Source organism: Scleropages formosus, chromosome 1 (genome assembly GCF_900964775.1).
Source record: "Scleropages formosus chromosome 1, fSclFor1.1, whole genome shotgun sequence".
Classification (NCBI taxonomy): domain Eukaryota; kingdom Metazoa; phylum Chordata; class Actinopteri; order Osteoglossiformes; family Osteoglossidae; genus Scleropages; species Scleropages formosus.
The window spans coordinates 46,968,250-47,082,978 of record NC_041806.1 but is presented as its reverse complement, the minus strand read 5'-3'; the positions used below and the strand labels follow the sequence as shown (position 1 = coordinate 47,082,978).

Here is a 114,729-nt window from a genome sequence, read left to right as displayed (position 1 = left end):
AGAATGTTCAGTTCCACTTTTCTGCTCTGCTTGCATGTTCGTCATTCATGTGGGGGGAGAGGGGACACGGACAATGAGTCCACCTCTGTTCTCGAGTACCATAGGAGATGTTCAGCGAGGCACAACGCCAACATAGAAACACAATCGGCGGCACCGTGGTGCATTGATTACAAATGATGCCTCAGAGCTCCAATGCGGCTTGGACCGTGTGGAGCCTGCGTGTTCTCCTGATGTTTGTGTGGGTTTCGTCCAGGTGCGCCGGACCACCCCCATGATCCAAAGTCACGTTTCAGGTGCATCGGGGACTCTGATGTGTGTATCTGTGAGTGCGTTGGTTAGCTTGCTCTGTTGTGCAGACGAGTAGATATCTGTAAGTAATCCTAGTGTTACCTTATCTAGTGCTGTAAGTTACCTCGGACAAAGTCTTCAACTAAATGCAAATAAATTAATAAATAAATAAATAGTTGGGATCAAAGTTTATTGTTGAAGTCACAAAACTTCCAGACTAGAACAGGACTATTAAAAATGAGACCCGTAGGGCCAAATCCAAGGGGTTTTTGTTCCAGTTAGACAATGATCTACTTGATTCAACTTACTATTTTGTCTGAAGCCATTTAACTTTCTTTCCAGCTTCACAGTCATTTAAAAAGAGCTGGAAAACCTGTTGCAACTGGACCTCCACAATCAAAGTTGAACAGCTCTGTCTAAGTGAGTTTGACAGAAAGACAAAAAAAAACAATAATTGGAGGACAAGCTGTATAAATATTGCTTGATTGGAAGAACATTTGAACTGCGTTCATATGAAGGATGAGACACATGGAAGGGAAATGAGTGATGGAAGTATGTCAGCTCTTGGACTGAGTGACTTTCGATTTCAGGTGGCAGACTCTCAGTCCAGGCCTGAAAACTCACAAGGAATGGTCAGATGCCCAAATCCCATCATAGCTGAATGTTTTACCAGCGCAAGGACCTTACTGACTGACACTCGGGAAGGATAATGCATCTTTTCTGTTAGGGAGACGACTGAAAGCACGGTACCTTCATTGGGACAGAACTTGGCCGGAGCCCTGCGCTCCTTCAGACTCTTTGGTCTGAGTGCTTGGCCAGTGCCACATCCTTGAAAAAGGGAACATGAAACTGTTTGAACGGTAGTCTGGATGAATTGCTGCAAGAATTTAAAAGCTTTTTGAATTGTACTGCCATTGTGTTGTAAGGGCCACCCTGTGCCAGATGATGCCTTAAAGTTCAACACCATCGATAAACTGCCATAAAACCAACCCATGAGTTTCGGTGGAGATTAATATAGTATACAGTATAATAATACATCCAGGTAATATGGATGTGTGACCCCAGGGAGCAGCATTGGGAAACATCAGAATGGGATGATGTTGGACAACTGTGTGAGCTTTGTTCTTTCCTTTAGTGTCTTAGGGGCAGCTGGTAGGGTAGGGTTAGAGTTGCTGCCTGCAGTACCCTTAAGAAAGGTACTTACCCTAAAATTGCTGCAGTGAAATGACCCAATAATATGAAAGAGTAAATAATTGTAAGTTGCTCTGGAGAAAAGTGTCAGCTGAATGAACTACCAATGTCCAGTTGCCAAGGAGTGACATATCTGCCACCGCTAGATGTCTCTGTTGAGCATACCATTCACACACCTTTTTTCACTTTATTTTGTCAAAAATCCTAGAGTCGGGTGTTCTGATCTAATCAACTTACAACTGCGTCATTTAAGATTTTTAATTTCTAATCATCAGGGCACCTGTCCAAAGATCTCGTAGCTCAGTGAGTCAAGGCCGCCTTTCTAGTCAAGTTCCAACTTGAGCACTTGTGTCTGACATTGTAGCATGAGCGACTCTTTATGGCCTAAAGCAGGAAAGGACTACACCTTGCGTAGTCGCGGGGCGAGTCAAAAAGACCCCCGTCGGTCTTCCATGTGTCTGGGTGAGCATTAAGACCACAGCAGACAGTGAAGCTGAACACAGAATGAGAAATGACTGAACTGAGATAAATGTAGTGGCGCAGTGGGTTTGGTTGGTGCCTGCTGTGTGGTGGGTCTGGGGTTTGAGCCCTGCTTGGGGTGCCTTGTAATGGACTGGCATCCCATCCATGGTGTGTCTCCTCCTCCTTCAGCCTTACGCTCTATGTTGCTGAGTTAGGTTCCAATGCCGCAACCCCACTTGGGACAAGCGGTTGTTGACATTGGTTGGTTGAACTAGGATAAGACTCAGGTAAAATCCAGGAAAACAAGATGTTATGCATTCAAAGAACACAAAGAGTTAATGAAGTACAAAGTGTGAATGTTTCCACTGAGCTGTACGTCCCTTTAGTCAAAAGCTGCTGAACCATTAAATGTAAGTGTAGCTGTAAGTCTGTCTTCTGAGCGAAGGTGTGCGGAGTTCTCAAGTGGAGTTGCTGTAGAACCCTTCGTGGTTAATCCCCAGCTTTTATGGCCTGAATGCAAGCAGTGACAGGTATACAATGGTGAGGATTAACCACAGTCATCCCCCGAGTCATGCGACCGCACTCTGTTACCTTTGAGCTCAACTGACCTTTGTCAGAATCAACCTGGTCTTACGTAATTTCCTGGCAGCATAACCCTGCGGCCTGAAAAGCCGGGATTCCTGTTTATGACGAAGTCCTGATTGTGCGGGCGGTCGGAGGTGGGGGAGGGGGAGCATGCTTTACGAAGGTGGAGAATCGCTCCTAGGCATGACCGTGAGGGAAGGAGGCAGCGGCCTTGGAGGGGGGGTGGGTGGCAAATGAGTAAGCACTGACAATTCATAAACTGCCAGGAGCCCATTGTGTGGGACCTGGGACGTGTTCCTGTGAATCGCTTTTCCAGGGAAGGGCTCCGTTCGTGCCAGTAAGCGAAGCGTTCAGGGAGGCAGGATTTCTGCGTCGGTCTCTGTGCTCGCTTGTGGCTTCGTGTTGAGGCCAGCTCTCAATGGACGGCCTATGGCCCTGCAAATGATGCAAATGATATTATCGTTGTTATTATAAGGTGAGAGCTGGGTGACAAGTGGGGACCAAAAGTGGACGGGTTACGCACCGTATAAGGAAGGGACACGACCAGCTCCTCTCACCAGAGGTACTACCCCTCCCTGAACACCCCTTCTTCTTCTTCTTCTTCTTCTTATTATTATTATTATTATTATTATTATTATTATTATTATTATATTCTGCTGAGGAGGACCTTACAATATACATTCATCGTCATCATTAACTGCTTGTCCACTGCAGTGCTACGGTGGTCCAGAGCCTATCCTGGAAGTACAGGGCATGAGGCTGGCTCTGCCCTAGACAAGGACCCCAGGCCATCACAGGATCACAATCACACACAGACTAAAAGGTCCATTTACAGTCAGCGGTTCACCTGAAGTGCTCTTCTTTGGACTGTGGGAGGAAACCAGAGCACGTGACGGTGACCCGCTGAAACACCCAAGCTCCACAGATAGTGAGCTGGATTCGCACCCACGCCCGAACCCGCAGCCCCTGTAGCTGCGAAGCACTATTACTACTTGCTTTTCCACCATCACAGCTGACTTACAATATGCCAATATGATATATATTAGGGTGATTTTTAGAGTAGAATTATAATAATCATGTGAAGATTAACTTGTTTTAAGTACAGTACAGCTGTACCCCAGTTTCGGACTCAAGGTTTACAGACTTTCGGTATAACGGCCCTACAAAATCAACACCCGTGGTTGGTGCACAGGCCGACTGCTCCCGGTATCATAGACTTTTTTCCCATGTTTGAGACAAACTTTTCCCCGACGATGTAAAAGTCATGAGCCAATCAGGCGCAGATTTTTCAACAGTGTATGTAAACTTTTTTCTGCTCACGTACCTCTCTACATTAAAAGGGGGGGGGGGGGGGGGGTCTCAAAACGCACCTCTTGCTGGCTCCCTTCTCCCCTGATCTCGCAAGTGGTTCGATAAACGTGTACGTGTTCGTTATGCTTGATCATTTTTAATAACGTTGTTTAATAGCGGAAAAGCCTACATGCAGCTGCTCATGTAATGTATACTGGTTCATACAGTGGTATGTGGGAAATGGACTGTGCTCAAAAATCTCGTGTCTGCATCCAAACCTCTACCTCTGTTGATGTAACGCACGTTTTGTATTGTCCTCAGAGATGTACATCGATTTAGGGAAAATTGACTGTTAAATGAATAAATGTCAATGTACTCTATGCGTCTTTCGTATGTTTACATGTACTTACTGTACAATAGTTTAGTAAAAAGTAAAATTTCTTCCCTAATTGGGTCTTTGTTAATTTCCTTCTTGATTATGTCTTACATCTTATCACCCTAATGCCTTGATTATTAATTCGTGAGACTGTTTACGAACTGGTCTCAGGATCGAATTAGGACCAGTGCAGGGATCGCTGTGCTGCCCTGGAGCCCAGCGAATCACAGGTAGCTCAGCAGCCACAATGTGACCATAGTTCAGATGAGTCCATGTTTTTTCCGTCCTGCTTCTACAATGTCCAGCTTTCATATCCACATCTTATATAGCGTTCAATGTGGTTGATTGAACAGTTTGAAGGTTCTTTCTTGTGGATACTTTAGAATATTTATTTACATTCGCATTTATTTATTTAGCAGGTGCTTTTCTCCAAAGTGACTTCTGATGAACTCTATGTAGTGTTATGAGCCCACACACCTTATTCACTGCGGTGACTTACACTGCTAGATACACTATTTACAATGGGTCACTCATCCATACATCAGTGGAACACACTCTGCATCACTCACACACTATGGGAGAACCTGAACAGCATGTCATTGGACTGGACATTGGACATCTGAGGATCTTCTTCCAAATCTTTGTACAGCTCTTATACATCAGTGTAATCAATCCGTCCCTTGGCCAGTAACTGCTTGTCCAGTGCCAGTGGTCAAGAGACTATCTTAGAACAATAGGGCATGAGGCAGGCTACACCCTGGATTAGGTGCCAGTCCATTGCAGGAGAATCCCTCACATGCAACAGGCAGTTTACAGTCACAAATTTACAACAAAACCATCTTTGAACTGTGGGAAGAAACAAGAGCACCCAGAGGAAACCCACGCAACGAACTCCACCGAGGCGTAGCCGGATTCGAACCCACGTATGAATCCACAGCCCCAGGAGCTGCGAGGCACCGGCTCTACCTGCGGATCATCCGAATGTCTCATTCAACACAGCTCTGCCATCACAGTGATCCCAGGCGGGCTGGGGGTACCCGCACCCCTCGAAACAGATTATGCAACAGGCTTCCTTCCAGCGTGCAAAGTGGTGATTCCCAGGTCACGCTTGATGTGATAGTGAACTCTTCAAAGAACTTGTAAGACACTCTGGTTCTGGCTACTAATCCCATTAACTGACATATAATGACATATAAAACGCCAGCAGCGAAGGCGTCGCGATGGACTGCAAACCAGGTAGCACTTGCATAAGAGACCGTGTGTGCGTGTGCGTGTGTGTGTGTGTGTGTGTGAGAGAGAGAGAGAGAGAGAGCGAGCGAGCATGCGGTGGGCAAGAGACGTCATCAGCTCCTGAAACACTTTCATGATGCAGCAAACACTTTCATGATGCAGCGCCTCGAGATCCGGCCCTGTAACCACCTTCCTGGAGCTCCCCTTCTCCCTCACAGCACGGTGTACAAGTCAAAATATTATGGGATATAAAACCTTAAGCAATCCTGGTGATGAATACGTGCTGGAGACATCACACATACCTCCCCTTAACAATCAGTTTACTTCAGCTCGAGGGCAGATTCCCCGTTTTTACATACATATATGTATTGTTTCACGCAGCGCTCTGGGTTTGGATGGGGCGAAAAAGAACGCGGAGGCAGCGTCTTCACGACGAAAAATTTATTTGAACACCGACATAAGAGAAATGATACTCTCGGTCCAATGACCCCGTTTCCGCCAGAACCTGCGCACAGCCAACCTAACGCCCAGAAAGTTTTCTGCGAACACCCTGGGAGACACGGTCACCCCATCATTTTCCCCATAAGTGCCCCCAGTGGTTACACACGTATTTAACATTTCCCATAATGCAACTATTTACATTAAACCAGTAAGGCGGGTCGTTACAGTATGCATATACACATATACTGTATCTGTAATGTAATGTACTTTATGTATGTGTGTATTTATATATATAGTACATAATATACACACATACAGTACATTTCCGTATATGTACTCCGGTTATATTTATATGCACATATAAAAGAATAGGGTGTTGCGTAACATCCCTTTGAATGCGCGTTATGTACAGAAGTGTGCGTGCGTATATATCTGTGACAATATATAATTATTCAGTAATGATTCTCTTATGGTTTTACGTTGTTCATAGATCTCAGTTGCGCTCCAGGGCTCCCAAGCAGTGTAACCTTAGTCCCAGTGCTTACAGATACGATAGAGCGCGGAATCACCTCGACGCAGATTTGCGCTTCTACCCCAGTATTTGTACCTTTCCCAAAGAGACGACCCAGCAGAGTGCGTGCGCACACGCACGCGTCGCATCGCGTCGCGTCCCGAGCCCGCGCTCGCGCTCGCGCTCTGCGTGCGCGGGGAGTTTCCCCGGCGCGCGGAGTGCCCGGGAGGTGGCCGGAGAGGAGCTTCCTCCGTCGCTCCTTCGCGCCGCCTCGCTCCGGCCTCGCTCTGGCACGCGCTGGGGGATCCGATGACGTCACGGGCCAAACACTCTCTCTCTCTCTCTCGCGCGCGCACACACACACACACACGCGCGCGCGCGCGCGCTCTCTGTCTCTCCCTCTGTCTCTCTCTCTCACTCTGCCCTGCTCTCTCCCCACTTCTATTCTGGGAAGCGGCTCCAGGAATAACCCGTCCGCCTCCCGATCGCAGGCTCCTTCTCGCGCTGCGGCTCCTCCATACAGACAAGCGTTAAGATCGAGTCCTCCAGGAGGGGAGACCCACTGACAGCTCGTCTCCCCCCGCTCAGGGGGCCTGGAGACACAGAAGCTCCAGCACTGAGCAGCAGCGGGAACCCGGTCCGGACGAGCCCCGAGCCGCGTCTCTCTCCTCGTTTGCGCGACACCGAGCGAGTCGCGCGGGACTGACTGACTGACAGCACGGGGGGGGGGAGGGGGTGACGGACAGGAGGAGGGCTCGCCTGCCTCGCCTCACCTCTGGATGCAGGTGGGCGCGAGCCCGGATGCCCCGCGGACGTGACAAGGTGAGAGCGCTCGCTCGCTGGGTCGCGCGGTGCCGTGCGGGGCTTCGGGAAACGCGGGGAATACCCGGCCGCTCGCATGCACATCAGGAATGTTGCGTAACATCCCGAGGAATGCGCGCGGCTGCTGCGGCGGGGCTCGTGGTGAACCTGGGGTCTCGCCGGATCCGGGAGGAGGGGGGGAGGAGAAGGGGGGGGTGCCTCGACACCTTTATCTGTGTTCTCACCCGAGCCGAGTCTCTCTCTGTGTATGTGAGCGACAGTGTGTTGTTTGCATGCACACTGTGCGCCTCTGTTTCTGTGTGTGTGTGTGTGTGTGTGTGTGAGAGAGAGAGTGAGAGAGAAGGTGGGTGGGACGCTGGCTCGTTCCGGGAATGTTCCATGACGCGTGCACGGACACAGAGGGCGGGGGGGCCGCAAGGGGGGTTCCGGAGCGACGCTCGCGCTGCTCTTTCGCAGAGGCGCGACGGGGAGAGGGAGTGAAATAAAGTTACATGAATTGATATGAAGTCGCTTTTGAGCGATTCCGCGAGACAGCTGCGTTGCCAGTTTGCACCGTAATCTTCGTCGTCGCCCGAGGATCATACTTTTTCCTCATAATTCCTCGTTATTTTTCTTCGCGGTGCTCTGAGTCTGAACAGTTTTCGGTTCTGCGCCTCAGTCCGTTCGTCCGTCATGTCCGTCCGTGTCACTCGGTCATGGAGCCCTTTTAAAACTCATCTCCCCAGGTTATTCGCATCGTTTGACTTGATTTAAAAAAGAAATTAATCCAACACCAAAGTGACTTAAATTAGGGTTAAGCCTTAAATGTAGGTTTGCGCCCTAAGTTACCTACACTGAGTCACTGAGTGATTTACTCATTAGCACAGCTGGCTAAATGTTATGTGTTTATGAGCTCCTGGTTATGAATTAAATCATAATCACTGTAATATTAAATATACAGGTTCATTAGGACACCTTGGAGCATCATCAGGTACGGGATATGGCGTCCAGTAGGGTCCAGGTTCTACGCCTCACTTGACCAAACGCAGGCCGGGACACGGCTGCTTCGGTGGACTGAGGTTCTGAGACGTGCGACAAAAATATAACTTTGATAACATAAATAATGTGAGAGGCTCCGAGCTCCTCTGCTTCAGGATGAGCGGCTTGGTCAGGTGACTGTGTTTGCAGGCGTTAGATAGCTCTGATAAGTTAGTTGCTTTGTAAAGTACCCACAATGCACTGGGGCCCAGAGTGTGACTGTTTCACTCCTCACCCCCTCACCCCAACTCTGTGGTGATGCTCTGAAGAGCCGCAGCAGAGCGGTGGCCCCTGGCGGAGCTGCCAAGTGTGTCTTGGCATTTCCGGCGGTGGCCTCCTCTCTCCTGCAGCGTGGAATTGTGGGATACGTTTTGTCGGGGGGGGGGGCTCGGACGCAGCTCTGGCGTGGGGTCTGGCCCGTCCGTCCTCCAAGGGCACGGTGGCCTCGGTGTGATTCCCAAGCCTCGTGCTGGATGTGACGGGCTGCCTTGATGCTGGCCCTCTCCATCCTTGCTTTGCGAGTGGGTGTGAGTGTGTGTGCGCGTGTGTTTTAATGCCCATATGTCTCCACACACACGCCTGTGCGTGTGGGTGGCGCTCGCTGCGTGCATCTGCGTGGGCTTTTTTTTGCGCAGCACCCTGTGTGACTCTGCACGCGTGGGTGCGAGCACGTGTGCATGTGCGATTGACTGTGTGGGTGTGTGCATGTGTGCATGTGTCTGGGGGCGTGTGTTTGGGTGTTCTGGTGTTTGTGTGTGTGAGTCTGTGGGTGCTCGCATGTTGTTTTTTTTTTTTTTTTTTTTTCCCCTCCTCCCCCCCTCGTGTGGGATTTTGTGGGTGTGTGCAAAGTTAACTTTGCACTCATATTTGTGTGTGTGAGAGAGAAAGGCGATGCTGCTATCAGGGCACTGGTTTTTGCGCGCGCACACACACACCAGGGAGTCAGGGAACTGTGCAATTACACAAGCCTGTCTGGAAAGGTTGGTCTTCCCTTTGACCTGCACCATCCTGGGTCTCCTGAGAGTGTCTGTCGGGTCGCTCTCCTCTCCCGCCTCTGCAGGGGCCCGGTCCTGGCATGACAGGCGGACGGATGGGCCGTTCGCTTCGAGCTCCGGCAGCCTCCCACTCGGGCCTCCCCGGGGGGTAAACCGATAGGACGCGGGTGACAAGCGCCAAGGAGGAGATGTTCAATTATTTAACCTTAACTGGGGCCGCGTCTCTGTGCTGCTTGATTAATAGGCTGTGTTCTGTTCTCTGCCAGAGATACCGTTGCAGCCATCCACCCCCCCCCCCCCCCACACACACACATATACAAACAACACCGCCTGTTCTCCACAGTAACTGCAAGCGTGCACCTGCGGCATGACGGGAGAACAATATTTGGTGCATGCGAGCTGCACCGCTCGCTCAGGCACTTGTGTAAAAGGAAGCTTTGTTGAGCACCCAGCGCATGGTAAACACAATTTGTTTGAGCCCTTCCTCCTATCTGTTGTTTGTTTAAGGGCGCAGTCGCGAAAGAACGCCCCCCCCCCCCCGACCCCCCTGGCCTTGGCCATATTACTTAATTTTAATAGGAGGAGAGGACAAGAGGAAGCGGTGTCCTGCAGCCGACGTCCTGTATTCAAATCATGGCTGCAGTGTTTTATCTGACCCCCCCCCCCTCACCGATGCCTTGAAACGTCTCTTTCTGCCTCTAGATGAAGTGCATAACTGTGCCGTGTGGACAGATTGTGAGTGGGAATGAAATCACCCCCCCTCCCAGTTACCCTGCTAATTGCTGGAGGTTGGTCACAGCCCGTAGGGTTGAGATGCGAGGCTCCTTCCGTGGTGGGGTGGGGGCGGGCAGGAACAAGTGTCTTGTCTGCACAGTGTGGGACGTGTACGCGCTCCCTTTGCCGGGGACTGTGACTTTGGGGGGGGGTGTCCCGCCAGCGAAGTCAAAGGCGACAAACTAGGGAGGGGGTGCGAACCCAGTGACGTCCCATTCCCCCCGGCCACTGCCTGACTCTGCTATACAACAGGAAGTACTCGCTGTCTCTGTGTTTCCTGTCCTCAAGAAAAGTATCGGTCTCTCTCCGTTCACTCTTTATCGGTGTTACCCCCCCGCCAACCCCCTTCCAAATAGTCGCCGTAGGTTTCCGCACCAGCTGAGACCTACTTTCATGTCCATACTCCGCTGACAGCCGGTGCTCGAGCATCGCCTCCACAGTTAATGTCTCTACCGCGCTCCCGTCGGCCAATCAGCACGCAGGTGTTTATGCCGAGGAAATATGATCGTTTTCTCTCTCTCTCCCTCTGTCTCTCTGCCCTCCCCCTAGCGAGCTGGGTTAGTGGCAGAGAGCGAGCGAGCAAAAGGAGGAGAGAGCGTGAGAGTGAGGGCTGTGGATGGCAGAGACAGAGCAGTTCGCTTCGTGGAGGCTGTTTCGGCGTCTATCCGAGATGCTTTTTCCTGTGACCTGGATGCCGGAGCTGTGATTGGGGTTTTTTTCTCTTTTTTTTCCGTCCGCACCCCCAGAAGCAGCCTCCGCTTTCTCCCCCCCGCCAACCCCCTTTCTGTTCCCCGTCATCTCCCTACTCTTGCTACAACCCCCTTCCCACAACAAGTCAAGCTGGCGGGATGTGGAGGATGCAGCGTCAGGTGGGCGGTGGGTCTAGGAGGGTCGGGGGTGGGGGGGTAACGTTTCTGACGCGGAGCAAGAGAGAGGAGCCGGGATGCTTTTTCTTTGCCGTAGTTCTATCCCTCCACTCACTTTGGGGGGGGGGGGCGGTTAAGGATGAGGGTGGTGGACCTCTGGAAAAAGAAGGAAAGTGATGCAACTGGCAGTGTTTTACCTTCAATACATTCATAAGGTGTGATGTGCGAGAGTGCCGTGTGTGCGTGTGTGTGCACAGCGAGCTGACCTTTCCCTCCCTCCCTTCCTCCCTCCCTATGCCCCGCAGGGTACGTGAGGCGGGTGTTTGCTGGGATTAGTTTGGGACGGGCCGAGAGCAGGAGCCGCGCCACAGTGAAAGGTAGGTTGCCTCACCTGGCCACGACCCTCTGAGGGCCCGGCTGCTCGCTGCCGCCAAACTCTTCTGTCTGATCTCCTCGTTTAAAAGGCCGTGATCGCTTTTGTTTTTTAGTGTCCAAGAAAATATTCATTAAAACCGCTTTAGGGTTGGCGTGTCGAGCTGTAGTTGTGCAGCATCGGCAGTCGGGAGAGTCGCTACAGGAAGTAATTTCACATAATTTTTTAATGGTTTACTGATATCCTAATAGTTGGGGGAAGGAAAGATTCCCTTGGTCAGTACGTTACCCTGAAGAAATCTTCGATGTCTGTTTCTCAAAACTTTATTGAAATGTGGTGTACAGCTGTTTGAAAAACTACCTAATGACAGGTGGGTGCAGGAAGCACGGGTGATGCGCTGTGCCGTTGCCCACGGCAGGTAGATGGCTATGGTGCATTCTGTCTCTTCTACTGGTCGAGAACCTTGTCCAACCACAGCGTGTTCTCTCCACACCGCTGTGACTTACGAAGCAAGGAGGAAGAGGAGGCCATTGCTTTGCCTGAGCTCATTGCTGGTGCCTTCTTGGCCTGGACCTGCACTGCTGAAAACGATCAAGTGATGCTGGAGGGAAAGTGCGACCATGGTTGACCGGTTGCTCCTGGGACCGCTGTTCAGCATCCTCACTGGATGGGATGGTGGTGATGTCACAGAGGAGGGATGGTGAGGAGCAGGTACTCTTGGTCAAGCGCGCTGTTCAGGTTGCACGGTGACCCTATAGGCATGGCCTCACCTTCCGGCTTGACATGGGCAGACCTTTCCAGAAAAGCTTGAATTGAAGTTTGCCAGAATGGTTCCTCAAATGCCAGCGAAACGTGTGGATCGTTGTGGAGGTGGAAGAAGTTCGAGAAGTCCCGACAACGGGTTGCACGTGGAGTGATGTGCTGTTCCATTGTGGCACACGGTGCGTGTACGTTTATCAGGTTCTTGCACCAAAAGCCTCTTGGAAATGCTGTGTCTACCCAGCGAGACATGTCAAGATGCTGTGGAATGAGACCCGCTTTCTCTCGTGGACCCATTAAAAGCAGTGGGTCAGTAGCAGCCCTTTTGTCCGGAAGACATTTTCCCTGTTTGTGAAGATGCGTGTAGGAAACTATAACCTACGGCCAGCAGTGAGATGGGCTCACAGTTAGCCCAAGTCTCAAAGTGAGCTGTGCTGTTCAGCTACAGTGGTGCGGTCCCTACTGCGGAATCTGCACTTCCTCCGCAGGCAGTGTTGATCTCTTGCGGTGGGAATCCACTGCTCAAAGGGGTCTGCCTCAACCTGGGTGCGGCCAGAGACGGTGTGTGAAAAAAAGGCCGGGTAATCTCCCACCCCCCCCGTCGGGGCTCGCTCTGATGCGGCCGGTTCCGACCGGTGGACAGGTGGAAGGTCGACGCCATTCGGTTCACCCTGCAGCCGACGCTGGCGGTGCACGTCCTCCATCTGCTTTGCACACTTTGTACAGCGCCGCTATATATAGTCACACTATGAATACCGTGTTTCTGTTACTGTGCATGTAGCCCAGCCTTGGCTGGAAAGTACAGTTATTACTGCAGTATCGCTTCACCGGCCAGCGCAGCGGGTTTTACAGTCAGTCAGTCAAGTGTGTGTTCCTCCGTTTCAGCAGAATGGATTCCTTCCTCTGTTTGTTTGTTTGTTTTCTTTTTCCTTTAAGAGCACATTATATAACTCATATGTTCTTTGTCTAAAGAAAGATTGTGAATGAGAGCTTTCGTGAAAATGCTGGGCAAGCATAACGTCCTCGCTGGCTGCGTCGCAAGGATGACAAGCAGCGATGCCCTCCAAGGCCGAGGCGAGCCGACCCGGTGGGCTCGCGCAAGATCTTCTCTCCGTCCAGCGAGCCGACACAGCTCTGGTCGAGGGGTGCAGATAGTCAAATGGACCCAGCTCATGTTGTCCTCTCTCTGAGAAACCGAATCCACGGGAGCGGTGCGAATATGAAACACAATTAGATATTCATAAAAAAGAGCTTAAGACTGCTGCACACTTAGAGTCTCAGCAGGGGGTTCAGAATGTTGTCGTGCGCCGAGGAAACGGCGCGACACCGCTGGTCAGCGCTTTGCTTTTGCATGATCCTCGGCACAGACAATGCACAAAACCCTAAAGTGGAAGTACACATTTGGTTACCATGGGAACCGCAGAGGGCCGCTTTGTCCTTGACAGAATCAGATGGAGAGTACAGGCACACGACTGGGGCTGCGGCTCTGAAACAGCTGTGACGGAAAACTCTTCCTGGGGGAAGCGGCAGTTATTTCCGAAGTGGTTGATAAGAGTGAGCACGCGTGTAACCTGCGGCGCCGAACGTGGGGGGTGGGGGTAGGGGGTGGCAGGAGTGAGCATGTAGGTCCACCTTGGACAGATGCTGCTCTTGCCTCCTCGTCTGCGTAATGTTGAACGACTCCTTTCCATCGATGGCAGCTGGGCCTGGTTGTCTTGGTTCATGGTCCCGAGTGGAACAGAAGACAGCGGAGCCTTAACCGCGTTCCATGCAGGTTTACCCAAATGTCCTGGGGTGGCGGGGTGGCTGGAGAGACGCGCTGGCTGTCAGGAGCTGTATTAAGCTTTTAATGAATGCGCTGTAGTGCAGGCCCGCGCTCTCGTCTCGCCGTGTCGCAACAGTAGCTGTAGGGTTTCCTGCAGGTGCCTGGCTGCACAGCTCCCTGCGAATAGCTCACCGCGGTAACACCACACACCCGAGTGCCATCTGTTTGTCCGCCCACACCTGACCGCCTCCCGTGACGGGAGTAAAGCTGGGTGGAGACGGCACACCTTGGGGGCCCGCAGCCCTCTGCATGCACACACACACACGCACGCACATACACGCATGTACAAACAGGCGCACGCTCAGGCAGCGTTGAGATAAGGGCGCATTTGAATGGCATTTTGTTTGCTGTAGATTCCCACACCTCCCCCAGCCCCCCAGCAGGGGGAGTATGCCCTTAGTGAAAACACATGGAAAACAGTGCCCAGACAAGGAAGTGCAGGCCCTGCCCCAGTGCGGAATAACCGGGCAGGGTTTCACTTCCTCCTCCTCAGCGAGATGCAAATGAGGCCCTGACTAACTGGCCGCTGGCAGTGGTGCGCACTTCCTGTTTCGGGGTGTCGTGTAATCATAGGATGCTAATGAAGAGGGGCAAGTGATTGCGGCTCAGATGCACAGGCCTCTCACCCCCCACACTGAGCTGAAGAGGGGTCATTATGTTGCTCGCTGATGACCTCTTAGTCCTCCGCTGACATCCTGAGGATTAAACCCACACCTGTGGCCCACCTCACAGTGCATGTGCTGCTCCATAGCAGGCGACGTGGTCCTGAATGGATCGAAGAGAGAGCTGCTCATCGTGAGGTGGTGCGATGCAGTTTGCGGCGGAATGGATTTTAGGCGCGTGGGTCCCCCGTGATCAGGCGGACATCGGCCGGCCGCTTCCACGGCAACCGACGCGCACTCCTGGCTCGCCCCTTAACATCGTGCGCCTGCCGTTCCCGGGACGTCCCTGGAAATGATGCCGCCGCGGGGCTCCGGTCGGGCCATCTCGTACACGGCGAAGCAACGGCTACGAGTGACGAGCACGCCGCCAGCGTAAAGTGTGAACGAAGAGGGCGTGCTCATCGAGGCGGCCCCTCTATGTAGCAGTGTGCAGTGTTCTGCTACGAGAAAGGACAAGTGCTCCATCTTTCTCTCGCGCTCTCATCTCGCCCTCCCTTCCTTTCCCCACTCTCTCTCGCAGCGGTACAGGTGGCGAGCTCACACGCACACCCGTTCGCTAGCTAGCGCTCGCAGCTGCGCCGGGCTCTGACTCAAACGCCGCGGAGAACGCCCACTCGTTCGCGGGAGCCGGAGCGAGCGGCTGCAATGCACCGGCGTAAGCCTGTGACCCTGGGGTGATGGGGAGCCAGCAGGAGGAAGGGTGGGGAATTGGACCGTGGAGGTGTAGGAGAAGAGGGGTGACAAGGAGGGGGAGGGGGGATGTCCTCTCATTTGCTGAGGACGCTTGTCGAACCTGGGGGAACGAAGCGCAAGGAGCGCTGCGTCTTGTCCTTTAAAGGTCCTCGCTGTGCACCAGTTTGTCATTGCAGGCAGCGCCCCCAGCCCCCCTCCCCCTCCCCCTCCCCCCCAGCCGCCTGGAAGCAACCTTGGACCGCTGCCGTTTCATTATCATACGCCGCACCCCGTGAAGGTGATCTCAGGTCGAGTTCGGGCAGAGCCAGATTGCCGATCTGGGTCCAGTCCTGGGCGCAGCAAGCCTGGCCCAGTTTATGTGGCCCCAGCGCCGTCAACGAGGGCCGTAACTCAGATCAGATCCCATTTCGTTCCACAGGAAATAAAAGTGCAAAATGCCAAGGCCAGCTAGCGCTTTGCCATTGTCTCCTGTAATCTCTCGGTGACACAGCTCTTCCTGTCGTGAACGTGGGAGTAATTAAAGTCCGTGTCTCCAGAAAAAGAGCCAGTTATAAGGTTTGATTTATGTGGTTATCAGTTTATTTAAAAAAAAACACACACACGCGCACGCTAATCGCAGCATTTTCATAACCGAAATTAGAGTTCCAGTCCATGCAATTTGAGGGTGTGTGTCAGCTGTGTAACACGACTTCGGGATGCCTCGAAGCCCGACAGCGATGGAGGGGAACGCGATGCGAGGCTTGCAGCGCTGTCGTCTGACGGCGTTCGCCAACATCCTTGGCGTCGCGATGAGGCGATATGTAAATGCGCGCAGCTTGAGAGCAGCTGATTCGCAGGGCTCCAGCCCCGAACCCTGATGGTGACTTAATCTCACACCATCTGTGACAGTGGACCCATCAGGGGGGTAAGGGGGGGGGGGGGTTTTTGCATTTCGGGGTGCGACTGTGTTTCAACACAGCATCCTCAGGTGCACGTAGGAGTGCTTTTATGGATTATCAATGGGAAGCGATCATTCTGTCATCCCACACACATGTGTTTTGTATGACATTTACATTCATTCGATGCTTTTTTTTTTTTTTTTTCCCCCAAAGCGACTTATAACAGTTTACCCATTTATACAGCTGGGTAATTTTACTGTAGCAATTTAGGGTAAGTACCTTGCTCAAGGGTACTCCAGCTAGATGTGAGACTCAAACCTGCAACCTCTGGGTCCAAAGGCAGCACCTCTAACCACTAAACTACAAAGTGTGTGAATGTATGTATTCATGCATGTGTATTTGTACCACTTGAAATACTGAATGTGTGTACATTTTTCTTTATTTATTTTACTTGGTTCTTATTAAAAATGCATAAAACAGAAGCTTTCTCGTCATTTCTCTCGAGGTGGTGCTCGTTGCTAAGCGGAATTTTTAGCGGAGCATCATTCGCAGTCCCTACCCCCCTTCGGTCCACGCCCCGTGTCGGGTCTGAGATCTGTCCTCCTGTTCCTGGGTGGCCACCTTGCTTTGTTACGCTTAATCCCAAACCATTAACTACCTAATTGGATAAGTTACGGGGCTTAATTAGATCTAGCGTCCATGCTTAGTGTGCTCTCTCCCCGCTGCTGTGGGGGGACTTAGCGAGTTGTCCTGACTACGGCACTACGGGGCTTCACCTGTTACACTAAATGCCCCCGAGTTGAGTGAATTCCCCCAAATATTTCTTAAAATTCACTGTAGAGTTGGACACATTCTGCTTTATTATGACACCGCCTGCCTTTTGAAAACACCTAACCCCCCCCCCCCCCCTCGGTGAAACTATTTTTACTCGGGGATAAAAAGTGTGGGGACACCTGCTTGCGGTGGGTTTGAATTGAGGTTTGGGGTTTTTGACGGCTTCGCACAGCTGTGATGCGCGAAATGGGAGGAGGCACTTGGGACTGGAGCCGACCTTGGACCGGTTGGGCTTCGACGAGGTCTGCAGCCCCCTTCGCTGTCTCTCAGAGCTTGGGGGATGATCTGTAGGGTCCGTGAATGATGTAGATTTCAACCAATTAGGTCCTAATGGCAAATTTGATGATGCAGAGAAACCCATAATACATTTATTCATTTAAGTGATTATTTTCTTCACAGTAGCTTGTAATGTTAAGGTACTTACCTTTATTTACCTCTTTATACAGCTGGGTAATTTTAATGGAGCGATTTAGGGTAAGTACCTTAATCAAGGGTATTTCTGCTGGAGGTGGGGTTCAAACCTGCACCCTTTGGGTCTGAAGGCAGCAGCTTTAACCACTTAACTACTAGCTGTCTGTAATACATGATATTTTTTATTCATCCTCAAAGAGACTAAAAATGTTAGGTTTTAACGCAAAGGCACCAAGGGTTACAGCTGGGTAATATTTATTTTATTAACTCAGGATAAGTGCCTTGATCAAGGGTCTACTAGAGCAGGGGCCAGGATTCGAACCCGCTTCTTTAAGTTGCGCCGACTGCTGCGCTATCTGCCGTCCTGGTTATGTGGACAAAGTATGACTCCCGATAACCCCACGCTTGTGTGCGTTATTGAGAAATATTGACCTCTCGCTCCTCATTTGTTGTGTTCCTGCTGGAGGGACCATTTAGATGTTTGAACAATAAAAAATCCAAATAACCCAACAATAGAAGAAATAAATGGGATGGAACAGATGCGCTGCCTCCTCCCAAAACACAAGGCCAAAATTTTTCTCGCGGGTCGAGTCCCTGCTGGATACCTCTTTGTACCGCTGGGTACCGATGGGTCGCCGGGTCGCTTTCTGCCCGCACCTCCCTGCCTCTGTTGGGCGCGGCGCTCGCACGGCCACCTCGAGTCACGCAGCCAAGTGCGACGGCGCGGATGTTGACAGCTTTCGGAGGAGAACGCCGAGGGATTGGGATTTCAAATAGCCACTCGGATTAGCCGGCCATTTCACAGAAGGCAAGGTTTTAACTCGAGAAAGAGTTTTTTTGGCTCACTGCTTGGCTCATATTTACAGAGGGAGAGAGAGAGAGAGAGCGAGAGAAAGAGAGAGAGAGAAAAGGAGTGCAGTCCTGCCAAACGTGTCAAAATGCCGAAATCAAAAATCACACTTCCCTTTCCTCTTCGAAGCGAAGTATTTTTTTAAAAAAAAAAACAAAAAAAAAAACAACATGGCCAGTATTACAGCCTCAGACGTCTGTCTCTCTTGGTTCTCGTTTAATTCCATTTTCTCGGATTCATCGGGTTTTTATAGCACACACGGTTATGCGTCCATGTGCGCATGTGTTTTGCACCCTATTTTCACCTGACTCCCCCTTGAAAAGTCTCACTGCATTTCTTTTCTGTTTCTCTTGTGTGGGGGGGGGGTTAGGGGCGTTGCCCTTGATCTTTTCTCGCCCGGATTTTCGCATTTCTCCTCTGCTTTATACCGTGATGCGGGAGTTTGGGGGGTGAAATACCGAGGCTTGTCCGTTTGAGGCTCCTTGCCTGTCCCGGCGATTCTTCCCCTTGCTGCAGTCTGTACTGCACCTGCTGGGACTTTGCAGATGAACTCCGCCTTCTCGCCAGAAGGGTGTCGGGTCACGACCCAGCGGCCTGACTGCGAAAGTCACCTCGGGGGAAAAAGGCGTCAGCTGGATGAATAACTAACTGCACTTGACTCGAGCCACTTTAACCGCTTGGATTGGGTAGTAAAATTGTGAGCTGCCGCGGGTGAGGGCTTTCGGTAAGCGACGAAATATTAATAAACGACGCGTCCGAGGAGACGGCTGAGACGGGAGAAGAGCTTGATTCTCCCTTGCGTCTGTCACGGTATTGTCGCTGTGATTGACCCGGTGAGCGGCGATCACTTTAACTGGCATCTTGAAAGGAACGACGTGATGTGTTTATTGTGCCCCCTTGGCTTTGTTCCCCTGTTTTTGGCGTCCCGAAAACAATGGCATGTTTTCGCATCCCCCGATATGACTAATCTCGCCTGTCAAGCCTGCTGCGTGCGAACAGCGCACATCGCCGTACGCAGATACAATTTCACTGTCAGAGCGAGGAAGGACGGCATCGGCCTGACATTCAACGTCTTCGTGAACGTTACCCAGAAGGCACGATGAAAGGTGTGCGCCGTCGCCGCGAGCGTTGCCTTTGTGTATTTTTAGTCGGCGTCTTCGTCGCCCGTACATTTTATTATTATTTTTTAAAAATTGCTGACGCTTTTGATGTGATTAAAGACGCTGCGGTGTTTGACGGTAACCTGTGCACCGCCGTCGCCAGCCATGTTTGTTTGTACGCGCCAACATGGATGCTGTCTAATTAACCGAGACAGGCGGCACGAGCGCAGACGGCGTGTTTTGTCTCCCGACTCGAGGCCGGAGTCTCTCGGAGGCCGAGCCGACAGTTGGGGCGTCTCTTTTTACATTTGTTCGTGTAGCTCAAGCTTTTCTCCAAAGCGACTTACAACGTTAAGGTACTTACAGCTGGGTAACTTTTACTGGAGCCGCTTCAGGTCAGTACCTTCCTCAAGGGTACAACAGCAGTCCCCCATGTAGGAACTGGACCTGAAAAAACTGCTTTCCTCCATTACACCTGTACTTATTCATTACATTCATTTATCTAGCAGATGCTTTTCTCCAAAGCAACTTCCCCTGAACTCTATGTAGTGTTACCAGCCCACACACTTTATTTACCGCGGTGACTTACGCTGCTAGATACACTACTTACACTGGGTCACTCATCCACACATCAGTGGAACACACACACACACACACACACACACACACACACACTATGGGGAACCTGAACAGGATGTCTTTGGACTGTGGGAGGAAACCAGAGCACCCAGTGGAAACCCACACAGACACGGGGAGAACACGCAAACTCGACGCAGACTGAGTGGGGATCGAACCCATGTCCTGTCACACCACCCTGGCGCTGTGAGACAGCAGCGCTACTCGCTGTGCGACCATGCCACCCGTGACATTTTTAACTTTTTTAGCCATAAGCTTTATGAATTCACAGCTTCGCAGTTTCACGCCGAAGCACGAGCCTTTTGGTCACGAGGGAACATGCGGAGAAAGTGCAAAGAACAGGATTTTTTCCCCCCTTAAAAGTAATGCCATAATCCACAGAAGACAAGGCTTATATTTACCTGTTCCCCCCTCCCCTCCCCTCCCCTCCCCACCCCCCCTCGTTTATCCATGCCATCTGGGCCTGGCATCAGCTCTGAAACTGGCAATTTTTTTAAGAACACATCAAACTCTCTAATTTAGGCAGCAGATACAGGCTTGTCTGATGTGGACCCTGTTGTCCCACAAAGAGGCTTTCGAAGGCTGGTCTCAGAGCCGTTTGTGACCGGACTGGTCTGGACTGGACTGGACTGGAGGAATGCCGGTGGGAAGTGTGAATCCTGGCCTGGCGACTCATGGAGGATCCAGGATCCCGCGCTCATTCACGCGTTTACCGAAGCCCCATTTTGCATCAAGCAGGGTGTATAAACACACGCACGGAGTCCTCGCGTTATGAACGATCAGAGTAGGAATAGGAATGAAGAGAGCAGCATTTTCCAGTTCATTTGTTTTTAATAGCCTTTCCTTCACTTTCTCAAATTCCTGTTGCCGAGCAACTGCAACCTGCGTTTGCCTGCTCGGCCATTAGGTGGCAGTAAAGCGCACCCAGACCGTATAGGAGCATTGCGCTGACTGACTTCAACTCCTGTCCGGTGTTCCTGAGAGTTGGTGATCAATGACAAGCGGAGAAGCATGTTTATATGACACATTCCACTTAATTTATTTTTAATTTTAATGATCATTGACATTATTTCATTTAGTTGATGCTTTTCTACAAAGCAACTTTCAATATTAAGCTCCTTTCAGTTATTTAACCATTTATATACCTGGGTAAAGGGGTGTGGTGGCGCAGTGGGTTGGACCGGGTCCTGCTCTCCAGTGGTCAGGGGCTTGATTCCTGCTTGAGGTGCCTTGCAATGGACTGGTGTCCTGTCCTGGGTGCGTGCCTTCCCCTTCCAGCCTTACATTCTGTGTTGCTGGGTTAGGCTCTGGCTCTCCACGACCCCATATGGGACAAGCGGTTCAGATAGCATGTGTGTGTATACCAGGGTAATTTTTGCTGGAGCAATTTAGGGTGAGTACCTTTTTCAAGAATGTTACATCTGGCGGTGAGACTCGAACCTGCGAAATTTGCGTCCAAAGGCAGCAACTCTAACCACTCTAACCACTCCTTCCTTCCTTCCTCCCTCCCTCCCCGTTTTGTCAGTCGCTTGATCCACTTCTGTCTGGTGTTCCTGAGTGTCACTGATTAATAATAACAAGATGACAAACATTTTCATGCGATGAATATGTCAGGAGCGGACTTTCAAAAATATTTTGCGCATTTATTTTCGGTCTTTTAAAATCTGTCACGTTTAATGCAGCCCAAAGTTAATAAAAAATATTTTTCGAAAAAGTCCTACAAAGTTTTTGAAATTTTTTCATTAAAAAAAAAAGCTACATGAAAGGCCCCCCCCCCCCCCCCCAGAACCTATCCTGTAAATAAATAAATCGAGGGACGTCAGTTTTATTCGTTGCGACTTTGTGGTAAAGGTGATTTCGGAGTTACACGCGAAACGCGTTCTGAACAGACTTGCGGTCGAACGTGCGTCCGTAACTCGAAGGGCTCCCGTATGTCCATCTGTTGCGCCGTTCGGCTCCGAGTTCCCCGCTCGGCGCAGTAAGAATTTAGCCGACTAACTTCTCCATCGTTTCCCCGCTCCGAGGTGTCGGGATGTCTGGTGCGGACTGGGAGAGGGCTCTTCTCTCTAGTGGTTCTTGACAGGAGACAGCAGTGTTGTTCTTTTTTTTTCTTCCCCCCTCTTTTAAGTGACATAACCCTGTAACTTCCTGATCCGGCGCTTCTCGCTCGCAGATTCCCCTTGGCGCCGGACACCGGACCGTAATCGGGGTCAACCAGGAAAACCCCAATGGGATCGGTGCGTGTCGGCGCGTTCCCTCGGGGTTTCGGCCTGTGCCGGGAGCCCTCCCCGCCCCCCCCTCGATTCCCCTCTCCTGTAGCAGAGCAGACCGCAGCATTTTGTCCCCCCCCGGGGAGCCACTCGTCGTCATCACGCAGCCTTCCGGGAAGGGAAAAAAAGAATTCCGCAACAGCGCGGCCGCTTTTAGATGGCATGATATGGTCGTCTGATCCGATGGATCCAAACACCGAGCGATGCTTGTTGAAAAGAGGCTTTCTGGCTTAATTTCCTTGGTGTCCAGTGTATATAGCTAAAAGGGAAACTATAATTTAGTTTTTTCTTTCCTAAGTAGAGGTTTACAGAGCTGTTTTGTAAGTTTTGTGGGATGTTAAGCAGAAAGCAGAAAATTGTCATACACAAGGCTGTAATCCTGTAATGTGTCCATGGATTGCTTCATTGCCTTTTCTTCAAACTTTACTGTTCTTTTTTTTTTTTTTTTTTTCCCCCCCTTCCACCGCCTGTTTATTTCTCCAGGAAAGGAGTGATCGTGGCCACTGGAGTTTTTTTTTTTTTTTTTTTTTTCAAAAAAAAGGGAGAGAATACACAGCTGCCTCTCGAAGATGCCAGCTGCTGCAGAGGGATCTGCAAGGTGCATGGGCGTTTGCGCAGCCGTTCGCGGCTGGGGGAGAGGTGGCGAGGTGTAGTGTGACATCCTGAGCACCCCCACCCCGCGCTGTTGTTCTGCCGCCATGGCAACTCGCGTCTCACTTCATCCTAGACTTCCTACTCCACCCCCACGACACTTCCTTGCTTCCCGGGCGTCCCGTGGTCGCACAAGGACGCTTGGCACCGGCACCTGGTTTCTAGCAAACGGTTCCTCAACGCTCTTCGATTGTGGACGCAAGCTATACGGCTTGACGTTACGGTTCCGGGAATCACCGCGCTCCCGATGGTGGGTGTCGGAGACAAGGGCAAGTGCCAAACGTGCGGTGGACCCCTGGACGAGAGCTGAGCTCCGGCGGGGGGGGGAGCGAGGGTGCGAGGTGCGCTGGCCGGGAACGGGGCCGGGAGCAGCGCCAGCCAGAGCTGGTCTTTGTTCTCATCTTCTGCATCTCTGTCTGGGTGATGTCATCCACAGTCCTCTGCGACTTGGGGGGGTTGGCGTTCCAGCTGTTGCTCCACAGCTTCCTGTCTCTCTGCCTCCTGTTTGTCCGACAGACATGGGAAAGGGACCTAAAATTAGCAAACCCCCCCCCCCCCCCCCCGCTCTGTTTTTCCCCATCGCACGTTGCTTAATTAGCTGTTGCACATAGCGTGGCAGATCTGGGCTTCAGCGTTACAGGGCTTATATAAGGGTTATATAATTTTATGCATATTTTATGCCAGCGTTGTGGAGAGCATGTTGTTGTGGCTCTCCTGAAGGGGCTGCGCTTTCCTGTCCAAGGCGAGGAAAAGCGTATCAGTCGCTCCTTCTGCTTCCATTGTTCTAATTAGAGGTCTGAGTCCAGCAGGCCGGCCGAGCGCCTGATTTGCGGATTGACACGACATCTGGTGGGGGGGGGGGGGTCACTGCTTTGATTACCGATGACGAGCGGGGAGACCGATCGCGGCGTGCGGTGGGCCGCACCGGATCGTAACGTTTTAAAGAGCAAACCTGCGGCGGCCCGTCGGTGGGAACTCGGTCGAGGGCGGCACTCAGGGCGAAGACAATGGCGGGGGGGGGGAGAAGCAACATGTTGCTCTAAATTATTCATCAATTTGTTATCTTTCGTGCGCAAACTGATTAGCTGCGGAGGTTCGCGAAAGCCGCGCGGCGTGAATCCACCTGCGCCCGCGCTTTAAAATGTCATATACGAAGTGCGTTATCAGCTCCGTGCACTTTTTGGTTACGTTTACCGCGCCGCGTCACCACCTTGTGCTTTATTGCGTTAAGGCGATCATAGCGGAGAGATAATTCCTGCAAAAGGTCAGCGATGCTATCGCTCTGTCATTTCTTCATCCTCGTTTCAGCCAGCGAGACACGCGGTCGCTGCGTTGCACCTGAAGCCGTTCGACGTCTCGATGCACCCCTTGCCTGGATATACATATTTCCGCGTGATGAGGTACAGTGCTGTAAGGTCACGTTTATTATTATTATAATTTAATCATTCAGTTGACTCTTTTGTGCAGGGCAACTCACACACACACACAGAGTCTGAAACCGCTTGTCCCATGTAGGGTCACGGGGGGCCAGAACCTAACCTGGCAACTCAGGGCGTAAGGCCGGAGGGGGAGGGGACGCACCCAGGACGGGACGCCAGTCCGTCGCAAGGCACCCCAAGCGGGACTCGAACCCCAGATCCACCAGAAAGCAGGCACAGGCCAAACCCGCTCCCCACCTGGCGCCCCTTTTTAGCTCAACTCGACTCTTCAGTCCCTCACCACCTTTATGAAAATGCAACCGGAAAAGTCCAAAACGCTGCGGCTCCGTCCTGCCTTTTGACCTTGGAGGACACCCCGAGGGTCTCCGATAGAAACCCGCTTCGACGGCACGTGTCTCGGAGACTGCTTTAGCTGTTCGCAGTGTCTTTTTCCTCCGCTCAGACACAAGCGACACGTGCGCGTGACATCATGGGCATCTTCTGCAAATATTTGACCTACATCTGCTGTTCTTCAGGCCAAAGGTGTTCCACATATAGCTTTTGCGTTTTGAAGTCGTCGAGAAAGGAAGCGAAAGAGCAGCCCTGCTCTCGTACTCGTTTTTAACCGCGTGCCCACGACCCCCGCGTTCCTGAAGGGCAAACGCAGTTGCCGCGATGAAGACGCGTCTTCGTGCGTGACGCCGAAGCGTCGATAAAAACACGTTTTCCGTTTTTGGCCACGGCTCCGGTATTCGTCCTCACCTTTTGGAGAATTTAGTGAAATGTGCTTTTGTTGAGACATATAGAAGAATACACTTGTAAAAGTGGTTTCTTTTTTTTTTTTCCACGTGTATTTGTGTGTATTTTAGAAATTACAAAAGCAAATTAGTGAGTCACTCCTATTCCCGAAACATGGGCGAGCTGAGAGCGCTGTTTTTGTCCATGTGCGTTTCCTCCTGGTTATGCGACAGTGTGGGAGAAGTCATGGAAAAATCTGTCCTTTACTGGGAAAAGGGTATGTTCAAGGGAAGCCGCTGCTGATGCGATTTCAGACTTTTCGATCGTCACGTGTGTTCCGGTGCCTCCGAAAAAGGGTTGTGACCTCTGGCATCCGTTTGCTCCGGTCGGGGCGCTCCCGTGGATTCAGCCGTGTCACGGTTAAAGTAAATGAGTGACGTACGACTGCATTCCGGGCAACTCTGCTTTAGCACACAGGTAAGGCAATGGAAAAAAAAAAAATGCTGTAAAACTGCCTGTAGCATCGTGCAGAATATCATGCAGTTGGCCAGCATGTTGTACAAATAACTGTTACAGTCAGGTTTCATAAAACCAACATTTTGGATGGTGATCATCTGCTTCAAAAGGCAAGCCCTTAGAGACGTATATGGTATTATGATACCGTTGCTATGATACTGTAAGGATCTGTCTCTTCATCATGGGTATGGAGGCCCTTTATTCATCTAGCACATGGTTCACAATCATTCACTGCACTTGGATATTGTGTGCAACCGCGAGTGTGTGGCTTTGGTGTTTTCGGTAAGCGCCGCGTGCCTGGGTTAGCGGAGGTGACAAGCAGCGAGAAGCGTCCGTGGAGCCGACATTATTTATAGACCAAGGCAGCCTGCTTGTCCTTCATGGCACTTCCAGAATCAGCCATTCAAGGTTATCCCTCAGGCCTGCATACAAATAATACAACTTAGCCTCGTTGCTGGGTGGCACGTTTCGCTTGCTGTGGGAAGAGGAACAAATTTGCCTTATATTTGTCTACAAAATTATGGTAGAACAGAGTACATTTCTCACATGCAAAATGTCACAGTGCGGTTGGTCTTGTGGCAGTAGTGTCCCTTGGTTATTCCAAGCGCCAGAACATTAAACGATCCAAAAGCAACAGGCCCGTTCGGTGCAGCGCGTGTCATTATATGAACTACTTTTTCTTTTAATTGTTTATCGTTTGATTCTTCCTGCCTTTGGAGACTGCACTTTATAAAATATTGACTTGTTGCCTTGCCTTCGAACCAAAGTTAGTGGGTCACAAGGGGCTTTGTAGCTCTGACTTTGTATTTAAACTGAATGGCGTTCCCCAGGGTGTAGTCCTTGGCTCTTTTTATATTCAGATTGTACAAGCTACCTGGAGGTGCTAATAGGAAGTACCGACTTGATAAGATTTTTTCTGCTGAAGACACTGATTATTTTTGTTATGTTTCTCCACCCCGCGGGGCATTGCTTCCTCTTCCTCCCACACTGAGCCCGAAAGAGATCCAGCAAAGGATAAGCAAACTTGGCTGGATAAAACCAAGATTATGTTAATTGGCTCTAAAAAGCAGAGGTGTGATGCAATCTCAGTGACGCCGAGTTTCGATGGAAATACCATTCCACCATGTGCGGTTATGTATCATAAACTGACATATCCAGGCCTGAATACATTATTACATTGTTAAATAAATTGAGTCACACCGAGATGAAAAATGAAGAGAGGAAAAATGCAGGCGTCTCTTTGTCAGGGAGAAAAGGGACCTCTTGTGCAACGCTTTTCAAGACTGCAGCGCAAACACCGCGAGAGAACAGAGGTCTGATTTCCAGCCAAGACTGATAACAAACCATCAATCCGCAGAGCAGCTGTCCACTACATGAGCATCGTAAGAGACTGCATTGCTTGTTTATGTTTCCCCCGTGGGGGCTGTGACAGTCACCTGTAGCATCACGCGTGTAGGCGCTCGGGGTTAGAGGGCAGTGCCGAAAATACCGCGGTGGGGGGTCTCCTGTTTGGGAAGCCCCCGATTCCCGTTCCCCGAGTCAGCCAGCTGATCTGACCCAGGGCCAGGTCTAAAATTGGTACTGCTTGTCTGGGCGATTGAAGTAAAGTGACACTTCACTGGGTGTAGGGGTGCGGGGTGATGGGAGGGCGGGTTTGCCCACGGGGCGTCCAGCAGCCTGCTTGCCGCTTGCGTTGCCGGTCCGGCAGGGGCAGGGGAACGGGGGTGGGGGGGTTGACAGGTGTCGCGGCAACTCGAGACACCCCGACAGCTCACAAGGACGCAAAGTGTTGGCTTGGGGGGTGGAGCGGTGAGGCTTTCTGGGAGATTCTCCTGGCCTTACTCATAGAGAGGGTTTCACACTGGGAATTGGGGACAGCTGGGGGATTATCCATGGCTAATGCTGGGATTGCGTAACGCAGAGCCGGCTTTTGATGCTGCGTGGCGCTTGGCCCGTGTCTCGCTCTCTGATGACCCACGATGCCTTTTTTGCGTTAGCCAGGAGGCCTAGGGGAACCTGTTTTTGTGATTGTTTTGTTCTTCTCGAGCCAGAGGGCCTCCCCGTGGGCCTTCCTTCGGGCTTCGCTCGGAGACAGATTCCAAAAGTTGGATGTCACGGACATTCATCCCGGAGCCAAATTACCGTCCCGGAATGAAACATCACAATATGTTCGGGAGACCCCTTAAACATCCGAGCAGGAACAAATAATCAGCCTTTAAGTAAAGGTCATTTGGAAACATTTGGATTTGTTTGGAGCAGTCCGGCACTCGCCACAGTCAATGACCGCCGCGTTGCTCAACGAGTAAAGTGTGTGAACATTCGCGCAAACGTTTGTCCTGGAGATTTTCCTCAGCGCGCTCTTGGGTCCGAACTGCTTTTTTTCCCCTCGGTTAAAGCGGTTCCAGGGAACGCTCGGAGCCAAGATCGTTGATGACGAGCCTGTGAGATGATGTTCACCTTCTTCTCTCCGGTATGCAAGAAATGTAATCAGCGGTGCGACTGAGTACGGTATATGTGCTTGTGTCACTTTACGTGCGCGCGTGTGTGTGTGCGCGTGCGAGAGGGCGTGCTCGCATCTTGCGGCTCTGGATGACTCAAATGACCAAACCTGCTGGACGTGTGGTAATTGGCACTCGTAGTGTGGGGATCACGTGAGACGTGTGTGCGCTGTCCGTGTGCCCTGAGACCTATCCCTGGGTCCCGTATTTATTCTCTTCAGTCTCTTTTCTTTCGTTTCACTCTGAAAATAAAGGAGGAGTTGAGGGCAGCAGAAACCAGCACTAGTACCACCACACACACGCACACACACACACACACACTGGCTGAGGTGAGCCGGAGCCCGACCCGGCAACACAGGGCGTAAGGCCGGAGGGGGAGGGGACACACCCAGGACGGGACGCCAGTCCATTGCAAGGCACCTCAAGCGGGACTCGAACCCAGGACCCACCAGAGAGCAGGACCTGGCCAAACCCGCTGCACCACCGCACCCCCCCACTAGTGCCTTTTTTTTTTTTTTGTATTTATTTTTAAAAATTTTGATAGGATTCAACATTTTGCAGCGCTCACAGCGCTTGTAATATGTCTTACCGTGCGTTTTCCACCAGCTCTCTGAAATTCCCAGAGTTTCCAAGTCTCAGACAAAGTAAACGGGTTTAAAAGTTGCTGTTTTTGTTGCGCCATGATGCAACTGCTTCATGGCTGTAGGTTTTTTTTTCTAATTATCCGGCGATAGTTAGGAGCCACTTTGATAAAGATATCAAAAAGTTCCTTACGGAGCTCTTTGGGAATACATCGCTTCCAGCAGAACTGGAAATAAAATATTGATGCCGTTAAGCGGTAATTGGAGAGGGAGGGCAAGGGGGGTAAAATTCCCCAACTGACACAGAATTTGTTTGTGACAACTCCAGCAGCGGCGGCCGACACGCGCCGGCCTCGGTGAGGAGGCGTCTGCTTTAACGGTGCCGGGATGCGGCGGCCCGGCGTCCTCGGCTCACCGCGTCGCCGTACGGAGGCGTATGTCGGGGCGTGTCGGGTAGCGCTCGGGCACGTACGGTGACGTACGGCCGCTGCCCAACTGAACCGCCCCGTGACCTTCCGTCGGTTGCTCAGCAGAACGTTTGATTCGCATCCCTAACAGTCACATTTACATTAATTTGTTTAGCCAATACATCTCATTCAAAGTGGCTCGCAGGTTTGCGCATCCAAGTAGCACGCATGGAAATAACTGAGTAAGGGAGCATGGTACAATTAACGGATACTAATGTTTTAAAATTGTTTAGCCTGCACTTTTCGCCAAAGCTAATTACTTAATCTACCTACAATTATTTATCTATTTATACAGCTGGGTGCTTCTACTGTAGCAATTTAGGGCAAGTACCTTGCTCAAGGGTACCACAGCTGGAGGAAGGATTCAAACCTACAACCTCTGAGTCCAAAGACAGCAGTTCTAATCACTATGCTACCAGCTGCCTCCGTTAATTTAATGAAGCCATGTTAACTTACCGTGTTAGGTTGGATACTCAGCTAGGTACGGTTGTTACCGGGTTTTTACTGTATCGCTTCAGGGTGAGTACCTGTCTCAAGGGTACTACAGCAGGTGAGCAGATTCAAACCTGGGTTCCTTGATTGCAGCGTGGATTCATAGATACCTACTTCTAAAGGTGTACAAATACACCCACCACACTACTGGATCTTCTCCTCGGACAGCTGTTCTGCACGTCTTACTTATTTCTACTGTCGCCCTCAGGCTCGATCCTTCCAACTTTTGAGTCGTCTTCCCCGGCAGCGGTACCGTCCAGCCCCCGGGCGCCGCCTTCTAACCGAACCGCCGTGGGCTCCGGAATGCGGAAAGCCACTTCCCGAATTACATTCGCATCATCGCTGTTGTTGTTTGCGCAACGGAAAATGCCCCCTTTGTCCGCGTGTGCCGTTTTCCTGTGGACCGTTCGCTGGGGTGCGCTTCACAGACACGGGTGCGCATCCGCAACAATAACCGCGTGAATAATTCACCGCAGGGTAAACAGATGGGCCCCTCAATGGCCCGCTGATGGATATATGTTTGGCTTTAACACCGAGTGCTCCGGGTCAGTAAAGCGCACGAGTGGCACGTCTGCGTCTGATGCAGAAATGGACATCGTGGCGACCGGATCTCCTCTCCGACCCTCAGCCGTGGCCTGGACCGAGGGATCGGCGCTCGGCGACGAGCCTGACCCGTGAGGTCACAAGAGGTCGCGGTTTTTGAGTCACGTGAGTAGCGTCCTTTGATAGGGCCGGTGTAGCCAGGGGGCAAAAACGTCGAGGTGTGTGTTTGCAGACTATACATCCATGGGTGTTAATAACTAATTTATGACATAAACAGAAGCATGGACAATTGGCGTAGTCTCGTCTCGGTCAGAACGTTTTTTTTTTTTTGTTTTGTCGTTGTCTGTCCTGAGTTGTGTCGGCCGCCGATGTGCGATTCGACGCCTGTTTGACACCCATGTGTGGCATCAAACTTTGAGGGGGAGCAAGAAGACATTTCATTGTTAAAAAGGCAAAGAGTGTTTGTTGTGTACTTTGGAGGTCGGTAGATGGGTTCCGACTTTGGAGAAATCTCCGAAAGCCACGTTGGTGTAAAGCTGAACTTAGTCAGGCTGCGACAGAGAGGCACGGTCATCGGACGGCGTTGGACCCCGCTGCCGTAACCACGGTGACAATCGCGGCCTGCTGCCGGCAGAGCGGGGCAGAGAGTTTGTGAGTTTCAACTTGGTGTCCTATTAATAGGAGGCTGGGGCGGGATCCGCAGTGATTACTGTGCGTGTGTGTGTGTGTGGGTGTGGGTGAGGGGGTACGGTGTTTCCAGGTCCATCAGTCCACGGGGCAATCCTCGCGTCCAACTCGGCAAGCCGTACATCTTCGTCACCGGGGCCTGGAAGGAGCGGTCGCAGTCCCCCCCCCGCCAAATCTCCGCCTCCCGCCTGACCCCTGACCCCTCTATCTGCAGTTGCGTCCACCCAGAAAAATGTAAACTTCCTGTTGGAAGCCCCGCTAGGCAGCCGACTTGAGCGCTGCCGGGGCTGGGCCGCTGGAAGTGTCTCTAAACGTGGTGTGTTGTATAATCCCTGCGGGGGCCCTACTGCTATTTTTGTTGCTGGATATGCGTCACGGCTGGGTATTTTCTCTGGTGACTGGCTTACATCAGAAGGGCTCCTCTCATACTCTGTCAGCGAGTGCCTTCTGATTGACGGGAGTCTCGCCCGCCGCCGGGCGTCGTCCCTGACCCCGGAACATGGACGGCGGGAGCGCGCGGCACGTGAGCGGGACGCGATCGCAGACAATGCGGTCGGGGCAGGTTAGTGAGCAGATGTTTGCGTTCCTCCTCGTTCTGTCTCGTTCTCAGTCTGTCGCGGACGCGATTTCCTCATCGGCCCGTTTGCGAAGTGCACGAGGGGTGGCGCTGTCACTTTGTCGCAGGGGATGTCCGGGTCTGATTCAGCCGTGTCCTCCCCCCACCCCCGACGGTCGCGGGGTGTGCAGCTCGCGAAGCTGGGCGGCCAATCGCCACGGAGATGGCTTGCTTGCGTATCTCGGCAACTGCTTCCGCGCCGGCCGACAGGTACAATCCAATGACATAACCTGCACGCCCCTGAGAAAAGCTGGTGATCTCCCCCTCCCCCTCCACTGTGATATCCTGAGGAGCAATGGGGGGGGGGGGGCACGAGAACAGCGGCATCTTTGTTTTGTCTACGCAGTTCGATCGTGGTGACACGCAGCCGGAGGAAACCTGCCTCTTTCCCTCGTGCCGCGCAGGAAAAACCACGTCATTTACCGGAGGACACCCCCACCCCCCACCACTTCCACTCTCCCACCGCGTGAAAAAAAAAATCACCTCCATTCAGTGAGCCGATTCACGAGGCCGAGGTTGCCGTGGTTTCTCTATCGGGCGGCCTCAGCTCGCCGTAGATAAGGCGAGGAGGTGCTGCGAACCGCTGGCCCTCCGCCCCACACGAGCCCTCTGCCTCGGGTGCAAAGGTGGTGCGGGTTGTTTCTGAGAAGCTTATCTTCTCCCTGCCGCTCTGCCTTGGCAGTCCTGTTCTCCCATCACCCCCCACATTAGCCAGCACAGGGATCCCAGAGGTGAGATTACGGTGACCTTGAAACGAGCAGAGCCAGGACTTTTATCGCTCACCTCGCCCGTGCCGCGCCCCCTCCCCGGTCCTGCCGGTGTACATCTTCTATTTACTTTCTTCCCCCTCCTCACCGTCTGTCTCCAGCAAGGGCTGTATCGCCTCTATCTGATAGCGGAGGAATGACAGCCCTCCTCCTGCCAAATGTGCTAAACCGTTTTCCATTCACAAATTCTCAGACGATTTATAATGTATGTCCCGTCTCTCCCGGTCCGCTTTGCTCGTTCCCCCCCCCCGCGTCGACCCCTGGCCTCTTTTCCCTCCCAGCGTCCGAATTTTCCACGCGGGAATGGAGACAAGCGGCGGTAACCTCGGCGGACCTGCGCAGGGCGAGGGAGCGTGGGCCCTGCGACGTGCGCACGTCAGCAATCGGCATCCCCGACGCGAGCGGCTTCATGCGTAATCACGGGCCGGTGCTCTCGTGTCTCGCTCAAAACGGCATGCGTGTTTTTTTTTTTTTTTTTTCTTTTCCCCCCCTCTCTGTTTTCCTCCCTGGGATCATCAAGGGTTTTTTTTTTTTTTTTTTTTTTTTTGGGGGGGGGGGGGGGAGGGGTTTCCTGGCTCAGACATACATTTATGCTCTCTGCGAAACCCTGACCATTCCCCCATCATTTATTCATATGCTAGACTCTCTAGGGTGACATCCCGGCATTAGATCATGACAAATCATCCTGTGGGTTCGACCGCCCAGAACGGTAAACAAGGCGGCAGTTAGACGAGACTGGGGCATGTTATTGTGTGGCCCATAGCGCTCGGAGCGGCCCTCGGTTGCGATGCACAGCTGCAGCCCTATGATGCCGTGGCTCGGCATTAATAGCGCCGGTGGTTTATTAAGGACGTGCCTCTGGCAGCCGGACGGCTCTAATTGCGAGCAGGTTTCTGGGCTGTGCTCTTTTTTTTTTTTTTTTTTAAATTTTGTACTTTGTTTTCTGGTGGGTGTTTTTCGGTTCACTGTTTTCCCTACCGCTGCTTAAGCAGGGCAGCCTCTGCCCCGAAACCGGTCAGATGAAGAAAAGGCTCCCCGAGTTGTCTGCAAAGTTTCCACGAGGAAACAGCTGCTAGGAAAGGTTGATAGAGCTTTTCTGTTGTCGTTCTGGAGAGAATCGCACGCAAAGCCCCGACAACGTGCGCCAGGAGTTTCGTCGTAGTTCCTCTGGGGTGTTAAGTGCTAATTAAGTTTGTTTAACCACCGCACTCGGAAGAACCTTGAGAAGATGTTCGCCCATGTGTGCGCCCACTTTAGAACTAAATCGCTAAAGAATGCTCCCGTTCGTGGGTGAAAAACACCTTTTTCCTTCAGTCGCTCTGCTTTGTGATGCTCTCGGCGAAGGAGAGACCGCGGAGGGTGTCCTCCTCACTCGGTCGTCCGTCTCGCACCCCGGTCCCTCGTTTAGGTCCGACCCTGCGGTTTTCCCCCCGCGTCCTTTCCCATGCGTCTCACCTCGTCCCTGCAGAGGGAGGTCAAAGAGGGTCGACGCCCCCAAATACACAGCACAAAGCATAGTCCCCAGGACGTGGCTGCCGCAGGATGCAAAGGTCACGACCTTGACATTTTTTAACATTGGTATTTACATTTTAATTTTTTCAGCTTTCTTCCTCCGCACCCCCGCACGGCGTCCACCTTCGGGAATGTTCACCTCGTATGTCGACCCGACAGGAAACCTGGCACCTCTTTGCTCCCGGATTTCAGAACACGTTCCGCCTGCTTCAGCGACATGACATGCGGTTTGAAAAAAAGAAAAGAAAAGAAAAGAAAAGAGAAAAAAAAAACCCGTTACATTTTTTGCTCCGTTCACTGAAGTGACTTCCTGTCAACGGGTCCCTGGTGCAGAGCAACGCCTGTTCTCCAGCAGGAGACAGCGAGACTTCTCACCTCTCGGTGCCCTGCTTCGCGCCCGAAACCTTGCCTCCACCCCCGTCTCCGGAGCGACAGGCTGCCGGCTCTCGCGAGCATGGGATGACGCGCCTGTTCTGCTGCAGCTGCGTGGCCAGACCGCACGTGTGTGTGCGAGCAGAGAGTGAGTGCGAGGCAGGGTTATCGATGCCTCCATCCTTGCGTGGTGTAGGTGGAAGCCTCTCGCACGGGGACCGGCCTTACGGTTCCGTCGGGGGGTCTGGGCTGACCTTCACGTGTTCCGTGGCACGCGTGTGATGAACTGACCGGTCTCCGTCTCGCCTGGGGTGGACCTCTGCGCCTGGGGGAAGGGGGCGAGCATCGGTGTCCTGCCTTGGGTTTCCAGCAGGCCTCAGTAGGCCAAGACCGCCGACGCGGTCTGTTTACCGGGTACCGATGCCTGGGGGCAATTGGGAGCGGGGCTTGGCAACTGACCCGGCCATCCGTGCCCACTCTCGCCACCTCGTCCGCAGCGGGTAGGGCCCGTCGACCTGGCCCTGTCGCTGCCGGGAGGCAGAGCAAGAGACCCCCATCCGCTCCGCTTCTGTCCAGAACATATTGTGCTGCTGCTGGCCCGGCAGAAGTGCATTAGCATACGAACTGAGCACCGGGTTACGCGTTGGCCGGCCTTAGCAGCTTTACGAGCGCGCGGAAAGGATCGACGCCAGTGGCAGCGGGCAAGAGGGAGCTGGTGGTGGAACGCCACCCGAGCAGACACCGGTTTACCGAAAAACTGGCCGGACTCCAGTCTGAGGTAGCTACACGTGTGCCAGCGAGGAGGATGAAGGGGTTAAGATGGCAGAAGCAACGTTAAGCACTTCTATTCACAACGCGTTTCTGAGACGTCTGTGGTCGTCGGTAAAGACAGAGATCGCCTGCCTTTAGTTTTTTCAGGGAGCAGTAAAGCTGCACGCCGGACCTTGCTAGCTAGTTAGCTCGCTAGTTAGCAACACTAGTGCGGTCTTGAAGGAAAACCTGCCGAAATGCAATACTTTACGTTCTATTTAACACCGTAACGATTATCGTAAGTAAAAAACGTGCGTGCTACATCCTTGAAGTGAATGAACACTTCTGCTGTTTGACGGAAACAGGCGCTAGCTAGACGCTAAGGCGGCGTCAGCTGTCGAGTTACGATCAGGATGCGGGCAATTTCCAGCGTCGTCGTCGCTAATATCTGGGAATGAGGGGCTTGAATGTTTCGACTTCACGACGTAGTTAATACAAGTTGCGAGTTTATACGGAGAAGTTAAGTGTCTTAAAAGGAAAAGCAAAAATAAGGGACTTTTTACATCAATGAATTAGTGTGAACTCTACATAGGTTATGTAGAATGAAGGTCCTGAATACCTGCAGTAGCTAGCTTACGTCTTTCCCAAGATTTTGCCGCAGTTTTTCGGCCATGGACGGTTGCCTTCATACCGCTGCCCAGCTGATACTATAATCAACGGTTGTTTAATCAATCATTCTTCATTTTTGGTTTGGGATGGTTCAAAGAAATACCTCGATTAGCGAGTAAAATATTAATGAGATAACTATTTCAAGTAGAACCCGTGGTCTGATCGGTACTGGGAGAATGTGAGAAAAGAGAGAAAATAGTGATGTAGCAAATTTAACCAGAAATTCCATCAGTCTGTCGGCCTTTTTTCGTTCTTTTCCAGTTTTCAGTCATTCGCAATGGCTCTTGCGACTTTGTACTTGGCACCCTTCCTGGATAGCGATCACTTGTACCCTTCAAATCCACCCCTCGCGGGCACGCTCCTGCAAGGATCCCCGAGAAGGGCACGCTTCTGCCAAGTGGAATACAGCCATTGTCTGCCTTAGTGCAACACAATCAAAATTCGCAAACATCTGACTCTTTGAGCTTCTCTGCAGCGCTCTACATGCTTAGCTCTCCCTGCATTTGATGGGTCTTTGCGTTTTTTCTTGGCAGCTGTGACATGTACGTGGGGCAATGGCGCACCAGGGCACGTTTGCGACCCGGCGTGTCCTTTTCTGGCTTCGTGCGATCCCGAGGCAGGATACACCTGTGGGAAGCCGAGACATGGAGTTCCTCAGCGGGGTAGTGGTGACCTGAACCTGGCTGGGGGAGGATTAGCGCCGAAGCTAGCAGCGCTGTCAGTGGTTTTGGCATGGCCAGCCCCTCTGCAGGCCCGCTGTTCTGGCCTCGCTCATCATTAAAACCGGCCTGCCAGAGCCTGCGGCAGGCGGTGGGGAGGGTGGGAAGGGAGGAGGGGTGGCTGGGTTGGTGGTTGCAGTCGCTGATGATTGCCAGGCTGAAGCTTCAGGCTGAGTGCAGAGTCCTGAGAGGAAGTGGAGAGTTGGATGGCAGCCCAACATGGCAAAGCCTGGGGCATCTCAGCTCGCAGATGGGCCGCGGACGCCAGACACGAAGCCCCGAGCCAACTCGCTAGTCTCCGCCGCAAGAGAGGGGGCTTCCCACCGCGATGGACGACGCTGCCCAGAACCCTCCAGAGGGCTGGGGCTGCATGGGATGTTGTTCCATGGCGTAAAACTCTAACCCTGGCTGAGAGCACCTGTCCCCTGCGCCGTGATCCGATCCCCCTGCCTACCTGCTTCTACACGGGCGCAAATCCACATTAGTGACGACAGACATCGCGAGGCATTTCACACGCAGTGAAGTGTACCGCGCTTTCCGTCGACTGCTGCTCTGCACGGAGCTCATGAGGTCACCCTCGCTTTAAATGCCTGTCTGTAGGCGGTGGAGCTTCTCCACCCAAAGACATCAATGGTGACCAACCTTTTGAGGCCTCTATTATTAAACGATGGCATCGTAGCCATTCCTGTTTACAGAACACACAGTTCTTCTTCCTCACCAGCTACTGGTGGGCCGGCCACCCCCGGTCCAGAACCTGGTGCATCTGAATTACTCAGATGGCAGCCTGGCCGAAAGTGTTTTCAAAAAAGCACGATGGTGATTTGTGCGCAGTTTTAAACCCTGCATTTGTATAATTACGTTATTGAGTAACAGGAACAAATGGACCTGGGTCGGTTCCGTGGAACAGCAGCGGGTGGGGGAGGCGTTCCGCTTTAGTCTCCCAATGCTTGCCCGCAGTGTTGTAAAGGGTGAGGAGTGCAGGTTACACGAAGGCGTAACATTACCGACTGCACGGGCACAGGGTGGGCCGGGGAGAGGCAGAGAACGAGACTCATTACGGAAGAATCAGATACGGTATTGTGTAATGAGATATTTTCAGTCCAGCGGGCAGTAAGAAGGAGTTGGTCGCTCACTTACGGTCAGAGTAGGTACAGGAAGTGGGCAGAGGCAGGACCTCTGGAGCAATGGGTTACATAAAAAAAAGTACCGCAAATACCTCGTTGTTGATGGGTGGAGCCACTAAGTACATCACTGTGCTGGTCAGGGGCTCTGGCGGACAGTGGTGCAGTGAGTGCGGTCAGTATTAATTATTTCTTCATTTGGCTGATGCTTTTTTCCAAAGGACATAAATTCAAATGGCTTAAGAACTTACCTACTTAAACAGCATGGTAATATTTACTGGAGCAATGCATGGTAAGTACCTTGCTCAAAAGTATGGCAGCAGGAGGTGGGATTTAAACCTGGGTCTTTCGAGGGCAAGGTAGCTGCTTTAACCACTACAGCACCCTGTTTTCCCTGCTGTTAACGGGGTACGATAGGATTGGTGGGTGGAGCTACTGAGTACATCTTTGATTGGAAACACCGGAGGACCGCTTTACTGGGTGGAGCCAGTAGAGCACAGCAATGTAGGTGGGCAGAGCTAGTGGTGGAGAGCGTGGAGGGTGGGGGAGCTTGTGAATACATCTCTTTGCTGGTTGGGGACACTGGTTGACAACAGTGTAGTGGGCGGAGTCTTTGTGGGTGGAGTCACCGTGGGCGGAGTCACAGTGGGCGGAGTCACTGTGCTGTTTGATGGCTAAAGGAGCAAAAATCCTTGTGCTCCGATCTCTTGTGGAGTCTGTCATTTCCTGCAGCCCTGGCAGGATAAATGCCAGTGGGTCTGCACAGGTTGTCCACTGCTGGAGAATGTAATATTGCAGAGGGACAGCACTCTGACCCCTCTCCCGCTCTCAATCACTTGAGCCGTCACTCTGGGACAGACGGAGAGAGGAAACGACATAAGAGACCATAACGGCAGAAGAGACCAGATATTTATTTTGTTTTGCATGTGTGTCGCCAGTGGAAACGGCGGAGTGGGGCTTGCGGCGATGTGGAAAAGCATTTTCGTAGACCAGACGAGACTGTGTCCGCTCTGCCATGACCGATCAGGTAGCAACACAGACAAGGGGGGAGAAAAGCTTGAAAAATCCCTACTTTCCATTGGTGGTCTTCATTACCTGAGGCTGAGCTCCAGGTGTCGACGATGACTTGCACGGCGGTCCTGTCCCACCTCTGGTAACCACAGGTAACCAACCGATAGCGCCGTTAAAAACGGCCGACGCGAAACGCAGGGCACCGTTAAGGATGTCGCCGTTAGCTGTCGGCTTTGCCTATTAAAACGACGACTTCCTTCACATCTCGGGCGCCCCTGAAGAAGCTGTTCATGCAGTTCACTTCAGCCACTTGTCTCCGCTCACGGCGGCGGGGACGACTTATAACGGTTCGCTGAGCAGGACGTGCGTGTAAGAAGAATGTTACCAGCGACCTTAACTTTTTTCCTTGAAAGCGCTCAGTAAATGAACAGCAGAGTGTGCGATACCCTGGGAGGCTGCAGCTGCATGCATGAAAACACACACAGGCACGCGGGCGCATGTGCGCGCAGCTTCCCCAGAGGCCCTCTAGATGCAGGCCGTTCCCGCCTGTGCCCTGGAGCGGCCGGAATGCGGAACCCTCGTAAGGCACCTCGGAGTTTCCATTCCTGCTGCGCGAACGTCCCATTATCGACTTTATACGAGAGTGGGACATTCCTTTACAGGGCTGGCCCTGTGGCCCTCCGGGAAGGGGCTTGGGGGCCACCGTTCCTGCGCTCTCACACTGCTGTCTGGGCAGTGGTGGGGGGGACTGCTCCGGGCATGTGGGGGTGGCCCCTTGATGGCCACTTTCAGTGGAATAAAAAAAAAAAAAAAGCAGCTTCTTCGCCCACTCTCCTTCCTCCCAGACATGGGCCCATAGCTGCTGGGTCCACAGTCTGCTCGCCTGGCCACCCCCAGGGCTAAATATGACATTTTGGGAAAGAAAAGCGCCCACTGTTGGGAGAGGCTGTTAAACTGATTGGTAGGTTTTGTTCCCTGTGTTCCTGGTTGTGTTATTGAATTAAATATGGTGCCCCAAGAACTGGTCTAATTAGAAATTTCAAATGAGATTTGAGAGAAATATCTTATTTAGAATTGTAAACAACCTAAAGGAAATTGTGGATAATTTATGCTGTGTAATTTGATCATGTTTTTTTTTTTTTTTTTTTTTTGCAGTAATTTGCAGTATGAATAAAATGTTGTTATACTAAGAACAAATACGGAAACAATAACAGCGGTCATTTGATTACTCTGGCCTTGCTTGTAAAGCATGGCCGCGCTGCCGCCTCGATGCAGGCGGGCGCAGCGGTGGCAGCCGGTGCCGAGGGCCAACGGCGTCTGATCTGGGGGGCAGCGACGGCGCCCTCTTCTGTGAGCTCCGACGGAACGGAGCGCAGCCCTTCGCCGCGTTTTGGCGCACCGGCCTGCGGCGCTTGGGATCTTCCTGTCACGTGCTCCGTTCTCGTAAAGCCATGGAACATCTCTGTCGGCGGGGAATGGTTTTCTGACTCGAGTGAATCCTGAGGTCTGCGCATCTGCAGCTCACCCAGGAGGCGAAGACAGGCCGTCGACGCACAAGAGTCCTCGGCTTGCGTTTTCCCACCGCGTCCCGATCGCCGAGCCCGGGATGTCGGCAGTGGCTTTTCTAATTTAGGATCTGGCCCATTTACCGCTGAGTTCCGCTGTCGGCAGCGCGAGACTTGCTCGGAGGTGGAGAACGAAGATGCCGAAGGATTTCGAGCCGTCCTCCTTTGTGTTATCTCTGTTACCGCGATGGCCGTGTCGCCTAGTTTGACTTCTGTGACTCGTTCCTTTCCCCGTTTGGTTGCTTTTTAATACGTTCCACTCATGGGTACAATAGTAGCGCTCCTTCCCGTGCTTGTGGCAGCCAATCTGAGGGTGAGGGGGTCCGTGAGCTGGCACCGGGCCGCTTTCCCATTTGTGGCACCGCATAGCAACCTTACAGCACCGTTAGGCAAATGCAAACTATGCTGTAGATTATTCAAAGGGACTGGCCCTTAATTCCCAAAACTGTTCATTACAGCTGCGTATTTAAGATTACTCGCCTACACGCCCAGTTCTATAGGGTTCAATGGCGTTTACCCCATTATGGCACTACATTTACAGGGGGATGGAGAAAGACCTGCAGTAGGGCAGCCCTATCCCAGAATCGGCGAGCTCTGCTCAAGCGTTGGGTGGCGCAGTAGGGCTCATGCTCGGGACCAGCTAGTCTTGGGACGACTTTAGAAAATCCTGCTTTGTTTTCCGTTCCCAGTGAAAGTGTTTGGGGTGGGGGGGTTGTGGATTTAATTATGTCCTCAAATCGTCAGTGCCTTCTGTATGTCAAGAAGGTGTGTTTAAATCCTGAACAACGTACCGGTGGGCCAACTGGATGTTCTCGCTGTCCTCATGCTGGATGAGGAGGCCTTGGTGCCTCTCTGGGCCACTCTGAGAGAAGGCATCCAGAGAATGATTTACTGTGATGATGGGAAACGCGAGCGTTGGAAGGAAGCCCCGTCATTTCAGAGCCCCCCCCATGCAGCACACGGGAGATTGCAAAACGTTCGTGACGACTTTCTGAGACACAACCGTATGACATTTTGACGTGCGGCGACAGTTTGCAGTGAAGAAAAAAGAAAAAAACTGGACTGGAAAATGAGATTTTCTGTTTCTTGGGAAGGGTGGTTTTCTACAGGGGTGTCATATCTCTGATTCATGCTTTATTTCAAAAAAAAAAAAAAAAAAAAAAACAAGAAAGAAAGAAAGACTTTCGTGGGGCAGTTTGAAAATACCGTCATTTACATTTCCAAACAAACGCCCTTTTGTTGCCTAATGTGTGATTCAGGAGTCACGCACCGGCTTGCCACCTAACGAAAAAAAAAAAAGCCCCTGAAAATGAAAGTGTAAATGACGTCCCTCTACAGGTTCTCTCGCAATCCCGGCAGCCTGGGATCGTTTGTCAACCCGATGGCTCGTCTCTGCGCGCTCCGCTTGGCGCTTATGTCAGCCCGACACCCCCCCTCCTCCTCTCCCCCACTCCCCCGGCCGGCTCTTTTCACAACACCCACATCCTCTGTCTCGAAACTAGGCCGAAAATCTCCTCTGGTGACAGGAAGTCATTGGAGCACCTGCTCTCGGGCTGCCAGCGGAAGTCGGCTCCTCCGACGCGGCTTCTTCGCGCAGCTACCATCAGGGGCTCGTTAATCGTTTGAGGGGGTGTATAATTGCCTTTAAATCTCTTTCCTTTTTTTCTGTGCCACAAGCGTTTTATTTTTTTTTTTCTTTTTTTCTTTTTCTTTTTCCCTTCCCCCTCTTGCACCGCTCAGGGGCCACCAGTAGTAAGTATGGTCTAAGTACGCGGCCGCAGCCGTTTGTGTTTGTGTATCATGACCAACGCCTTTCTCAGGGTTTGGAAAACCAATTATGTAAATGTTCCCTGAACCGCTTTATCTCGGCACTTTAAAAAAGAGAAAAATAAACGCTGAATTATCTTCTCCGGTGCTGGTGTCTCCATAATACCGCGCCGTCTCTAAATGGAAATTCATGCTCAGTTTACCTCAAAAGCTCCGGTCTAATGAACATTTCCACAGAGCGCGCTCAACATGTTTTGACAGACACGGAAAAAGACGAGAGTCACCCTAGTTTTCCCCTTTCCTTGGCGGCGGTGAGTGACAGCTTGTGACTTGGAAAGATCTGCTTTCGAAGGGAATGAAGGCGGCCAAGGTGGCGGTGGCGGTGGCGGTGGCGGTGGGGGGGGGGTACAGTAGGGTCAATGGTGTTTCGATACGTTTGTGTAAACGTGCATGTTCTGTTCCACGGGTGGGGTTTGGAGGAGAGAAGGATTCTGGGTAATTTGCATCAAGTGGAACCAAGAGTCTTGAGTACGCCACTTCCTCTGCTGTTTTCCCCCCTCGGCCCCCCCCTCACCCTCGTTGCTTCTGTGACCCACGGTTGGCCTTGTGTCAGGGACCCGGACCCTCCCCCTTCGCCGGTCCCCTCCGAGTGGGAGCGCAACCGCTTCCTCCCAGGTCTCCTCCGGCGACGGTCGCGGACGCCCGCTCTTGCTCAGGCACCCGGCCCGACCGCTTCCTGGAGCTCTCTCCGTGCCGTCGGCCGCGGCTGTGACGACGTGCTTTCGTTTGCGGCGAACGAAATGTGACGTGGGTGGCGATGGGCCGCAACGTAGACTCGCGGCAGACGATCATCCTGAAAGTCGAAGAAGCGTAGTCTGTTTTCGCGATGGGGAGGGGTTAAGGAAGTTCACTCGCAGAGTAAAGTGTAGTTTCCGTTCGCCTGCCTATGGTACAGCGCGAGCCGCTCTCTGGAGTTTCATTGAAAAATGCCTCGACGACCATCCTGTTCATCAGGATTTTTCAATCCCTTCGGACAAAGTCACAAGGTAAAGTCGGAACAAGACCTTCTGCAGCTTTGTGGCCGGCCGGGTTCTTCTCGCGTTCCCACGACAGCCTTTGAGATTGTATGAAATTCTGATGCAGCTGCTCAGCCCCTTTAACACCGTCGTCCGATGCCTGCGCGTTATATTTAGATCCGTTTTCGACGTTACGCCATTTAACAGCAGCAGCCATCGGGTGATGCGTTCAAAATCGTAGAACTGGCAGAAGGGAAGAAAGTTTGGAACTTTAAACAATGGAGATGTGTACGACCGTGGCGATGGACGAAATTGGCAGCAGGCTGATAGTTCGGTGCCGGCGCTGCCAGCGAGAAAAGGCTCGAGAGCTTCATTTGATCCCTCGGTTCCAGTGTCCTGCGGAGTCCGGCCTCTTGACACCGGTGGGGGGGGCGGCGAAACGTCGCCTCAGATAGCGAAATGGACATAGCTGTGAAACCAAATTAACCGAGATGACGCTGATTTCATATGCGCGGTGCACAAATGAGTAGCGTCTGCCACGCTGTGGTGCAGGCCTTCCCGGTTCGTGCGAAAGGGCGGTTATTATCGCCGCTTTGGTGTCGCGGGCTGGACTCGGCAGCCGTCGGCCGACTGCTCGCGCAGCTGCGACGCCCCCCTCCCCCGAGGACCGACCCTCGCGCCGACACGAGAGAACGCTCTCTGTCTCTTTGACAAATTCCCGGAGGTAATGGCCGTAATCGTGTTAAACAAATAGGCTCAATTACTTACAAAATCGTAGCGTAGACAAACTGCTTTCATGGCGCCGCGATTCTTTTCATGCAGTGTGACCGATTAAGAAAAGAGGGGGACAGAATCTAATTGCGAAGGAAATGGAGGAATCCGAGGACCTCCCCACCCCTCCCCCAGGAAGGGGACGACGCTTGGCACAGGCCGCACCGTTACGGACAGCTGGCAACCTCCAGATGCTTATCGGGTGTCCGTCCCTTGGAAAAGCCCTGCCGGTATTTTAGGATCCTTGCGTATTTGCTTACTACCTGTCCCACGCTTGCCAGGTTGCCGGGAGTGTACACCTGTGCCCGACTGCGGTGAAATGTTAAACAGGACTAAAGACTTTACACCGAGATTGCGTTTTCCAACTGTTGTGCATATGCACCGCACTCTTGCTTTAAAAATTAATTAGCCTGTTTTTTTTTTTTCCCCCTCCCCGCAGCTGCTTAAAGCCCAGATTGGTTGTATAGTTAACCATTTAACGTGTTTACCTATTTATACTAAAGGCCATTTCATGGAACTTAAGTACTGGTCTCAGAGGTACGGTGATAGATCTCCTCCTTGATCCTTTCAGTCGCAAGTCAAGCGTTCAGTATTACGCACAGCTGCAGACCAAAATGCGAGTTACATTTAGCTGATGCTTTTCTCCAAAGCTGCTTATAATGCTAACATTACAGTTATCATAAGCTTACAGTTATTTACCCATTTATACAGCTAGGTAATTTAGAGTATGTACCTTTGCTCAAGGGTACTACAGCTGGAGGGGGGGATCAAACCTGCGGTCTTTATAGCCAGAGTCAGCAGTTTTAACCACTACGCTACCAGCTGAGCTGTGAAAGGGGGGTGTAATTTGACACCAGGTCTTGACCAATCACAGCAGCACAGTGATTGAGGAACTGGTTTTGTGACTGTAAGGCTATTGGGTTCGCTGGCTCTGGAAAAATATATATACAAATGTAATAAAAAAGGTATTTTAGATCAGCAGCTTTGCATGAAAGTATCTGCCAAGCAACTTTAATAAGAACAACAACAGTAATACAGATTATTATTATTATTATTATTATTATATAATAAAAAAAACCCCTCTCTGTGCATTAATAGGTGCCTAATGACAACTTCCCAGTAACATGAAGGTTTCACACAAGGCTGGGCTGCCTGATTTACCCGGTCTCAATCTGAAACTCTCTAGTCTGTCACGGGTGTCTGAGACACATGTTTTATGATCTTTAAAAAGTTTCGTCAGTGGTATTGAGTCCTAACAACGTGCCGCTAAGTGACCAAGCGCTCAGGACTGTGATTGCTCAGTGCACGTGCACGTGCGGAAGCTCGGAGTCAATAAATGCAAAGCGACATAACCTCAGTCGCACTGCTCTTCCGAGAGTAGAAACGAAAGTGCTTCTATCATCCATCATTTTGCCCTTTGACCTCGAAGAAGTACGAAATGAGTGGATAATTTTAGTGTGTAGTTTGTCAAATGTGTCATTATGGAACTTCTGTCTAGATTGTCAATAGCAAAACTGAAAAAAGATCACATGGTAAGTATAGTGGTGTTTTGGAAGCGTGTTTATGTAAACACGTAACGGTTAATGACATTTTTTTTCCCCGTTTTAAGATGTGGCTTTATGAGTCAGCGGGAGGTGTCGTTTATCGAGGCTTCGGGGGGTTTGTTTGTTTGAGCCCGGCCCCTGTTTCTGCGGGTTTCTCCAGGAGGTGCTCTGTGTTACGAGTGTGTCCTGTGATTCCTGGGATGCACCCTACCTGTCTTGCCACGTGCTTCCTGTCACCAAAACCCCGATTAGATAAGTGGTTAAGCAGACTACACGCATGTAGCCTCTGTACCGAATTTCTGCAGAAACAGGTTACCTTTAAAATGGTTCTTTTCTCAGTTTAATTTTGTTTATTTTATAGAGACATTGCATATTAAAGCGTACCACTGCTGGTCTCAGATCTTTATGAAATATACAGTGTGTTTCTTTTTCTTTAACTATGGATTTTGATAACCGCAATAAGCTCTGTGTGTCTGTGTAGAAAGCTTTTCGCCGGCGTTCATGGGAACTCAAGCCTGGATTCTTGTCCGAGCGTGTAAAAGTGAGCGTGCTCAACATGCTGACGAACGTCAGGAGAAGACAACAGCTTGTAACTTTTGCGTGACTAGGGTGTCCCCGGTGAGGATTGTGACATCTGTTACTCAGACTCGCCTTTCCAGTTACTTTAGCGGGATTAAGTCTCTCCGCCTGTAATTATTGCTGAAGGGCTGTTTCGGTGCATGGCAACACAAAGCGCCACGTTCTCTTGAAACACAAAGTACTGTGAAGAATTCAAATGATTCAGGTGATTGCTTGGAACTTCTTCCACCTGCTGACTACACCTGCTGGCTCCTGCTACCTTACGTTATCGGAGGGACGGAGCCTCTGGTTCCGTAGTGCCCCGGTGCGCGCTTCCCTGGCTTCGACATAAGGACGGCTGAGATGACTAACTGTGAGTCTCTGCCTAGTAGCTGCCCTGGAAACTTCAGATGGACAACATGGGTCCACATGGAGCAGCTGGTCTCTGGATGGAAACAATGTGCAGTGTGAAAATGGCACACAGCAGTGGTCAGCACCAGTGCAGCAGGGGGGCCGAATGACCGCCAGGTTCTTGCTAGTTTAACATCAACACCTGAGTACGTTCACCTGTGGTTCATGAGAATTACATTAAATGGTAATGGAAATGCAGTACGAATTACGTACTTCTATCTAGCTTGAAATTCAGGTGATGTTTGTCTTAGGGTTAGGGTTACAGTGCCTGCTGAACTGATTTATGCCATTGCTAACAGTGTGATTTATTTCATAGGCTCAGGTTCTCTTTGCCCTCATGACCCTTCTCTGTGTCAAAAAGGAGAAACAGTAAATGGAAGGGTGACTTTTGGATAGGGTCCCACTTCTTTTTTGTTATCTGTACCCATCTGGTTGACTCAGCAGCCATCTGAAAGCACCCTTCCTGATGAGAGATGTTTTCAGGCTGATGCTAAGACTTCTGGGCTAGTTTACATCCCCCTCAACCCTATCAACACACATCCTCCCTCCTGACGGCTGTCCAACAGGAGCCCTGAGTCATCCCTCCATCACGGGTCTGGTACTGGAGAGACCGAGGGATGGGGGTCAGGCTGAGCTCCTGTTCCGCGTGTAAAGGGAGCGGGTGTGTTGCAGGGGACCGAAGGGGATGATAACCGATTGATGAACACCGCAGCGGCAACAGGCGGCTAAGGTAGCTCGCCTGGGTACTAGGGCCTTCGGTCTTGTTTTTGAATTCCTAAAATGCCTCTAATGAAGGATTTGGTTCACAAATATACATATAGGTTGTGCATTTATCTGTGGTAAATGTGCACATTGCAAATTTATCTGTCAGCACGTGTTCTTTGTTACATTAACATTATAAATATGTTTTCTTTTTCTGTTTTTCCCCCTACGAAAAGGCAGTACGTAGCCTTGTGGTTAAGAGTCTAGTCCATAAGGCTGCAGACCCCAGACTGTGGTTCTTGTCCTGAATTTTTAGTAAATATACCTTGCTTTAAAAATGGATGAAACTGTTAGGCATAGTAGGAGAAAGTATATTTGGATAACAAGTGTCTGCTAAGCAACAGAATAATCCAAGGGGAACGAGGAAGTGTTTTTCACGATCCCAGATTCAGGCAGTTGCAGAGCTGCATCTCTTTTCATGGCGCTGATGTAACGTGTGATTCATTTCCGATAAAAGCCACGTGCCGCCCTCTTAATGTTTCATAAACTAGCCTCTTTGCTAAAGACGCTTAATGAAAGACGAAGCGGCACCCATCGGGTATCGGACCAACGTAAAGGAACCTGATAGTTTGTCACGTAAAGGGTCGACCTGTAAAAATCCGTTAGGTTTGTGCACTGGGCTAATGTTTCTGCAGGATATTAAGTGATGGGCTCTCAACTCATTTCCATGTGGCACACGCTTCTGGGAAAAGCAGAAAACCGAACATGTGAGGTGATGTGCAAGGCAGGGGTTATTGCCAGCTGCTGTTGTTGCGCTTCCCCATCTTGTTGAAACTCAGTCAGGCTGTTGGAGAACCACAATGCTAGAGTAGGCTGTCCAAGGTACACAAAGCCATGTGTTCGTGTCCGCCTTGTGCGTCGAACGAGCTGCCTGCTTCCTCTGGGATCCGCGTCTCGGTTTTCTCCCAGAAGTTCAATAACCATTCTTTCGAAAGCCTGCGTGAAAAGAGGTCCATCTCCCGCATCATCTTTTACCTTATATACTGAGTGAAATATTAGGATAATGTGAATAAAAGATGCCCCCCCCCCCTTCAGGAAATCCACTTAGTCGATTTCCCGCATTTGAGAAGGGTAACGCGACTCCCGACCTCAGCTGTCAGGGGAGTAGTCACAGCCGAACAATAAAAAGTGTGATTCTGATGTCATGACCACAGCTCTTCAGCGGATTCCTCAGCGATGGACTCATCCATCAGTGCTGGTGTTTCCATTAGGCCGTCTGTGCAAGGGAGATGGCGGCGGGAGGGGGAGGAGATGAAGAGAGAACGCAGCGGTCACCACAGCAGGGGCTGCAGAAGAGAACAACAGGGGCTTTCTGATCTCTATGTGTTTGTCCCAGGACTGCGTGACCGCACAGGGAGACTCTTCTGCGGACGGTTTTTACGGCCAGTCGCCAAACCCCATCTCCTCCCTGCCATCTAGCGTGCCATTTTTCAAGCATACTATTTGGTTTCCTTCTATAAATTTTTAAGTTTCCCCATTAAATATAAGGTAATTGCATTGTCTTTTCGTGATGCCTGAAGCCACAAGCCTAATTAAAGCCAAGGCACAAAAAAGCATGGAATTTAGCCGTATTTATTAAGTAGACTTGTATTAATTATGTAAGTCATTTTAACATGACGAACAGTAAGAAGGACTGATTTTACCGATGGAACCTCACGTGGGGGCCTGTGTGCTTGAGAGCTACGCTGTTTGCAACTGTGTCCCCAGCTCACCATTTACTCTAGGAGTGATCATCTCAAGTAGTGGACGTGGAGGATTGATGGGTGATTGCGGTAGGGAAGTTGGGGTCTTATGGGCAACGTGGGACCATAGAGGTGGCCATTGGCGAACTGCAATGTGAACGGTAGGTGCTGATGGGTAATTGAGACATGAGGTGGGATTGATAGGGAATGACACCATAAGAGGTAGGGATTGATGAGTAATTGAGACATGAGTTGGGGGTTGATGAGGAGCGACAGCATGAATTGCAGGAGTTGATGAATAACGAGGGCACGAGAAGCGGCGGTTGACGAGGAACCAGGAGCCGAGAGGTGAGGAATGACAGGGAACCACAGCATAAAATGCCAGAATTGATGGGGAACCGCAGCGTGGAGGTGGGGACTAATGGGGCATCATAGGAGCGTGAGCGGTGGGGATTGATCAGGAACTGCAGCCTGAGTGGCGGGGATTGATGGAGAAAAGCAACACTGACTGTGATGAGTTCCTGTCACGTTGAGTATGTTGTTTTCCCGTAACTAGGTGGTGGTGTGGTGTTTGAGCCGTGTGTCGGAGGCTGTGCTGTTTGTCTCAAAGTGTCCGTGTTTAGATGTGTTTCTGGGAGTGTGCGGGTGTCATGCTCTGGAGCAGGTGTGTCTGAAGGCTCATTCGTCTTCCCCATAGTTTGGTGCCGGTGCCGGGAGTTGAAATTTGGCTGCTGACGGACATGCTGCCCCCGGGGCCAACCGCGGTGTGATACATTTAGCTTCTTAATGCCACTTCGGATGATCTCGGTAACTTTTCTTTATTACATAGCATTAAAATTTTATCAGCCGAATAATGTTGTGGAAGTGCAGGAGAGTGGAGACGGCAGCGAGGGTTCATAGCAATGGCTGCTGAGGGATTTGGGCTGACGGGTGAGTTGTTTCTGTAATCCACAAGCACCGTTTGCCTGGAGGTGACATGACTGTTAAAGAACTAGAGGAGGGATTGAAAAGGAACTGCTGTTGTACCTTTGAGAGAAGGCGTTGAATGTGAGTGACCTTATTGAAAAAAGTGTGTGAAAATTTTAACTTTGCAAGAAAATAGACGTTGCCATAAAAATTGTTCTGCAATTATATTTATGTAGCTGAAGTATGTTTGTCACTATGCAGTTTGTAACGTAACGTAGACGGGGCGCCAGTCTAACACGCGGTGCCAGGACTGTGCTATACGCTGCCGTCTCCTGACCGTTGCCAGCTTAATCTTCTACGCAGAATTCCTGCAGCAGCAACCAAAACAATTCATCGTGTTCACGGACACAACGGTCCAAACTGTTTAAGAATTTAGGGATTGCGTAACGTTGCCTTTGCGGTGCATCCATGCCCTAGTCTTTCAGCACTTCTGTATACAGCAGACCTCGTTCATCGGCATAACAGGATTTTCTCCTCAGCAGGATTCGGTGGGGGATTAAAACATGTATAGGGATGTGTGTGATATTTGATCATCTTTTTTTTGTAATCCCATTTAGATTGAGACAATACATACATCGCCGGACAAGATTCTTTTGTGACAATGCTAAAACGAAGGCTTAACTGTTTGTTTGCTTAACTCTCAGGCCTACTCGTCAGCCGCTGAGTAAAATTTTTTACCGCTGATTCAGTTATTCATCTTAGCCACTGTGCTGGAAAGCATAAGCTTTTAAATTTGTTTTGCAGGATAAGAACTTGGATGGGTGAGAAGGTGTTTTTCGGATTGCCCGCGGTAACGTGGCTGTGCGGCTCATTTTATGTGCGTGAAATTGTATAGTACTGTTTGTATTTTACACGTGTAACTTGACATCAAGTTACACGAATGATTTCCCTTTATGATATAACTAGGGAACAGGAACGCGGGAGCAACGTGGTGCGTTGTACCCAGATATTCGTGCGGCCGTTCGGTGAATATTGATGCATGTTTCTCTAGTCATGACACGACAGCATTAAACTGCAGACACGCTCCGACTGTGGCTGACAAAGCGCGTTGAGCCGACACAGACGAGCTGAGTCCCGGTGCGATCCGAAGCCAATAATAGCCTCCGATCTCCAGGGGCACGGCGATGTTCCCCCTCAAGGAGTCGATGATGGCGTCATTTACTCAAGACGTCCTCGGAGGAGCTCCTACTCGCCCGCTGTGTCGGGAGCACAAATTGAAACGAATTAGGCCTTTCTGCGGAGGAAGATCTGTCATCACCCACGGCTGTTGGTTTGCACGCTCAGCTGTGTTTGGCCAGGGAGCTGGGGGAGGACCATATGGGGTCATGCAGTTCATTCATGCGAGGACCACACCGCCGAAGGAGCGCTACAGTCTGAAAATGCCCGCACGTTGGCTGCAGCTTCCTCCTCTTCTTTCCACTAATAAGTAACGTTTAAATAGAAGGAGAAACAGTCACACTTTGCCCGCACTTCAGGTGTAAAGACAACATGCGTCGTAGGATGTCTTTTGGGTAATGGTAACGTTCATATACGAATGTCTCCGGTCAGCGAAAGGTCTGCATCGGCTTGCCTGTCTTGCTCGCTCCATCCCGCGTGTCCGTGTACGCGTCTGAGCGCATGCGTTGGGAGGGCTGTTATGTAAAAGTCCCTCAGCGATCCTCAGCTGGACTCTTACTCATAGGGCCTGTCTGCTCTAGTCAGTTTTATAAGAGCGTGGCCGTGGGCTAACCTATGCGCTCCGTCATTGCATTGCGTGTTCGGCCCCTCCCACAAGACAGAGATTGGCTTTTGACATTTGAACTCAGTTCTCTACCTGTGGTCCCTTGAGGCCTTTGGTAAAACAGGACGTCTGGAACTGTATATTCTTCAGCTCTTGACCTTGCTGAAGACTCTGGGTTGGCTGCAAGGTATATTGAGGCGGTATATGGACACCTCATACCGCGATCATGCTGTAGACTTTGTAAAAGTATTCCAGGCATTGTCTTTGAGCTGTTACATCACATTACATCATGGTATTCCTGATGTGTGGTGTCATAGTGTGTCACACACTGTCACATGTATGAACAGCCTGTACAAAGAAAACTTAGCCGAATTGTCTGGGTGCGTCATCCGTCCAGCACGGATCGGTGCCATTTTTGAGTTGAGTTCTAGGAGACGTGTAAAATATTTTGGCACTGCATATTGTCAAAGAAATTAGAAGCCATAAAATGCATCGTGTCCAATTGTAAGCCCCGGAAAGAAGGTTTACCAAAATCCGCGATATAATATTTTATATCACCAGACGGACACTGTTTCAACAGCCCTGTGGCATCTTCGTAGAGAGGCGCTGTGCTTCTGGGATGCGTTTGGGTTTGGGTTGCGGGGTTGCGTTCGCTTTGGTAGGGGCTCTGCCTCAGTAGCCTAGGGCTGGTGGGTTTCTTTTAATTTAATTTCTGTGATTTGTCAGCACAGAGATATGAATAGCTCGTAGTTTGTCACCGAACGTTCTCGGGAATGATTAAAGAAACCGTCCTCCTGGATGATCAGTCAGCCTAATTACACCTCATCCTCCTGCACGCTGATGAGATTTGTGTAATTGGTCCAAGGTGTCATCGGGAAGCGGATGATCGGATGATATGGAAGAGGGCGGCAGCTCAGTTCTTCCGTTTCCATCCAGAGCGAGGCGCATTGCTGTAGTTTCGAACCCTGCCCGTTCGTACGGCAAAGACTCTTAGAAACCTTGTATAAAGCTACAGCAGTAAGCTCCCTCCGAAGACTTATTAACTTACCTGCTGCTACAGTGCTGTTAATTCCCAGGGCCATTTTGCCTTTGATTTTTCATGGCAAATATCATATTGCAACGTGGAGTTTTTCCTTCGTGCTGGACTTAGAGGACGAGGTCTCGGCCTCTTCCGAGCGCTAATGCTAGTAAGTTGACGCTAATGTGCGCCATGAAAACCTCTCACTGAAACGGTCTCCCTCTGGTGTCTTTTCCTTCCAGTGGTCCGCTTTGTCTCCGAGCCCTGGCCAGGGGGTCCCAGTGATCGTCGCGAAAGCCGGGCTGATTCTGTGAGGCGCCAGGCCCGCCGCGAAGGCCTCAGGGGAGGGGTCCTACGTATCGAACACCTCCGGTGAGTTCGGGGCCTTTCACACGGAAACGGCAAAGGAGATCTGCACCATGTGCTGGATGTAATGAAGTCTAGTCAGTCAGTGGTGACTTGATGCGTGAATTGCAGTGCAATCATACCTCAGCATCAGATCTTGATTTATCTCAGTTCATCGCGGTTGCTCTTCAGCTTGCCGTCTAAGGTCTGGGATAGTTCCTCTTATGTCATTTGACGCTTTTGGGGCTTTTATTTGGTGGCACTGAGCAACTCATGCAGATTGGCGTTCGTGCTGGATGACTTCATCTTTGCGGCTTAGTTTCCAAGCTCTCTGCTGGTGTTCATGTTGGAAAGGAGATGCATTTGTGGCCATTTTCTCAAGTGATTCAGAGAGAAAAAAAATCAGGGTTTTCATCTTCCTCCTCGGGGGAGGGCTATTTATTGTATGTTTTGACCACATATTCATTAATGTATACCTTTACCATGTGTTAATGTTAACACTGGACTAGTGAATGTCGTTAATTCATGTGCCATTTTGACTTTCACCTTCACGCTCAGTGCCCTCTTTGAGGGCCGAGCTTATATGATAATACTGCGTTTTCTCATTAAACGCAGAGAAACATGATATGTCCATTGGACCACACTCAACGGGAGTTTGTCATTTTGTGCTCAGAATGGATTAAGTAGCCTTGAATTAGCTCAGGTTATAGAAACCTTTTTCCAGGCATAGCCTCTTCGCACTTGTACAGCTCGCTGTCTTTGTGCTAACGTGTGCTGACCGCTTCTCTCCTCACGATACCTGCTTGTTTCCGCTTTCACGGCGCACCTTCAAGGAAGGGAAAGTCCAGCTCGTTTCCATTGCACACCGCTAAATGTACATCTATTTGCATCCATTCTCGTGCCGGAGATGCTTCACGCGCGGCACACGGCTTGGAAACGCACAACCCGGATGCTCGTGTCTCTGCTGCTGCAGGTGCATTTGCGGTAGCGGACGCTCTTTGCTAGTGCTGCAAAGCGTTCGAGTCTTCACCGTGCGGTGTGGTATGGTCCGGAATTACCAAAACTTTTAAACTTGGCACTCCAACTGAGGAATTTATTTAATGTTTTCCTTGTGACGGGAAGGGGGGTTGGGGGGGGGGGGGGGGGGGGTCGGCCAAGGAGTTGCCAGGTCCTTAAACTCAACTACCTTAAACCTCAACTACCTCTCTCGACTTAGCAGTTCCCCTTGTTTTGAAGTTCCTCGCCACACATTTTCGCCGTGTTCCTGGAAGTTATGAGGTACAACATTTCCACTTGCCTTTGCCAGCAAGCACAATACAGAGCTTCATGTATTTGTGCCCGCATGGTGTTGTATAACAAAAAAAGAAAAAAATCAATAAATAAAAGTATCATTTATAGGACAAGAAGGTACCGGCTTTCGTACCGACGTGTAAAATACCTCCAGGCGCCCATCCCTCCGTTAAAACGAGGTCTAAGGTAGACGCAAGTGAAGCGACCCCGTTTTTCCCCATCGAAACTTGCACGTTGCAACATAGCGAACGGCTGACCTTATGAGGTTCCACGGTAGGTGAAAGGAAGGAAAGAAAAAGAATTAGAGCTCCGGTGAGAACGCCGCGTCGTGCGAGTTGAGGTACCAGCGAGGGACGATTAATCGGTGCTATTTTTTTGCAGCTGCTTCCTGACGTTTCTGCAAAATGTTGTGGAAAATTTAATGAAGGCTCGCTCGCTAATGGTTTCAAGCCTGGCCGGTGGAAAATATGACAGTGTTTCCACAGACAATTAAGACCAACATGGAGCATTTTTCCTCCTTTTTTTCGTTTTCCCTCCTTCTCTCCATGGGGGACGTGATATGTTTCTTCCAGTGCTAAATGGAAACATGTACAGTAAACAGCTGCAGCTGCGGAGCGCTGGGCGTCTGAGGTTCGAGACCTTTCCGAAGGCACGCCGCAACGGCACCTACGGTCGCCCGTTTCATCTCGGCAAAAATAGTTTTGAGTCACAAGCCAGAAGCTGCAGGTGCCGTCACTCGCACGGGGGAGGCTCGCCGTGATGGTGTTGAGACGGGCGTCTTTTTGTTAATCGCATCTAGCTTCGGAGCGGTTCGCGGAGAGAGGCGGGTTCCGTGTGAAGAAGGGCGGTCTGCAGGGAGCAGAGTCACGTGAGCCCCGCTTCCCAGCTCCTCCATCTTCCCCAAGGCCTCCGAGGGCTCCTGTTTAGTAGGTGATTGTACTACAGGTCAGGGAGCGCGTCTGGGCTGCGGGAGCGGCGCTAGCATTAGCTCATGACCTCATGTCCACTGCAAACGCTCTCTCTCTCTCTCTCTCCCCCGTTGTCACCCTCTCTCCCTCTTCCTTTATCTCACTTTTCGTTTTGCTCACACCTTTGCTCTCACTCTCACTCGTACACCCTTCGCTCTCTCTCTCTCTTTCTCTCTCTTTTTCACACACACACACACACACACACACACACACTCTCTCTCTCTTTCACTCTCTCCCCTTGCTTGTTCGCACTCACTTTTTCCCTCGCTCTCTTTCAATCTCTCGTGCTCTTCCCGGGCCGGCGTTCCGCCGCCTCGTCCTCCGGCGGAGGTCGGGCTCTTTCCGTGCCCCCTGGTCCCGTAGAGGAGATCAGGGGCATCACGTGCGCTTGCCTACCGGTTCCTGTGAGAAGTTACATCACCCCTTTGTCTCCTGGATCTCACGGGCAACGCGGGCTCCGCGCCCCCGGGGGTCTCTCCCACACGTGCGTTCCAAGAGCACGTCACCTGCTGCACCCCTGCCCGCCGTCCACAGGTCAGGAACCGCTGGCGGTGAGATGCGCCCGCCCTCACCTCAGAAACACTCACGTGGCCCCCTGGGTTGGCACCCGGGAAGAGTATTGTCCTCCGACCAGAAGGGGAAACTCAGGCTGCTTGGCACGAAACGCGAAAAACAAACAGACTCAGGAACGAACCTAAACAAACAGCTTCCCCTGGGCAACCCCAAGGCTGCCCGTGCGACTCGAACAAAACCTCTTTGTGGCCTTTACATTAGATTATGCGGGGAATAATGGCGGGACAGATAACATTTGTCACAAGCAACAATGAAGTCTGCAGACATTAAAGCTGCTGCCTTTGTCTTGTTTAAAGAATACCGTTGAGGCAAACTGAGTTTTATTGGCATATATACACGTGGTACGCAGGTAACGTACTCCAGGGAAACCGCCTGCTCTTATTTGATAATATACCAGTTCTTCCGATTGTACGTTGTACCTCCAAACTGCACTACGCCAGACGCGTCCTTCTTTCTTTGCCTCCGTGTTAGGAAGCCATTGTCTTCAAACAAAGATGTCTGCTGGCTTCCACGGCTTTTCTCGTGCTGGAACTTCCACCTTCGGGCTGTGGGTTTTCCATTTTCCTGTCCGCGCGTTCATTTTTTCCAGGCACGGCCGCGGAGCGGCAGCAGGGCGCGGGCGGCTTTTTAAACAGTCGCCGCCGTCTGCACTTCTAGCGGCGAATGCACAGCCCACCCGCTCTCCTGCTCTGGTGTGCGCTCCCCCCCCCCCCCCCCCCCACGCACGCACACACACACGCACACACACATGCACAAGCTGATGCCGATGGAGAGCAATGCAGCTCTGCTGTTACGTAACCTGGCCTTTCTTAGCGCTGTTTGTCAACTCGCTGACCCCAGGGTTATGCCTCCCCCTTCCTCCCGCGCAGAAACTGTCACCCACACCGCTTACTCTGTCTGAATATGGCAGCGGAATGGGTGTATCCTGCTCTTGGTTTCTTTTTCCAGCGTTAACACACACACACACACACACACACACACACCATGGAGAGTACTCACTGTTCTTTCATTTACTTTTGTGCTCATTCAGAATATCGGGCCAAAGTTTTCATCAGCAAGACCCTTCCTAAGGTGCTGTGAATGCTTTTTAATGACATCTGGTAAAAAAAAAAAAAAAAAAAAAAAGCACCTTCACATCACCATCACACCCCTCCAGAAGAAGCTTGTTTAGGTAGAGCGCCGACTGCTCCCGTCCTACATCCTAGCACGCAAATTGGCCTGCTTTAGCCTGCTGCTGATTTGGTTAGTATGGCTTTGCCTCATGGTTCGGTTTTCGCTGACCCTCTCCAGCGGACACAGGGTACATTGGAAATGAAGGCTGCGAGCCTAGACTGCGTCGATATCTAAATGAAGGGTCTGATCTAACTATTGAGGGTTGGTGAGGCCTGGATAGGAGGTCCAGGGCTGGGGACCCTCTCATCTTCCGCACAGGCCGAATCGCCCCAAACATACTACCACATGGGGCTGTTTCTGTTGTCCTTCATGGCAGGGATAAGGAGCTAGAGTCCTACGTGATCACAAGCCGAGCTATTATTAAATTTAAATGGATTCTAAATTTTTTAATCAACATTTAAAGCAGATGTTTTAAGAGCATTAAAACTCATTAATGTTCTTAGTTTTTTTAGTAATAATTAATCATTTGACATTTTTTTTTCTGACCAGATTGCATTAACTCAACACATTGTATTTGATGGAGAGATCCAAGAAGATGTTGCAATCTACCCTCCTGCCAATAGGAGGTCGACATACGAAGAGTCACATGTTAGTGTTATAACAATGAGATATTGTGGCTGTACTCATATTTTTTCCCTCGAGTCAGCAAATATCCACTCGGCAACCTTCTCCTGGGGCCTTTCTCTCGAACGCACTGGGCGATACCTCCGTAAAACATGCTTACTGAGGCTTAAACCATTTCAGCGAATTGCCACATGAGCAAAAAGACGCACCCAGGAATACTCAAAATAAGCCATGAGCAAACCCCAAGGCTTGGAAAAAAAAGGGGAAGTGTTTTGGATGAGGGCAGCTGTTAGAAGGACTCGCAGTCATCCGTTTTTCGTTCCATTCATGCGAGCAAATGGAGGATCATCTTCAGCAGTCCCCTGTAGACACATTGCCTCTGAATCTGCACTTCGAAACCAAAGTCTATGTGATGCTATGAGGATTGAGGTCTGGCTTTTAACTACTGTCAGAGAATAAAATTATATATTTAAAAAAGGTAAAAGATAATGTTCATATTTAAAATTGATAATGTTGTTATTCTGCACCTTTGGACCAGATTATTTTATGTAGCGGTGGAGAATACGAGAATAAATGATGCTGCTTTATTCGTGTATCTGATAAATTGTGTTTTAGCTCTTGCAGCATTTTCTCCAGAAGCTGTTTTTTTTTGAATACCTCACAAATGTGATCATTTTTTCCCCTGGGTTCAGGTGAACGGGCACCACTGCGCCAGATTCTCCCTTAAAACACGCGGCGCTTTGTTTGCGGGGTACAAACTCGGTCTATTTTCAGGCTCGGTTTCATGCCTCGTCCTTGCCAAGCTGATGCATTCGGCCGAGGTTGTAAAAGTTTCTTCTCCGTCCCTAATGAGCTGGAAGAGTAACAAGGACCTACAGCGGAGCCGATTGGAAGTCTACAGTTAACGGTTCTTTTAATTCGGCTCTGAGTAGCTGGCAGAAAGACGCCGCATTGTAGTCTGCGGGACGTGTTTATTTAGCAGTGCCAGTTAAGAAGTATTGCGCTCCCAGAGGGTCGATAAAACGCGGCGCATTTCAAACACCTGGTGGTGGAGAAGGAAGGTCGCTCGTTCGCGCGTGGGGCCGCCCAGAAGCCTGGGCTTTTATGGACTGCGGCGCTCGGTCCGTTCCGAGCTCACCTGTGCCGATTAGCCGTTGTCCGAACGGTTCAAGGAACGCCCCGACAGGAGCCGCGCTCCAGAAGGCGGAGGAAGGCGCGGCTACGCCTTCGCCGCCGTGCGGCGGGCCTCGGAAACGCGAGGCGCACCTTAACGCCAAGGATTTGGGGAGCGGCGTGAGGCCGGGCCAGCGGGTTTCTCCGCCCGCTGTAAAACGAGTCGCGGCTACGTGCGTTAGCGTTACGGCAAGCTTAAACCCTTTCGGGATAGCTGTAGCGCACGCTGTCTGTTCACAAAGAAATAATAACGGCCGCTAATCCCCCGTGACTGCAGAAATGTGAAGTGCCTAATCCCCGAATTAGGGGAGAGAATGTGTTTTTATTTTCAGCGAGGGTCTTGCGAGATTCGCTCCCTCCCCACGACAATGGCGTTGTGCGTCAGCGCGGGGGGGGGGGCTGGCCGTGGCCCCTGGCTAAGAGCTTCCCACGTCCTCATTCTGCAAAGAAGGCCCTGGCTGGGGAGTTGGCGGGGTGGGCGATCAGGCTGTCTCTTCAGGAGCCTTGCTTAAAGACCCCCCCCAGCAATCACATCTCCAGAGGAATCGCATAAGTGCGGAAGCTGAGAGCGTGCGTTTCTGCGGGCGGGTGCGTGGCGTGCGCGCGCGCGCATTCCTCGCCTCCGACGGGTAGAGCAACCCCTTTTTCCGAGCGAATATTCATAGGGGTTTTTTTTTTTGACACCTTACGCAACCTGTGTGAGTCATCCAGATCAATGTTCCTGCGAATCCTATAGGATGTCCTTCTTCTCCCTGTCGGATTAATGTTCTTCCACACTTTGCCACGCGCTGCCTACGCTCCTCTACTCCCAGAGCATGACTCGTGCTGGGTGTCAGAAGGGTGCAGTATTTTCAGCGCCGCTCCACTGATATAAATAACCGCATCACATAATTGATTCTGTTCCTTTTCCTAACTTTTCCTTTTCGAATGAAAGGAGCACCTTATGCAACGCGCACCAGGGGCTACTTCTGGACAGAACTCCATTAATGGTTCCTAAGCTCTTTCTCAATCCATCTGTAAGCTCAGCGATTTTAGAAAAAAAAGAATCTTTCCTTCTGTTTCTACCCCCCCCACCACCACTTTCTATTTACATATAGTGTGAATGCAGAGATTTACTGAGAGAGAAAAAAGAGGAAAGTTGTTACAGTTAATCTTTCATTTTATATATTCTGTTATATATGAAGTATATATGCACGTTGGATAGCTGTCCAGCACTCTTGTATTATCATTTATATTACATTTATTAATTTAGCTGATGCTTTTCTCCAAAGCAACTTCTAATGCTAAGCTACTTGCAACAATTTACCCATTTGCACAGCTGAGTAATGTTACTGGAGCAATTTAGGGTAAGCACCTTGCTCTGGGTACTACACCCAGAAGTGGGATTCAAACCTGTGACCTTTTGGGTCCGAAGGCAGTGGCTCTAACCGCTACACTTGCAGCTGACCTGTCATTAACATGATCATGTATAAATTATGTCTTTTATTACATTTACAATTGTTTATCCATTCATGCAGCTGGGTAAATTTTACTGCAGCGATTTAGGGTAAGGACCTTTCTCAAGGGTACTACAGCTGGGGGTGTTATTTGAACCTGTGACCTTTGGGCACAAAGGCAGCACTTCTAACCACTATGCTACCAGCTTATCTAGTTAGAGTAGCTCTTTGTGAAAATTTTAACACCATTAGACACTGAGAGTTTGTGCTCAGACCTTACGATCAGGGTTTGGGGTTCAGGAGCCCCGTCTCCTGTTAGAAAAGAGATGATCCGACTGTCGGAGCAGCTTTGGTGCAGAGAGTAATGTGGACGGGTATGCTTAGACAGGTTAATTATAAAAAGAAGCTGTTCTTCTAGTGGAGCTCATTAAGCCTTTGTGATTTTGCTGCTTGCATGACATCACCTCTTGCAGCAAAGGCATGACTTTGATTGGTTCCTTTACCGCTTCCTGCTAGGTTCTTCGGGGTGTGGTTGCTGGGGTTGTGGGTTTCATCTCTTGGTTGCAACAGACAACAGCTTTGTACAAAAGAGTAAAACTATAAAAATTTTTGTAACTTCCAGTCGCTCAAACTAGTTTCAAGATATCCTCTGCCGAAGACATGGCCTTCTTTAAAGCGATGACCTGCAGGACAGAGTACACAAGGCACCTTACCACATGAAGGCCCTCGAGTGCCTCGCTGTTGGAGAAAGAACTGCATCTGTGTGCTTTTTTTCTGAACTGAAAATCCTAGTTTTTATACCTTTTGGTCCCTTCAGTACTCGTGTCTAGACTGTGTCCATCCCGGTTGAACATTAAAACCCGCAAACTCTCAATCTAGAGGAGACGGCTTCCATCGCAAAGCCATCTGGGCACTGTTTAGCACAGAATGGGATGTAGGTGGGCCTCGCCAAGTCCTCGGCCAAGAGCGGGCGGTGGGGGGGTGGGGGTGGGCGTGCGTGAATCGCAGAGGAAGCCTTTCATCTGGGCAGTCGTGCTCACTCGCACTTCATTCTCCTTTTCGGTGCCCCTGAAAATTGAATTCATTAGTCTTTTATCTGCGTGCTGACCTCATGTGGCTGTTTTTTTTCTTTTCTGCAACGCTGCTCTTACAGATGATGCTACACCAGTCCGCTATTCCTGCATTCTTGTACAATGGAAGGGAGCCAGTATATTGAAAACAAGTTGTGCCGCATGGCTTTGTGGACAGTGTTTATTTCTCAATAGCAAAATGGTTAAGGAACTGGCTATACGAATATGATGCTGCTCACTAGAAGTCACTAGAAAGGCTCTACTATTGTACCCTTAAGAAAATTTTTTGCTGAGAAGCTATGCAGCAAAGATTATCTCTACTTTCCATGGTTTGAAAAAGCCTCTTGAGTGATCTGGATAAAGGGGTTACAGTTTATGATCCCCTCCAGCCTCCGAAAGTCTTAACCACCAAGGGGCCATAAATAGTTGCTAACCGCAGCTTAGCAGCCTTCGTGGAAGCATTTAGGTTAGGCTTGGTTTTTGAAGTGCATGCATTTCCATTGAAAAACAGCAGATTACCATAAAACAGCACCCAGAGTTCATGTTTCAGGTACTATAAATACCTGAGGTTTTCTTCTGAGCTATTTTAGGACTCACCTTAGTTTTGAGGAGCCCACTTACCATACAGTGTTTTTGCTTTCGTACCAAGGTGATATTTAGACAGTTACTCAACCTGGTATGGATTATGCAATTCTGAAAAAAATGTCTTAATCCACATGTTATTCATTTATGTTATTTGCTTCTACATGTCATAGAGATGAGCTTTTATGTGTGAAGAACGTATCTGTTAGCATAAGTTTGGAGACAAACTAGATAAAGCTATAGGCTTATGGAAAGGAAAATGGCAGTGACCCCTTTGCAGCGTAGCCTTTGGAGTCTCATCTAGCCCACGTACATACGGCGTCTTACGTCACTCGCACTTCACGGGCTATTTTTACATGTTTTATGTCTTTTGAGGAACTGTGTGGGAACGGTGGTTAATGATGACTCACGGCGGCATTCAGCAGCAGCACACGCAGAAGCTGCGCACAGAGGAAAGCTGAGGAATGTGCTCAAACCAAATTTTATTCGAGGAGGTCAAAGCAGAATGTCAATACCAACTTTGACTATGTGTATAGTTAGCGTGAAAATATAGAGCGACTCTGAAAAATAGTTTTCTCTTATGTTTTTTACTTTCAGGTGATGTAAAAGCAAGGGCTGGTGGAAAAATAAGCAGACAGGTGAGTACCTTTCAGAATGTACAACTTCAGCTTTTTTCCTTTTTTTTTTTTTTTTTATCTATAGTGCAGGTTTTAATGAATGAGCCGAATCATTTCAGAACTGTGGTCCAAAACCAGCATTTACGCAGTTATTCTTAAAACTGGTATTCATTTGGTATTTTCTTTACTGCTGATACGTGCACATTTTTTAAGAAACCAGCTAATAAAATACTTCTCTCTTTCAGCAAATTGAAGAATCATACAGGAAATTTAACTGAGAAGGTTTTGGAGGGAATGAACTGGAATTTAAGAACCACATTAGTGGGGAGAATATTTGACATGTCTACAATATTTTAACAAATATTTTCAATTTTTCATCCAAATAAAGCATAAACAGGAAATATGGAGCCTCTGGAATCTGCTGCTGGTCAAAAGGGCACTAAGGTGCCACGAGAGAAGAATCCACTACAAAGGAAGTGGGTCTCAGATCCCACAACTGGCACCAAAAGAAGCACTTTTGCTGATCCGGAAGGAAAGAGACACTTGCAACGCGAAGGACAGGGAGTAGGCGATGCCAGCAGTGGCAGCATAGCAGGCTCGGCACAAAAGTATGGCTCTGGGAAGCGCTCAACGAGCAGCCAGTCGTCGCAAGACAATCCATACCCTCCACTTTACCCCAGCGCTTATGCCTACCAGCTGTCACAGTCATTTCCTCAACAGTCCATCCAGGACAGGTTCCTGCCAGGGGCAAAGCCACAGCCTAGCTTGGAGGCTCATCCGTGGCCCTTTGCCAGCCACTTGCCATCTCTCACCTCAGACGACCTTTTCCCTGCTCACTCCCGTGGTCACGGAGGGGTGTTCCCACGCAGAAAGTCTCCCAGTTTACCCTCTTCCTTCAGCCAGTATTCCCAGTCGGGTATTGAGCCACCAGAGGAGGCACACAAGAAGGAACAGAAGCCCAAGAAGCCTGGGAAGTATATTTGTCACTACTGTGGACGGGCTTGCGCTAAACCCAGTGTGCTGAAGAAGCACATTCGGTCTCACACTGGCGAGCGCCCCTATCCATGTGTCCCATGTGGGTTTTCCTTTAAAACCAAAAGCAACCTGTATAAACACAGAAAATCTCATGCCCATGCCATCAAAGCAGGGCTGTTGCCATTTTCAGAACTGGCAGCTACACGCACGGATTTGGATCAGGCGTCCTCAGTAGGAGAGGCAGAGGTGCATTCGGATGGCGAGCAGAGCACAGACACAGATGAAGAGGGTACTGAAGGCTCTATGTACATGGATAAAAGCAGCCCTGTCCCCCAGATATCATTTGAATCTGACAAAAGCACAATGGAAAAGGGAGGTGAACCTGCCTATGCAGATTCAGCTGAGGAACTTACTGTTGCCTCAATGAAAGTGCCTATCCTGATTGTTCCAAAACAGGGCATCCCATCCACAGCCATGGAGTGCCCTCAGTTCACAGACATTGAGGCATCTTCCATTGGCGCTCAGGGTGGAAACAGGGTGGATGATTCTCACACCAACAAGCAGAAGCTTGTCCTGAGACTTACTGAGAAGAAAGGCCAGGACTCTGAGCAGTCCCTTAACCTCTTGAGTCCGCACAGCAAAGGCAGCACGGACTCGGGCTACTTCTCTCGCTCCGAGAGTGCCGAGCAGCAGATCAGTCCACCTAACACCAATGTGAAATCCTATGAAGAAATCATGTTTGGGAGGACATGGTACTACAGGCCGAATCCTAGACCACGGCAGGCTGTGACTGTAGGGTTGGCGGCTGTTACTGGACAAGACTGTAGTATAATTGACTTAAATAATAAATCTGGTGGCATGCTTGATTTAGGCATGAGCAAAATTTCCGAGGGTCCCATGGGCCATCTCTTCTCAAAGGATGAGAGCCCCATGAAGCTAAATCCTAATGTATTCTTTAGGGGTGAAGGAGCAGCCCCACAAATGGTAACAGGCTGCGATCCTAAACAGCACACTGCAACTAGTACAGGCCTTCTGGAAGCTCCTACTGATTCAGGACCACTCATAAGGAGCAACTCGATGCCAACCTCCTCTCCGACAAACCTCAATGTCCCTCAAGCTCTTCGTGTAAGCCACTCCTTCGATGAGATGATGAACCCCGACGATGTCTTCTTCCCAGGTTCGGCAGGCCTCAGAAGGCTCAGGAGGCAGGCTGCTTTTGAACATTCAGCACATGAAGGACATGCAGAATCTGACAGTTATGGAAATATTCCCAAAAATTCACCTTCTGGAGCGATAAAACCTGGGGAGCGTGGCCCTTTCATGTCAGAGTCAAAAGGTTCAGGGTTAGAACACTCGGGTCTTGATATGCGTGTACCTTACGGGTCATATGGTAGTAAAGTGGGAATGACGGAGCCTGTTACAAGGAAACGCAGGAAAGAAAAGAGTGTTGGGGAAGAAGAGGACTGTCCCAGCCAGTATGGCTGTGACCACAGTGGTTCGGTTGAAATGCTTTTGTCACCTGCAGATTATGATCCAAAACAAGCCAATCAGGAGACCTCAAGGGCTACTTCGACAGGGAGAGGACATATGTACAGTGTCCACAGCCAGTCAGACAGCTTTGAAACTGCTGCTAGTGTGTCTTCAGAAGACGTAGTGCTTGTTCCGGACACAGAACGAAAGTCTGGGGGCAACGTGATCTCTGTCATCCAGCACACAAATTCTTTAAGTAGACCTAGTTCTTTTGAGAAGTCCGAATCAATTGATCATCCTTCTTATCAACAGGAAAAACCTGCTGGCCAGTATTCAGAGCAGTCAGATTCTGAGAATGTAGAGGAAATGCAAAGTCCAGATTCTGCCCTAAGATCTGAAAGCATGGAGCAACAACAGAGTGACAGTGAACTGGGGGCTGTGCTGCCCAGCCAACAGTACCACATGCCCCACAAACTGGTACGTCAACCCAACATTCAAGTGCCTGAAATCAGAGTGACAGAGGAGCCAGATAAATCGGAAAAAGAGCCTGAGGTACCAGTTAAGGAACCAGAGAAACATGTGGAAGAGTTCCAGTGGCCGCAGAGAAGTGAAACCCTGTCGCAGCTTCCCGCAGAGAAGTTGCCTCCTAAGAAGAAACGCCTCCGCCTGGCTGAATTGGAGCACTCCTCTGGGGAATCCAGTTTTGAATCGACTTGCACCAGCCTATCCAGAAGCCCCAGCCAAGAAAGTAATCTCTCACACAGCTCAAGCTTCTCAATGTCTTTTGATAGAGAGGAAAGCATTAAGTCAGTCTCCCCAACTAAGCAAGAAGACTTTGGCAAGCAGTCTGAGTTCTTAACTGTGCCAGGTAGCGGGCATTCTCTCTCCATCCCAAGCCATCACCAGCAGAGGGAGATGCGACGCTCTTCCTCAGAACAGGCACCATGTGCCTTGCCAACTGAGATCCCTGAGATCCGTAGCAAGTCGTTTGACTATGGCAGCCTTTCCTCTTCATCCAGACAAGGAGAAGTCTACACAAGTGCTTCCGCCATGAAGGAGCGGAAACGGGGGTACTTGGTGCGGCAGGCATCCCTGAGTGTCTACCCTGAAGCCGTTGTGCAAGATCAAGGCCTTGAGGCGAATGTCAAACAGGAGCAGGAAAATGTACAAAGTGGCCCCCATGTCACTGGGTGGCATGGCACACCATCTTCTTCTGCAGCCAGTGAGGCAGCACGCTCTAGGAGAGGCATGCCACCAGTCTTAGCTTCACATCATAATCCACTTCAGCAGAGTTTCAGTGAGGACACCCAGCAAGAAGGCTACTTGCACAGCCAGAAATCATTTCATCTGCCAGGCAAACAGCCCTCAGAAAGTGAACATCACACACAAGAACCCATGAACCATGAAGTTATGCTGTATTCTTCACTTCATGGCAGTTTAGCACAACCTCCCTTTCTGCCATTTCAGCCAGAATTGTTCTGGAATCCTGAGTCATCACAGGGGCATAAACAGCTCCTTAATTTACAGGGGCACCAACTGCAGAAGATACATATCAGGCAGCCCAGTCTGCAGTTAGCTCACCAAAAGTCACATCAGTTGCAGCTCATTCAAGAACAGGGTGATGCCAGTGCTGACGGTGCAAGTAGCCACAAATATCAGTATCCTCTAAGAACTGAACCACACCATCTCTCATCAAAAGCTTTCTCCACAAGTACGGTGCTTTTGCAGCAAGTCCAGCCAGTCTTTGCCACTCAGCCTGCTGGATTGCAGCCATCTCTTCCTGGTATGTTAGTTCCTGTTAGAATCCAGACTCACGTGCCATCTTACGGTAGTGTTATGTATACAAGTGTTTCACAGATCTTGGCTACGCATGGCCAGAGTACAAGTTCCACAAGGATCATATGCACAGACAACACTTCTCAAACCTCACTCACAGTAACTAGTTCCAAGCAAGGAGGCGGGCTCAGTTTATCTCATTTACTTAGTCATCCAGGAGGACTTCTACGTTATCCACTTTGGAAAGTCCCTGAACCTCTCCCAGGAAGGCTGAACACTGGGATTCCTTTATCTTTGACCTCTGGAACCATCTCGACCACAGATGCTTCCTCAAATATTGGAGGAAGTAAGCGCATGCTGTCGCCAGCAAGCAGTCTGGAACTCTTCATCGAGACTAAACAGCAGAAACGGGTCAAAGAAGAAACAATGTATGGCCAGATTGTAAAGGAGCTTAGTGCCGTTGAACTGAGCAATTCAGGTGTATCAAAGGACAGTGGCAAGTCACCAAAATCAGGCCTCTCTAAGAATGATGGCTCGATTGACTACCAAGAGGGAATGGTGTCGCCACCTTTAGATTTTCCCTCGTCTAAAGCACCTTTGCGCAGCTCTGCACCTTACTTACCTGAGGTCCCACCTGCAGAAAGCTTCACTCCACCTCTTCAGATAGTGATGGACACTCCAGATGGTAGAGAGTCCCCAGAGGAGCTGGATGTTGATGAGTCCACCCCAGAAGCCAGCTCAAGCCCACAGTCTATGGTCTCTTCCAGTGACACTCAAGATGAGACCAAGCCAGGAAGCAAGATGCCAGTGAACATGTTGGTGCAGCTTGCAGCCAATCATGGAGGAGATGTGGCAAGCACTCTCCTACTTACGGATTTGGCCGATGTCCAGCAGCTCTTTCAGTTCCCAAGCCTCCGCACGACAACCAGTGTCAGCTGGTGCTTTCTGAACTACACCAAGCCAAACTTCACACAGATGACGCCTCATACCTCTGTCTATGCCTCTTGGTGCATTAGTTCTTATAACCCCAACCCACCAAGCCTGAACACCAAGACAACCCTAGCACTGCTTCGCTCAAAGCAGAGAAAGAACACAGAGACCTACACCATAGCTGCTATGTATCAACCTGGGACAGGAAAACTTGTGTCTTCGCTCTCATGGAAACAAAAGTTTGACCAGGTAATGAAGAAGGGTTTATATCATTTACAGTAGATTCTCTTTATTGCATTATGCAGAGACATTGATTTGATCCCTTTTCACGGTGTTTTCGAAAAAGGTAATATGTTAAAATGACCAGTCATAGGAGTTCGCATGAAGAATTAATTCAAATTATTTTACTTCTAATATTGTTTTTCCTACTAATCCTAAGGCATGGGTTAATTTCAGAAAATGTCTTTAGAATAAACTGACCAGATTCCAAATGCTGGCTCACATCAATATTAGTCCCTTTTCTGTTTCCATTTGTGTGCTGAAATCAATGTTGGAAGTGACTGGGGTTTTATTTCATATGCAATTTTTTCAGATAAAGCCAGAACTCATGCAGCTGGATGTGAACAAGTTTGAGAAGAAGATGAAGGGGGTTGGTTCCAGGGATAAAGTGAAGGAAGATGGTGAGAAGGATGTGTCCTTGAAGCAGGCTGAGCCAACCCGCATAAAGATCTTTGAAGGAGGGTATGTGAAAAAGCAACAAACTGAGTTGGAGTACTTCTGGTACGAACGGGATGCTGACTTGGTTCCCTTTGTTTAACTTTAAACTTTGTTTAGCCTTAGTAAATTAGGACTTTTGTTTTACACTTTTTTTCCACTTTATTTATTGGGTTACTAATGGAATCCAGTGTTTGACATTTCGTTATAATATTTTTAGTTGACATTTATCTCATAAGTGCTAAAGAAAGTGTTAAAGGATTTCATCCATGGCAGAGCGAGAGCAACTTTTGGTTATATAACTTTCCCAGGGATTTGACACTGGCAATCCTGCCTCAGTAATCCTTGTCTTTCCATAACAGAATTCAAAGAAGGACTCATGTAGTATCTGATGAACCCTTCTCCCACGTAAAGCTGGTATCTGCTTTAAAGATCTTTATTTTATTTTTATGCTTCCAAGAAGGTGTCTGTACGGCATGATTTACAATCATCTCAGACCATCACCCAAAAAATTGCCATCTTATAATGGGTGCTGCTCCGTACATTGGCAAGTAAATAAATAAGGCCATAAATGCATACAGCTGTAAATTTTTTTTGGCCCAACATGGCGTTGAGCTTGGCAGGAAGATGATTTTTTATGCCCATGCTCACTTAAAGGAATGTGGTCCATTTGATTTATTTCTACATTTTCTCAGTCAAAGTGCCAATCTGTCTGCCCTGTACCCAGTGTCAGCATTAATGAGTCAGAGGTTTGTTTTCTGGCCAGGTACAAATCCAATGAGGACTACGTTTATGTGCGGGGCCGGGGACGTGGGAAGTACATCTGCGAGGAGTGTGGGATTCGCTGCAAGAAGCCGAGCATGCTGAAGAAGCACATCCGCACACACACTGATGTCCGGCCCTATGTCTGCAAATTCTGTAATTTTGCCTTTAAGACTAAAGGTGGGTGCTCTTTAATTGTCTTCTGGAAGCGAGGGGGTGGGGGTGTTCATTTTCGCTCTTTGTTTAGCATATATTAGTCCAGTAATTATGAATGTAAAAAATTGACTGTTTTTGCATAGTAATACCCTGAGATATGTCCACTCGTGTCAACAGAATTTGACTTAACGTGGAACGCCGTTTAATACCTGTATTTTGGCTTACAAGGCTTATCTTCATATTTATGAATTCGGAGTTTGTGCATCACTCAACAGCTAAACGGCACAAAAGAATTACGTTTATTCCTTTCTCCAAAGTAACATATAGCAATTATTATAGATACGCTGCACTAAACTCCTGAAAATCACCCATCTATACAGTACAGGTCATCCTGGGGGAAAAGTGTATGGGAAATAATGGTTACAAAAGAGCTGAAGGAGCTCGGTTAAAGAGCAGTGTTACAGAATAAAGTACAGTATTACAGAATAATTAATAAAGGGAAACTGCCTTGGGTTATGATAACTGATGTTAATGAAGTAATTGTGTCCATTTTAATTTGGTGATATTTTCACATAAATGGGTGTCAATTTTGGCACTCAGGAATCCATGAAAATTACCGTTTGAACTAATGGTAATTACGTTTTCAATTTATGAACTTAAAAGATTTTCCATAAATGAGTTACCTTCATAAGGAGAGAAAAGATTGTAACAGAAAAAAAAAAAACTGGCAAAAGGTTATGATTGTAGAAACAACAATGCTGAACTAGACCTTGTGAAAATGGTGAAATGGTTTCTGTTGTGTATTCTTGAATATGATGTATGATTTGCTAATGTTCAAATAGCTGAAAAAGTATCCAGCTCTCTAAATTTGCTAAATGAAAAATAATCTAAATAAGTAGCTATATTACACGTTACCTTTTGTGCTCAATAGCTTTGTGACCTTTTCTAACTTTGGTTTCCAGGAAACCTGACGAAGCACATGAAGTCGAAGGCCCATATGAAGAAGTGCCTGGAGCTTGGAGTGTCCGTGACTTCTGTAGATGATGCAGAGGCAGAGGAAACAGGTACATATCGCACACACGCATGGCACCTGCTTCAGAGAAACGCTGGTCTTTGCCTCATTGCTGTAGTGCTGTTATTTTTTGAAAACACAACTAAAATTAACTCTCAAAGTCAAGATTTTCCGTTGGATTCTACAGTTTTCCAAATGTTACGTTAGAAGTAATTGACAGAAGCCAAGATCTCTTTCAGTCCAGTTGGAGTAAATTGTACTGCTGTAAAAGAGCTGTAAAAAATGTGAATAAAAGTGTTGTTGTGTTTACTGCTTCTCATTTCCTTGTTAAGACCAGATCAAATGCTGTTTGACATTTGGTAAATTGTCACATTTAAAATTGAAGATCGTACGAGCATTCGGTTTTCTGTTTCAGCGCTCTGTGTTTTTCGGCTTCTTTTTAGACAATCTGGATGAGAGCCACAGGGAGTCTGGTAAGGCTGGCGTTCCTGGACTCATGGCAGAACACCAGTTCTCGGACGCAGATGACTCCGAGGGAGCCGAGGATGAGGGCGAAGAGGTTGACGAGGATGACGATGAGGACGATGAGTGTGAGGGAGACTCCACGCCAAAGACCCGCTCCCGTAGCACGAGCCCACAACCCTACGGGGTCCCCTCACTGTCCGTCACAGCCGTTGGCGCCTCCTCATCCTCATCTGACATCCTGGGCCCATCCTCCAAGCCACCCCACTTCAGCTACCTCGCCAGCCTGCCCAGCATTCAGATCACTCAGCTGATGGGGCCTGGTGAGCGAGCTGGAGAGGCTCAGATGGTGCAATATCAAAAGCTGCTCCAGGGGGCATTGGGTGAGGACTACAAGAGCCGGCTGGATGTGCCCAGCTCCATGGATGAAGACCTGGGCTTGTCACCTGACCACAGCTCCTCATCTCTTGAGCTGTCTCCATCACGTCTATCCTCGCCAGGCTGCGACTCTTCACCCCTCAGGGAAGCCTCGCCAACCTCCCGGCGGTACTTGTCCCCCCGTAGGGACCTGTCTCCGCGGGGCCGCCTGTCCCCACGACGCGATGCCTCCCCACTAAGGCATATCTCACCTCGCAGAGACCTGTCCCCCAGGGGCCACCTCTGTTCTCTTTCTCTGGGGAGGCCAGTGTCCCCCGGGAAGGATGTCTCCGGTAGACGCGAGCTGTCGCCAAGGAGTCGGCACCGGGGCTTGATCAGACCTGTGTCTCCGCGAAGGGGATCACATCACCACGGTGCCCCCTGGGTCCTGGGACAATACTTGCAGTCAGAAGCGGTCCCACTGGGACAAAGAAACAGAGGACACCCAAGTGTGGACGTGGTAAGTTGAACAGTTTGTGAAGGCTTCCTCTGGCAGGCCTGTCCTAGCTGCACAATCGCACATTTCTTGTGAACGCTCGAGTTCTATAAATAAGCAGCCGAATGATTTAAAACTTGATATAGTCACCATATGTAGTGTACATAGAAGGCTGCTACAAACCCCAGTGTCAGCGTGGAAAAATGTCCTTTCAAACCAAATGCAGACATACCGTATATTTCCGCTGCAAAAACCCATTTTCTTTTGCTACTATTGCTGAAAGGGACATTTCTATTTATATTCTGACTAATTAGAAATCCACTGGGAAAGAGGGGGAAAGCTACATTCATACACCCTTGTAGAAGGGGGATATTAAGCGTTTCAACTTGATCTGGCCACCGTCCCTGGAACGAGAAGATACAAAGATAAGGGAACAATGCCCATAATGTAGCTTTGGCTCAATATGCAGACTTTAATAAGGCCTGTTTTGTTCTTAAGAGCCTTGTTAAAACCTGCTTCCCAAGGACCGGTTTAATGAAAGATGAACTTGTTTCTGCAGCAGAACTCACAATATTTCCACATATCCCTGTTAAATCTTTTCAATTTGGAAATTATTTTGAGGCAAAGGTGATCTGTACAAATCTTTGGAGGTAGTCTGTGGAAAAAGTGACGGCTGTAACGTAACTCACGTCCAGAAGCCTTGCATTTGATCAATCATACAGTGTTCTTTGCCATCACTGAGTTAGTTCACCACGAACACTGGAACTGGAGTTAATTCTGTTGGCTTGCTACTTTCAGAATCAGAAGAAGCACTCCTCACACTTCCATGGGGAGACACCTGGAGGCCAGGAGGCTCCCAGTGTTCCCCAAGGACTCTTCAGCCACCTTCCCCTGCACTCGCAGCAGCAGGTACGGACGCCGTTTCCCATGATCCCCATTGGCGGGATCCAAATGGTACACTCGGTGCCGGCGTCAGTGACGGGCTTGGCGCACGTTGGGCGGCTACCGCTACAGAAGAGCACGTCAGAGGAGTCCGGCAGCGGTGAGATGCCTCTGCACCTCATCCCGGAAGCCGGCGGTAAGGTGGCTGAGGACCTGGCCCGGCCGCAGGCTCGGTCGCTGCAGGACGGCGGAGATGTTGCGGACAAGGACGGTAAGCAGGAGGATATACAGACTTGCACCAATGCCATCGCCTCACTCTGCATTGCTTCGGAGGAGCCTGCCGAAGGGTCCCCCAAGTCCGCAGGTCCCCTTTCACACCCTCCTGCAGGTCACCTGGAAAAAACACAGGTCACGATTCAGCACGTTGGTGGCTCTGAGGTCAGGCAGCCGCTGGTCGGGGCCTTGGCTGGGCCCCCAGACTCCATTGCTGAGCAGGACGATCCCACCGGGTCAAAGGGCACGGTGATGGGGGGGCATTCTGCCCCATACAGTGAAAGTGCCAAAGAAAGACAGTTGGGCCAGCAGGCCCAGGGAGAGCTATCAGTTAACACAAAGAGGGGCAAAGATTTAGCAGATGATGCCATGGATAACAGGTGAACAAGACTAAATGGAGAACGGGTGAAGAGCAAAGGCATACATATAAACCCAGACGTGCACTCACACACACTCACGCGGTCTTTAAAACAAGCAAAGTAAAGAAATATTCTGTAGTTTAACAATATGTATAGCATGCCTTTTATAACTTGGTTTGCTATTTTAACAGTTTTCTTCTTATTTAAAGTGTCAGAAAAGTATAAATATGTATATATATATATATATGTGTGTGTATGTGTATATATATATATATATATGTATATGTATATGTATATATATATATATATATATATGTATATGTGTACATATATAATGTTAACTTATACATGAGCCTGACCAAAATTGTTTATGGACTTTTTGTCCAGTCTGGTACTTTTAAATGTACAGATGTGTGTGCCTTTTCTTTACTTTTGCTTATATTCTTATAAGCATATTAAGCAGGAAGACGTGTAAATATATCACATTTGTGTATCTGCTTTGTAATAAATGTAATTCCCCTCTTTTTTGGACACTTGAGTCTGAATGATGTGAAGTATCAATATATGTAAGGTTGCACTAAAACATATTTTTATATGAGTGAAATTAAATTGCTTTTTGTGTACAGCAGCAATTCTATTTATTGTACCATGTTTCATAAATTGTTCATTTTTTTCTTAATGTCGTGGATGCCTTTTATATGTCGAGCATGGGTTTTGCTATTGCCTCATTAGAACAAGAAATATGTATACTGTAAATTTGCTTTATATATTCGAGGTATATGTGTACATACACGTGTGCACACGTGTGTGTATGTATACATATACGGTATATATCTGCACTTACACGTTAGCTTGTTCAATACGCTTGTAACATTTTATCTCCTGTTTGTTGGATTGGCTACAACTGACTGCTGGTTGTTATTTTTACGAAAGGTAGAACTGTTGAGCATTAAGTGAATCGACATGTGCACTTGTGCGTTTTTTGCTTTCTTTCAAGATTAACTGAAGTAGTGGTTAAATATTAAAGGTATTTGACTCTTCTGTGAATAACGTCGCTTGAAGTACTTGATTTGTTCAGTAGTACGGGAAACATTCCAGCTGTAAATACGTCCCCATGAATCGAAATACGCGAAACAGACAAAACTGTAAATGGAAAGAGTTCAAAGTCAAGGGCTCTGAGCCACCGAATTCTTTTTTCTTTAAATATTGTTATTAAATACACACAAATATTTCTGAAATCTAATGATGCACCTTATGTTTCCTAAATTCTAAGGGTACCGTTGCGTAATGCAGACATGTTTGGGAATTGTGTCATTTCAAATTGGGATGGTTTTGAAAGTGGTTCTGCTTTGACACAACGCTAAATGAACTGGAGTATTCAGCCAGTGCACTTGTGTGTGTTCGTAGTTGTGTGTGTTGGAGAAAAAAAAAAAAAACAAAAAAAAAAAAAAGGAAAAAAAAAACTGAATCAGTGTCATTTACGCTTTGGACATTTTGTCACTAGTCCCTGGTATTCATTTAAGTGTATTAACATGTCTTTAAAATACAAGGTATCAAAGCACAACTACTTGTACAGAAACATTAAAAAAGAAAAACATAACAAAAAAAGGATAACTTTGTGATGTTCAGTGGAAAATATAATGTAAAATCCAGTTTCAACAATGAATTACAGTACAGGTGAAAAAAAACGGATTGTTGTTTTCAAATAAATACAACTACAATAATTTGCATGGTATGGTATGGTATGATTTAATTACTTTTGTTTATAAAATTTATTCCAATACGATTTTCTAGACTTTTGTGTCTGGAGGGGTATTTCAGGAAAATGTTAACGCCTGTGAAGGCGGGAGGCATTAGACCGTCCTTATGAATTAGAATTGCTCATACATAATTCAAAGGTCAAATGTCACATTAAACGTTACATCACAATACTGGTCTGATCAGGATTGAACATGGTGCCATATCTGCTGGATGCTACTGTTTTATTCACAGGCACCTTCTCCTCTGCTTCCAGGTCTTTTCAACATGTGGCCAATCAAATCACTTCAAAATGCTTTTCAAAATATTAAATCCAAAATATCAATGTTTTTTATGAATCAGAGTCAGTCTTATCCTACTTCTGGGAGTCTACACATATGTAATGCTGAACTTTTTCCATTCTTCGTATGTTTTGTGCTTAATGGGAATGCAATCCGAAATTATATAAATTGGTTGATTTTAATCTTTTTATAGTGTTTGTAAGTTAGAACATATATAAATATATATGACAATGGTTTGGTGCTAGGACTTCAAACAGTACCATCAGTGCTGGTATCGATTTCGTACAAAAATATACTATTTATAATGTGCATACGGGTGTTTTGTGATTCTTTGTAACTTAGTTAATTTACTTCCACCATCATCACACAGTGTACAGTACTGTTGTCATCAAAACTGATTTGTGGCTTTGTCCTGAGTTGAAACGTTTTCACCTTTGTAGTCAGTCCTATAGATCTTAGCATCACTTTTGTTTACAGTCATGCGCCGCTTAACGACTGACCGCATATACGGCGGTGGTCCCATAAGATTATAATGGAGCTGAAAAATTCTTATCGATTAGCGACGTCGCAGCACAAAGTGACGGCTGTGATGTCACTAGTCGATAAGAATTTTTTTTCGCACGTTCGTGGCGGTGCTGCTGTAAACAAACCTACTGCGCTGCCAGTCGTATAAAAGTATAGCACATACAATTATGTACAGTACATCATACTTGATAATAAACACCTAGGTTACTGATTTATGTATTTACTAAGCTGTGCTTTTTAATCGTTATTTTAGAGTGTACTACTTAAAAAAGTTTACTGTAAAACGCATGCTGCGTTACACCGGCAGCAGCATCATGAATCTCGTGTTTACCGCCTCTTGACTGCATCGAGGCTATACCACCTAGGTTTGTATAAGTACACTCAGTGATCGAGGCTATACCATCTAGGTGTGTATAAGTACGCTCAATGATTGAGGCTATACCATCTAGGTTTGTATAAGTACACTCAGTGATCGAGGCTATACCATCTAAGTGTGTATAAGTACACTCAGTGATCGAGGCTATACCATCTAGGTGTGTATAAGTACATTCAATGATCGAGGCTATACCATCTAGGTGTGTATAAGTCCACTCTATGATGTTTGCACAATGACAAAATTACTTAATGACACATTTCTCAGACTGTAACCCCGTCATTAAGTGACACATATCTGCAGTTTCTTTCAATCATTATTTCTCAGCACATGTCTTATAGAAAAGATTATATAACACACACACACACTTTCCGAACCGCTTGTCCCATACAGGGTCACAGGGAGCCGGAGCCTACCCGGCAACGCAGGGCCGGAGGGGACACACCCAGGACAGGACGCCAGTCCACCGCAAGGCACCCCAAGCAGGACTCAAACCCCATACCCACCGGAGAGCAGGACCCGGTCCAACCCACTGCGCCACTGCGCCACCCAGGTTATATAACAGTTATCCGTAATCTTTTCAGTGGATGATAGGACCAGATTTATGTAAAACTCCAAAACAAAATATGAAATTAAGAAACTAAGTATGCACACTTCAAAAAAAAAAACTAAAAATAAACTACATTACCCATAACACACTGCAACACCGAAATGCCTGCTTCACGCACTCATAATGTGACGATATGGTCTTCTTAAACAAGAGCTCAACTGCGCTAAACTAATGAAAATCAACTTTGTTACTGATGTAATGCAAACAGCACCGCAGAGGCTGAGCTGCAGGGAGCTTAGTTTGCAGCCTTTTGTACCTAAATGTTCCTAAGTTACCGTGAAGGAGCTGATGGCCTTTATAAACTATCACCTTCAACCCAGTACTGCTGAGGTAGCAGTGATAAACATGATGTCTCAGGCTGGACGCTGTTAGTCACACACCCATGTCACACACCCCCAATTTTCAACTGCTGTGTTTATTATAGATTTTTCACAAAGAGAACATAAGTTTGGTAACCCCAATAACCCTACATCAGTACCCGCCCCTTGGGTTGCTATTGGGTTATAAAGGACCGCCAGTTACTGTTACAGTTACCTAACCATTCAGCTAGGCTTCAGAGAAGCATATACTGGCTTTTAATAACAGAATTGGAATTCATAACTCCATTTATTCATAAATCCAAAGTCTTTTTAACCAACTCACAGTCAATAAAGGTTAAAAAAAAAAAAAAAAACGTAGCAAAACTCAATGAAAGGATCTGAAAATGTGTAACTGGATTGTTTTTAACATGCGGTACCAGTGTGCATATTTGCACAGGAGCCAACTCAGGCACCGCATACAGGACACTCTATAGGCTACTGCACTACGTTCACTATATTCCGCACTTTCAAGGGAGATGCCGACAGCAACGGCAGCTGTACACATTTGTACGCGCACAAACACTTGCGAAAGTGATCCATGTTCTGTTGTCCATCAGCCTGTTCATTCTCACCAGTGACAGTCCGTCACTTCGAACCCCAAGGATGAGATGTCTGTCACCCATGTGCAGCCCAGCGTGACCGTCCTTGTCTTGCCTTTTCATGTCACGTCCTTTCCGATTAGCTGCTCAGAAGGCGGCCAGAGGGATGCCACGGCACTCGGCCGCAGAAAAGGAGTGCAGAAGAGCTCAAGTTCATAGTGGAGAGCCAAAGCTCCAAGCACCGCAAGGTCATGCTTGACTCGCCTCGTTGACCTCTTTAACAGTGAAAAGTGTCATTAGCTAAGTGTCGCTTTGCTGCGGAAGCCGAGCCGACACGGAGCGGCACTTTGGAGGTCGAGCACTGGGCTTTCCCGTTGCCAAGCGTACCATCTCAAAGAAAGAACATTTTAGCGCATCCTGAATTGCGAACGGGCCTTTCCGTCAGACTCTCGTTCCCACTTTAGCTGCTTGCGAATGTGATTTTGTGTTTAAAAAGAATGCAGGTCGTTCAAAGGATGCTGCCTGCAGGAGCGGAAGCACAAATGACAAAATGCATATCCTGTATTTTTTCCACTGATGTATGTTTTCAAGATAGTTTTTACGCTTTTATTCACTTGTTCCTTGTGTTGCAGACATTTAAGTTAGGAGTTTTCGAAGATCCCAGCATTTCCCATTTTATTTCATTGCATCGTCTGCACCGTTCTGTTAGCTACAATTTTTACCTGCTGTAAAGCGGCGATGCCCTGCATTTCCAGGTACTGCCTTTAGATGGCAGTAAAACTCACTCAGCGCACAAATGCAATGGGGGTGTGGAACCCCCTTCATTCAGCTCGTCTTTACAGCGTTTATGGTTTTTCCAAGTGTGTGGAATAAATCGGTAAACAATCGGCCTTCAATACTGGTTTGAGGAGAAGATATATTTTTATTTTCAGTCATTTTAAAGTAGTTCTAAATTGAATGTAGCTCAGTTATTAAAAGCAGAAGTCTTACAAAGCATTCTTATATAACCGTACTTGTTAATAAATTGAGGGACATCTGTTTTCATTAAACTTTTATCAATTGTGTTGAAAATAAAGACAGCTGATGAACACTGCATACTTATGTGATTCACTGGACACCAGCGTTGGAAATGGGAGGCTCCGGAGATTATGTATTTTTCTTTTCATTCATTTTAAATAGTTTAACATTTATCAAAAACTAAACGTATTACACAGAGACGTAGTGGCATCATGCGTACGTGCTGCGTGCTTCCAGAATGGTGGACAGTGTAACTCAGGGCATTTCAGGGTAAGTACCTTGAAATTACTCCTGCAGGAAAGGGTTTACCTAGGGGACCTTCCGGCTGCAAGGTAACAACTCTAACCATTATGCCACCTGCTGCTTCATATTATTAGTCCTGTTACTATGTGAAGATGTATGATATTTAATTCAATATAAATGCCTATAAGAGGGGGTGCGGTGGCGCAGTGGGTTGGACCACGGTCCTGCTGTCCGGTGGGTCTGGGGTTCGAGTCCTGCTTGGGGTGCCTTGCGACGGACTGGCGTCCCGTCCTGGGTGTGTCCCCTCCCCCTCCGGCCTTACGCCCTGTGTTACCGGGTAGGCTCCGGTTCCCCGTGACCCTGTATGGGACAAGCGGTTCTGAAAATGTGTGTGTGTGTGCCTATAAGTGGGGGGGGGGGGCACAGTGGCGCAGCAGGCTTGGCCGGGTCCCACTCTCTGGTGGGTCTGGGGTTCAAGTCCTGCTTGGGGTGCCTTACTGCAGACTGGGTGTGTCCCCTCCCCGTGCTGCCGGGTTAGGCTCTGGTTTGCTGCAACCCTGCCTGGGACAAGCGGCCTCAGACAGTGTGTGTGTGTGTGTGTGTGTGTGTGTGTGTGCGCACGCCTGTAAATGACTGGTCAGCTGCTCTTCCTATGGGAATGCAAGGATGCCTGGTACAGTATCTATATTTACATGCTTCTTTGTTCTGATTTGGCATAAAGTTGTAGGACTGTTTATTGATTTTTGTTCCGAGGTTTTAATGCAGCCTTTGATGTGCTGCGATGCGCTGTAAGTGCCTTGTAAAGGGGATATGTGCTCTAATGGATAGCATTTAAATTGCACGCCAGCGTTAAGGTTTGGATTAAGTGAGCCTACAGTGCTGATCTGTTTTAGATCATCTTCCCCCCTGGTTTTGAAGAAGAAACGCTGCATATTCCCCACCCGTTACCCCCGATCCCAGGGAAGGGTTGTTGTCCTTATCAAATGGGAAGCCCAGACGTTCACCGGCGATGGCTCTTGACCCAAGCGGTGCAAAAGCTCGGGTGAAGCAAGGTCTGTGTGGCCTGAGCGGCGGTGTGGTGTCGCTAAACCTTACTACACATCAGGCCAAGCACTGAAAGACCCTTTCCTGTACAATGAATGAATTAAATCAACCCTAAATAACATTTTATCCAATAGAAAGAAACTGCCTCCCTGTGCTATGTCGTTGATCCACTGTGAATAGACTCAATTACCAGTAGAAACTTGAAGAGCCCAACCAGCCCATTCTAATATTACAGATAACAGCACAATTACCTCCTCAGTGGTGGTTGGACTCCTAATCCGACAGTCATTATTACACTGTACATCCATTATTAATTTCAAGCCATTATCTGGCCGGTGGGTAGTTTCCACTCTTAAGAAATATAGAACACACTTAAAATATACATGACCTGAGATTTTTTTTTACTTTTTACTTTTTCATGTTTCAGACTAGAGTATGAAGTTTATCAGAGTGACTCCTGCAGGGATGAGGTGCAGAGTTGTGTCGCCCCCTGTTGGCCAATTGTAGTGACTACAGGCTTCCAACCTGTGCCCCTACTCCTGCCTCCAGTCATACAGACAGCAACAAAAATGCAGAAAAATCTTGAAGAATTTGTGACCCAAACAGTGGAGTTTATTATAAAGCCAACGTCAAGACTGCGTACCTACAGAAACTGCACGTTTTATTGTGGCAAAAAGCAAAAACTGCTTATTTTTGTTCACATTTTAAAAAACCTTTTTTTTTTAACCTTTTTTTTACTTGTGGGTAAAAAGGCAGAAAATCAGAGAGATTAGGAAACAAGGTAATTGAGCATTTTGTCTAAATAAGAGGAGTGTACTGGGTTATAAACTGTCCTCTGACAAGGACACATCAGAGCAATGGGCTATGAACCTATGTCCTGCCGTCCCCGAAGAGTCCTCATCGGGGTAATGGACTGTACACGCGAGTCTTGCATTAACCCTAACGCACTATGTCAGCCCCACCTCCCGTGACCCAATCTGAACTCATACTGGGCTGCCCGAAAGCACCCTGGTCCATTTATTGATGGACTCGGAAGGTGGAAGGCAAGTAGATTTTCCATCAGGTGGGGAGGTGATTTTACAGCCTCCACTTGGCCGCTCGCCCGGCGGCTGCAAGGTTATAGTCTGCAGACGGTGTGTATGGGAACTGTGAGTCATAAACAAGAGCAGATGTAGAGAAAACAGCGACGATCTAGCAGTCAGCTTCACGCAGGCTAATTATCCCCATTATTATTCTTATTGATTTTGTCACCCTCATCCTTAAGCACTAGAACTGTTGCACATGTGCAGGTGAGGAGATCTAAATAAGAATGAGATACTTGATACATTCTCTTAATTTATAATGCTTTAGGGGGTCCGTCTTTGCAGAATTTTTAAAACATGTATTGCTTGTTTATTTTTTAATGAAATATTCCCTAGTGAGCTGTGAATCCTGGTGTTTTGGAGGCCAAACACCAAAAACAGCAGCACATACTGTAAATATACAGTTGTAAATGCTACTGTTTAATGAACAAATCACAAATTGTGACCTGTTTCACCCCTGTCTGCACTTTCATAATGAAAAAATCTTTTTTCAAAGCTCTTCTTGTTTTGATGGGTGATTGCGTAACATATTATATGTTTTCCCCAAGGGTAGCATAGCAGTTACGGCTGTGGCCCTGAAGGTTGTTGGTTCTAATCCCTGCTCCTGGTTTAGAATCCTTCATTAAAGTATTTATCAACTCAGGATAAATACTTTATTATTATTATTATTATTATTATTAGTCGTAGTATTATCACACACATTGACAGAGCGCACACACACACACACACACACACACACACAGAGTTTGAAACCATGTAGGGTCGCAGGGAGCCAGAGCCTAACCCGGCAACACAGGGCGTAAGGCTGGAGGGGGAGGGGACACACCCAGAACAGGACGCCACACTGTTGCAAGGGACCCCAAGCAGGACTTGAACCCCAGACCCAGCAAAGAGCAGACACAGGCCAAACCCGCTGCACCACCATGCTCCCCCATAATAATAATAATAATAATAATAATAATAATAATAATAATAATTCCCCATTCAGCCCACATTTTCCATCAGTTTATCCATGAATCCAGCGTGTGTTCAAAGGCGGTGACGGAAACATTAGCAGAGTGAAGAGAGAAAAGGAGCTCGTCATGATGGCATCGTGAAGGAAGCAGAGCTCTATAATGAGCTGATTACTGTGCCATTAGGAAGTGAGACTGCTGGGTAATGCTGGGTTTGGAGCATTACCCTCCATCCCTCCCTCCTTCCCTCCTTCCCTCCCTCGCCTGCAACGTTCTGCTCTTCTTCTGCCAAGTTGCTGCTCTTCTTATAAATTCCCCAGAAGCCCGGGGCGGAACAGATGTGCAGAGGACCCCACGTTCGCCCTCGAGTGTTTTTAGCCACTCGGTGCAACACTTCGCTACAGGAATCTGCCCTGGGTTCCACCCCATGTCACACCCTTTTTTCAAAGCTGGGTGTGTGTGATGGGGCAAAGGTTAGGCAGGCTCATGGTGAGAGTGCAGGGGTCTGTAACAAGATCGGTCCAGCAGGTGGCGTGGTGTTAAGAACCATTGCCGTGCAATCAAAGGACCTGGGTTCAAATCCCGACTCCTACTGTAGTAGCGCAGATTGAGCTCCTCACCTGGAACTGTACAAAATTATCCTGCTGTATAAATGGAAAAATCATTGTAAGCTGCTTTGAAGAAAAGCATCAGGTAAATGAATAAATAATATTAATCAAGACTCCAGAAAAGGGCCCCCGGCTCAGTGACATGGACCTTTGGAAAGCGCTCACTCCGCTCTTATTGCTGTTGCCACAGCAGGTCACTGTTGCCATCGGTGGTCAGCACCGCTGTTAAAATTGAACTTTTTTTTGCTGACGGTTGTTTTATTATACCACCCGCGGGGAAACTGTTTGACTTTAAAGGGGAGCCTTGAATTCCTTCCGGAAGCTTCCTTCCCACTTCTCCTCCCATCGCGGAACCTTTGTCGCCGAGGTCACGGGAAGGTCGGCAGTTGGCCTCTCGGCGACAGGTTGAGCCGCGGACCCAGAAGGCTCGCGAGGTGAGAACCCACAGGCGGCTCAAGCTGTCCGACAGCGGGGAGTGGGGTGGGGGGAGGACAGGCTAGGGGTTACTGCTTTCCAATGGGGGGGGTATGAGTGAAAAGACGAAATGGCAGAGGAGACGGAGCCAGGAAAGATAAAGTGAACATATGGCGAAAAAATCTGTTCCTCCTTACATCACTGGACTCCCAGGACAAACCTGGCAGCTGATCGGCCGGGACGAGCTGTTCCATCCTCAGTGACGTGTTCTGACTGAGGGAGCATCCTGAACTATTATGGTTTGTCATTTTTATTTTTATTTTTAGCACACGCTGGCATCGGAGCTCTGTGAAGTAAACACACTTGCGGGGCTCGGCGTCGGCCCGCGCTTTAATAGCGCAGTCGTGTATAAAAAGGTCCCCGGCCTGTGCGAGCTCAGCAGGTGCGTATGCTCGTACCCGAGCATGACCCTGTCACGCGTTTGGACTCAACAAGTTGTAAAAGACCGGCATTAAACAAAATAGTCACGTACCGCCGCGCCCTGGGTTCTACACTGCGGTATCTGTTGGTAAGAAGTTACCACACATTTAGGAGCGATTTCCTTGCCAAGGATCCAGCAGGATTCAATATAAAACGAGCATAAAGGCTGATAATTAATAAAGCACTGATGAGTCATATGAGCGGTGGACGACAGCGGCGAGTCATGGGGCTTGCAAAAAATGGCATTTTACTTAATCACCGTGGCCTGCTGGATGTTGACGGGCACCCAGTTGCCGTGGCGATGATGTGCTGAGGTGGCGGGGCTGTTGCTGTGAGGTCCTCCTGCACGGCATCCATTGGGGGTTGGGTTGCGGCTCTGGATACGGAGGCGTTGGTGGTCTGGAGGCCTGCGGGGGGTTGGAATACTCTGCCCCGCTGCTCAGCACTCCAGCTGGACGCAGAGAGCTATCCCTCCGAAGGGAAGGAGCGGTGCATCTTGGGATTGAGGCGGCCGCCCAGGTGGGCAACGAAAGAGCGGGCATTGCTAATGGAAGAAGACCGCTGGTGCCAGGTGACCGCGGCCCACACCGCTATGGCACCGGCAGAACCGCTCACTGCTGGGTTCAAGCCTGTTCACCCAGATCTTTCCAGAGCTCGGTCCAAATCCATAACAGCTCCCGGGAGAAAAGCCACAGGGCGAGAAAATGTGCGCAAGCCTCTATAACCGGGAGCTCAGTTCATTTTGACACTGCTGCCACCCTCTCAATGGCCAGCTTTACTGTATCTGTGCAAAAAAGCTGATTTCCTGCTATTTGTTTAATAATAGATTTAAGAGCATTACAGGGGTGTCCTGAGCAATCGCTGGTGCTGCTCGCTCAGCCCCCGTCTAAATATAGGCCCCGCAGCCGAAAATCGCAGTTACGGAACGGGCCTTTTACGGTGTCATAATTACAAGACGCCGGACAGAAAAAAACCATTTGGTGCGTTCGTAATTCCGAGCTCTTGCTCACGCTGGTTAGCCTTATTCACAAATATTGGGAGTGGCAGGAGAGGCTTCTCCTGTGTTTTTCGCAGTTCTCGGAAAGGTTAGCCGTGGTCCGGGTTTTACAATGGAAAAAAAAAAAATTGCGCAAGCGCTCGCAAACAGGTCAATTTAAAATAAACACGGGATTTTGCCGTTGCAAAAAAAAAAAAAAAAAAATGGAAAGGTCCTACTGCCGCTTTTTTTGCTCCTTTTTCACAAAACTGTTAATTGTGTCGTTCTCGTTCCAGTCCGATCTGCCAGTGTTACATTAACATTGCTTAACCTGGGCCAGCAGGTGGCGTGGTGGTTAGCGCCACTGCTTGTATTCCAAGGACTCAAATTCAGATCCCTCGTCCAGCTCCGGTGTCCTTGATGAAGGTGCTAACCCTGAGTGACGCAGTAAAAATTACCATGCTATGTAAATGGGTAAATCACAGTAGCTCTCAACTTGGAGAAAAGTGTAAACTAAATGAAGAATAACAAGAACTTATAATAACCCCGGGGACATTTTGAAACAATATTTCCATACGAGAAGTTTTGAAATTCGGGACGGATCGAAGCCTGCAGGGTTAGGCAACTGGCTTTTAAATTCCTCCGAGCGCAGATGTGCGTGTCGTGTTTTTCTTGCTCCATTTGCAGGGCCTCTGCAGACCTTGAAACCTGTCCCGGGGCCGTCGCGGGGCGGCACTCGAAACGCGCGGTTTTCGAGGATACCGTAGACATTTCAAAAGTTTTACTGGAAGAGTCTACACAACAAAACCCGCTCCCTTGTGTCCCTGCTGTGATAATCAGCAATAATCACGTTCGAGTTCCCCCCGCACATATGGTTCCAGTCGCCGCAGCGCCACATGAGAAACAGGATGCGGTTAACTGAGCAGATACGACCTCAGAAACACATTACGCTGCGGTTTGAAAACACTGTCTCCTGAAGCAGCTCTGGCTTTGGGAACTCTAGTAGTCGACTGGGCAGACATAGGATTTTAAAAAGTACGGTGGGGCCATTTGACGGTGGCAATTTTTTAGACATTATAACAAATTTATTTCATTGTGATTTGTAAGAAAAAAAAAGAAAAACACTATATCATTGGCTGCCAGTGCTTATTTGAAGGGACTGGCTCATAATCACTGTTCATCAAGACAAACAAGACAGAATATTAATGTGTCTGATGTACTGCAGATAAGCTGAGGCTGTATATACAAGAAATTACCACTAGGTGGAGACATTTCTCTGCTCACAGATAAATTACTATAAGAGGTGAATGTCTGCACTGCTTGTATAAAGTGTAATTATTATCAGATACTTATAATTGTCATACACACACACACACACACACACACACACACACACACACACTGTCTGAATCGCTTGTCCCATACAGGGTCGCGGGGAGCCAGAGCCTAACCCGGCAACACAGGGCGTAGGGGACACACCCAGGACGGGACGCCAGTCCGTCGCAGGGCACCCCAAGCGGGACTCGAACCCCAGACCCACTGGAGAACAGGACCCGGTCCAACCCACTACGCCGCCGTGCCCCCCTATAATTGTTATAATTATCTGTAATTTATGATGCTTGTCGTATTTTTACTGTATCATTTCAGGGTTGGTATCCTCTTCTACAGTAGAGTACTACAGCAGGAGTGGGATTCAAACCCATATCCTCCCGACTGTAGGAAAACAGGTGGTATAGTAACACAGCGGTAAAGGGTGTCACCTTGAAATACAGAGCCTTATTTAAGTAGAATAAGATTTCGAGCTCCTTAGCCCAATTATAAAAGCATAAAAAATCAATAAGCTGAATTTCCTACCCAATCTACCTCTGCAGGACTTTGCACATGTACGACTTCCATGTTTACGTTGCCCACTGCACACTTTATATATGTATTTAACCGTGTTTCTTGGATTTTTGCACTAAAAGTAATTTTTGTAATTTGTGACTTTGCACTAATAGTAATTTTTGTAAATTTGTGATTTACGCCTTGTGTTTTTCTTGTGTTTTTCTTTCCTTACGCCCTTATAATTTATGTCATAGGCTGCTGAGAGGATTCACAGAGTAAGAGTTTCATTGTATGGTGTAACAAACTGTTTACTGTACACATGACAGTAAACTCTTGAATCCTGAATCTTGAATCTTTCCTGCTTTATTACTTCTGTTTATTGCTCTCCGAAACACAGGAGAAAACTAATCTTAATGTTTTCAGTGATGTGTCCGAGTAGCTCACTTGACAGCACCTGAAAATTTACATTCATTCGCTTAGCAGACACTTTTCTCCAAAGTGACCTCCAATGAACTCTATGTAGTGTTATCAGCCCACACACACCTTATTCACCACGGTGACTTACACTGCTAGATACACTACTTACACTGGGTCCCTCATCCAAATATCAGTAGAACACACTCTGTCACACACACACTATGGTTGAACCTGAACAGAATGTCTTTGGAGTGTGGGAGGAAACCAGAGCACCCAGAGGAAACCCATGCAGACACCTATATATATACAACACACAAACTCCACACAGGCTGAGCAGGGATCAAACCCACAACCTCTCGCACCACCCAGGCGCTGTGAGACAGCAGCACTGCTTGCTGCCCCATCGTGTCACCCAAATAGCTTCGGGTTTGTAAACTCCACTCAGATAGAAAAACAGAAGGTTAATGATGTGTTTATTGTTTGCTTGTCTTATCACTGATTTGAACCTTATTCTTACTATCGATTCGAATAAATGTTGCTGCAGGTCTGACATTTAATAACAATCATCAAGTGTATTAACATTTGCAGCCTGGTTCTGTGACGTGAGTCAGTTTTTTCATTCAAATAATAAATCTGCGGTTTATTTTTCTTTTGAAAAACAAACAGATTCCTCCGTATGACCCGCTTTTATGCGTTTTATAATGAAAAAGAGTGACATGTAGCAACTGGGAAGTTGTAATGCTGCGAAACTGCCAGTGCAACATTGCATCATTCCTGTCGTGGATTTTTTTTCCACCGCGCAGTGAAGATTGTTTAGATCTCAGATTTGGGATTTTATGGCCTCCTTTAATTTGTTGAAGTGTTTTACAGAGCTTGTCGGGCAGAGTTTAAAAATATCTTCAAGAGGTGCAATGGTTAGACACTGCGGTAGCTATATAACTACGTTTCTTGGCCGATCTGGAATAATCGCGGTAATTATAGTAAACGATGGCAACAGCGAGAGCCGTCATACAAGACAGTTCGTATTTCGACATTTTTCAGTTTAGGTTTGAGAAAATTTATGTTCCGCATGATACAGGTTGAGAAATCAGTCGAATTGCAGAAGGTCCAGTGACCGTGAAAACCAGCTTTTCGCTTCTCGTACAGGATCATCCGTACCGAACGCCATTTGTCCGGATTTCATATTTTAACGAAACGTTTAGTGTGCGACAGGGCAAAATTCCACCAGCAAAGAACAAGTGCGGTGTGTGTCACTTCACTTTTTATGTGAGGTATTTTGGGATACGTTTTACTGCCTCTGTGTTTTTTCGTCTCACATAATGGCACATGTTGCAACGGCAGTGCTGGGAGCACAATTTGCGACAGTAACCCAGGGCCCTTAAACACTAAAGGGTCCTGGGTCCACGCAAACGCAGGGTTGGTCCACCGGCATCTTTAGTAACACGGCCTTGTTGGCACCACCAGGCATCCGTCCATCCGTCCGTCCGTCCGTCCATCCATCCATCCATCCATCCATCCATCCATCCTAGTAATACAGACATTACTATGTGGGATCGGTTCCTTAAAAATCTCTGATGTATCTATAATAAATAAAAAAAAAAAGTTTTTTTATTCAATTTTTTTTTTTTAAATTAATTCTACGATGAATTTGAAATGAAAGTGAAAATATGTCCTCTTTACAAACTCACATTCGGTCGTGACTGAACGCCGGACCCAAGCCGTAGACAGCGATGAACCGACTCGAATTGTGCCGGGGTGCTGTTCCCTTTCTGCTCAGCTTGCATTCGCTGAGCGACGCGCACGGATCAGTGAAGGAAAGGAAATTAATAAATATATAAAGAAATGGAGCGTAACATGTCTGTATCCCTGCAAATGCGTTCCAAGCGTTGGCTGGAGGTAACGCTGCGCAACGCGACGGGGCTGAACGACTCGCGCTGCGGCAGGAAATGATCTCTCCGCTGCTGAACTTGAAGTTTTGCAATAAGAGCCCAAAAACGGAGACGTCCACGACGGCACAAGGACGGAGCGACCGGTTCGGCTCACGGCGTCACCGTCTCCTGGCCTACAGCTCATTCTGATCCTGATCGCCGATTTATCAATATTGGCGATATTCGCTTCCAGACATTGACCGGTGTACATTGTGCTATCGGCACGGTAACAGCGAGCCGATGAATCACGATGAGGACAGGACTGCGGGAACGTGCGGGACAGCTGCCCCTGCTCCTGTATATCGTTAACTGTGTTTTACGGCACAGTACTGTGCATAAGTGAGATAAAGTGTAATTTGCGTTTTATTTGCTGTCGTTTGTCTGCAAAGGTTCCCGGTCTGGATTCTGACCTCCTTCGTCTTTCCCGCTGCGCATCATTTCGTGTTCACATCCCGAGTTTGCTGCCAGTCCTTACTCCTGCCCCCCACATCTCCGTGTTTGGCAGTCCGCGATGTCGTCCAAACCTATTCCTTTCTTTTGTAGATGACATTATTTATCATCTGTATGTAAGAGCCTCCTGTTCTCTTCGCTCTTCTTCTTCAAACATGTCCATACACCTGTTTCCCATGAAGGACCAAACTCTCGCTGGCTCTCCGCCACTCATCCGATGTGGTCGGAAAGTAATAAAACGCCTCATCCTCTGCTTATTTATGAGCCAATAATTTGTGTCAAATATGATATAACTGACAAACATGTGATCATCTAGACAGAATGTTTTTCCCATGAATGAAACAATAACAGCAACAGCACTAATACTGATACTAATAACAATAATTAGAATTCTCATGACAAATAACACACACACACAGTCTGAAGCTGCTTGTCCTGAGCAGGGTCACAGCAAACAGGAGCCTAACCTGGCAACACAGGGCACAGGGCTGGAGGGGGATGGGACACACCCAGGGCGGGACGCCAGTCCATCACAAGGCACCCCAAGCGGGACTCGAACCCCAGACCCACCGGAGAACAGGCCCCGGCCAAACCCGCTGCACCACCGTGCCCCCCCCCAACACCACAAGTAAATAATTTTGTAAATAAAGACAGTCTTGTGACCATGTCAAATGTCTACTCTTCGTTAAGTATGCATGCGTGCAAGGTGTCGAGTCAAACCCGACCCGTAGTGACCACTCGCGTGGTTTACAAGGCAAGCCAAGGGAGCAACAGAGGTGGCTCTTTGTTAAGAAGGACCATATTTATTATTATTAATTTTTTTCAAAAAATGAATTTTGACCCAACCATGAAGGAATCCAGATAATTTAAGGGGTTCGCAAACTTTTTCTCACACCTGTTACTGCTCCAAAGACCTGAAAAATAAAGCTTCATAGATCCCTCACTCTCAACAGTATCAGCTATTCTGATAAATATTTTTTTGACTCGAGAGTCAAAAGAAAAGCCAGTGCCAGACACATGAGATGATTTGGTTGAATTCTGGAACATTATATCACATTTTTGGACCTTCTTGGGTACGACTGTACTTTGAGTTATCCTGTACCTGAATGTGTTTGCATTGTCTTTTATCTGATGTGTCTGTATGCTGTGCTTTGACCCAGTTCTGCTCTATTACTAATAAAAAATTATACTTAAAGCAGCGGAATGAGTCTGAAGTGCCTGAGGACACTTGGATTGACTTGATGTTTCTGCCATCGGCGGACGTTGGGTGCAGGTATGAACTGCAGCACAAAGCATGGGAACCACACCATCCATCCCTGTGTGAACCATCATCTCGGGGTTTGCGATCGAATCCCCTGGAGACCGTGACCTCCCTGCAGGAGAGCTTTTGTGAGGTCACATGATCCCAAAATCCAGTTCTGGGGGGTTGTGCTGCTCAAAGAAATGACCGCCGTGAAACACGAGAACGTCCTTCATGCCAACGTGACGCATTTGTGTAAATTGCCCTTTAATTTGGATTTAATTCCTCTTTCCGCCTGTCGTTAGACCTCAACACCTTTAAGCCGGTGATGCCGACTCTTTCAGGGTCACGGAGAAATCCTTAACCCCCCCCTTTACAACCTGACCAAAAACAGCAATGCGGTTCAGTGTGGAAAAGTCCCAACTTATGAGCTCAACCTTTCAGTGGCTTCTCAGTGTCTCCTTTTTATTATTCTAATAATTTCTCCAATTTACTGAGCAACACATTGGCTTTGCACTCACATATCCATTCAATGCTGTCATCTATATTTCCATTTTGTGTTGCTTTGTCACATCCCACGGGGTCACTGCCCCTCCTGGTCAGAGGCGGCGCCACTCAGTGCCGCTAGCTAACGCTCACCTATCACCTCACAGGCTCGTAGGACATGGAGGTATAAAAGGAGCCAGCGGAGCAGAACTAGTCGCGGATTCTTAATCAGCAGTTCTCTTGTGCTTCGTTGGCGATTGGTAGTCTCTTGTTCCCTCAGTTTGTTTTCTAGGTGTGCATGTTCCAGTCCCGAGTGCCCGTCCCGTCAGTTCCTGCCTCTTGTTCTTCAGTCCTGGTCCATCGTTCCTGTCCGGTATTTCGTCACGTCTCAGGGTTGCGGTCAGACTCACAGATTAGCGTTTCACTGTTCACCGTAGTTCCAACACCGTGTGTGTTTCCTGGTCTCGTGTTTCTTGTTTCACTTCCACCGAGTGTCTTACAATATTCACCGTACACGTCTAACCTCACACTGCACGTGAAGTCATTATATATTTCGTCTGTGTTTGGACGTAATAGCAACGCGCGTCCGTGTCGGACTCCCGTCCGGACGCTACAGAAGAATCCGCCTGCTAATATGACTTCAGCGGAATGGCGTGAGCTGGCGGATCTGACAGAGGCGAACCAAGAACGGCTCCTGGTTTGCGCAAATGCCGCTAGCCGCCTCACAGATCAGTTGGGGCGGTTGACACGACTCCTCGGTCGCGGTGGGCGGGGCGCCGATCCGACCAGTTCGCAAACGCATGATGATTGGCGGACATGTCTTTTTGATCGTCTTTATGCTTCCTCGGGTCCTCGCGCGGAGCCCACGAGCCCTGTGCAGACCAATGGGATCAGCGCTACTGAGCAGCTGTCCGTTCCCTTCCCGGAGGCTTTGCAAGGTAGTAGAGGTGAGAACCAGAATTACACAGAATACTCAATCTCCAGTCCAGCCTCTCTGTTCCCAGGGCCCTACTCTCCAGAGTCACCCCCTAGCCCAGACAGAAAGACAGAGAGACAGTTCTTCCCCAGCACCAAGAGTTTTCAGGTGCGTTCCAGGTCTCCAGTGGAGAAGACATCCAGCCCCCGATTGTCAAGACCACTCTCTCAGGAGTTCTCGCCGGATTACCGGAGCAACTCCAGGTCCAGCCGGACCCCGACGCCGCCAGGGCAGCAGGTGCCCTACAGCCCTGTGGACAGTGAGCCGGCTCAAGCACGCAACCTTGTCAGCTGTGCAGGGCTCGAAGAACAGTGCGTCAGACAGGGAATAATACGACTCAGTAACGGGCGTTTGACAGAGGAGGAAAGGAGGCGCCGTTTTCTGCAACGCTTGTGCTTTTACTGTGGAGCTGCGGATCACGTTCAGGTTTCCTGTCCAGTGCGGCCACCCCGTGGATCCCAACGGACCGACTTACTGGTGAGTGATGTATCTCTCCATACCTCCCTGTTGACATTACCAGTTACAGTATCCTGGGGTTTCCAGCAGCAGCAGACGGAAGCTATGGTAGACAGCGGCGCTGCAGGGAATTTCATGGATCATGATATGGCCGCGTCCTGGGGCTTGCCCTGTGCCCGATGCCCAAAACCCCTGGCTATTAAAGCTATTGATGGCGCTCCAATCGGGTCGGGGCGTGTAGAACAGCGCACAGAGCCCGTTACTATGCAGGTAGGGCCACTCCATAAGGAACAGATATGGTTCTATCTGATTAAGTCCCCTGATAACCCCATTATTTTGGGATATCCATGGTTATGCACCCATGACCCTATTATCTCTTGGAGTGAGGGGAAACTGCTGTCTTGGGGACAGCAGTGTCCCAAACACCTGGAGACGTCTTGTAACTCCACATCCATAGAGAGCCCTAATGCAGATCTTCCCCTGCAGCTTCCAAGGGAGTATGCAGATCTAGTGGCGGTGTTTAGCAAACACAAGGCTGCAGAACTGCCTCCTCATAGACCTTGGGATTGTGCTATAGATCTTTTTTCGGGCACTACACCCCCTAGGGGGCGGGTATACCCTCTTTCTCAACCTGAACATCAGGCAATGGAGGCTTATATAACGGAGGCACTAGAAGCCGGATTCATCCGGCCGTCTACCTCTCCAGCTTCCGCTGGCTTTTTCTTTGTTGAGAAAAAGGACGGGGGTTTGCGCCCCTGTATTGATTATCGGGGGCTAAATGCCATTACTGTGAAGTACCCGCACCCCTTGCCTCTTATCACGTCGGCCCTCGAACAGGTTTCCGGTGCTACCATCTTTACTAAACTGGACCTTAGGAGTGCATATAACCTGATTCGCGTTAGGGAAGGGGATGAGTGGAAGACCGCCTTTAGCACCGCCCTCGGCCATTATGAGTACCTGGTCATGCCTTTTGGCCTGGCGAATGCACCTTCCGTATTCCAGGCTTTTGTTAATGAAGTACTCAGAGAACTAATTAATCGCTCAGTATTAGTGTATCTGGATGATATCCTGATCTTTTCTCGGTCCCGTGAGGAGCATATTGGACATGTCAGGGAGGTGTTGCAAAAGCTGGCAGCACATAAGCTGTACGTGAAAGGGGAGAAGTGCCAGTTCCATGTGCACTCTGTGGATTTCCTGGGGTACATCCTAACACCCAACGGGGTCACGATGGATCCACAGAAGGTCTCGGCAGTTCTGTCATGGCCTCAGCCAAAGACAGTAAAGGACCTGCAACGGTTCCTAGGTTTTGCGAATTTCTATAGGCGCTTCATAAGGAACTTCAGTTCCGTTGCAGCCCCGTTGACTGCGCTGTTAAAAGGAGCCCCTAGGCGCCTGACCTGGACTCCTGAGGCGAGTCAGGCCTTTGAAGACCTAAAGCAGCGTTTTACTTCTGCCCCAATCCTGAAGCACCCTGATCCCAAACTGCCCTTTATTGTGGAGGTTGATGCTTCTGAGGCCGGGGTAGGGGCAGTGCTCTCACAGCGCCAGGGAAGTCCCCTGAAGCTCTATCCATGTGCGTATTTCTCACACAAGATGTCGCCTACTGAACAGAATTATGATGTAGGAAACAGGGAGCTCTTAGCCATAAAGATGGCCTTAGAAGAGTGGAGACATTGGTTAGAGGGGGCTACGCACCCATTCTTAGTGTTAACTGATCACCGGAACCTGGAGTATCTGCAGAAGGCAAAGAGGCTCATTCCAGACAGGCGCGGTGGGCCATGTTCTTCACCAGGTTCCGTTTCACGGTGACCTATCGTCCTGGCTCCAAGAACGGCAAGGCCGATGCCCTGTCCCGTTTGTTCGAGGTATCGCCTCAGCTCTCCCCACCAGACACCATCTTGTCCCCGACGCAGTTTGTGGCTCCTATCCGTTGGGCTTTATTGGACGATATCCAAGCAGCCCAACGTCAAGAACCCGGTCCCAACGAGCAGCCCCAAGACAAAGAATACGTCCCGTCCACTGTTCGGTCCGAGCTCCTACACTGGGCCCATGATGGTCCAAGTACAGGACACCCAGGGGTCAACCGAACCTTGAAGCTTCTCGCTGAACGCTTCTGGTGGCCATCCATGAAACAGGACGTACGAGACTTCGTCCTTGCCTGCACCACATGTGCCCAGGCCAAGGTCCCACGGCAGCTGCCAGCAGGGCTTTTAGAGCCACTCCCGATTCCCAACCGTCCATGGTCCCATATAGCGGTGGACTTCCTTACTGATCTTCCGTGTTCTGATGGAAACACCACCATATTGGTCGTCATAGATCGCTTTTCCAAGGCCTGTCGACTGATTCCTCTGAAAGGTCTACCTACAGCCCTGGAGACCGCGGAACTGCTGTTCCAACATGTCTTCCGGCTGTATGGCCTGCCAGAGGATGTCGTCTCGGACAGGGGACCCCAGTTCACCTCAAGAGTCTGGAAGGCCTTCTTTGCCCGCTTAGGAGTCTCAGTCAGCCTCTCCTCTGGGTATCATCCACAGTCTAATGGGCAAGTGGAACGCCTCAACCAGGAGGTTGGACGTTACCTGCGGAGTTATTGTGCTCAGAATCAAGCGGATTGGAGCAGATACCTCCCCTGGGCAGAGTACGCCCAGAACTCCCTGGTCCATTCGTCCACAAACTTGACTCCTTTCCAGTGTGTGCTCGGTTACCAGCCTCCGCTGTTCCCGTGGACGATGGAGACCAGTGGGTTGCCAGCTGTGGACGACTGGTACAAGAGGAGTGAGTCGGTGTGGGAATCCGCACATGTCCGTCTCCAGGAGGTGGTATCCCACCAAAAGGAGAAGGCCGACAAAAGGCGTAGGACTGTATTGTACCAGCCAGGGCAGAGAGTATGGTTGTCCACCCAGGATCTCAAACTGCATTTGCCCTCGAAGAAGCTTGCCCCCCGTTTCATCGGCCCCTTCAAGATCCTGAAGAGGATCAACCCGGTTTCTTACCGTCTTCAGTTGCCCTCGCGTTATCGTATCTGTCCCACGTTTCATGTTTCGCGCCTCAAGCCCCATTGTGTTTCCGCCCTGCAGAGCCCAGCAGTTGCTCCACCTCCACCGTTGGATGTGGATGGTTCTCCTGCCTACTCCGTCAGGGCCCTCCTGGACTCCAAACGGAGACGGGGTACGCTGTACTATCTGGTCGACTGGGAGGGCTATGGGCCGGAGGAGCAGTCTTGGGTACCAGCACGGGACATCTTGGACCCAGCTCTTATTGAGGACTTCCATGAGTGTCATCCAGATCGGCCTGCTCCGCGACGGCGGGGGCGACCGCCTACCCGCCGGCGTTCTGCGGCTGGAGCCGCCCCTGGAGGGGGGGGTACTGTCACATCCCACGGGGTCACTGCCCCTCCTGGTCAGAGGCGGCGCCACTCAGTGCCGCTAGCTAACGCTCACCTATCACCTCACAGGCTCGTAGGACATGGAGGTATAAAAGGAGCCAGCGGAGCAGAACTAGTCGCGGATTCTTAATCAGCAGTTCTCTTGTGCTTCGTTGGCGATTGGTAGTCTCTTGTTCCCTCAGTTTGTTTTCTAGGTGTGCATGTTCCAGTCCCGAGTGCCCGTCCCGTCAGTTCCTGCCTCTTGTTCTTCAGTCCTGGTCCATCGTTCCTGTCCGGTATTTCGTCACGTCTCAGGGTTGCGGTCAGACTCACAGATTAGCGTTTCACTGTTCACCGTAGTTCCAACACCGTGTGTGTTTCCTGGTCTCGTGTTTCTTGTTTCACTTCCACCGAGTGTCTTACAATATTCACCGTACACGTCTAACCTCACACTGCACGTGAAGTCATTATATATTTCGTCTGTGTTTGGACGTAATAGCAACGCGCGTCCGTGTCGGACTCCCGTCCGGACGCTACATGCTTTCTGTCCCCTATCAACACAACTCTTTGCACTCTTGCTATATGACTGAGAAACACATTAAACATTTTGTAGGTTTTCGCTTTTCCTTGATGATCACAAAAATTCATCCATTAGTACTGTGGTACGCAGCACCGCGGGTTTGGATGGGGCAAAGAACGATGCAGAGGCACCAGGGAAATAATCCCCTCGGTCCAAGAACCCCTTTCCTCCAGGACCTACAACCAGCCCTCCCAACCTGCTTAGTTTTTTTTTTTTTTAACAATAATAAATAAATAAATAAAAAAGAAAAAAAATCCAGCTCTCCCTCCAACACACTCGTAGGCAGAGTCACCCCATCATTTCCCCGTAATTGCCCCCAGTGGTTGCACACCCACATTTAACATTATTCCCCACAATGCAACTATTTACATTACAAAGGTTTTCCTCCTAAAACAGTAACGCGGGTCGTTACAATACATTTTCTATCCCGAGGGCTGGGAATAACAGAGATGCAACTGCAGGACATTTTTAGTACACTTTGTACAGTTCCCCTCCTCCCTCTCTCCTAATCCGAGCCCTACTTAATAACACTTAAAATTCACGATTTCCCTTTTTTTAAAGAACATATAACAAGAACAGAGTTGGTCAATGAAGGTGCACCGTACAGTATGCCAAGAAAACTGAGACATGTAGGTTCAAATAAATGCAGCAACAGGACAAAATGTTACAGGACTTAGCAGAAATGGAAATGTGTCACTTAAAGTATCTCAGAAGTTCAAAAAAAAAAGGGTCCAGATGTACCAAAATTCATCACAGTTACAATACAGGTCAAATAGTAGTTTTTCACTTGTTAATTTAGACAAATTCCGGTGTCAAGCAGAGCAACGACACATTTTCAGTCCATATATGGAAGAACAGTCGTTCATATACGTTCTCTATTTTTTTTTTGGAAACCACTGCTGCTGCACGAGTTGTGTTTGATTTGCCAAAGCGTTCCCATGAATCTCCTCTTCTCATTTCTCTGCACTGGCTTCCTAAAGCTGCCAGAATCAAATTCAAGACCCTGGTTATTGTCTACAAATGCATCAATAGAACTGCTCCCAGCTATTTACAGGTCTTGATCAACCGCTACACCCCAACTAGACCCCTTCGCTCGTCTACTCCTGCTCGCTTGGTGGTCCTGCGCGGAGGTTCGCGGTTCTGGCTCCGTTGTGGTGGAACGACCTTCCTCTCTCACTCAGAACTGGTGAAACTCTGTCTACATTCAAGGAGGGTCTGAAAACTCACCTTTTCCGGACCCATTTCGCCCAAGACCTCTCCGGCTCATATATGGTGTAAATGTTCATGCACCGTAACTTCATAAGCATCACCAGATAAAGCCTTTTATGAGCCACTACTCCGGCATTGTATTTGCTTTCTTGTGTATCTTAATATTATTCATTTTAAAAAAATGGTAGGAGGGTATCGGGATCTGTCTATCCGGTGTTTTATGCACCTACTTGAACGATGAACCTCGGTGCAGCAAGTGGTAGGGAACAAACTAGGTTTACTTGAGTCACATGTCTGCAGCTGTGTCTCTTTCTCTTATTATAATGCATAAATTGTACTTCCCCTGAGATGTACGTCGCTTTGGACAAAAGGGTCTGCTAAATGAATAAATGTAGATGTAAGTATGCAGAAGGAGACAGTTTGAACTTCCTGCCGAAGACCTTGTGAACAGTGGAACGAACGCCAGCCCAGCAGGTTTGCATCCCATCACATTGCCAGGAAGAATGACTCAAAGTGCCCAAATCGGGCATCGTTCAGAGTGCCACTAAAGTGCCGCTTTGCCGTAAATCTGCCCGTTGGCCCCCCGCACTTGTACAAAAGGCACAAAATACCCCGACGCCGACGGCGGCGACGTTGTCTTTGACAGCTGGTAAAAGTACAGCCTGTAAGATATTTTGTGCCGATGCCCGCGGCACATCGACACCCAGAAGCGGGAGCGACGGATCTCTGCGCCCCAGGTGCCGTAATCTCCCACAATTTACCGCGAAAGGCGCCTGCCCTGCCTCTTTGATCAAACGTTGTCACGGCTCTGATTTACAGCGCAGAGAGAACGCAGCCCGTGTACAGCACCGCTTCAGTTCCAGACCCCCTTCTCACCCTACTTCGACTTTCTAGGGTTTCCCATCCAGCTTCTTGCATCTGTTGCGCCCGCGGAGCCGATGAGTTGGCGATTTGATGACTTTCCTCCAGATCTGGCGGAAAAGCCGAACGTTACTCGCCCCCCGGGTTCGCTCCTTCATTTAGCCCCATCCCCCGCCTCACCTCGCATTTCTAATTGCCCCAGCCCAGGGCCCTGCGACCAAAGACGTTGTTTTGTGTTTTTCCAGGCCTTTAATTATCTTCCCCGAATGCAGGCCTAAGCCTAATCTGGACTAATGAGAAGTCGAAAGCGGAGCTAAATGTGACTGAGGGTGGGAGGAAACGTCACCCCTGTGGTGTAGCGCAGAATGAAGCAGAACACACCTACCGTGATTAGGTCTCACCAGCCAGGACCCGGGGCAGGAATGTCTCACAGATGGTCGTGTTTTGGGCCACCGAGTGCTCTGCGCGACTCCGTTTGAACCGTCCCGCTCCTCCGCGCGCATCTCCAACGCACCTTTGTCCAAACCGTGGGCGATCGTGATTTTGCTTTGCGCCCAGCAGCCACAAAAATGGGTACATCCCCTCCTCATGGCTTCAGCGAAGGCATTTCTAGGGTTTCTAAGAAGTTCTTCAAGCCGCACTCCTAAGCACGTGGTACGGTTTAAAAGCCCGAAACGTCCTTTACAATGTGCCGCCGGGGTCGGCACCGCGGCACGTGCAGCGTGAGAGATGCCCTGAAAAATATACAGTATGTCCCCTACGGTGGACTAACATGAGCGGCTGGATCACAGGAGGCTGTAAGACAGAAAGAAGACTTTTAGCCAGATAAATTTCACGCCCTCCTCAAAGGTTCGGTTTAATTAGGAAAATATTCCCAAAATCCTTCATAGCTGCTGTGATAATAAGTGGATTTGAGGTTCCTTACTGGGTTGTGTTCTAACCTCCTCACATTCATAAACCGGTTAGGGGAATAAAAAAGCCTGGCCTACAGATGCCGTGAAATGATTCAATTTACTTTTTATCGTTTTAATTAAAGCGTGGGTTTACCGCACTGGATTTCCCTTGGTTTGGCTTAAATATGTGAAGCTAGACAGCTTCCCAGTATGATTTAAGAAAAAGGGTTTCCTGCCACGGCAATTATCTATTTTTTCCCCTTTTTCTTTTTTTAGACCTTTTGTTTTCGGCTCTAAGTGTCCCACTTTCGGCGCAGCGGGCCGACTGGCGCCTGCTCCTCAGACCCCGCGCTCCCCTGCGATGCACGCACATCTGCTCCGTGGCCTCTGTTCACCGGCGCTCTCGAACCTTTGCCCAGCTGCAAGGGCGGGGGGGGGATAATCCTGCAGGATCCCAGTAGGCAGACTGGGAGCTCTCTCTCCTGCCCTGCAGGGCGGTGGGGGTGGGTGGGGGTGGGTGGGGCAGCGACTAAGAGTGGGCGGTGGCCCCCTTTCGGAGTCGCCCATATGGACTTTAAACTGCGACCCCCCCCGGCCACACGGGTCCCCATCCCCGGGGGCGGATGCAGGGGATTCCTCGGAAGAGCCCCGCGAGTGACAGCTGGGGGCGGAGGGTGCGGTGCGGCGTGGCGCAACGCAGGCGGGGTGTCCCTCCGCCCTGCACGCGTCACCCCCCTCGCCTCCCGCGGCTCCGCGATACGGCCGGCCCTCGCCGCGGGATACACTGCCGCTGCTGTCCTGCTCCCGCTCTCCTCCGTGTCCAGCATGGACCTCACAACCTTCTACTTCCTCACGACCGCACTGGCTCTAATCCTGGAACAAGAAGGTACGGTTCAGAAATGGTTCATCTTCCCTTGGCTGTTTTGAGTGTCTTTTGTGACTGTGGAAAATTGAATGTTAACTTTTTTTTTTTTTTAAATAAACCAATATTTATTTGACTTCTTTTCAGCATTGCTTACTGCTATGTCAAAATGCTACATTTATTTTTAAGGCTTTTACCTGTATTCATTAAGGCCTTAAAAAGACTCGGATGAGAATAACTTAATACTTCATGTATAAAATGCTGCATCTACAGGAATATTTTTTTTAATTCTGATGTTTTCGGACCGATTCTCTAATTATACAAGACATGTAAATCACAAGCGGCGACAGCGTTTACGAAGTGTACGCAGCATTTCCAGATGACGCTTTAATTTAAATTTGCTGCATCGGTGGCAGGACGTCCTGTTGGAGACACACCACAGCAAAGCTGACTTTGAAATTGGACAAACTCGGTGGTTTTTAACATTTTTTTCGGTCGATATCGTGACGGATAGCTTTGTTTTCACGTTCGGCAGTAATGTAGAATGTCCGGTGACAAACAATTTGGCTTCGCTCTAACGGAAAACTCACAGCTTCAACCCGCGCTTAATACAGTATTTATAGGGTATTTAATGTATTCGTAGTCACTGTCAAAATGAATAAAATTTAATAAAAAGATGCTAATTGGGGAACTGCTGAACCGTGAAAAGCTGTGAGCTGAAAACCTTAGTGTCGGCCAGATGCGTGACATGTAAATGTTCAAAATCCTTCCCGTCAGACTGTAGATTTGTAAATTTATGCGGGATGCAGAAAACCATAATTTCAGCTGTCATACTGTAACTACACCGCTGCTTTGCTCATGAGCATATTTTTAAATCTGATGTGACTGTTTTCAAAAGATTTAGGATTTACCCAACACCCAGCTTCTAGGGTCCGATGCGATGTCTCCGACACGTTCTCCACACGCACCGTGGGGGGGGAGTCACACGTGGGATTTTGGAGCGTCGTATGGAAGACGCTCTGAGTTCGCCGCCTTCCTCGGCCTCGGGTTCGAGCCGTCGAGCTTCTGCGTCCATAGCACTTAACAGTGATTTATTTCCCGCCAAATTATTTGGTCGAAAGGCAAATCCACAGCTTGACCCATGTGTCCAGTTACATGTGCCGGAGCAGATCGGGTAAAGTACCTTTCTCGTGGGTCCAGCTGGGCAACTTGATCTGACAACCTTCGGCTCTTTCAAATAATATATATTCGGCGCTCGTTTCGGACATTTCAATGTGTCATTTCCGTGAGCGGACACCTGACACCTAGAAATAAAGATGTTTCCATCCGAGAAAGAGTTTGAGAAAGATGCGGAAAGACGTCTCTATCGGAAAGACCGGTCTGCATGTTCACAGTCGAAATACATTAACTACACATGCTATACTATGTGTAAAGCAAACATTTGCATTTGGGTTTTTTCATGGATACCTTACTTTTTATATTCATGTCTATATTCGGTGGGACTTCATCCTGAACGGCATTGAATGGAGCTATAATGTGTGCAATTATATTGTTTGGCTTTTATAGAAACACACTTTAGTTTTTCATTTATTTATCAGGATCACATGTTAAAGTGAACTATTACAGCAAACACCCCCCCCCCCCCCCCCCCCAGCATTGTAATAGGTAACTTTATGGTTAAAAGCCCTTAGCAAAAGTTCCAGTTGGGACCCTATTACTGATAAGTTTACACTTTTTCACCAAACAAGTGGGGAATACTGTACTTTCACAAAAACCAGTTCACTGTGTTTGACCAGGTCCTGCTCTCCGGTGGGTCTGGGGTTCGAGTCCCGCTTGGGGTACCTTGCAACGGACTGGGGTCCCGTCCTGTCCCCTCCCCCTCCGGCCTTACGCCCTGTGTTGCCGGGTTAGGCTCCGGCTCCCCGCGACCCCATCTGGGACAAGCGGTTTCAGATGGTGTGCGTGTGCAGTTTACCGTATTTCATGCCGACCAAATCAGTATTGCGCTGTGGAGAGAGAGGGGATTCCGGGTAGCTTGGCATTGTGGCTAATAAGCCAGGCACTATACAGAGACCCCGTGCCAACTTTCATATGTGACAGATCTGCAGCACATGGTGGCCAAAATCTGAGGTGTTACATCACATGGGGAAAATGCAAAGACAGCAAAGAATAAAGAATTTCTCAAAGTTCCTTTCGGGTTTATCTCAGATCGCTCTCGAAACAAAAATGTTCTGCTTCTGCATTTCGCTCTAATACTGTTACGCAAGCAAGTCCAGCAAGTACAACTCCTGTAGGCTGTTTTCCCTCTGAAGACACAGCTATGACTGATTTATATTTAATATAAGACACAGAAATAATTCCAGCGATCCTGGCAACGGGCCACTCGCTCAAGGCTACTATGCTGGGATAAGAGCTACTCTGTGAAAGTCAGTTCAAAGCGAAGGCGCACGATTAAACATGACTTCGGGAGGAAATTCACACCGCCAATCCTGCGACGACGCACAACAACATTCCGGACTGTAGAAAGTTCGACAGCTCCGATAAGACAGGAATGGAGGAATTTTCCCTCCAAATTAATAACTGTAATCGGACTCCGGGGATTCGGCGGCGGAACAGAGCTGCTGTTCATACCCCCACACCCATCATTTTTTATGCACCTGGGGCCGTGGAAGTAACTTTTATTTTGCAAAAGGGAATATCAGAGTTCCAGCAATGTACGTTTCCGTACTCTTAGCTACTTCATTTTCGCTCAATACATGCGTGTCATACACCAACAGGAGGCATAGTGCTTACTGCGGTCATCATCTTGCAAGTCAAAGGTTCGAATCCCCACTCCTGCTGTGATGCCCTTGATCAGGGTACTTAACCCAAACTGATACAGTAAGAATACCAAGTTGAATAACTGGGTAAATCACTGTAAAACAGACCATTTGATACTATGAGTCACATGGGACAAAGGTGTGAGATGATAAATAATTATTGATAATACCTTACATCAGTTGCTGTGATCATAGAAGCCCCTTATATGAAACTGCCCCTTCTTGCCGAAATCCTGAGAGCTACTTGTTGTGTTGGCCTTCGCTCAGCGTTCACCGAATATTCGAATAATTACTGAATTATTCAAGTAACTCCTTACATAGTAAATCACATCACCTGATGTTTCTGGGAGTAAACCAGGTATTTTGAAAGCTGTTGGACTGAGGCGCTTGAGGGTGGAGTCTTCAACATCCTGCAGGTTTCTCCATCTGGGACAGTGACTGTGAAGGCTCCGTTCTTGTTTTTCAGTGTATTGACCGCACTCTTATGGCACTAACCTGTAAGACTGTTGGCTTCATCGCATCCATTTAATGCAAGTATCAGATTATCTCCTCTCACTGCCGTGGGACTGTCGCGCTCCTCTTTGGATGGACCCTTATGCAGAGACAAAATGAGGCGGAACTCTAGGGAGATGAAAAATAATTGAAAAAAATGATGGAAAAATTACAAAGTCGGTCCTGTGAATTGAACCGAGGGTGTTAAAGTGGGAGGAACGTGAGCGCCTGTGACGGCTTCTCCGAAAAAACAGCCGAGATGTATTAGAACAGGCGCCGGAGGCTGTTCACCAGGAAATGGATTTATTTCCACATGAGTTAAGGACCTGTATAAAAATCTGAACAAAATGTTCACACTGTAGGAATGGCTGCCTGTGGAAGCCAACGATGCACAATACTCTACAAATCTCTTTTGATTCATGGCATAGAACAAACAATGGGAAGCTGTGGTCAGCAGGAGGCAGTGTAAATATGCAAATACCGATTGAGGTAAAGCTGTAAAAGCAAAGGTACTGTGGACAGGAAAGCAGTGTTCCTTTCTAAAGAACAGCGGCACAGTGGCATGCCAAGAAGTGCTGCTGTCTCACAGCGTCTGGGTGGTGCGAAAGGACATGGGTTCGATCCCTGCTCAGTCTGTGCGCACTTTGTATGTTCTCCCAGTGTCTGGGTGGCTTTCTTCTGGGTGCTCTGGTTTCCTCCCACAGTCCAAAGACAGGATGTTCAGGTTCCCCCACAGTGTGTCAGTTCCACTGATGTATGGATGAGTGACCCAGTGTAAGTAGTGTATCTAGGAGTGTAAGTCACCGCAGTGAATAAAGGTGTGTGGGCTGATAACACTACATAGAGTTCATTGGAAGTCACTTTGGAGAAAAGCATCTCCTAAATAAATAAATGTAAATGTAAGGGCTGCATGGTTCAAATTTCAGGATGATCTCAGTTTCATAAACCATTAGTACAGGGAGCAGCAGGTGCTGTAGTGGTCAGAGCTGCTGGACTTGGACCTAAAAGCTGCAGGTTCAAATGCCACCTCTGGCTGCATTACTCTTCAGCAAGTTACTTACCATAAATTGCTTGAGTAAAAAATTACCCTGCTGTATAAATGAGTAAATAAACATCATAATCTCCTTGGGGAAAAAGTATCAGCTGAATGACTAAATCAAACTGTAATGTATATAGATGGCAGAAATAATTTGCATTAAAGTACCAGATGAGCAGAAAACAAAAAATAAATACATTATTTTATTGCAGTATAAATGTACCTTCAGGTACCTCAATGGGTCACGGTGAGTTTTGGACATGAGCAGCAATATTTCTTTGGAGCAGTTTAACACTCTCAGGTGTCCTGAGGTTCTCAGTGTGACCTGAGCACCACTGACATGTCCTGCTTCTCGTTCAGCCTACGCCGCCTCCATCTCCGCTCCGATTCCTGGTGCAGAGAGGGAGCCAAAGGTGCAGCCCCCACCTGCCCCTCGGCGTCGGATGAAGCGATGCTCCTGCGAGAACCTCAAAGACATTGAATGTGTCTACTTCTGCCACATAGGCATAGTGTGGGTGAACACACCCGGGTGAGTAAACGAGAACTCGATCCTCATTTTAGTCACTTCGTTGCAGGTGGGCAGTCAGTGAGGACCCCATATCAACCCTCAAATAACCGTCTGAAAAAATACTGATTTATGAGACACTTTGGGGAAAAAACTAGACAAATATACAATAGATTGATGATAGCAAACTTAATCCAACCCTACCCCTATCTCTATCCCTATCCCTATCCCTAACCCTAGCCCTAACCCTATCCCCAACCCTATCCCTATCCCTAACCCTAAACCTATCCCTAACCCTAACCCTAACCCTAACCCTAGCCCTAAACCTATCCCTAACCCTAACCCTAACCCTAACCCTAGCCCTAAACCTATCCCTAACCCTAAACCTATCCCTATCTCTATCCCTATCCCTAACCCTATCCCTAACCCTAACCCTAACCCTATCCCCAACCCTATCCCTATCTCTAACCCTAAACCTATCCCTATCCCTAACCCTAACCCTAACCCTAGCCCTAAACCTATCCCTAACCCTAAACCTATCCCTATCTCTATCCCTATCCCTAACCCTAACCCTATCCCTATCTCTATCCCTAACCCTAACCCTAATAACCAATATCACAATTGAGAAAGGTGTCAGCATTTAACCCCAAGCAAACAATTTTACTTTAAATTATAAGTAAAATAAATAATGGATGATTTTGCTTTGAAAAAACTCTTTATACTCTTTGGTTTGTGTTGTCATTGCTATGGGAACGCACTGGAAGGCTTAGGGTAAAACGAGTTGTAGCTTTCATGAAAACATTCAGTTATAGCCCAAAAATGTTCTGACAGTTTTCAGCATTGACAGTAACACCGAGGCATTTTCGCAGGACAAGGCAGCATTGTTAATGTTCCCGGAGGGAAACAGCCTTGATCAAAACCCCTCCGGTGGACAATTTGCTGAATTCTCCCAGCGGGCTAACGTGGGCTTGGAACATACCGCCAGCTCCCCTTTCACAAGCTTACTCCTCTCCTGACAGGTTGGAGGATCGCTCAGCAGTTTGTCTCACTTCTTTCGACTTCTCATTTCCCGTCCTCAGCACACACACACACACACACACACACACACACAGACATACATACACTGGTTGGCAACCATCTGACCAGAAACACCTCCTCCCAGCTGTGTTTTCTGGCATCACTTTCGCAGCACCTCAGTTTACTCCAACAATACTCAGACACTGACCACATACCTTGCAGGTTTCCAGACGATTCGCCCGGACACGGGTCGGCTTTGCTGCGTGTTATTTTCGAAGGTGTCGTACATGAGGTTGCAAAGTCATTTCCGGTGACCGAAGGAGAACTGTGACTATGTTGGCCCCAGCTGCGGATGTAACGCTTACTTCAAGGACCTGCGATGAGGACACGATGCGATGCTTTTGGTCTGGACCGGTGGAAATGAGATCGGGGAAAAAAGGCCTGGCGCTGGAGACACCGCACCGTCCCACGGTTGTAAAAAGAGACTGTGGGAAAAGGCATGAAAAAAAGGCCTCGAAATACAGAACCACGACTTGGGAAGGGAACACACAAGTAGGGGTGATGCTGGGACATTATATTGTCCTGCAAAAGTTGCTCCAATTCAGAGTCTGTAAAATTTCCCAACTGTATTTGTGAACTGTTGCGACTTTTCAGATACGGATATTTTCCCCGAAGTACGAGTGGTGTGTTTTTCATTTTGTTCTCACTGAGGTTTCCGAGATGTGACCTGGCTGTGATTTTGTTTTCCCTCCATTCAGCAACCGGACCTCTGACCACAGAAACTGTTCTCAGGCACAGCCATCTGAGGCTAAGAGGCCTCTTTTCATTTTCTCCGTAACACCGCAACACTCCCATCTCTCATTAGTCACTAATTACCAGTTTCGCTCGGTTTGAATTTTGATGAACCGCCTTCTTGATGAGGGCCGGAAGTGTATTTTTTTATTTCTTCCCAGTTTGGGTTTTTCTGCTTTATTTCACACTGTGGAATGCTTTGTGAAGGAAAAGCTGAATACGAAACCGAATATGACGACGAGTTGACTGGACACAGCAGGACTTTTCTAAGAGTTTTCAAGAAATATGCTTGACTTGAAAATAATTACAATATAAGATTTTTCATGACCTATATAAGTACATTTCAGCATATTGCAGTTAATATTCTTACTTTTATTTACCTAACTTATACACTTACCTATTCGTTTATGTACCTTCAATGGATGCATGTGTGTGTACGTACAGTACTGTGCGAAAGTTTTAGACACTTAGGGGTTTAAAGCTGTAAAGTGAGAATGCTTCCAAAAATAATGCTCTTTATTAATAAACTTCCTAGAAAGCTTAGTAACCATCCATTGTCAACAACCACTTGCCCCGAGTGGAGTCGCGGCAGGCTTGGCCAGGTCCCGCTCTCTGGCAGGTCTGGGGTTTGAGTCCCGCTTGGGGTGCCTTGCAATGGACTGGCGTCCCATCCTGGGTGTGTCCCCCTCCCCCTCCAGCCTTACGCCCTGTGTTTCCGGGTTTGGCTCCGGTTCGTCTTGACCCCAATTGGGATAAGTGGTTTCAGACAGTGTGTGTGTGTGTATACTTTCTTTCTTTAACGACGTACAAAACCCCTACTATCATACCGTAACTTTTTGCGAAAGGAATGCTTGGAAATCTAAAATATGCTCTTTCCCACTGACACTAATGCAGAAGACATTAAATATCCACTAAAACAAATATTTCTGTGAAACATCTAAGTGCCTAAGACTTTTGCACAGTATTGTTTAATCCATCCATCCATCCACTGATATCTTGGTTTCGATACAACAATAATTTTGATACTTTGTTGCCAAAATGTGTGTCAAATGCAACAAAAATATTAGGACACAAAATGTCTGAGAGTTGCTTTACTGTGTGACTTCGGAGGAGAAGAAAGGATGTTGCCTTCAGTGACCTCGGCTCCACACTCTCTCCGTGTGGCTCCGTTACTCTCTCTCACTCTGTCTCGTCTCTCTCTCTGCAGACAGGTGGTGCCGTACGGAGTGGGGTCGCTTCCTGTACGACTGAGAAGGTCCTCGGGTCGGTGTGTCTGCACGGGCGATGCCGATGATGACACCGAGTGCCTTTATTTCTGCTCAGCAGAGCATCGGAGCACAGGGTGGGTAACCTTGGGTAGATGGATGTGGAGGTCACCGAACAGTATTACGGAACAACAAGCCCCGACGCACACTGACCCTGAACCGAGTATCAACGACGGCTTAAAGAGTCGGACGTTGAGCTGTTCTATGAGCCGAAGGATGCATACAGTTATTGGATTAAACTAAACAAAATATGGGGATCCAGCAGGTGGTGTAGTGGTTAGAGCTGCTGCAATTGAACCCAAAGGTTACCAGTTCAAATTCCACCTACTGCTGTAGTATTCTATCTCTAACCCTAACTAAAATACTAACCAAACCCTAAGACTAAACAGATTAAGAAAATAGTTAGTCTAGATTGCACCATTAAAAATGACCTTGCTATATAAATGGTAAATCACTGTAAGTGGAGTGACGGTGTAAGAGAAAAGTGTTAGATAAGAGTTTCACAGTTTCAGCTACTTTCTGTGCTCTGAATTGATGAAGTAAAATCTCCCCACTGTACAAATAGGTAAATCACTGTAAATTGTTTGGTGTACAACAAGAACCTCTAACCGCTCCTGTCACATTTCACCCACGCAATTTACAGTGTTCAACTACCTCTATTTGACATTTTAACTACCTGCATTTATACAGCTGGGTCATTTTTACTAGAGTGATTCAGGGTAGTATGTGGTGGTGCAGTGGGTTGGACCGGGTCCTGCTCTCCAGTGGGTCTGGGGTTTGAGCCCTGCTTGGGGTGCCTTGTGATGGACTGGTGTCCCGTCCTGGGTGTGTCCCTTCCCCCTCTGGCCTTATGCCCTGTGTTGCTGGGTAGGCTCTGTGACCCTGTATAGGGTGTGTGTGTGTGTGTGTGTGTGAGAGAGATTCAGGGTAAAGGGGGTGTGGTGGTGCAGTGGGTTGGTCCTGATCCTGCTCTTCAGTGGGTTTGGGTTTGAGTCCTACTGGGGGTGCCTTGTGATGGACTGGTGTCCTATCCTGGGTGTGTTCCTTATGCCCTATGTTGCCAGGTTAGGCTCTGGCTCCCTGTGTGGGACAAGTGGTTTGGACAATGATGTGACATGATTCAGGGTAAGTTGGTTGATTGGAGTAATACAGCAGGAGATGGGACTTGAACCTGCAACATTGAGGTCCAAAGGCAACAGCTCTGATCCCTACAGTTGGTGGTGCCCCGTGACTCAGCTGTTAAAGGGCTCATGTCGAGTGCAAACTGCAGCGCTGCAGGAGCGACAGCATGGACCTCATGTATCGGAGGAGGCCTAATAATTTTTCTTTATCCCAGGCCAGCGGCAGCGAGGGGAGCGAACGCCAGCGAGCCGAGAGAACGGCGCAGCGCTGGGCACGTGGGGAGGAAAAACAGGCCCCACATGGCAGCGTCCAAGACGTGAGAGCGGCTGGAGGAGAAGGAAGCCCTCGTGAGGGTCGCTGCAGAACACGCCCGTACAGCCGAGGTTCACGTCCTCTACGTATTTACGAGCGTGATAGTCGGCCGTACGTTACGTTTTGTCATTATTTGTGAAATGATCAGAAATTTTTATTTACAAGACACAAGTGGAATCGGGGAAGGAGTGAGGGACTGAGGAGGGACCGAGCTCGTGTTTTTAACTGGGCAACATTTTCCGAATGGCTTTTCATATTGCATTTCAAAATTTTAATTTCACTTGGGCTTCAGGTGCTATTTTTACAGCTCCAGCACAAATAATTTACTCGAGGCTGTTTTTTTAATGTTTCTTGCACAAATTAGGCTTTAACTGGTCCCGTGTGCCTACACCTCGTTACGCTCGTACCGGGACGCGCGCTTCATTTTAACAAGAGCTATGAGCTTGATATGACGGATGATGAAAATACGTTTCTGTACGATACTTGAGCTCTCTGACACTCAACTGCACAGCTGATCTTGGGCTGAAAACACACTTTGGTGCCGTGCGGCACGATGCATGCTATACGCACTACATTTCCCGTGGACAATAATTCCTTGAAAGTACCATTTAATATCTGAACGCATTACTTGGCATTTGATTGCGGAGGTGTCGTTTCAAGCGTTTTTCTCAATTTCGAAGCAAAGGTATCGACAGTAAGCTGTTATAAAGTGTCGAGAAGGTCGAGAACCGCAAAGTTTCATGACGTATAAATTCATACTTAATAAAAAATATCATAATATGAACATGTGGTCTCAGTGAAATGGTTTTTTTTTTGTTAAAAATAAATGATTTCTTAGAAAATTTTGATTACAGCTCAGATTGGACGGTAGAAACTGCTCTCTGTTTTTGGAGTAAATTATGTTAGAATGTTTGTATCTACAAGATACCCTTCAACATGCCGCCGTCACAGCATTGGGCAGGAAACAAAGTTATTTTTGTGCTCATGTTTTCCATGGTTGCTTAAATTTAGGCACATTTCACCTCATTTTAGGTATTTGCTAATTTCTCTGACACTTCTCTTGAAGACAACTCAGAGTTTTAGGTTAATACGTTAAGGTGCTTGGAATGATTTAATCTTGACTTCTGCTGTGAATAAACGATCACCACTCAACATGTACACACACACACACACACACACACACACACACACACACACACACACACACACACATTTTCAGAACCGCTCGTCCCATACAGGGTCGCGGGGAACCGGAGCCTACCCGGTAACACAGGGCGTAAGGCTGAAGGGGGAGGGGACACACCCGGGACGGGACGCCAGTCCGTCGCAAGGCACCCCAAGCGGGACTCGAACCCCAGACCCACCGGAAAGCAGGACCGTGGCCCATCTCACTGCACCACCACACCCCCACTCAACATGTAGCCACTTCAATATTATAGTGTTATCAGAAATGACCAGAGAGAAGTATTAATGCACAATAATTCAATACAATGTTATAATAATATTTCCTTTAACTGAGAAAGCAGAGGCCCAGCACTTGTGCAATAACTCTGTCCTGATGACAACAAGGTCTGTGGTTTGGGGACAAGCACATGTCACTCTCAGGAATTTTGGACAGTGAGGGTCACTTACATGTACATTTATTTACTTAGCAGACATTTTTCTCCAAAGCAAATTCCAAAGAACTCTATGTAGTGTTATCAGCTCACACACCGTATTCACCGCGGTGACTTACACTGCTAGATACACTATTTACATTGGGTCACTCATCCATACATCAGTGAAACACACTCTCTGTCACTCACACGCTATGGGTGAACCTGAACAGCAGGTCTTTGGAGTGTGGGAGGAAACCAGAGCATCCAGAGGAAACCCACACACGCGGGGAAAACACGCAAACTCCACACAGACTGAGCGGGGATAGAACCCATGTTCTTCCGCACCACCCAGGCGCTGTGAGACAGCAGGACTACTCGCTACACCACCCACTTTGGGGACAGATGTGTTATCGGCCAGTGGTCAGCGGACTCTCACAGTGCCAGACTCAAACCCCCAAGGTCCTGGGGAGAGGATAGCCTTGCTCTGTTCCCGAACGTGAACCCTCACCCGAAACTGTTGCTGTCGGGGACAGGGGACATAAGACAGGCTGTGAAGAAGGACTGCGGTCTGCTTGGGCTTTTCTGCATTCCTTGTGGCTTCTTCTTGACAAATATTCTTCACTTTCAGTTAATAAATTCAATTGCCATTTTTCCAGTCACTTAAACACACACCACAATGTGTTCTGAACGAGAAGTGAAAAACACAAACCAGCCCTGTCCTCTTGCTGTAGGGTTCGGTAAGACTGCAAGTGACCCGATGCACTAAAGTGTACAGAAAAAAACAAACAATCACAAAAAAATGGAAAATCTGCACACGGAAGTGCATTTTTACATTAAATCGGTGCAAGCAGCTCAGGTGCAATGGCAGGAGACAATGCAATAATTCATTTCGTGCTCAAAATATTCATAAACAAAAAGCAACAGCTTACCGACAATGGACACAAACAGCAGTGAAAACGGTGTTTTTTGCAAATCAAAAAAACATGTGATTGTCAGATTGTTGTGTCGTTCTGGGGAGCGAAGCTCTGAAACCAAACCAAACCGCAGAGGCGACGGCTTCTTCGTTTACGTAAGTTCTTGTTCCCTGTTTACCATCTGTTTGCGTTCCTCTTCCTTCCAGGTCCAGCAATTGTGAATGTGGTTGGGGGGGGGGGGGGGGGGGGTTATCCAGGGTGAGTGCTGGGAGACATGGGGTCAAAGTGGAAGACACACACACACACCCACCCACACGAACACACACATACACACAACGAGCACTTTGAAGTAGTTCCGTGTTCGCCTGACAGCAGGTTGGTGAAATGTCAGTGGGAACCGCTGGGCACACGGCACATTTGACTGAACAGCTGGAGGTCTGTGAAGCCTGTAAAACAAAAAAATATATACATACATATATATATAGAGAGAGATATACACACTGTCTGAAGCCACTTGTCCCAAGCAGGGTCACAGAAAGCAAGAGCCTAAACTGGCAGCACAGGGTAAAAGGATGGAGGGGGAGGGGACACACCCAGGACGGGACGCCAGCCTGCCGCAAGGCACCCCCAGCGGGACTCGAACCCCAGACCCACCGCAGAGCAGGACCCGGTCAAACCCACCGTGCTCTCTACTATATAGAGATATTTACATTAACTTATTTGATAGACACTTTTCTCCAAAGTGACTTCAGATGAACTCCATGTGGTGTTACGAGCCCACACACCTTATTCAGCAAGGTGACTTACACCGCTAGATAGATATACTACTTACTATGGGTCACTCATCTATATGTATAGTGGAGCACAGCACCATGGGTTTTGAATGGGGCAAAGAAGGACACAAAGACAGCATTCAGGACAAACAATTTATTTGAACACGGGCACCGGAAGAATAATGCGCTCGGTCCGAGAACCCCATTTCCCTCAGGACCCGCACCTACAGTCAGCCTTCTCAGCCTGCTTAGCACCCCCAGGCTCTCTCCTCACACACTAGTAGGCACAGTCACCCCATCATTTTCCCCCTAAGTGCCCCCAGTGGTTGCACACCCACAGTTAACATTATTCCCCACAATGCAACTATTTACATTAAAAAAGGTTTCCCTCCATTGGTTTACACACACTTTCTAAACCGCTTGTCTCATACAGGGTTGCAGGGAGCCAGAGCCTAACCTGGCAACACAGGGCATAAGGCTAATGGGGGAGGGGACACACCCAGGACAGGATGCCAGTGCGTCGCAAGGCACCCCAAGCGGGACTCGAACCCCAGACCCACCAGAGAGCAGGACCCGGTCCAACCCACTGCGCCACCGCACCCCCCTTCCGTTGCTTTATTGTAACACAATTCACTGAAAAAAAAGAATTGCAGGTAATTTATTCAGCACCACCAGCTCAGGCTTGACTAAAAGGCTTGACTTTGTGTCAGTAAGTGATCTTTGAAGTGTTCCAGAAATAAAAGCTGTGACAGATTAATCACTGAAAATGAGAGTGACATATTTTTGTGTTAACATGATGCAGAATACAATAAAATCAGCCAAGCTACACAGTTACCAAGAAGCACAGATTTTATTAGCATCGGTTAAGCTTTTTTAACATTTCAGACATGGAGCTCACAGATTAAGTTATCCAGGTAAGGAATGCAGGCATTAGGAGGATTGAGATTTGATTCTACTACTGAAACATGCACCTGAAGTGCACCTGAGGTGAGGAGATGTCACATAGCATTACTGTAATATTTCACTTACATATTTACTTATATTTCTTACAGTATGAATTCAGAGCAGTCATGTATAAAGACAGTGGGCTCATTTGACTGGGAAATATCTGACTGACCAGTTTCTGGTCACTGAAAACTATTATTTTCAGGTTAAGTATTAACTGTTAGTTTGACCCTTAAGCTTTTCGGTGAGAGATCTTCTATAAATATCAATGTTTTATAGCATCGCATTTATATAATATAATAACTCGATTTTTACGGTGCTCCAAACAACCTTCACCCTGCCCAGAATCATCTTTCCCTCCAAAATAAATCACACACGCTAAGACAAATTATGTTTTAGCCAGCAGACACGGGTGAAAGACCTCTGTCCTCTGCCAAAATAGACACGGGCTCGATATCTAGGAGGTCAAAATGCCTACAGAGACGTCTCGCTCTTGGCGAGCTTCACTAGCTGTTGGCGGAGAGATACAAGGGGAGGAACACTGCAGACAATGTGCTCAACATCTGGGAAAGGCCCCAGCACCTTTCCGAATGTTTTGTGTCACTGAAAGCCCGTCAAAATATGGAAATGAGCCATCGATATGACCGTGTTGATATGACAGCGTGAAGAGAAAACCTCCACAGAGCAGTTCGGTAAAAGGCGTTGGCACGGATGAACGAGAAGCTGGTTGCGGCATGACATTTTTCACTTTACATAAATGAAAAACGGGTGAAAACAACTTTTTACAGTTTATTCATCTATTTTAAATTAATTTTTTTCGCTGATCTGCTTTGTAAAACTTGTCCCTGTTTTGGAGGGAAAGTGACGTCTTGTTCACCCGTTCGTCCCGTAAACGCACAACGTTCATCATCGCGTTACTCATCGCGGACCCTCACAATCAGTACGAGTGTGAGATACTAATAGGGTGAAAAACCACTGAGCACTGGGTGATGCAGCAGGGGTGAGGTTATCCTTTCGCACTGAAGACATACTCCAGATACTCATGTGTGCAGCAGGATATTGACAAGGTAAATCCTTCTCTTTAACAACACGTGAGGTCCCATGACTTCATAAAATTACTGGAGATACAGTACACATGTTGTGGTTCACTGCTGACCATGGCTTTGATCAGGGAACCATGGCCAATTTTCCATTTGAGAAAAATTTCATCGGTATACATTATATAATAAAAGTGGACCTGCTTGTCAGAAAATTCCATGTTACACAAGACAGACGTTTTTTTTTTTTAAAGCAGGTATTCAGGTATTCATCTGGCAGCTGAACTGGGCAAACGTGCCGTTGCTCAGATAGAGGAGTTTTATAACTTTCTCTGATGAAAAAGCCAATAGAGTTTCAGACATTCTTCAGACAGATGTCTGCTGATTGATACCTCCGTCTGGTGATGAAGGGATCTTGCCGACAGCACGCAAGGCTCCAGCATCCCAACTAAGCGTGAACATCTGCTTAACACATCAACATTACCGATCCGACAAAAGAAAAATAATATGAATACATTAGATTTTTTTTGATTTTGAGTGGTATTTGCTGCTGAGCGAAAACTCAGTCTGAACAGCGATTCGAAGTAATTAAATACAAATACGCACTTTGTTTTACACATTTGTACCGCTCCTCGTTCTCGTTTTTGTCACAGTCATTACATTTAGACGTAGAGTGCGGTATGGCTCAAGCCCTACCGTGTTAATAAAGAAAATTGCCTAATAAACGGCCGACATTTTTCGTGTAATGGATTTATCGGGCAATTAACATGTTTTTTGGGTGTGTAGTAAAAGACGGGCTCCTCCACGGTGGCGCCGTGCCGAGAGCTCATCTGAA

General features: G+C 48.7%; 2 protein-coding genes across 10 annotated transcripts; both read left to right on the top strand.

Annotated features, from left to right (window-relative positions):
- The first annotated feature begins 6,750 nt into the window (after nucleotides 1-6,750).
- On the top strand, nucleotides 6,751-72,671 carry hivep2a (HIVEP zinc finger 2a). 9 transcript variants are annotated; one of them, XM_018742460.2, is made up of 10 exons: nucleotides 6,751-7,196; nucleotides 11,154-11,225; nucleotides 52,290-52,419; nucleotides 61,819-61,859; nucleotides 62,227-67,238; nucleotides 67,582-67,730; nucleotides 68,470-68,645; nucleotides 69,584-69,685; nucleotides 70,077-70,972; nucleotides 71,747-72,671. In XM_018742460.2, the coding sequence occupies exons 5-10, from the start codon at nucleotides 62,241-62,243 to the stop codon at nucleotides 72,485-72,487; spliced, it is 7,062 nt and encodes a 2,353-aa protein (XP_018597976.1). In that variant the 5' UTR covers nucleotides 6,751-7,196; nucleotides 11,154-11,225; nucleotides 52,290-52,419; nucleotides 61,819-61,859; nucleotides 62,227-62,240; the 3' UTR covers nucleotides 72,488-72,671. The 9 variants fall into 9 exon arrangements, with proteins under 9 accessions (XP_018597976.1, XP_018597973.1, XP_018597980.1 ...); XM_018742457.2 differs by having other exon boundaries at nucleotides 62,084-67,238; XM_018742458.2 differs by lacking the exon at nucleotides 6,751-7,196 and adding an exon at nucleotides 9,533-10,851 and having other exon boundaries at nucleotides 62,084-67,238.
- A 26,511-nt stretch (nucleotides 72,672-99,182) lies between these two features.
- LOC108928515 (endothelin-2) lies at nucleotides 99,183-108,925 on the top strand. The gene is made up of 4 exons (XM_018742454.2): nucleotides 99,183-99,291; nucleotides 103,975-104,143; nucleotides 107,136-107,270; nucleotides 108,530-108,925. The coding sequence occupies exons 1-4, from the start codon at nucleotides 99,231-99,233 to the stop codon at nucleotides 108,633-108,635; spliced, it is 471 nt and encodes a 156-aa protein (XP_018597970.2). The 5' UTR covers nucleotides 99,183-99,230; the 3' UTR covers nucleotides 108,636-108,925.
- The last annotated feature ends 5,804 nt before the right edge of the window (nucleotides 108,926-114,729 follow it).

Coding starts and splice junctions, on each gene's coding strand:
- hivep2a (XM_018742464.2), top strand. CDS start 62,241: ATGGAGCCTCTGGAATCTGCTGCTGGTCAAAAGGGCACTAAGGTGCCA. Junction 69,686..70,076: donor TGCAGAGGCAGAGGAAACAG/GTACATATCGCA, acceptor GCTTCTTTTTAG/ACAATCTGGATGAGAGCCAC. Junction 70,973..71,746: donor GACACCCAAGTGTGGACGTG/GTAAGTTGAACA, acceptor TGCTACTTTCAG/AATCAGAAGAAGCACTCCTC.
- LOC108928515 (XM_018742454.2), top strand. CDS start 99,231: ATGGACCTCACAACCTTCTACTTCCTCACGACCGCACTGGCTCTAATC. Junction 104,144..107,135: donor GTGTGGGTGAACACACCCGG/GTGAGTAAACGA, acceptor CTCTCTCTGCAG/ACAGGTGGTGCCGTACGGAG. Junction 107,271..108,529: donor GCAGAGCATCGGAGCACAGG/GTGGGTAACCTT, acceptor TCTTTATCCCAG/GCCAGCGGCAGCGAGGGGAG.